Below are 144,179 nucleotides of genomic sequence, written 5' to 3'. Positions count from 1 at the left end.
ATATATATATATATAATTTTTTTCTGGAGCGGCGTAGGCTGAGAGGAGAGCGGATAAAGGTCTATATCATTTCGAGAGACAGAGATAGACAAGAGAACCTCTACGTTTCTCACCTCGGATGGAAATGTCGAATACCGCAGAGTTTATTGTGAGAGGAGGTATGCTCTTATGCGCTGTGATGGGCAAGGTCTTGTTTGCATAGAAAGCGTGGGTGACTGGAATGTGCTGCCAGGGGTTTGTGGGTGTGACAGATCGATAGAGGTGTTTAAGTGCTTCTTTTACAGGCGCGCGGATGTACAGGGAATGGAGGGAGATGGACATTGCGCAGGCAGAAAGGATTTAGTTTAATTGGTTTAGCACAAGATTGCGGGCAGCAGGTTCTCCTTTGATCTGTTGTCTCATTTCACTGCTCTACAGGAGGGGAAGAGAGAGAGATCTGAACTCAGAGGACGGGAAGAGCGGGGGTGGGTAGATCAGGGAATATGACGATGGATTGATAAAGACAATAACACTCTTTCCACAGACGACATGGTCAGTGAACGGCCCATAAGGAGACAGACCGATCAGACTCAAGCATATGGCTATTCTGCGTTTTAACAGATACCTCATTATCACGGGTATCTGGTGGAGGATTCATGGGGAGTTTAACACTGGTCACAGCAACCAAAGCGCAGAGAATAAATATAGCCTCAGTAACAGCGACACATTCCCAACAATACCCCGAACCACCATTCACCGTGATACCAACACACTCCACACTGTGGTACTGACGGATCCTTTAGCATTACAACGACCCAATCTTCAAATCAAATGAAGTCAAGTCACTTTTATTGTCATTTCGACCATAACTGCTGGTACAGTACAGAGTAAAAATGAGACAACGTTTTTCAGGACCATCGTGTTACATGACACAGTACAAAAACTAGACTGAACTACGTAAAAAAAAAACACAGAGAAAACTACACTAAACTACAGACCTACACAGGACTGAATAAAGTGCACAAAAACAGTGCAGACATTACAATAAATAATAAACAATACAATGGGGCAAGGTGTCAGTCCAGGCTTCTGGTTTTGAGGAGTCTGATAGCTTGGGGGAAGAAACTGTTGCATAGTGTGGTCTTGAGAGCCTGAATTCTTTGGATCCTTTTCCCAGACGGCAGGTGGGGAGAACAGTTTGTATCAGGGATGCATGGGGTCCTTCATAATGCTGTTTGCTTTGCGGGTACAACGTGTAGTGTAAATATCCGTGATGGCGGGAATAGAGACCCCAATGATCTTCTCGGCTGACCTCACTATCCGCTGCAGGGTCTTGCAATCCGAGATGGTACAATTTCCGAACCAGGGAGTGATGCATTTGCTCAGGAATCTCTCAATACAACCCCTGTAGAATGTGCTGAGGATGGGGGGGGGGGGGGGTGACTTTACTCAGCTTTTTTCCTCAGCCTTCGCAAAAGGTAGAGACGCTGCTGGGCTTTCTTTGCTATGGAGCTAGTGTCGAGGGACCAGGTGAGATTTTACGTCAGGTTAGCACAATTAAATTTGGTGCTCTTTACGATGTTCAGCGGGGGAGTGGTCCCTCCGTAGCCTCCTGAAGTCAACAACCATCTCTTTTGTTTTGTTCACATTTAGAGACCCGTTGTTGACTCTGCATCACTCCGTTGGCTACTGCACCTCCTCTCTGTAAGCTGAATCGTCACCATAAGCTGATTCACCGTGATACCAACACATCCTCTCACATAGAAAAGGACACTAAAACGTTTTATAATTATATAAAGCGAAAGGGGAGATTGGAGGTGTTTATGGAGGGAAGGGGTTAATGGAGACGGGGAAGAGGGTGTCAGTGCTTCGAGGCAGGGCGGGTTGATGCACTGGAGTCACGATGAAAGACGAGTCGCTGTCACGGTGGGGTGTGTGGCAGTGTCACCGTAAGCGCATTTGCAGTGTCCAATTACAGGCGCTGGCGCCCTGTCCCATTCACAGTGTGGACTCCCAAGCCTTGTGCACCAAAGTCCCTCTCTCCTTCAAATCTTCTCACTATTCACAGAACAATTCGTTCCCTTTTCCAATGAGGTTAATCAGCGCTTGGGCTCCAATTTTCCAAGTACATCTTTGCCAGAGCACAGCTTGTCCAAAGCCTACATATTATCGCGTCACACTCCCGGGGTAGGACATGTGAAGTACATCCCGCACCATCGCAGCACACTCCACTGGAGTCAGAAACAATGCGCAGTTCCCTCCCTTCCCCGGTCTCCCCACTCACCAATATCCAGCACTTCGGCGTTCCAGTGCTCTCGAACTGTGCGTGACGCTCGGAGATGGAGTGTGTGTGTGACTGGATTCTGTGCTGATGGAAGAGGAAAGAAGAGGAGGAGAGGGGAGGCCACGGAAAGTGTGGTGAGATTGCAGCCACTGTTTCAATTGGTGCTGGAACCATACGGCCGGTCTGTGCATGCATAGTTGTGGAGACACCCAGGACCTGGTCATAGATACACGGCGGCAGGCAGTGGGTGCAGCAACAGACGTCATCTCTCCCTCATAGTCCCCACAATTGCCTGTGAACGCAGTAAGGGAGGCGAATGGGGCAGCGACCGAGATGGGGATAGTTTTAGGGGATTGAGAGGTAACGGAGACGTAGGAGGTGCCACAGGAAGGTGGGGGGATAAGGGAGACGGGGCGTGTGCAGGGGATGGAATAGGTCACGGAGACGTGGTAGCCTGTAAAGGAGGGACTGCTGGCTGAGAGCGAATCTGTGTTGTGTAAGGAGTGTGTGACAGAGACAGGGAGTAGAGCAGGAGAAGGAGAGGTTGACGAAGACGGGTTCGGGTTTAAGTGATGGGGTGGGTCAGGCGGACGGGGAGGGGCGCAGTGAATGTTGGGGATGACCCAGACGGAGAATGTGTGCAGGGTAGGGACTGTGTCACGGAGACGGGGTAGATTGTAAGGGAGAGACGGGTGACGGAGACGGGAGTGGTGTACTGGAGGGAATGTGTCATGGGGACGAGAAGTAGTGTTGGAGAGGGAGTGCTTTACGGATTCGGGGAGGGGATTTGTGGAGGGTGGGGTGTTATGAACACAGCGATGGAGTTTCCATTAGGCAATGCAGTGTCTGTCAGTGCGTGGGTGTCACGATGAGGGTCGAGTTCGTATCTCGACGAGGGTTGTGTCGGAGACACCGAAACACTGTAAGGGTTTTTTTCAGCGTCACTTTGAAGTGGGTGTCGGTGTGTGTCTTTCACAGCCTGTGCCATCAGTCGTTCCCTCTGATTGTCAATAAATCGTCGAGTTCCGTGTTCTACCCAAACCCCTGCTCTTCCCACCCGATGAGCTCAAATCACTCTGCTCTTTCTACAGAGCAGAGAACGTAAATCACACAACAGAGCAGACCCTTCGGTCCAAGAGTTGTGATATACCAATTAAACTGAATTCCTTCTGCCGTCACAACATCCGTCTCCCTCCATTTCCTGCGCACCCATGTGCCTTTTAGAAAGCCAATTAAACGCCTCTATGGATCTCCCTCCACCACCAACGTAGCCAGCACTTTCCAATCACCCGCCAATCTCTCTGACAACAAAAACGTGCCAAACACATCTACCTTGAGCGTTACCCCTCTCACCTTAATGCAGATCCTCTGGTATTAGACTTTTCCACCCTGGGGGTAACAGATACAAGCTATCTGGTCTATTTGCTTCTCGTCTTCTCAAACTCAAAATGAAACTTACCTCGAGGTTACACCTATCCTTTTCCATATTTACCTTGTATCTAATGGCATCACCATCCACAGATGCAAAGTGATCCCCTACACAAAATTTGTCCCCTGGCTTGTCGTTTTCGATAGGATGAGATCAAGTATTGCACTCTCTCATTGGGACTTTCTATCTACTGATTAAATAAACTTTCTTAAATGATTAAGAACACTATCCCAGTGGTCCTTTCACAGTATGAGGCTCACAGTCAATACCAAGAATGTTAAAATCAACCAATATCACAACCTGATGTCTCTTACAACAGACACCGAATGCTCCACAGATTTATACCACTAAATCCCCAGGACTGTTCGGTGGTCGATAATGTAGCCCCATGAATTAGTTCATATTTTTCTTATTCCTCATTTCCACCTTTGAAGCCTTGACTCAGCCTAAATTATATATGCAATAGCAAGACTAAAACGTGAAAGTAGTATACTGATATCCTACATACGCGTTCTCTCTTTCTATTTTATACATATTGTGTGTGCTTTATGCCGTGTGTGACTCTTGGTATTGTATTTTGCAGCTTTGTCCTGGATGTATTCATGGGCATTTATGTGTAATGAAATTGAAATTAAAGTTAAATTGAATTGAATTGAAATTATATGAAACAGTCTCGTCTGTAGAGATCGCACCCTCCGAGGAAGAGATCCCAGTGATACACATATTTGAAGTCCTCTTTCCAAACCTAACTCTTCAGCCACATTTTAAACCGAATGTTCTTTATAATTTTGGCCACACCTGCACAAACATAAGTTTGGAGAGCAAACTCACTTTTCCTATCTATATATCGGTGCCGATAACGACCGCATACCATCGAGGAATCTCGTTCTCGTCCACGGTACCTTTTTTTCTATTCCCCGAACAAAGAGAACCCTATCGATACAGCTCGTCACATTTCATGCCCTTCCCTGCTGAGCCACAGAACCATACTCACTGCCAGAGACCTGACCGGTGAGACTTTCCCCTGCTTGGTCATTTGCACCTCTCTCCTCCCATCCAGAAGTATCCAAAGTCGTCTACCTGTTATTGAGCGTGTTGGCCACATGGTGTCTCTGCACTGGCTCTGGCTGTTTAATCCCTTTCACCTTACTGCCTGTCATATCGTTTCCTGTATCCTACACCCTGGGTGTAAATACCTCTCTATAAGTCCTCCCTATCACCCCCTCAGCTTTCCCAATGATCCCGAGTTCATCCAGTTCCAGTTCCAACTCTGTGACGCAGAGTGTTAGAAGGTGCAGCTGTATGACCTTCTTACAGGTGAAGTTGTCAGGAACTTTGGGGGTCTCTATGCCTTCCCACACCTCGTAAGAGGAGCATTCAATTCTCTTGCCAGGCATCCCTACTGCTTTCACTGTGCGATTATAAAGAAATAAACAAACAATTAAACTGAAAACAAATCATACAACAGTTCTGTGCCTTCTCTCACACAGTACTCTACTCCTTGAAGTTTGAAAAAGATAATCCCTCTAACTTCCACTCAAATGCAATTGACCGCCAGTCTCTACTCCGGCTCATATCTTTCTATCTCTCTCTCTCTCTCTCTCTCTCTCTCTCTCACACACACACACACACACACACACACATTCAAATACAGACTAAAAATCTCTCCACGCCGTCCTATTAAACACACCTGTGTCCAGACACAGTCAGTAGCTCCCTCCAACCGTCTCTTCATACACCTCCAGGAGCAGACACAGAGTGCATCTTCCTCCACACCGTCATAACACACACTCCTGGGGTCAAAGAAGTACTGAACCTCCCTACACACCGTTCACATATTCACGGGGTCAGTCACAGAGTGAAACTCCCTCGATGCCGTCCCATCATACACTTCCGGGTCAGACAAGTACTTAGTCTCCCTCCATACCATCCCATCACTCACTCCCGGGGTCAGTCACGAAGTGGAGCTCCCTCTACACCGTCCCATCACACACTCCCGGGGTCAGTCACGGAGTGAAGCTCCCTCTACACCGTCATTACACATTCCAGGTGTTAGACACTGAGTGAATTTCCATCCAAACCGTCCCATCACACACTTCCGGGTTCATAAACAGAGTGAAACTCCGTCCACACTAACCCATCACAAACTCCTGGGGCAGACACAGAGCGAAACTGCCTCCACTCCGTCGCATCACATACTCCCGAAATTATATACTGGATAACGCTTTCCCCAGACTGTCCTGTCACGCACACCCGGGTTCAGACTCAGACTGAACCTTACACCCCGGGTCCCTTCAGAAACTCCCATGTTCAGTAGCTCTTTCCCTCTCCCCAATCCCCAGAACTCCGCCGTTCCTGAAGTTTTGAATTGTGTGCCGGCTCGGGGAATGTGCTTGTGTTTGTGTTCAGAGGGGGTGTGCCGGGAAAGAAGAGGGGGTGGTTTCGGTGGGAGCACAGACGTAGTGGTGAGATATCAGTCACTGGGATGAAGTGCTATCGAACCAAACGATCGGCCTGTTCACACAGAACAGGGCCGAGGCTCAAACCGAGAGATCAATATCCGGTGGAAGGGGGCTGGGTGGTGTAACAACAAACGTTACCTCTCCCCCTTTCTCCCCATAATTCCATATAAAAAGAGAGACAGGGAGACGTGCAGAGGAGGGAGAGGGTTAATGGAACTGTGGAGGTCCTGCAGAGGATGGAGCGGGTCTGGAAAAACGGGGAGAGGAGTTGGGGAAGGATGAGATAACGGAGACGGCACGGAGTGTAGTGGACTGAGGTTTGATGGAGGGCAGGGTGTGCAGAAGATGATGGGGTGTCGGAAACGGGGAGGGCTGTAAGCATATAACTATATCACCATATAACAATTACAGCATGGAAACAGGCCATCTAGGCTCTTCTAGTCCGTGCCAAACGCTTACTCTCATCTAGTCCCACTGACCCGCACTCAGCCCATAACCCTCCATTCCTTTCCTGTCCATATACCTATCCAATTTTACTTTAAATGACAATACCGAACCTGCCTGTACCACTTCTACTGGAAGCTCATTCCACACAGCTGCCACTCTCTGATTAAAGACGTTCCTCCTCGTGTTACCCCTTAAACGTACTCAACTCATGTCCTCTTGTTTGAATCTCCCCTACTCTCAATGGAAAAAACTTATCCACGTCAACTCTATCCACCCCCCTCATAATTTTAAATACCTTTATCCAGTCCCCGCTCAACCTTCTACGCTCCAAAGAATAAAGACCTAACTTGTTCAACCTTTCTCTGTAACTTAGGTGCTGAAACCCAGGTAACATTCTAGTAAATCTCCTCTGTACTCTTTTTTATTGACCATATTTCCTATTATTCGGCGACCAGGCTTTAATCTGTGACCTTACAGAGGTGTATATAACCACGAGGGAGTCAATAAGCCGAATGCGTGCTTATTCCCAGCCGAATTCCCAGAACAGGCATATCGAGAGGTGAGAGTCGCTGAAGGGAGAAGCGGGGTGAGTGATAGAGACAGACAGAGAGAGAGAGAGAGAGGAGAGAGAGGAGATGAGAGAGAGAGAGGAGAGAGGAGAGAGAGGAGAGGAGAGAGAGAGAGAGAGAGAGAGAGAGATGAGAGGAGGAGAGAGAGAGAGAGAGAGACAGAGAGAGAGAGAGAGAGAGAGAGAGAGAGAGATAGAGAGAGAGACAGAGAGATAGTTTAGAGGAACGAGGGTAAAGAGAGGGCGAGATGGTGTGTAAGATTTGCGACAGAGGGAAAGAGAAGAATAGGGTAAGGGTGAGGGGGCAGCGGCGCGGATGGGTTAGTGAGAGTCGAATAGGGGGAGGAAAGAGCGTGTTTCATTTGATTCAAGTCGGCCCCACGGGCCTTTGACAGAGATCCTGGATCTTTTCAGAAATATCTGGACAGAAATGTGCAGACTTCTCACAGATGAAGAGACGATGAAGTTGACTGCAATTGCCCCATTTACATTCACCGCATTGGAAGCTTCCAGCCTTCATCCAGGTACAACGATATTCGAGGCCACTTCCCTATCAAGGAGGGGGAAACAATTTCAACGCACCTCCAGCAGATAGCCCTGTGTCAGTCCCCAAAATCACTGACGCCCTCTCTCACCATTAACCTGTGGCAGACGCCCAAAATCTCCCCACGACCACGCTTTTCCACGAACAGCCCTGTGTCTGTCTCCAGAATACTCCCACCGACCCACTTTCTCCCTGCATCCCTGTGTCAGTCCCCAAATTAATACCATGCCCCACCCTCTCCCCCACAGACAGGTGTCAGAGACCAGAATAATAACAGTACCCAACCTTCTCCTTACAGGCCCGTGTCAGTCCCCAAAATATTCCACAGCGCTAGTGTCTCCAAGGCCCCATGTCAGTCCTCAAAATGCTCCCACTTCTTTACTTTCTCCCACAGGCCTGTGTTTTCTGCCTAAGTACTCACACTCACCACTCTCACCACACAGATCAGTGTCAGTCCAAACTACACCCACTGCCGGACTTTCTCCCCACAGCCCCGTGCCATTTCCCGAAATAATCCGCGGCTCAACGCTCTTCACAGAGACCTGTGTCAGTCACCAAAACATCTCCCGCTTCCCATGCTCTCCCCACAGACATGTACCGGGCCCCAACATACTCCCACTGCCTCACTATCTACCACAACCTAGGTCAGGTTCGAAAAGAGCCCCACAGCTCCACTTGCTCCCCACGGCCCTGTGGCCCTATGCAAAATACTTGCACGTTCCACCGTCACCACTAGGCTCCGGTCGAGTCCCAAAATAATCCCACTGCCAGCCTTCTCCCTGCAGTCCCTATGTCAACAAACAAAACACTTCCGACTTCGCACTCTCTGCGCGCAGACCATGTCAGTTCCCACATTCATTCAACTGCACGCTCTCTGCCACAGCCCAAGTCGGTACCCTAACAAATCCAATTGCCCACTCTCTCTCCGCAGAACTTTATCTGTCTCCAAAATGCCCCGATTGTCCACGCTCTCTCCACAGACCTTGTCAGACCGCAAATTAATATCAATGCCCACTCCCTTTAGCAACCCGTGTACGTCTCCAAACTAATCACACTGAGCACAACGTTCCCGCAGCTTGTGCCAATCCCTAAATTAAACCCACTGCCCATTCCCTTCTCGCAGCCTGTATCAATCCTACGACCCACTCTATTCTCAGAAACATGCAAGACTCCAAATCTCACCCATCTTTGCATTTTCCAATCCAGCATGAACTACTTTGCTCGTGGACGACTTTGTTAACAATATTCTGTGAAATTAAAAATCTATCATTATTGATAGAATTTAAGGATCGTCACGTTATGTCTGACACCGGGAAAGTGTGAATTGATGGTGTGGGAAGGAGCTTAACACTGTATCTCACCCCAGGAGAATGTGATGGCACGGTCGAGGGAGCCTCGCTCTGTGTGTGACGCCGCGAGTGTATGATGGGACGTTGTGGAGGGAGATTCACAATGTCTGACCCCGGGAGTGTGAGATGGGACGGTGTGGAGGGAGATTCACTCTGTGTCTGACCCCGGGAGTGTGTGATGGGACGGTATGGAGGGAGATTCACACTGTGTCTGACCCAGGGCGTGCGTGTTGGGACGGTGTGAAACGGGACTCAGTCTGGTATATATATATATATATATATATATCTATATCTATATATATATATATATATATATATCCTCCGTCCATCTGACACTTACCTCTTCCTCTGTTGAATTTATTTCAAGAAGATTTGATTTTGAACTGCAACAATGCTACTTCGCCTCATCGTAGGTCTTTTCAAACGTTGATATAAAATAAAGCCGGTCTTCATTTCTGATCCAGTCCTTGGAACAAGCATTCTCTGGAATTCAGAAACAAGCAATAGTGAATCTCTCTCCGTCCGTCCGGGAGTCAGGCATAGAATCGGCATTCCTCCACACCGTCCCGTCACACACCCCCGGGGTCAGGCACAGAGTGACTCTCCTTCCACACCGGCCCGTCACACACTCCCGAGGTCAAACACGGAGTGAAGCAGCCACCACACCGTCACATTACACAGTCCCGGGGTCAAAGACAGAGCGAATCACCCTCCATACCATCTCTTCACACACTCCCGATGTCAAACACAGAGTGACGCTTCCTCTCTCCAAGCCTGCCCTGTGATGAGGAGCGGGTGAAAGAGGGGGATGATGTCTCACCTCTTCTGCTGGTCAACAATTCACAGATTTGAGTCTTGATTGCGTTGACAGATCTGTACTCCGTTTCCATCTCAGTGAACTGGTGACGGAGATCGCTGTGCATTCGTTTAAGATCGGACAGATTAGAGTTGAGAGAAGAAAGCTTGGATTGAAAGTCTGAGTTTAACTCAGGGCAGTTTCGGTCGCAGATGTTCTTGGACTGACGAATCTCTGATACTGAGAAAGATAGTGAAGGATGTTTAACGTTTACAGTGACTCGGGTGCCAGCGTCACGCTACCAAACGTGTCACAGAGAGTGTTATGTCAGTGTCACGGTGAAGGGTGTCACAGTGAAGGATGTGCTGGTGGCACAGTGAGAGGCGTTGTCGCCACGTTGAGGGGCGTGTCTGTGTCACTCTGAGGGGTTATCAATCCTCTGGTGAAGCTGTTTTTGTTGTTATAATGAGGTGGAGAATCTTGTCAGGTGGAAGAAGGTAGCATACGTGCGGTTTCGGAAGCAATTGCCAAATGAGTCTATTAAGGAAAATAGGCTAGCAAGAAAGGAGCTTAAGGAGGGACTGAGGTGAGCAAGAAGGGGGCATGAGAAAGCCTTGGCAAGAAGGGAAAGGAAAACCCGAAGGCATTCCTCAATTATGTGAGGAACAAAAGGTTGTCAGGAGTAAAGAAAGAAATGATTAGAGATAAAGATGATAAGATGTGCCTGGAGACTGTGGAAGTGAGCGAGGTCCTCAATGAATACTTCTCTTTGGTATTCACCAATGAGAGGGAAATTGTTGACGATGAGGACAACATGAGTAAGGTTGATGTACTGGAGCATGTTGATATTAAGGGAGAGGTGGTGTTGCAGTCGTTAAAATACATTAGGAGGATTAAGTCCCCGGGGCCTGACAAAATATTTCCCAGGATGCGCCACGAGGCGACGGAAGAGATTGCTGAACCGCTGGCTAGGATCCTTATGTCCTCGTTGTCCACGGGAATGGTACCGGAGGATTGGAGAGAGATGAGTGTTGTACCCTTGTTCAAAAAAGTTAGTAGGGATAGTCCGGATAATTATAGACCAGTGACCCTTACGTCTGTGGTGGGAATGCTGTTGGAAAAGATTCTTATAGATATAATCTATATGCATTTAGATAATCATGGTCTGGTCAGGGACAGTCAGCATGGCTTTGTGAAGGGCAGATCATGTCTAACAAGCCTGATAGAATTCTTTGCGGTGGTGACCAGGTATATAGATGAGTGTAGTGCAGAGGATTTGATCTACATGGATCTTAGCAAGGCATTTGACAGGATAGCACACCTAGGATTTTTCAACAAGTCAGAAGCATGGGATCCAGGGAGATTTGGCCAGGTAAATTCAGAATTGACTTGCCTGCAGACAGCAGAGGGCGTGATAGAGGGACTACATTCGAATTGGTGGTTTGGGACCAGTGGTGTCACACAAGGATCTGATCTGGGACCTCTACTTTCGTGATTTTTATTGACGACCTGGATGTGAGGATGGATAGAAAGTTTGCAGACGGCAGAATGGTTGGTGTCTTTTGGATAGCTTAGAGGATCTTCTGAGATTGCAGAGAGACATGGATAGGATTCAGAAGCGGGATGAGAAATGACAGATGGAGTTCAAGCCAGAGAAGGGTGACGTAGTAGACTTCGGAAAGGCAAACTTCAAGGCATAGAACAACATAAAGGGCAGAATACTTGGAAGTGTGGAGGAGCAGAGGGATCTGGAGGTACATTTCCACAGATCCCTGAAAGTTTACTCACAGATAGATAGGGTAGTTAAGAAAGCTTATCGAGTGGTAGATTTCATAAGTCGAGGGACAGAGTTTAAAAGTCGCGGGGTAATGATGCAGCTCTATAAAACGCTGGTTAAGCCACACTAGGAGTACTGTGTCCAGTTCTGGTCCCCTCACTACAGGAAGGATGTACAAGCATTGCAAAGGGTACGGAGGAGATTCACCAGGATGCTGCCTGGTTTAGAGAGTCTGCATTATGATCAGAGATTAAGGGAGCTCGGGTTTTACACTTTGGAGAGAAGGAGGATGAGAGGAGACATGATAGAGGTGTACACGATCTTAAAAGGAACAGATAGTGTGGACAGGCAGCGTCTCTTCCCCAGGGCACCACTGCTCAGTACAAGAGGACATGGCTTTAAGGTAAGGGGTGGAAAGTTCAAGGGGGATATTAGAGGAAGGTTTTTTAACTCAGAGAGTGGTTGGTTAGTGGAATGCACTGCCTGAGTCAGTGATGGAGGCAGATATACTAGTGAAATTAAAGAGACTACTAGATTGGTATATGGCGGAATTTAATGTGGATAATTATCTTGAAGGCAGAGTTTAAGGGTCGGCACAACATTGTGGGCTGAAGGGCCTGTACTGTGCTGTATTGTTCTATGTGTTGGTGGGAGTGTGTCGCTGTCACGGTGAGGGGTGAGTCGTGGTCATGCTGAGAGACCCGTCAGTGCCACAGTGAGGGGTGTGTTGATATCACCGTGAAGAGTGTTTACGGAAAATGCTGGGAAAGTGTTGCTGTTACGGTGGCCATTCTTATTCCCTGCGGTTTGATCGTTCCGGTCGGTTTTAAACTCACCATGAATCCTCCAACAGATACCCGTGATAATGAGGGTCGCAGTTAAAACGCAGATTAGCCATAAACTTGAATCTAATCCCTCTCTCCTTGTTGGTCGTTCATTAATCATGTCGTCTGGGGAAAAACCATTCCTTGATTTTGTCAATACATCGTCATATTCCCTGAATACCCCACCCTTGCTCCCCCACCCTCTGAGTTCAAATCATTCTATTTTCCTCATGCAGAGCAGTGAGCGTAAATCACCGAACAGCACAGACGATTCGGGCCAAAATCATTTTTACCACTCTCTTTACAACCCTATCTACTTGTGACTCCACATTTGGGGAATTATGTATCTGTACTCACATATCCCACTGTTCTACTGCAATCCTCAGTGTCGTACCATTTATCTTGTATGTTCTACCTTGGCATGACCTTCCGAAGTGCAATACCTCACACTTGTCCGCATTAAACTCCATCTTCCATTTTTCTGTCCATCCCTCCAGCTGGTCCAAATCCCTCTGCAAGCTTTGAAAACCTTCCTCACTGTCCACTACACCCCCAATCTTTGAATCATCAGCAAATGTGCTAATCCAATTTGCCACATTATCATCGAGATCATTGATATAGATGACAAATAACAATGGACCCAGCACCGATCCCTGTGGCACACCACTAGTCACAGGCCTGCACTCAGAGTAGCAATCCTCCACTACCACTCTCTGGCTTCTTCCATTCAGCCAATGCCTAATCCAATTTACTACCTCTCCATGTACACCTAGCGACTGAATCTTCCTAACTAACCTCCCATGCGGGGCCTTGTCACAGACAAGATCCAGATTCGTTCAGATCCCAAAAAAACAGTCCTTGCTCCTTTTTAGAATCTCAACCCAAGGTCCGCCCTATACTTCTATACAATTACCTTGAGACAAATGGCTTTATGATCACCAGATGCAAAGTCTGCACATGCACAAATCTCTGACACCTGCCTGTCTCATTCAGCAGTAGATGATAAAGTAGTGTTATCTCCCTCTGGGACTTCTACGTACTGATCAATGCATTTTCCCTGAACATTTTTGACAAACTCTATCCCACTGGGCCTGTTTGCAGTAGGTGACTCAGTCAATACGTAGAAAGTTGAAATCACCTGCTATCACGATTTTATATTTCCTGCAACAGTCTGCGAAATCTCTGCAGATTTGTTCCACCTAATTCAGCGGACTGTTGGCTGCTCTACAATGTAGCCCATGATCACGGCCATATATTTCATATTCCTCATTTCCGCAGATAAAACCTCACCTAGACGAGTTGTCTTGTCTGTTCTGACTGTGCAGTCAGATGACATTTTCTCAGCCCTGTAACGTCACCCCTTCTCCTTTAATTCCGTCCTCTTTCTCACGTCTAAAAATAGGGAAACCCGAAATATCGTGCTGTCCTGCTTGCTCCTCCTGCACCAAATTCTCAATAATGGTCACAATATCATATTCACTGTGTTGTTTCATGCCCTGAGCTCAACTGCGCTTCTCAGAAACTTCCTGCATTGAAATATACGGAGCTCAGGGCATGAGTCGCTTGATGTACAACCTCTTGATTCCTGCCTTTTTCTGAGGTCTTAACAACATCAATCTGCATATCGAATCCGCTATCTGCTCTCGAATTCCGAATCCCCTTCACCTGCAACTTGAGTTTATAAGAACAACTCTGCCAAAAAATCTCCTGGACAGTACTGACAAGCCTTCCCGCTAGGATATCAGATTCCCTCTTGTTTATGTGTAAACCGTCTTCCATCTCGTCTATACACATCCCACCTTCCTTGGAAAAAAAACACTATGATTCCAAATTTTGTAGCCCTCCCACTGACACCAGCACTTGAGCCAGGTGCTAAACTGTATGGTCTTCCTATGTCTGGACACACAGGGACGTGTAGTGGCCCTGTCCTTTAACTTAATAGCTAAGTCCCTGACCTCACTTTGCAAAACCACCTTCGCATAAATACCGATATCTCTGGTACCTATATGGACCAGCATATCGTGCTGCTCATTCGCCCACTTAAGAATCATAGAGAAGGAATTGTCTGCTGAGAAAAGAGGAAGGAAGGACAAGAGAGTGGAGGCCACAGAAAGGGTGTTCAGTTTGCAGCCGTTGGAGCAGAACGTGTGAGGCACCATTTTCTCGCTCCCTATCTCTAATTTGAGTCAGCTTAAACGCCGAAATCCACTGACTCATGACTAGGAGTCAGAGACAGAGCGAGAATCCCTCCATACTATCCCATCACACACTCCTGGAAACAAACACTGTGTAACGCTCCCTCCGCAACGCAATACACTGCCGAGGTCAGACACGGAGTACAGCTCCCTGCATACTGTTCCAACACACAGTCCGGAGCCATACACAGAGTGAAGCTACGTCCACACCTCCCGACCACACAATTCCATGGTCAGACAAACAGCGAAGCTCCCTAAATATTATCCCATCACACTCCCAGGGTCAGACGTGTGACGTACCTCCCGCACCACCGCAGCACACTCTACTAGAGTCAGAAAACGTGCGCAACCCTCTCCCTCCTCCGGTCTTCCCACTCACCAACACACATCATTTGGGTTTTCCAATAGTACGATTTGTGTGTGTCTCTCGGAGATGGTGTGTGTGTCTCTCGGAGATGGTGTGTGTGTGTGTGTGAGTCGACTGTGTGTTGCCGAAAGAGGAAGGAAGGGGAGGAGAGAGGAGGCCAGCAAAAGTGTGGTGAGACTGCAGATACTGATGCAAGTGGTGTGGAACCACACGACCAGCCTGTGCATGCAGAGCTGTGGAAAGGCTCAGATCCTGGTTATAGATAACCAGTGGAACGGAGGGAGGTGTCACACCAGACGTCATCTCTCCCTCACACTCCCCACAATTGCTTGTGACACAAAGTGGGAGGAGAGTGGAGGGACGGCGTAGATGGGGAGCGTTTAGCGGATGGAGTGTATCATGAGAACGGGGTGGGGCGCATGGATACGTACGGGATGATGGACACAGCGAATGGTGCAAGAGAAGGTTTGGGTCATGGATACGGGTTTGCTTGTAGGCGACGGATGGGTAACGGAGACGGGAGTGGTGTACTGGAGAGGGAGTGACAATGACGGGGAACAGTGCAGGAGAGGGAGAGTTTGACTGATTTGGGGAGGGGATTGGGGGAGGGAGGGTATGCAGGAGAGGTGTTTTCGAGTGTTTTCGAGTTACAGTGCAGGTTAACTTCCTCCTAAAATGTTCTCGCTATCACACCCTCGGCTTCGCGAATGACCCTGAGTTCATCCAGTTCCATTTCCAACTCCTTAACGCGGAGTGTTAGAAGCTACAGCTGGATGCACTTAAGACCATAAGACCATAAGACAAAGGCGCAGAAGTCGGCCATTCGGCCCATCGAGTCAGCCCCGACATTTTATCATGAGCTGATCCATTCTTCCATTTATTCCCACTCCCCGGCCTTCTCACCATAACCGTTGAGGCCCACAAACCAGGCACGCCCGGGATCCGCTTCAATTTGCGTATAAGGAGAAGGTGGGAGTGGAGGATGCTATCACGTATTTGCTGCACAAATCACTCTCTCACCTAGATGGGGTCAGTTGTGCTGTGAGGATTACATTCCTTGACTTCTCTAGTGCCTTTAACACCATCCAGCCAAAGATCTTAAAGCACAAACTAACGGAGATGGGGGTAGACTCTCACATGGTGGATTGGATAGTGGACTACTTGACAGATAGACCTCAGTATGTGCAGTTGGGAGACTGTAGGTCTGACACGGTGGTCAGCAGCACAGGAGCGCCACAGGGAACCGTACTCTCTCCGGTCCTGTTCACCCTGTACACATCAGACTTCCAATATAACTCGGAGTCCTGCCATGTGCAGAAGTTCGCTGATGACACGGCCATAGTGGGGTGTGTCAGGAATGGACAGGAGGAGGAGTATAGGAAACTGATACAGGACTTTGTGATATGGTGCAACTCAAACTACCTGCGTCTCAATATCACCAAGACCAAGGAGATGGTGGTGGACTTTAGGAGATCTAGGCCTCATATGGAGCCAGTGATCATTAATGGAGAATGTGTGGAGCAGGTTAAGACCTACAAGTATCTGGGAGTACAGTTAGACGAGAAGCTAGACTGGACTGCCAACACAGATGCCTTGTGCAGGAAGGCACAGAGTCGACTGTACTTCCTTAGAAGGTTGGCGTCATTCAATGTCTGCAGTGAGATGCTGAAGATGTTCTATAGGTCAGTTGTTGAGAGCGCCCTCTTCTTTGTGGTGGCGTGTTGGGGAGGAAGCATTAAGAAGAAGGACGCCTCACGTCTTAATAAGCTGGTAAGGAAGGCGGGCTCTGTCGTGGGCAAAGTACTGGAGAGTTTAACATCGGTAGCTGAGCAAAGGGCGCTGAGTAGGCTACGGTCAATTATGGAAAACCCTGAACATCCTCTACATAGCACCATCCAGAGACAGAGAAGCAGTTTCAGCGACAGGTTACTATCGATGCAATGCTCCTCAGACAGGATGAAGAGGTCAATACTCCCCAATGCCATTAGGCTTTACAATTCAACTGCCAGGACTTAAGAACTTTTTTTTTAAAGCTATTATTAATGCTTTTTGAGTTAGTGATTTAGATGCATATCATATTATTACTGAGTTAAGTATTGTATGTAATGAGTTTTTGCTACAACAAGTGTATGGGACATTGGAAAAAATGTTGAATTTCCCCATGGGGATGAATAAAGTATCTATCTATCTATCTATCTATCTATCTATCTATCTATCTATCTATCTATCTATCTATCTATCTATCTATCTATCTATCTATCTATCTATCTATCTATCTATCTATCTAATCTCCGCCTTAAATACACCCAATAACTAGACCTCCACTGCCGCCCGTGGCAACAATTTACTCAGATTCACTACCATCTGGCTAAAAATAATCTTCCCCTTCCTGTTCTGAATGGGCGCCTTTCAATCCTTAAATCATGCCCTCTCGTACTAGACTCCCCCACCATGGGAAACAACTTTGCCACGTCCACTCTGTCCATGCATACGAAATTTCTATGATTCCCCTCTTATTCTTCTAAACTCCAAGGAGTACAGTTCATGAGTGTTCAAATGTTCCTCATATGGTGGCCCTTTCATACCTGGAATCATTCAGGTGAATTTTCTCTGAACCATCTCCAATGTCAGTACTTCCTTTCTTAAATAAAGAGCCCAAAACTGCACACAGTACCCCAAGTGATTTCCTACCAGTGCCTTATAGAGCCTCAACATCACATCTCTGCACCTATTCCCTATTCCTCTAGAAATGAATGTCAACATTGCATTCGCCTTCTTCACCGCCGACTCAAACTGAAGGATAACTTTAAGGGTATCCTGCACGAGGACTCCTAAGTCCCGTTGCATCTCAGAACTTTGAATTCTCTCACCATTTAAATAATAGCCTGCCCTTTTATTACCTCTACCAAAGTGCATGACCATACTATTTCCAAAATTGTATTTCATTTGTCACTTCTTTGCCTATTCTTCCAATTTATCCAAGTCTCTCTGCAGACTCTCTGTTTCCTCAGCACTGTTTCCGGACCCTTCACCTATCTTTGTATTATCAGCAAGCTGAGCCACAAAGCCATCTATTCCATAATCCAAATCGTTGATATACAACGTAAAAAGAAGCGGCCACAACACGGACCCCTGTGGAACACCATGGGCTCTTATCTTGTTTAGCAGCCTCATGTGCGACACCTGTCAAAGGCTTTCTGAAAATCCAAATACACAACATCCACTGCATCTCCCTTGTCTAGCCTACTTGTAATTTCCTCAAAAATTTTAATAGTTTTGTCAGGCAGGATTTTCCGTTGAGTAAACCATGCTGAGTTCTGCCTATCTTGTCGTATGCTCATCCTTGACAATCGACTCCAACAACTTCCCAACCACCGATGTCAAGCTAACAGGTCTATCATTCCTTTTTGCTTCTTTGCCTCCTTCTTAAATAGCGGAGTGACATTTGCAATCTTACAGTCCTCCGGAACCATGCTAGAATCTATTGACTTTTGAAAGATCATTGCAAATGCCTCGGCAATCTCCACAGCTACTTCCTTCAGAACATGAAGGTGCATTCCATATGGTCCGGGAGATTTATCTACCCTTAGACTATTCAGCTTCATGAGTACTTTCTCTGTCTTAATTGTGACTGCGCACATTTCTCTTCCCTGACTCCTCTGAGTGCCCGGTATACTGCTGATGTCTTCCTCAGTGAAGACTGATGCAAAATACTCCTTCAGTTCCTCCGCCATCTCCTTTTCCTCCCATTAGAATTTCTCTAGCATCATTTTCTATCGGTCCTATATCCACTCGCACCTGCCTTTTAATCTTTATATGCTTGAAAAAGCTTTTAGTATCCTCTTTGATATTATTTGCCAGCTTCCGTTCATAGTTTATCTTTTCCCTCTTAATGACCTTCTTAGTTTCCTTTTGTAAGCTTTTAAAAACTACTTAATCCTCTGTCCTCCCACTAATTTTTGCTTCCTCGTATGCCCTCTCCTTTGCTTTTAATTTGGCTTTGACTTCTCTTCTCAAACACCGTTGCATTCTTTATCCATTAGAAAATTTCTTCTTTCTTGGAATATATCTGTATTGCATATTCCTCACGACTGCTCTGCCGTCCTTCCCGCTAGTGTCCCTTTCCAGTCAACTCTGTCATGCCACTCTACTTTTCTTCACTCCACTGAAATACCGACACATCGGATGTTGGCTTCTCTTTCACAAATTTCACAGTGAGCTCAATCATGTTATGATCACTGGCTCCTAAGGGTTCCTTCAGCTCGAACTCTCTAATCACCTCTGGCTCATTACACCATGCCCAATCCAGTACAGCCGATCCCCTCGTGGGCTCAACAACAAGCTGTTCTAAAAAGCCATCTCGTAGACATTCTACAAATTCTCTCTCTTGAGATCCGGTACCGACCTGATTTTCCCAATCCACTCGCATGTTAAAATCCCCTACAATTATCATAACACTGCCCTTCTGACAAGCCTTTTCTATTTCCTGTTGTAATTTGTCGTCCACATCACTGCAGCTGTTAGGAGGCCTGTACATAACTGCCATCAGGGTCCTTGTACCTCGCGATTGCTTAGCGCAACCCATAAAGATTCTACACCTTCCGATTCTATGTCACCTCTTTCTAATGATTTAATATCATTACTTACCAATAAAGCCACGCCATCCCCTCTGCCTACCCGCCTATCCTTCCGATTCGCCTTGGACGTTCAGCTCCCAGACCCATGCATCCTTTAGGCACGATTCATTGATGACTACAATATCATACCTGTCAATCTGTAACTGTACTACAAGATCATCCACCTTATTCCTTCTGCTGCGTGCATTTAAGTATAAAACTTTAATTCCAGTATTTGGTACATTTTGCTTTGATTGCATTGGCCTTCGTCAACCGAGGAATTGAATTTATGAGCCGAGAGGTAATGTTGCAGCTATATAGGATACTGGTCAGACACCATTTGGAGTACTGTGCTCAGTTCTGGTCGCCTCACTACAGGAAGGATGAGGATGCCAATGAAAGGGTACAGAGAAGACTCACAAAGAAATTGCCTAGATTGGGGAGCATGCCTTATGAAAACACGATGCGTAAACTCGGCCTTTTCGCCTTGGAGCGAAGAGAACCAACCTGATAGAGGTGTATAAGATGATGAGAGGCATTGACCTTGTGGATAGTCAGAGGATTTTTTTCCCAGAGCTGAAATGGTTGCCACAAGAGGACACAGTTTTAAGGTGCTAGGGAGGAGGTACAGAGGAGATGTCGGGGTAAATGTTTTACGCAGAGTGGTGAGTGGGTGGAATGGGCTGCCGGCAAAGGTGGTGGAGGCGGGTACAATAGGGCTTTTTAAGACATAGAGCTTAGAAGAATAGAGGGCAATGAGTAAGCCTACTCATGTCTAAGGTAGGGACATGTTCAGCACAACTGTGGGCCGAAGGGCTAGTATTATTTTGTAGGTTTTCTATGTTACTCTGTTTCCACCCACAAATCCTCACAGACGAGTTCTCTTGTCTACCCTGGCTGTGCTCTGTGGAGACATTTTCTCAGGCTAGTAATCTCACCCCTCCTCCTTAAATTCCTTCCGCTATCTGACGTCTAAATATAGAAACCACGAAATATCATGCTGTCCTGCTTGGCTCTCCTGCAACTGTTTCAATAATGGCTACAATATCATCATTCAAAATTTGATTTATGTCCTGAGCTCGCCCACCTTTATTTAAAACTTCCAGCATTGAAATATACGCAGGGCAGTGCACCAATCGCATCATGATCAACCTTTTGATTCCTGCCTTTGTCTGAGGTCCCTCCAACATTGTTCTCCACATCGACTCAGCTATCTGCTCTGGAACTCTGAAACCCATCCCCCTGCAAATTGAGTTGAACAACTCTCCACAAAGCCCGCATGCTCAGTACCGGCAAATCTTCCCGCTGGGAATTTTAGTTCTCCTCCAGTTTATGTGTAAACCGTCTTCCAACTCTTCTGTACAGATCCCACCTTCCCTGGTGAAAAAAACACAGTGAATCCAAATTCAGAAGCCTTCCCACCGTCAACAACTCCTGAGCCACGTGCTAAACTGTATGGTCTTCCTCTGTCTGGACACGCTGGGACGGGTAGTGGTCCTGTCCTTTAATTTAATAGCTAAATCCCTGATTTCGCTTTGCAAAAACACCTTCCCATACATACCGATGTCATTGGTACCTACAGTATATGGAACAGGAACTCCTGTTTCTGGTCCATATACTGTAGGTACTCACCCACTTAAGAATCATCGAGAAGGAATGGTGTGCTGAGAAAAGAGGAAGGAAGGAGAAATGACTGGAGGCCACAAAAATGGTGTTCAGATTGCAGTCTTTGGAGCAGACCGTGTGAGTCACCACTTTCTTACTCCCTGTATCTGATTGGAGTCTGTTTAAACGCTGAAATCTTCTGAGCAATATATAAGACTGTGAGTCAGAGACAGAGCGAAGCTGCTTCCACATCGTCCCATCACACACTCCCCGGTAAGACATAGAATAAAGGTCTCTCTACACAGTCCCATCACACGCTGCCGGGGTCAGACACAGTGTGAAGCTTCCTCTTCACCGTCCTAAAACAGACTCCCTTGGTCAGACAACCGGTGAAGCTCACAAAATATTATCCCATCACACTCTTGGGGTCAAACATGTGAAGTACCCCCCGCAACATCGCAGCACACTCTACTGGAGTCAGAAAAAGTGCGCAGCCCCCTCCCTATGCCGGTCTCCTCACTCACCAATACCCAGCATTTCGGCCTTACAGTAGTCTCGAATTGTGTATGACTCTCGGAGATGGTGTGTGTGTGTGTGACCGGATGGTGTTGTGCGAAAAGAGGAAGGAAGGGGAGGAGAGAAGAGGCCAGGGAAAGGGTGGTGAGATTTCAGCCACTAATGTAAGTGTTGTGGAACCACATGACCGGCCTGTGCATGCAGACTTTGGAGAGGCCCAGAGCCTGGTGATAGATCTCCGGTGGAAGGGGTGGGAGGTGTAGCACCAAACGTCATTTCTCCCTCAACTTCCCACAATTGCTTGTCAACACAGAGTGGGGGCGCATGGGGCGGCGGCGGAGCTTCCAGTAGAAGTGGTAGAGGCAGGTTCGAATTTGTCATTAAAAATGTTTAGGTATATTTACAGGAAAGGAATGGAGGGTTATGGGCTGAGTGCATGTAGGTGGGAATAGATGAGAGTAAGTGTTCAGTACGGACTGGAAGAGCCGAGATGGACTGTTTCAGTGCTGTAATTATTATATGATTTTATGTTAAATGTTATGTCCACGTCTCTGTCAAAGAGCCACTGAAACCCCTCTCTTCCTGTTTTTGTCAGTACATCTAATGTAACTCGTAAAGCCGCCCCTCACCCTTGACTTATTTCCGCTTTGCTAAGACAATCAAGACCTGGAATTCTGAGCTACAGGTCCTGCCGTCCGAACAACCACTTCTCTATCTCTTATCTCATTCTGGTTTTCATCCTTCTGTAACTCTACGAAAATTCCGTCTTTTTATTGGTAAAACTTCCGCTGATATATTATTTCCCCTCCAGTTCAGGTGGAAACTGAGAGCCTTGCTCGATGCAGAGAAAATGAAGGCGCTGCGCAACGTGGGTGGGTGTGGTGCGGCCTCCTGGCAGATGAATGTGCTGCCCCCTAGTGTTCGCCCACAAGCTCTGTCGCGCTCGACCGTGGCATTCAGTGGCATTCAATGGATGCAGGGACTCAAGTTGCGTTCAACTGGAGTAACGCTGTCTAGTTTGGTTTGTTCATGGCTACTCACGTATGTTTGCATGTGAATTAAAATTGGTTTGGATTGATGCCTTCTCTTCTGCAAAGGTCGGAACTTCCATTGATGAAAACCCAATGTCCCTACTATCTGAAGCCCTCATTCCTAACCCTGCACCGCAGCCACGTGTTAATCTGTATTATCTTCCCACTTCTGGCCACACCAGCACCTGTAGAGCTTTTCCAGCTGACCCTCCCACTGGATATTACTAGAGACCTGATCCGAGATGTCCCAGCCCTGGCACCAGGGAGGTAAGATACCATCCAGGAATCATCTCTCGTCCGCCGATCCTCTTTTCTGCTCGCCAAACAATGAATTGCCTCTGTCCGCATCTCGACTCTTTTCGCCCTCGCCACTATCCCACTGCACCACAGAACCAAACTCAGTGTCAGAGTGCTGACCTGAGAGACATACCTCTACTGGTCATTTTCACCCATCTCCCCCACACGGAAGAATACAAAGTGGTATTTCTGTAATTGGCCGGTTGGCCACAGGGGGCACTCTGCACTGGCACTTGCTCGCTAATCCCTTTCAACCTCCTGACTGCCCTCCAGTCTCGCGCGAACTGCACATTGGGTCACACCTCCTCCTAATATGCCCTCCCTATCACACCCTCCGTTTCCCGAATGACCCTGAGTTCATCCAGTAGCAGTTCCAACTGCCAAACGCGGTGTGTTAGAAGCTGAAGCTGGATGCACTTCTCACAGATGAAGTCGTCAGAGACACTGGAGGTCTCCCTGCCGTCCCACATCCAGGCAGAGGAGCATTCAACACTCCGGACAGGCATTGCTATCTCTCTGACTGTGAAATTATAAATAAACAATAAATTAACTAAAAACAGACATACAAACAATAGAACAATAGAACATTACAGTACATAAACAGGCCTATTGGCCCTTCTTGTCGGTGCCAAAACGTTTTTCTGCCTAGTCCCACTGACCTGAATCTGGCCCATATCCCTCCATACACCTCTCATCCATGTACAAGTTTTTCTTAAATGTTAAAAGTGAGCCCGCATTCACCACTTTATCTGGCAGCTCATTCCACATTCCCCCCGCTCTATGTGTGAAGCCCCCACCCCCATTTCCCTTTAAACTTTTCCCCATTCAAACTTAACCCATATTCTCTGCCTTGTTTTCCCCCCTAGACTCAGTGGAAAAAGCCTGCCTGCATTCACTCTATCTATACCCATCGTGATTTTATACACCTCTATCATGTCTCCACTCATTCTTGTCCGCTCCAGGAAATAAAGTCCTAACCTATTCAACCTTTCTCTGTAACTCAGTTTCTCAAGACCCGGCAACATCTTTGTAAACCTTCTCTGCACTCTTTCAACCTTATAAATATCCTTCCTGTAATTCGCTGACCAAAACTGCACGCAATACTCCAAATTCGGCCTCACCAATGCCTCATCCATCCTTCCCATAACATTCCAACTCTTATACTCAGTGCTTTGGTTTATAAAGGCCAATGTACCAAAAGCTCTCTTTACGACCCTATCTCCCTGTGACGCCACTTTTAGGGAAATTTGCATCTGTATTCCTAGATCCCTCTGTTCTACTGCACTACTCAGTGTCCTACCATTTACCTTGTATGTTCTACCTTGGTTTGTCCTTCCAAAGTGCAATAACTCACACGTGTCTGTATTAAACTCCATCACTTCATTGTTGCAGCCGGTCTAGATCCCTCTGCAAGCTTTGAAAACCTTCTTCACTGTCCACTACCTCTCCCAACTTTTTATCATCAGCAAACAGGATGTTCCAAATTCCCACATTATTATCCAGATAAAATAGCCCCTGTCTTATCTTTATTTTCCCTGCAAATAAATCCCTTTCCCTGATTGACTGTTGCTTAATCAACCGCTAGGCGCTACTTTGTAATGCACGCACACATTTCACACTCCCGCCTTCTGATTGGAGGCTACAGGAGTCTATGACCGCGTCAGTCAGACACAGAGCGAGGCTCCCTCCATACCATTCCATCTCCCGCTGTCGGGGTCAGACACTGAGTGAAACTCCATCGACACAGACCCATCACAATTTCCATGGTAAAGACACAGAATGCATCTCCGTCTTCCCCGTCAAATCACATCCTCCCTGTTCCGACATTGGCTTCAGTTCCTCCATTCTCAATAACATCAGATGCTCTCCGAGTGGACTGTTGGCTGGTCTATACTGTAGCCCCATGAACATGGTCATGCATTTCCCACTCCTCATTCCTACCCAACATACCTCATTTAGACGAGTTCTCTTGTCTACCCTGACTGTGCACTGTGGATACATTTTCTCAGGCTAGTAATGTCACCACTTCTCCTTTAATTCCTTCCGCTTTCTGACGTCTAAATATAGAAACCGCCAAATATCATGCTGTCCTGCTTGCTTCTCCTGCAACTGTCTGAATAATGGCTACAATATCATAACACATGTTTTGATTCATGCCCTGAGCTCACCCGACTTTTTTTTTGAAACTTCCTGCAGTGAAATACGTGCAGCTCAGTTCCATCCTTTTGATTTCTACCGTTGTCTGAGGTCTCTCCAAGATTTATCTCCACATCGGCACCGCTGTCTGCTTAGGAACTCTGAATCCCATCCCCCTGAAAATCGATTTTAACAACCCTCCCGAAAGCCCGTATGCGCAGAACCGGCAAATCTTCCCCCGGGAATGTTAGTTCTACTCCAGTTTATGTATTCACCGTCTTCCTAATTTTCTGTACAGTTCCCACCTTCCTTGGAAAAACACAATGATTCCAAATTACGAAGCCTTCCCACAGTCACCAACTTCTGAGCCACGTGTTAAACTATATGGTCTTCCTATATCTGGACAGACTGGGACGGGTAGTGGTCATGTCTTTAATTTAATAGCTTAATCTGTGATCTCAATTTGCGAAATCAGCTTCCCATACATACCGATGTCATTGGTACCTACAGTATATGGAAGAGGAACTCCTGCTGCTGGTACTCACCCACTTCAGAATCATAGAGAAGGAATGGTGTGCTGAGAAAAGAGGAAGGAAGGAGAGATGAATGGAGGCCACAGAAAGGGTGTTCAGATTGCAGTCTTTGGAGCAGACCGTGTGAGTCACCATTTTCCAGCTCCCTATATCTGATTGGAGTCTGTTTAAACGCCGAAATCTTCTGACCTACGACTGTAAGTCAGAGGCAGAGAGAGGCCGTCTCCATTGCCGCCCCATCACACACTCCCGGGGTCGGACACAGAGTGAATCTCCCTCCACACCGTCCCATCACACACTCCCGGGGTCAGACACAGAGTGAATCTCTCTCCACACCGTCCCATCACACACGACCGGGGTCGGACACAGTGTGAATCTCCCTCCGCACCGTCCCATCACACACTCCCGGGGTCAGACACAGAGTGAATCTCCCTCCACACCGTCCCATCACACACGACCGGGGTCGGACACAGAGTGAATCTCCCTTCACACCGTCCAATCACACACTCCCGGGATCAGACACAGAGTTAATCTCCCTCCACACAGTCCCATCACACACTCCCGGGGTCAGACACTGAGTGAATCTCCCTCAACACAGTCCCATCACACACTCCCGGGGTCAGACACAGAGTGAACCTCCCTCCACACCGTCCCATCACACACTCCCGGGGTCAGACACAGAGTGAATCTCCCTCCGCACCGTCCCATCACACACTCCCGGGGTGTGACACAGACTGAATCGCCCTCCACACCGTCCCAGCACACACTCCCGGGGTCAGACACAGAGTGAAACTCCCTCCACACCGTCCCATCACACACTCCCGAGGTCTGACACAGTGTGAATCTCCGTCCACACCCTCCCATCACACACTCCCGGGATCAGACACAGAGTGAATCTTCCTCCTCCCCGCTCTAAAACGGACGGCCTTGGGCAGACAACCGGTGAGCCTCAGAAAATGTTATCCCATCACACTTATGATGTCAAATATGTGAAGTACTCCCCGCAATATCGCAGCACACTCTACTGGAATCAGAACAAGTGCGCAGTTCCAACCCTATGCCGCTCTTCTCACTCATCAATAACCAGCATTCCGGCGTTCCAGTAGTTTCGAATTGTGTGTGTGTGTGTGTGTGTGTGTGTGTGTGTGTGTGTGTGTGTGTGTGTGTGTGTGTGTGTGTGTGTGTGTGTGTGTGTGTGTGTGTGTGTGTGTGTGTGTGTGTGTGTGTGTGTGTGTGTGTGACCGGATGGTGTGGTGCGGGAAGAGGAAGGGAGGAAGGAAGGGGAGGAGAGAGGAGAACAGGGAAAGGGATGGTGAGGTTACAGCCACTAATGCAAGTGCTGTGGAACCACATGACCGGCCTATGCATGCAGTCTTTGAAGACGCCCGGAGCCTGGTGATAAATCTCCAGTGGAAGGGGGGAAGGTGTACCACACACGTCATTTCTCCCTCAAATTCCCATAATAGGTTGTGAACACAGAGAGGGGGGCGCGTGGGGCGGCGGCGGAGCTTCCAGTACCATAGCAACATAGAACATTACAGCACAGAAAAAAGACCTTTTTGCCCTTCTTCGCTGTGCTAAACCGTTTTTTTGCCTAGTCCCACTGACCTGCACCTGGCCCATATCCCTCCATACACCTCTCATCCATGTACCTGTCCATGTTTTTCTTAACTGTTAAATGTGAGCCACACTTACAACTTCAGCTGGCAGCTCATTCTACACTCTCACCATCTCTGTGTGAAGAGGGCCCCCCCAATGTTCCCTTTAAACTTTTCCCCCTTCAACCTTAACCCATGTCCTCTGTTTTTCTTTTTCTCCCCTAACACTGAAAACCTTCCTCACTGTTCTCTACACCCAGGTTTTTATCGTCAGCAAATTTGCTGATCCAATTTTCCAAATTATCATCCAGATACAATAGCCCCTGTCCTATCTTTGTTTTCTCTGTTAATAAATCCGTTTCTCAGATTGGCTCTTGTCCAATCAACCGCGAGGCGCTACTTTGTAATACACACACAAATCTCACGCTCCCGTCTTCTGATTGGAGACTGATTGGAAGCTATAGGACTCTATGACGTCGTCAGTCTGACACAGAGCGAGGCTCCCTCCACACCGTCCCATCACACGCCGTCGGGGTCAGACATTGAGTGAAACTCCATCGACACTGACCCATCACAGTTTCCATGGTACAGACACAGAGTGATGCTCCTTCCACACTGTCCCATCATACTCTCCCTGGTACAGACTCAGTGAAGCTCCCTCTTCACCGTCAAATCACATACTCCCGGTTCCGACATTAGCTTCAGATCCTGCCTTCAGAATCACATCAGACTCTATCCCAGTGGAATGTTGGCTGGTCTATACAGTCGCCCCATGAACATGGTCATGCATTTCTCATTCCACATTCCTACTCATAATGCCTCACTTAGACGAGTTATCTTGTGTACCCTGACTGTGCACTGTGGTGACATTTTCTCAGGCTAGTAATGTCACCCCTCCTCCTTTAATTCCTTTCGCTTTCTGACGCCTAAATACAGAAACCGCGAAATATCATGCTGGCCTGCTTGCTTCTTGAAGGTTATTCGGGTCTCCCTACCTTCTGTCCAAGACCTCTTTCAGAGTCGATGCCTCCAGAAGACACGGTACATCATTAAAGACCCCTCACACCCTCTCCATAATCTGTTTGTTCTTCTGCCATCAGGCAAACGTTACAGTAGCATCAAAACTAAAACGACAAGGCTACTAAACAACTTCCTCCCACAGGCAGTCAGACTGCTAAATGCCTGACTCTGCTTTGGACAATTTTAACTTGCAGTGGACACTTATAACTTGATGTTAACTGATATGTGGCTGTTGTGTTTTACTATGTATTTTTATGTTTACTATTTATTGTTGCGTTTGTTAAGTTATGAGTGCACTTGCCCCTGGGAAATGCTGTCTTATTCTGCCCTGCAGAGCTGATGTACGGTCAGAATGACAATAAAGTTTTTGAATCTTGAATCTTGAATATTCTGGTTCAACTTCTCAATAATGGCTGCAATTACATAAGTAAATCGTGCACTGAGCTCGCCCGCCATTATTTTAAAATTCCAGCATTGAAATATATGCAGCTCAGGGAACCAATCGCATCATGATCAACCTTTTGATTCCTGCCTTTGTCTGAGGTCTCTACAAAATTTATCTCCACATCGACACCGCTGTCGCTCTGGAACTCTGAATCCCATCCCCCTGCACATCGAGTTTAACAACTCTCCACAAAGCCCGCATGCTCCGTACAGGCAAATCTTCCCGCTGGGAGTTAGTTCTCCTCCAGTTTATGTGTAAACAGTCTTCCAACTCTTCTGCACATATCCCACCATCCTTGGAAAAAACACAATGATTCCAGATTCCGAACCCTTCCCACCGTCAGCAATTCCTGAGCCACGTGCTAAACTGTACGCTATCTCTATCTATTAACTCATTCTAGTTTTCAGCCTCCTGTAACTCTAAGTACATTCCTCCTTTCTGCTGGTAAAACTTTCGCTGAGATATTATTTCCCCTCCAGTCCAAGTGGAAACCGAGAGCCTTTCTCGAGGGCAGAGAAAATGAATCAGCTGCCCAACGTGGGTGCGTGTGGTGCGGCCTCCGGGCAGATGAATGTGCTGCCCCCCAGTGTTCGCCCACAAGCTCTGTCGCGCTCGACCGTGGAATTCAGTAGCATTCAGTGGATGCAGGGCCTCAAGTTGCGTTCAAATGGAGTAACGCTGTCTAGTTTGGTTTCTTCATGGCTACTCACGTATGTTTGTATGTGAATTAAAATCGGATTGCATTGAAACCGTCTCTTGTGCAAAGGCCGGAATATCCATTGAGGAAAACCCAATGACTCGACTATCTGAAGTTCCGATTCTTAACCCTGCACCGCAGCCACGTGTTAATCTGTATTATCTTCCCATTTCTGGCCACACCAGCATCTGTAGAGCTTTGCCTGCTCACCCTCCCACTGGATATTCTATCCAGAGTCTTCTCTCGCCTGCAGATCCACTTTTCTGTTCGCCAATCAATGAATCCCCTCTGGCCACTTCTCGCCTCATCCCGCCCTCTCCGCTATCCCACTGCACCACAGAACCAAACTCAGTGCCAGGGACCTGACCTGAGAGACATATTGCATGGTGTACACCTTTGGATTCCTGCCTTTTTCCGAGGTCTTAACAACATCTGTCTCCATATCGATCCCCCTATCTGCTCTGGAGCTCTGAAATCATCCCCCTGCAACTCGAGTTCAACGACTCTCCCAAAAACTCTGAGTCACAGTACTGACAAACCTTCCCGCTGGGATATCAGATCCCCTCCAGTTTATGTGTAAATAATTTTTCCATCTCATCTATACAGATCCCACCTTCCTTGGAAAAAATACAATGATTCCAAATTTTGGAGACCTCCCATCCACACCACGTGCTAAACTGTATGATCTTCCTCTGTCTGGACACACAGGGGGGTGGGGGGGGGTGGTAGTCCTGTCCTTTAGCTTAATAGCTAAATCCCTGACCTCACTTTGCAAAAACACCTTCCCATACTTACCAATTTCATTGCTACATATATGCTGTTCATTCAGTCACTTAAGCATCATAGAGAAGGAATGGTGTGCCAAGAGAAGAGGAAGGAAGGGGAGGAGAGTGGGGCCGGAGAAAGGGTGTTCAGATTGCAACCGTTGGAGCAGAACGTGTGAGTTGCCATTTTCTTGCTCCCCATCTTTGATTGGAGTCAGCTTCAACGCCGAAATCCACTGACCCAAGACTAGGAGTCAGAGACAGAGCGAGAAATCCCTCCCTACAATCCCATCACACACTCGTGGAAACATACACTGAGTAACGCTCCCTTCGCAACGATCCATTACGCACTGCCTGGGACAGACACAGAGTGAAGCTCTGTCCACACCGTTCCAGCAGACTCTTCCAGGGACAGACAACCAGCGAAGCTCCCTAAATATTATACCATCAGACTCCCGGGTTCAGAGATGTGAAGTACCTCCCGCACCATCGCAGCACACTCCACTGGAGTCAGAAAAAAGTACGAAACCCTCTCCCTCCTCCGTTCTCCCCACTCACCAATATCCAGTCTTCCGGCGTTCCAGTAGTCTTGAATTGTGTGTGTCTCTCGGAGATGGTGTGTGTGTGTAAGTGGACTGTGTGCTGCCGAAAGTGAAAGGAAGGGGAGGAGAGAGGAGGCCAGGGAAAGGGTGGTGAGACTGCAGATACGGATGCAAGTGGTGTGGAATCACACAACAGGCCTGTGTCTACAGAGCTTTGGGGAGGCTCAGATCTTGGTGGCAGACATTCGGTGGAACGGCCGGAGGTGTCACACCAGACGTCATCTCTCCCTCATACTCTGCAGAATTGCCTGGGTCACAGAGTGGGAGGAGAGTGGAGGGACGACGTAGATGGGGAGCGTTTACCGGCTGGAGTGTATCACGGAGACAGGGGAGTGGCGTCTGGGTTCGTACGGGATGATGGAGACGGCGAAGTGAGCTGGAGAGGATGCGGGTCACGGAGTCCGGGTTGCTTGTAAGTGACGGATGAGTGACGGAGATGGGGGTGGTACACTGGAGACTGTGTGACAGTGACTGGAATTAGTATAGGAGAGGGAGAGTTTGACGGAGTCGAGGAGTGGTTTTGGAGAGGGAGGGTGTTGTGCATACGGGGAGGACTGTATTCGAGTTACAGTGCAGGGCCTGACTCTGTGTTGGTATCGTTGAGTGGTGAGATCCTGCTGTGGTGCAGAGCCTGTTAGTGCGTCAGTGTCATGATGAGGACGTGTTCGTGTCAGATGTTGGTTTTGTTGGTGACACTGAAACACTTTCAGTGTCCATTTGAAGACAACCTGCGTGTCACAGTGAGGGTCGTCTGTCTCGTTCACAGCTTATCCAAACTGTCCCGCCTGCTTCATGTCTCAGTAATATCTATAGTGTCAGGCTTAGAGGCGCTGACCCCTGACCTGAGCACAAATGCCCTTCGAACAATACTTCCTCCATTGAAACGTACGCCGCTCTGCACACGAGTCCCAGCAGACACAACATTTGTTTCCTGTCTTTGTCTGAGGTCCGAACAACTTCTGTCCCAACAACCGCTCAACTATCTGTAATGGCGCTCTTGTTTACATCTCCCAGTAACTCCAGTTTATACCAGCACTCCCCCCCCCCCCCACCCAACCCCTTCTAATGGCAAACCTTACCGCTGGGATATTCGCTCCAATACAGTTCAGGTGTAAACTAAGAGAGCTGCTCATGGGAGACGAAATGAAGGAGCTGAGCAAGGTGGGGGCAGTGTGGCGCGGCATCCAGGCAGGTGTCTGTGTTACCCCTCAGTGTTCGCTCGGCAGAAGACAAACTCTGTTGTGAACAATTGTAGAGTACTGTGGCATTCGAAATGCCCAGGGGGAATTTACTGACATCCCACATATGCTTGCTATCTTTCTAATTGATACATTGTTATGTACCCCATAACTGGGTGTCTTACCAGCAAAGATAGAAGCGTCCGTTGGAGTCTGGTGAAGCTATTTTCAACAGTATTTATTTGTAAAAATATACAAAACAATATCAATGCAAATATACAGATAATGTACGTTAGCAATACTAAACCTAAAAGTGCGAGTATAATAATAATCAATAATGAAACAAGCTCTATCGTTGTCCAGGGGATAATGAATTGTCACATGGAAATATAAAGTTCAGTTCTGTTCATGCAGGCTGGGGTAGTTATCGGTCGATGTGTTGCAATTGTTGGAGAGAGAAAGAGACGAGAGAAAGAGAGCGCGCAAACAGTAACAGCTATGGTCTTTGCCAGCCTTCCTTTACGATTTCGATCCGTCGATGTGTCGTTGTGGTGGCCATTCCAGTGTGACTCCCTCCGTCCTTTAGCTAGACCGTTCTTCCGTGGTGGACTCGTCACCCAGGCAAGGGTGGACACACTCACAAGCCCCCATCGGTCTCGCTATAAACACTGTGAGTTAAAATTTACCGACACTTCGTTCGGTCTCCGATGTCCCACACTGTCTCGTGGGTTTCTGCTGCTCACTAGCGTTTCTCCTGGTGCGTCTGAATGGTGTCACCCCAGACCTCAATTTTATCCCCATTCACAAGGTCTCAGGTGTCAATCTGGTTTGAATGACTTAACCCATCAAGCCAGCCCACTCTGGCTGTCCCCTGAGGGATTTCAATGAATAGAACAGTACCAAGTAAACAATTCTTCTCCAAAAGACAATAGCAGTGAATCTCTTCTTTTATCAGTAGGAGACGTTCCACCTTGTTTACCTCTTAGCTGTGTCTCTCTCTCATTCACTTTCATGAGCTGTTATCAATAACAACTGCCCTGGCAGATTTCCTTTTGTCTCTCTTACTTCCTTGTTAGCAGCATAGAAATAGTAGCGATTTGCGATTCTCCAAAAAGGGGGGGGGGGCATGGCCCATCAGAGTTGTTCATCCTTCGTAACAACATATTATGTGTGCTTTGTGTCGTCTGGGACTATTGGTATTCCGTTTAACAGCCTAGTCCTGACTGTATTCATGGGCATTCCTATGTGATGGAATTACAGTCAAACTTCACTCGAAATTAATTGAAATGAAATGAAACCGTTTCGTCTGTAGAGGTCGCACCTTCCGTGGAAGCGAGCCCAGTGATACACATCCCTGAAGACCTTGTTGCAACACTAACTCATTTGTCACTTGTTAAAATGAATGTTATTTCTAATCGTCATTTCCTAATTATCGATTGACATTTCCCTCGAGCAAAAGGTTTAGATGGAGTGGAGTTTGTTAGCGGTGTTCAGGAAGGGTTCTTGATACAATACGTAGATAAGCCTGCAAGAGAAGAGGCTGTACTTGATTTGGCATTGGGGAATAAATCTGGTCTGTTGTCAGATCTCTCAATGGGACAGCTTCTGGAAATCGTTTTTGAAATCGTGATCATAATTCTTTCACCTTTACAATTCCATTTTACAGAGATAGGAACAGACAAGTTAGAAAAGAGTTTAATTGGAGTAAAGGGAATTATGAGGCTATCAGGCAGGAAATTGCAGGCTTTAATTGGAAGCAGTTGTTCTCAGTGAAAAGTAGGAACGAAATGAGGCAAATATTCAGGGGATATTTGTGTGGAGTTCTGTATAGGCACGTTCCAATGAGACAGGGAAGTTATGATAGGGTACAGGAACAATGGTGTATTCAGGGGATATTTGTGTGGAGTTCTGTATAGGCACGTTCCAATGAGACAGGGAAGTTATGATAGGGTACAGGAACCGTGGTGTATTCAGGGGATATTTGTGTGGAGTTCTGTATAGGCACGTTCCAATGAGACAGGGAAGTTATGATAGGGTACAGGAACCGTGGTGTATAAAGGCTGTAATAGATCCAGTCAAGAAGAAAAGAAAAGCTAACAAAAGTTTCAGAGAGATTGAGAATGTTAGAGATTTAGAGGGTTATAAGGCTAATAGGAAGGAGCTTAAGAAGGAAATTAGGTGAGCCAGAAGGGGCCATGAGAAGGCCTTGGCGGGCAGAATTAAGGAAAACGCCAAGGCATTCTATAAGTATGTGAAGAGCAAGAGGATAAGACGTGAAAGAAAAAGACCTATCAAGTGTAACAGTGGGAATGTGTGTTTGGAACCGGAGGAAATAACAGAGGTACATAATGAATACATTGCTTCAGAATTCACGATGGAAAAGGATCTTAGTGAGTGTAGTGATGACTTTCGGCAGACTGAAAAGCTTGTGCTTGTAGATATTAAGGAAGAGGATTTGCTGGAGCTTTTGTAAAGCTTCAAGTTGGATGAGCCGCCGGAACCGGATGAGATATACTCCAAGCTGCTGTGGGGCGCGAGGGAGCAGATTGATGAGCCTCTGGCGATGATCTTTGAATCATCAATGGGAACGAGTGATGATCCAGTGGATTGGAGGGTTGCGGATGCTGTTCCTTTATTCAAGATAGGGAGTAGAGATAGCCCAGGAAATTATAGAGCAGTGAGTCTTACCTCAGTGGTTGGTAAGTTGATGGAGAAGATTCTGAGAGGCAGGATTTATGGACATTTGTAGAGGTATAGAATGATTAGGAGTAGTCAGCATGGCTTTGTGGCAGGTCGTGCCTTACTGATTGAATTTTGTGGGGGGAGGGTGCTTTGCTAGTCAGGGACAGCAGTGCTTAGTTAGGACAGATCAGAGGGTTTGGCTACCGAGGTCATATCTGTGGAGCTGAGCTGAGAAACAGGAAAGGTATGACCACAGTAAGGGGGTTGTGTTGTAGGCAACCCAACAGTCAGCGAGAATTTGAGGAGGAAAGCTGCAGAGAGATAGCAGACAACTGCAGGAAACATAAGGTTGTGATGGTAGGGCATTTTAATGTTCCATGTAGTGATTGGGATTGCCATACAGTTAAAGGTATAGAAGGGTTAGAGTTTGAAAAATGTGTTCAGGAAAGTTTTCTAAATCAATATATTGAGGCACCGTCTGCAGAGAATACAATATTAGATCTTCTATTATGAAACGAGTCAGGACAGGTGACGGAAGTGTGTGTAGGGGAACACGTTGTTTCCAGTGATCATAAGAGCATTACTTTCATCTTGATCGCGGGTAAAGATAGATCAGGTCCTCGGGTTGAGGTTCTTATCTGGAAAAAGTCCCAATTTGAAGAAATGAGAAAGGAACGAAAAAACGTGGATTGGGACAGGTTGTTCTCTGGCAAAGATGTGATTGGTAATTGGGAGGCCTTTAATGGTGTTATTTTGAGAGTGCAGAGTTAGTATGTTTCTGTCAGTATTGAAGACAAAGTGAATAAGAATAAAGAACCTTGGTTCTCGAGGGATATTGGAACTGTGATAAAGAAGAAGAGAGAGATGTATAACGTGTATAGGCAGCAGAGAGCTTTGAGTTCCCTTTTTGGCAACAATTCTTGAGAACTGAGAACTTCTTCATTTTTGGAGTACACAAGTCCTGCACCTTCCTCAATCTTCCCAAAAACGGAAACAATTGCAGCTCTGCTAAAGTCCCTTGCAGAAATGGTCGGATAAATGGCAGATGAGTTCAACCTTTAAAAAGACAAAGATATAGCACACTATTAAAGACAGGACAGGTTCGATGAGCTGAGGGATCTTACGGTCCATGTTCGTAGCTCCATGAACGTGGCTGCACAGTATGCAGAGGATATGAGGGTAAGTGGACGGGCAGTTAGTTTTGAGAAAGTAGACAGGCTACAGAAGGACTAAGACAGGGCAACGTAATGGCAGATGTACTGCTGTGTTCAAATATGCATGGTCATACACGTTAGGAGAAAATAAATGTGTTGTGTATTTTTTGAATGGAGAGAAAGCATAGAAAAAGAATTCAGAGCTTCAAGGAGACTTTAAAGTCTTTGCGCGGGATTCCCTAAAGGTTAATTTGCAGGTTGGACATAGACATCTACAGCACATTCCCGGCCCCTCAGCCCACAATGTTGTGCCGATGATGTAACCTTCTCAGGTTGAGTCTGTGGTGAGGAGGGCAAATGCATGTCAGCATTTCGACTCGAATATAAAAGGAAAGGTGTGATGCTGAGACTTTATAAAGCACTGGTGAGGTCTCACGTGGAGTATTGTGAACAGTTTGTGGCCTCTTATTTTAGAAAGATTGTGCTCAAAGTGGAGAGGGTTCAAACGAGGTTCACAAAAATGATTCCCAGATTGAAGGACGTCATATGAGAAGTGCCTGATATCTCCAGGTCTGCACTCTCTGGAATTTAGAAGGAAGAAGTGTGTCCCCATTGAAATCTATTGATTATTTAAATTCTTTGATCGAGTGGGTGTGGAGAGAAAAGTTTCTTTGTTTGGGGATTCGAAAACCAGAGAACAAAGGCTTAGAAGAGCGGCCCGTCCCTTAACAGCGAGGAGGAGAAATTACTTCAGCCAGAGAGTGGTGAATCTGTAGATTTCTTTGCCACAGGCGGCCGTGGAGGCCAAAGCTTTTTTTTGTATATTTATAGCAGAGGTTCTTGATTGGTCAGGGCTTGAAGGAATACGGAAAGAAGGCAGGGGATTGAAGCTCATAAGTAAACTGGATCAGCCACAGTAAAATGTTAGAGCAGACTCAATGGGCCAAATGGTCTAATTCTGCTCCTAAAGCTTACGTTCTTATGATAAGTTACTTTGTTTTATTGTGGAAAAACTAAATGCTGTTGCTAAGCTTGACTAGCTGAAGATTGAGGCCACGAAAGTCACAGGATAAGATGTAGACGCTGCCGTGCTTGTGGGAGCTAACAAAAGCTAGCAGCATTTCATACCAAGAATGAGGTAATGTTAACTTTAATCCCACACTGTCTTGGTAATGGAGGAACTGACTGCAGACGTGCAGTTCTAAATTCGTGCACCGACTGGAAGCATTCGTAGACTGGCTGAGATCCAACAAGTGCTTCTTGAAATCGCTCACTGAGTATATTTGGCTGTTGGCTGTCGCCCGAAATTCGCTGTATAAATTTAAGATAAAACCTGACTTTGGCGGAGTCGTAAGGCAACGTGATCAGGAATTCAAGTGTTAACCGTGCACCGATGTCTGTGTCTTTATTTCTCTTTGATACCGGGATAAAAAAGTGTCTGTACTCCCTTTAGCTTTTACAAGAGCCTTGCATTCCCTTTTTACCACAATTGAATATTTCTTGAGAATTGAATACTTCTTCATTTTTGTGAATACACATGGCCAGCACCTTCCTCATTATTTTCCCCAGATATTAAAGCCATTGCCGCTCTGTTGTCATCCCTTGCCGATATGGTGGGAGAAATGACAGTCGAGCTCATCCCGGACAAATACAAACATATAGCACACAATTAAAGTCAAAACTGTTTCGATGAGCAGAGGAGCCTTCCGCTCCGTTTTCATATATCCCTGAACGCGGCTCCACAGTTTGCAGACGATATGAGGATAAGTGGAGGGGAAGGTAGTTTTGCGGAAGTAGACAGGCTACAGAAGGGCTTAGACAGGGTAAAGTAATGGCAGATGTCCTGCTGTGTTGAAACATGTATGGTCAGGCACTTTGGGAGAAAGTAAAATGGTTGACAATTTTCTAAATGGAGAGAAATCAAAAAAAAAAAAATCAGCGATTCAAGGGGACTTTAAAGTCCTTGTGCGGAATTCCCAAAAAGATAATTTGCAGTTTGGACATAGAAATCTACAGCACATTCCCGGCCCCTCAGCCCACAATGTTGTGCCGATGTTCTAACCTTCTCAGGTTGAATCTGTGATGAGGAGGGCAAATGCATGTCAGCATTTCTACTCCAAAATAAAGGAAAGGTGAGATGCTGAGACTTTATAAATCACTGGTGAGGCCTCACGTGGAGTATTGTGAACAGTTTTGGGCCTCTTATCTTAGAAAGATTGTGCTCAAAGTAGAGAGGGTTCAAACGAGTTTCACAAAAATGATTCCAAGATTGAAGGGCGTCATTTGAGAAGTGCTTGATATCTCTCGGTCTGCACTCTGGAATTTAGATGGAAGAAGGGTGACCCCACTGAAATCTATTGAGTATTTAAATTCCTTGATCGAGTGGGTGTGGAGAGGAAAATTTCTATGGTCGGGGAGTCGAAAGCCAGAGGACAAAGGATTAGAAAAGCGGCCCGTCCCTTTAGAACAGAGACGAGGAGAAATTACTTCAGCCAGAGTGTGGTGAATCTGTGGATTTCTTTGTCACAGGCGGCCGTGGAGGCCAACGCTTTCTTTGTTGTATATTTATGGCAGAGGTTCTTGATTGGTCAGGGCTTGAAGGAATACAGAAAGAAGGCAGGAGATTGAAGCTCATAGGTAAACTGGATCAGCCACAGTATAATGTTGGAGTAGACTCAATGGGCCAAATGGTCTAATTCTGCTCCTAAATCTTAAGTTCTTATAGGTTACTTTGTTCTATTGTGAAAAACCTAAAGTTTGTTGCTAAGCTTGACTAGCTGAAGATTGAGGCCACGAAGGTCACAGGATAAGATGCAGAAGCTGCCTTGCTTGTGGGAGCTAACAAAAGCTAGCAGCATTTCATACCGAGAATGAGGTAATGTTAACTTTAATCCCACACTGTCTTGGTAATGGAGGAACTGACAGCAGATGCGCAGTTCTAATGTTGTGCACCGCCCGGAATCATTCGTAGACTGGCTAATATCCAACAACTGCTTCTTGACATCGCTCACTGAGTATATTTGGCTGTTGGCTATCGCCGGAAATTCGAGGTATAAATTTAAGATATAACCTGACTTTGGCGGAGTCGTAAGGCAACGTGATCACATATTCAAGGGTTAACCGTACACCGATGTCTGTGCCTTTATTTCTCTTTGATCCCGGGATAAATAAGTGTCTGTACTCTCTTTAGCTTTTGCAACAGCCTGGAGTTCCCATTTCGGCCACAATTGAATACTTCTTGAGAACTGAATACTTCTTCATTTTTAGCAATGCACATGTCCAGCACCTTCCTCATTATTCCCCCCCAGAAATTAAAGCCGTTGCCGCTCTGCTGACATCCCTTGCCGATCTGGTTGGAGAAATGACAGTCGAGCTCATCCCGGACAAATACAAACTTATAGAACACCATTAAAGTCAAAACTGTTTCGATGAGCAGAGGAGCCTTCCGCTCCGTGTTCATAGATCCCTGAACGCGGCTCCACAGTTTGCAGACGATATGAGGATAAGTGGAGGGGAAAGTAATTTTATGGAAGTAGACAGGCTACAGAAGGACTTAGACAGGACAGTGTAATGGTAGATGTACTGCTGTGTTGAAACATGCATGGTCATGCACTTTGGGAGAAAGTAAAATGGTTGACAATTTTTTAAATGGAGAGAAATAAGAAAAAATAAATCAGAGATTCAAATGGACTTTTAAGTCCTTGTGCGGGATTCCCTAATGGTTAATTTACAGGTTGAACATAGAAATCTACAGCACATTCCCGGCCCCTCAGCCCACAATGTTGTGCCGATGATGTAACCTTCTCAGGTTGAGTCTGTGGTGAGGAGGGCAAATGCATGTCAGCATTTCGACTCGAATATAAAAGGATAGGTGCGATGCTGAGACTTTATAAAGCACTGGTGACACCTCACGTGGAGTGTTATGAACTCACGTGGAGTTTTGGGCCTCTTATCTTAGAAAGATTGTGCTTAAAGTAGAGAGCGTTCAAACGAGGTTCACAAAAATGATTCCAAGATTGAAGTGCCTCATATGAAAACTGCTTGATATCTTTAGGCCTGCACTCTCTGGAACTTGGAAGGAAGAAGTGTGACCCCATTGAAATCTATTGAGTATTTAAATTCCTTGATCGAGTGGGTGTGGAGAGGAAAGTTTCTACGGTCGGGGAGTCGAAAACCAGAGGACAAAGAATTAGAAGAGCGGCGCGTCCCTTTAGAACAGAGACGATGAGAAATTACTTTAGCCAGAGAGTGGTGAATCTGTGCATTTCTTTGCCACAGGCGGCCGTGGAGGCCAAAGCTTTCTTTTTTTTTATATTTATGGCAGAGGTTCTTGATTGGTCAGGGCTTGAAGGAATACGGCAAGAAGGCTGGAGATTGAAGCTGATAAGTAAACTGGATCAGCCACAGTAAAATGTTGGAGTAGACTCAATGGGCCAAATGGTCTAATTCTGCTCCTAAATCTTACGTTCCTATGATAAGTTACTTTGTTTTATTGTGGAAAAAAATAAATGCTGTTGCCAAGCTGGACTGGCTGAACATTGAGACCACGAAAGTCACAGGATCAGGTGCAGACACTGCCTTGCTTGTGGGAGCTGACAAAAGCTAACAGCATTTCATACCGAGAATGAGTTAATGTTAACTTTAATCCCACATGGTCTTGGTAATGGAGGAACTGACGGCAGATGCGCAGTTCTAATTTTGTGCACCGCCCGGAATCATTCGTGGACTGGCTGATATCCAACAAGTGCTTCTTGAAATCTCTCACTGAGTATATTTGGCTGTTGGCTATCGCCCAAAATTCGCTGTATAAATTTAAGATATAACCTGACTTTGCCGGAGTCGTAAGGCAACGTGATCACGTATTCAAAGGGTTAACCGTACACTGATGTCTGTGCCTTTATTTCTCTTTGATCCCAAGATAAATAAGTGTCTGTCCTTTCTTTAGCTTTTACAAGAGCCTTGAGTTCCCTGTTCGTCCGAAATTGAATACTTTTTGAGAATCGAGTACTTCTCCATTTTTAGGAATACACATGTCCTGCACCTTCAAATATGTAGGCCTCCAAATTGTAACAAGAATATCGAGGAGCAGATAGGGAAACAAATCCTGTAAAGGTATGATAATAACAGAGTAGTCCCGATGGGAGATATGAATTTCCCAAATATCGATAGGCATTTCCCTAGAGCAAGAGGTTTAGATGGGTTGGAGGCTGTTAGGTGTGTTCAGGAAGGTTTCTTGACACAATATGTAAATAAGCCTGCAGGACGAGAAGCTTCTTGATTTGTTATTGGAAAATTAACCTGGTCAGGTGTTAGATCTCAGTGAGATCTCACTATGGAAAATGATTTTGTGATCGCTGTGATGACTTGCAGCAGACTGAAAAGCTTGAGCACGTAGATATTAAAAAAAGAGGATGTGCTGGAGATTTTGGAAAGCATCATTTGTATAAGTCGTTGGGACCCTAAGAGATGTACCCAAGGCTGCTCTGGGAAGTAAGGGAGGAGGTTACGGAGACTTTGGCGATGATCTTTGCATCATCAATGGGGACGGGCGAGAGTCCTGAGGATTGGTGGGTTGCGGATATTATTCCTTTATTCCAGAAAAGGAGTAGATGCAGCCCAGGAAATTCCAGACCAGCAATTCCTACCTCAGTGGTTGGTAAGTTGATGGAGGAGATCGTTAGATGCAGGATTTATGCACATTTGGGGAGCTATAATATGTTTAGCAACAGACAGCATAACTTTGTCAAGGGCAGGACGTGCCTTATGAGCTTGACAGGAGCCCATAGAATTACGGGAAAGTTACATACGTGGATAGAGAGTTGGCTGATTGGCAGGAAACAGAGAGTGTGAATAAAGGGATCCCATTCTGGTATGCTGACGGTTACCTTTGGCGTTCAACAGGGCTCTGTGTTGTGGCCGCTACTTTTTACGTTGTATAGCACCGATTTGGATTATGTAATAGATTGCTATCTGGCAATGTTTGCTCATGATTCAAAATGGGTGGAGGGGCAGGTAGTGTTGAGGAAACAGAGAGACAGCAGACAGACGGATAGATTGCGAGAACGGGAAAATAAGTGGCAAATGAAATACAATGTTGGAAAGTGCACGGTCATGCACTTTGGTAGAAGAAAGCTTGCAGAGAGATTTAGGCCAGTTTGAAGAGGGTGCTGAACGATGGCAGATGGAGTTTAATGCTGATAAATGCGAGGAGCTACTTTTTGGTAGGAATAATTCAAATAGGACAGACATCGGAAATGGTAGGGCATTGAAGAATGCAGTAGAACAGAGTGATCTAGGAATAATGGTGTATAGTTCCCTGAAGGTGGAATCTCATGTGGATAGGGTGGTGAAGAAAGCTTTTGGTATGATGACCTTTATAAATCAGACCATTGAGTATAGGATATACTCAATGGTCTGATTTATAAAGGTCATACAAAGGTATAGGATATACTCAATATATGTTAAAATTGTACAAGGCATTGGTAAGGCCGAATTTGGAGTATTGTGTACAGTTCTGGTTTCCGAATTATAGGAAAGATATCAACAAAATACAGAGAGTACAGAGAAGGTTTACTAGAATGTTACCTGGTTTTCAGCACCTAAGTTACAGGGAAAGGCTGATCAAGTTAGGTCATTATTCTTTGGAGCGTAGAAGGTTGAGAGGGACTTGGTAGACGTATTTAAAATTATGAGGGGGATAGATCGAGTTGACGTGGATATGTTTTTTCCATTGAGAGTAGGGGAGATTCAAACAAAAGGAAATGAGTTGAAAGTTTAGGGGCAAAAGTTTAAGGATAACACGAGAGGAATTTATTTACTCAGAGAGTGGTAGCTGTGTGGAAAGAGTTTCTAGTAGAAGTGGTAGAGGTAGGTTCGGTATTGTCATTTAAATTAAAATTCGATATGTATGTAGACAGGAAAGGAAGGGAGGCTTATGGGCTGAGTGCGGGCCAGTGGGACTAGGTGTGTGTAAGCGTCAGCACGGACTAGAAGGGCCGAGATGGCCTTTTTCTCTGCTGTAATTGTTATATGGTTACATGGTTAAATAAACGGGCAGAATATAATTCAAATAAGGAGAGAATTCAATATTCTGAGATTCAACTGGACTTGGGGGTCCTCGTGCTGGATACCCTTAATGCTAACCTTCAGGTTGAATCGGTGGTGAAGAATGCAGATGAAATGTTGACATTTATTTCTAGAGGAATAAAGTACAGGATCAAGGATGCGATGTTGAAGCTCTATAAGGCACTGGTAAGACCTCACTTGGAGCACTGTATGCAGTTTTGGGATCCTTATTTAAAAAAAGTTTGAGCTGGCTTTGAAGTGGTTTCAGAGAAGCTTCACTACATTGATCCCGGGAATGAGAGGGTTAAAACATGAGGAACGTTTGACCGCTCTTGGACTGTACTCCTTGGAGTTTAAAAGAATAAGGGAAGGGACTGACAGAAACATTTCTAATGTTAAAAGGCATGGACAGAGTTGATGTGGCAAAGTCGTTTCCCATGGTGGTGGAGTATATTACGAGAAGACATGACTTACGGATTGAAGGGCGCCCATTCAGAACAGAGATGCGAATATATTTTTTCATTATCCAGAGGGTGGTGAATCTGTGGAATTTGTTGTCACGGGCGGCAGTGGAGTTCAAGTAACTGGGTGCATTTCAGGCAGAGATTGATAGTTATCTGAGGTGCCAGGGCATCATAGGATAAGGTAAAAATGCGGGGGAGTGGAAATAAATGGGAGAATGGATCAGCTCATGATAAAATGGTGGAGCAGACTCGATGGACCGAATGGCGGACTTCTGCCCCTTTGTCTTATGGTCTTATGGATGCAAAACTGGGCTGAGAAGTGGCAGATTGCGTTCAACCCAGGTAAGTGGGAGGTGGTTCATTTGTGTAGGTTTAAAATAATGGCAGAATATATTACTAATGGTAAACCTTGCAGTGTGGACGATCAGAGGGATCTTGGAGTCCGAGTCCATCAGACACTCAGAGCGGCTGCGCAGTTTGACGCTGTGTTTAAGAATACGATGCATTGGTAATCATCAACCGTTGAATTGAGTTCAACAGCGAGAGGTAATGTTACTTACCTATAGCACGCCGGTCTGACCCCCCCCCCCCCCCCCCCCCCCACCTACATTGGAGAACTGTGCTCAGTTCTGGTCAACACACTATAAGAATAATGTGGAACCTATAGGAATGGTACAGAGGAGCTTTACAAGGAGTTTGCCCTGATTGGGGATCATGCCGTCTAGTAATAGTTTCAGTGAACTCGGAGTTCTCTCCTTGCAGCGACGGATGATGTGAGGTGACCTGACAGAGGTGTATAAATGATGAGAGGCATTGATCGTGTAGATAGTTAGAGACAACGCCACCAACATTACTCTCTTCGGCAAGGTTATTCACAGCTCCTTGTACATTATCATGCAAACCGCCCTATTGCTGAATGCAATCAAACTGCTCAGAGAGGTGTTCGCGGGTTCCACATCATCCTCCAATGTAGTCTGCAAACTAGACCTTGTCAAAAGCCTTGTTAAATTCCATGACAGTCACATCTACTATCCGTGCGTGATCTACCTTCCCCGGTCAAATCAGACCAACAACTCTCCCTGGGTCTCACGCCATCTGATACCTCCCTCCCTTCGATGTTCCACGCTCCAAATCTCCGCTCCTCTTCCCCTCTCTCACCAGTACAGTTCATTTCCGTCTCTCCCAATCTTCCATCTCCTAGGGCGTCCACCATCTGGGATATTCTTAATGGACATGTCTATGTTTATTACACATACCAATACAAAAAATAGCTCCTACACAATCAAATCAGCCGGTCATCTCTCCTTGGGTCCCACATCATTACTCCCGAAGGATTTACCCTGTTTTACCGAATTGGACTGTAAAAGAATTTATTCTGGGATCAAACAGAAATAAAGACATCGGTGTACGGGTAATCCTTGAATAGGTGATCACGTTGTCTTACGACTCCGCCAATGTCAGGTTATGTCTTAAATTTATACAGTGAATTTTGGTCAATAGCCAACAGTCAAATATTTTCAGTGAGTGATTTCAAGAAGTACTTGTTAGATATCAGACAGTCTACGAATGCTTCTGGTCGGTGCACAAAATTAGAACTGCACGTCTGCAGTCAGTTCCTCTTTTACCAAAACAGTGTTGGAAAAAAGTTAACATTACCTCATTCTTGGTATGAAATGCTTCTAGCTTTTGTCAGCTCGCACAAGCAAGGCAGCCTCTGCATCTTATCCTGTGACCTTGTCAAGTCCCCTTGAATCTCTGATTTCTGTGTTTTCTCTCCATTTAGAAAATAGTCAACCCTTTCATTTTCTCCTAAAGTGCATGACCATACATACTTCAACACAGCAGTACATCTGCCATTTCTTTGCCCTGTCCAAGCCTTTCTGTAGCCTGTCTACTTCCTCAAAACTACCTGCCCCTCCACTGATCCTCATATCGTCTGCGAACTGTGGAGCCACGTTCATGGAGCTACATACACGGACCGTAAGATCCCTCTGCTCATCGACACTGTCTTGTCTTTAAGAGTGTGTTATATCTTTCTATTGCCCAGGTTCAACTCATCTGACATTTCTCCAAGCATATCTGCAAGGGATTTCAGCAGAGCTGCAATTGCTTTCGTTTCTAGGAAAAGATGAGGAAGGTGCAGGACATGTGTGTTCCAAAAATGAAGAAGTTCTCAGTACTCAAGAAGCATTCAATTTTGGCCGAAAAGGGAACTCAAAACTCTTGTAAAAGCTAAAGAAAGGGCTTACAAGAAAATTCAGTTCCTCCATTACCACGACAGTGTCGGAGAAAAGTTAACATTACCTCACTCTTGGAATGAAACTTTGCAAACTTTTGTTAGCTCGAACAAGCAGAGCAGCGTCTGCATCTGATCCTGTGGCCTTCGGGGCCTCAGTCTTCAGCTAGTCAAGCTTAGCAACAACATTTAGTTTTTCCACAATAAAACAAAAGAAACATATGATAGGAACGTAAGATGTAGGAGCAGAATTAGACCATTTGGGTCATCGAGTCTGCTCCACCATTTGATTGTGGCTGATCCATAGAACCATAGAACCTTAGAACATTACAACAAAGAAACAGACCTTTTGGCCCTTCGTGATTGTGTCGAACCATTTATCTGCCTAGTCCCACGGTCCTGCAACTGGCCCGTATCCCTCCATACACCTCTCATCCATGTACCTGTCCAAGTTTTCAATGTTAAAAGTGAGCCCGCATTTACCACATCATCTGTCCGCTCTTTCCACATTTTCACCACTCTCTGCGTGAAGAAGCCCCCCCACAATGTCCCCTTTAAACTTGTCCACCTTTACCCTTAGCACATGACCTCTGTTTTATTTCTCTCCCCTGGCCTCAGTGCAAAAAGCCCGCTTGCATTCACTCTCTCTATATCCATCATAATTTTATACACCTCTATCAAATCACCCCTCATTCTCCAACGCTCCAGGGAATAATGTCACAACCTATTCAATCATACTCTGTAACTTAGTTTCTCAAGTCCCGGTAACATCCTTTTAAACCTTCTCTGCACTCTTTCAAATTTATTAATATCCTTCTTGTAATTAGGTGACCAAAACTGCACACAATACTGCAAATTCGTTCTCACCAATACCTTATACAACCGCATCATATCATTCCAGCTCTTATACTCAATACTTTGATTTATAAAGGCCCGTCTGTATCCCCAGATCCCTCTATTCAACAGCACTCCTCATACCTTGTATGTTCCACCTTGATTTTCCCATCCAAAATGCAGCAACTCACACTTGTCTGTATTAAACTCCATCTGCCATTTTCCAGTCCGTTTCTCCAGCTGGTCCAAATCCCTCTGCAAGATTTGAAAACCTACCTCACTGTCCACTACACCTCCAATCTTTGTATCATCAGCAAATCTGCTGATCCAATGTACCTCATTATCATCCAGATCAATGATATAGATGACAAGTAACAATGGACCCAGCACTGATCCCTGTGGCACACCACTAGTCACAGGGATCCACTCAGGGAAGAAATCATCCACTACCACTCTCCGGCTTCTCCCATTGACCCGATGTCGAATCCAGTTTACTACTTTACCATCTATACCTAGCAAATGAATGTTCTTAACTAACCTCCCATGTGGGAACTTGTCAAAGGCTTTATTGAAGTCCATCTCTGCGGGCCATTCTCTCGCACTCTCATCCCCTCTCCACGGTACCTCTCCCACCCCAGCTCTCGCTTCCTCTCTTTTTTAGCTGTTCAGCTTGTGTTTTTTGGTGTCGGTCTGACTCAGTTATCAAAACGGGCTTACTCTGACAACGGTTACTTCTCCTTCCTGAGCTCAGAGACGCAGAGGATCCTCGACAGGATGGACGACAGCGAGACTTACATGAATATGAAACGCACAAATACTGGCTCAGGGGCACCTTCCCGAGGTGAGTGGGGCTGAAAGACGGAGGGAGGGAGTTTCAATTTGAGTCTGACTCCGAGAGCGTGTGTTGGATAGTGTGGATGAAAACCCCCTCTGCGTTTGACCCTGGGGGTTTGTGATGGCACATTGGGGAGGGAGCGTCACTCTGTGTCTATGCCCAGGACTTGTGAGACGCTGCACAGGGAGATTCACTCTGTGTTTGACTGAGTCGATGATGAGGGAGCCTCAGCCAATTTCTGAACCTGATGTATCGTACGTGGAGCCTAAAGCCCAGACCCTCTCTGTGCCCCAGGTCCGTAGAGATGGAAGTCAGTTTCATCGTTGTTGCCTTGACTGTGTTCATGTAGTTTGCCCATTCCTGTCGAGAGACCTCAGGGCAAACTTACAGCTGACCCTAATGATTCGCTGTTTGAGAATATGTTAGAGGGAAGGCGCAGGACCGGCGACTAGGAGGGAGCAATGAGAGCAGGTGGGGGCGTCAGTGATGTTGGCGTGCTTTGGGAAGGGTAACGTTCAGCAACCGGCATAGGAGAGCATTCTGGAGGCAGCATTGTGGAGTGGGGTGTAGAGAGTGTGATGTGGGAGGACGGAATGTCATGGGGGACAGTGTTGTGGAGTGGTGTGTAGAGAGTGTGATGTGGGAGGACGGAGTGTCATGGGGGGCAGTGTTGTGGAGTGGTGTGCAGAGAGTGAGATGTGGGAGGACGGAATGTCACGGGGGGCAGTGCTGTGGAGTGGTGTGTAGAGAGTGTGATGTGGGAGGACGGAATGTCACGGGGGGCAGTGTTGTGGAGTGAGGTGTAGAGAGTGTGATGTGGGAGGACGGAATGTCATGGGGGGCAGTGTTGTGGAGTGGGGTGTAGAGAGTGTGATGTCGGAGGACGGAATGTCATGGGGGGCAGTGTTGTGAAAGTCTCGTGGTCGGGGCGGTGGGGTGGAAGGGTGACTGAGTGGGGAGCGCTGAGACGGCGAAAGGAGGGAGCGCTGTGGGATGGCAGGTGAATAAGCAGCACCGTGGGAAGGGTGGTGTTTAGAGAGGGCAATGAGAGATATGGTGATGAGGGAGCCCCCGAAAATATATTTTAATCCCCTCTAGTTTTTTCATCCCCCCCTCACTCTGCACAACCATATCTCTTCCCCCTTCTCTCTCACTTTCCCTCTCACACTCATTCTTCTGTTTCCCTTCTCTTCTCCCCTCTATCCCTCTTTTCCCATTTCATCCACTCTCCCCTCTCTTGTCCTCACTCTGCCCCTTGTCACTCATCACCCCCTCTCTTTACGCTCTAACTATTCTCCCCATGCTGCTCTCTCTCGTTCGATCCCCTCTAACGCCCCCTCCCCTCTCTATCCCTCCTTGAACCTCTCTCTCTTCCGTACCCCCTCTCTCCCTGCCCTGTCTTTCACGCTATCTATCCCACTATTCCCTCTCTCCCACTCTGTCCCTTTCCCTCCCTCTTTCTGTCCTCTTTTGTCTCCCTCTCGCGTGATTATTCTGTCCGCTCTCTAACTATCTCCCAGCATCTCTCTACCCGTTTATACCCATTAACTCTTCCCTCTCTCATTGCTCACTATCTTAATCCTCTCCCCTCTGTCACCCTCCCCCGGACTTCAACTCTGGATCTCCTTCTGCACTCTTTCCCTCACTCTCTCGCTCCTTTGACTCTTCCATCCTCTCTCCCACACATTTCACTACCCTTCACTTTATACTCTCTCACCAGTCTGCCTCGCCTCTTAATCCTACTCTCCGCACATACTACGTCACTCCCCTTAACTCACTTTACCCTCTCTATCCTATTTCTCCTCGTTCTCTTTCCCCAATTCTGCTCCATTTTCCCATCCATCGCCACTTTTCAGTCGCCCCCTCTCAACAATTCAATTAATCCATTTCACTCGCTCTGTCGTTGTACTCCCTGTCTCGCTTCCCTCTCTTCCCTCTCCCTTCATCCCTTTCGTTGTCCCTAACCATTTCCCCCCCCCACGTCTCTGTGCTCTCTTCGCTTCCCTGTACACCTCAATATCCCCGATTCTCTATCGCGCAATCTCATACTTGTCTATTTCTCTCTCGCAGACCATCTGACCTCCACCTACACCGATTTGAACATTCGGAAAGTCGAACGCCTCACCAATACACAAGCAGGTCAGTGATGCAACAACGACGTCATTCTGGAGAACTCACATGTCATACTGCCAAATGGCCATGTGTGTAATATATTCTTCTCCAGCAATTCCCTGGCAGCTCGTTCCACAGACTGACCATCATCTGGGTAACAAACGGTTATCAATCGGCTCACCAGTTGAATCCATTTCCCCTCTCTCCTTATACTTGTGCGCTCTGGCCCTCGATTTTCCAAATCTAGGGGAAATAATTGCGGCCATTCACTCTGTCTGTGCTCCTCGTGGCTTCATATACCCCTGAAAGGTCATCCCTGCTCTACAAGGAATAAATTCGCAATCAACCCAACCTCTTTCCCTAACTCAATCCCTGGAGTCTTGGCAACGTGGCCGTAAATCTCCCCGAGCACTCATTTCCAGTTCTATGGCATCTTTCCGAGAACATGATGACCAACATTGAATACCATACTCCAAGTGCAGCCTCATCGACGTACTGTACAATTGCAACATGACCGCCTTACTCCTGTCCGCAATAGACAATAGACAATAGGTGCAGGAGTAGGCCATTCAGCCCTTCGAGTCAGCATCGCCATTCACTGTGATCATGGCTGATCATCCACAATCAGTACCCCGTTCCTGCCTTTTCCCTATATCCCTTGACTCCGCTACCTTTAAAAGCTCTATCTAACTCTTCCTTGAAAGCATCCAGAGAAATGGCCTCCACTGCCTTCTGAGGCAGAGCATTCCATAGACCCACAACTCTATGGGTGAAGAAGCTTTTCCTCAACTCAGTTCGAAATGACCTACCCCTTAGTCTTAAACTGAGGCTTCTGTTTCTGGACTCCACCAACATCGGGAACATGTTTACTGCCTCTAGCGTGTCCAATCACTTAATAATCTTATATGTCTCAATCAGATCCACTCTCATCCTTCTAAATTCCAGTGTATACAAGCCCAGTTGCTCCAATCTTTCTACATATGACATTCCCGCCTTTCCGGAATTAACCTCTTGAACCTACGCTGCACTCCCTCAATAGCAAGAATGTCCTTCCTCCAATTTGGAGACCAAAACTGAACACAATACTGCAGGTGTGGTCTCACCAGGGCCCTGTACAACTGCAGAAGGACCTCTTTGCTCCTCTACTCAACTCCCCTTGTTATGAAGGCAAACATGCCATTAGCTTTCTGCACTGTCTGCTGTACGTGCATGCTTGTGCTCCTTGACTGATGTACAAGAACGCCTAGATATCGTTGTATTTCCCCTTTTCCTAATTTGACACCATTCAGATAGTAATCTGCCTTCCTGTTCTTGCCACCAAAGTGGATAAACTCACATTTATCCACATTAAACTGCATCTGCCATGTATGTGCCCACTCACCCAACCTGTCTAAGTCAGCCTGCATTCTCTTAACATCCTCCTCATATTTCACACTGCCACCCTGCTTTGTGTCATCTGCAAATTTGTTAATGCTACTTTTAATCCCTTCATCTAAATTATTAATGTATATTGTAAATAGGTGCGATCCCAGCACCGAGCCTTGCGGTACCCCACTAGTCACTGCCTGCCATTCTGAAAAGGACCCGTTAATCCCTACTCTTTGTTTCCTTTCTGCCAACCAATTTTATATCCATGTTAGTACCCTACTCCCAATACCATGTGCTTTAATTTTCCCACTATTCTCCTATGTGGCACCTCATCAAAGGCTTTTAGAAAGCCCAGATGCACTACATCCACTGGCTCTCCTTTGTCCATTTTCATAGTTATATCCTCAACGAATTCCAGAAATTAGTCAAGCATGATTCCCCCTTCGTAAATCCATGATGAATCGACCGATCTGTTACTACTATCCAAATGTGCCTCTATATCATCTTTTATAATTGACTCCAGCACTTCCCCACCACTGATGTCAGGCTAATTTTTTGTTGTCTCTCTCCCTCCATTCTTAAAATGTGGGATAACATTAGCTATCCTCCGATCCTCAGGATCTGATCCTGAATCAATAGAACATTGGAAAATGGTTACGAATGTGTCCACGATTTCTAGACCCACCTCTTTAAGTACTCTGGCATGCAGACCATCAGGCCCTCAGTATTTATCTTCCTTCAGTCCCATCAGTCTACCCAACACCATTTTCTGCCTTATGTGGATTTCCGTCAGTTACTCCGTTGCCCTAGGTCCTCTGGCCACTATTACATCTGGGATATTGTCTGTGTCTTCCCCAGTGAAGACAGATCGAAAGTACCTGTTCAACTCGTCTGTCATTTCCTTGTTCACCATAATAAATTCACCCGTTTCTGTCTTCAAGGGCCCAACTTTGGTCTTAAATATTTTCTTCCTCTTCACATACCTAAAGAACCTTTTACTATTCTCCTCGGTATTCTTGGCTAGCTTACCTTCGTCCCTCATCTTTTCTCCCCGTATTGTCTTTTTAGTTATCTTCTGTTGCTCCTTAAAATGTTTCCCAATCTCTCATGGCTCCACAGTTCCCTTTGTTCAACTGTAATACTGACACATCCCATTTTCCCTACTCCCTCTCAAATTGTAGATCAATACTTATCATATTATGGCCACTACCTCCTAATGGCTCCTTTATCTCGAGTTCCCTTATCAAATCCGGTTCATTACACTACACTAGATCAACAATTGCCTTCTGCTTGGTAGTCTCCAGTGCAATCTGCTCTAAGGATCCATCTCGGACGCACTCCACAAATTCCCTTTCTTGGGGTCCAGTGCCAGCCTGATTTTCCCAGTCTACCTGCATGTTGAAATCCCCCATTACAACGGTGGTTTTACCTTTGCGACATGCTAATATTAACTCTTGATTCAACTTGCACACTATATCCCGGCTACTATTTGGGGGCCTATTGATAACTCACATTAGGGTCTTATTGCCCTTACCATTTATCAGTTCTATCCATACTGACTCTACATCTCCTGATTCTATGACACCCCTCGCAAGGGACTGAATTTCCTTCCTCACCAGTAGAGCCTCCCCAGCCCCTCTGCCCACCTGCCTGTCCTTTCGATTGGACGTAAACGCTTGAATATTCATTTCCCAGCCCTGGCCCGCTTCCAGCCATGTCTATGTTATTCCTATAACATCATGCTTGCCAATTCCCAACTGAGCCTCAAGCTCATCGACTTTATTTCTTATACTTAGTGCATTCATATATAATACTTTTCTTTCATCACTCCCCTCGCTTCTCACACGGATACCTATTGCACTTGGTCATAGTCTCCGATCCCTTCCTGAGCTTTCTTCCCCTTTAATTCGGTTGTCTTTCTAAAGTTTTCTGTTTCACTCTTTCCCTTTAACTGTATCCTTATATTTCCAGATCGTACCCTCCCCTCCCCCCACTTACTAGTTTAAACGCCCCCGTGTTGCAGTGGCAAACCTGCCTGTCAGAAAGCTGGTCCCCCGCCTATTAAAGTGCAATCCGTCCCTTTCCTTCTTCTCCGGCCACACTGCCTCTGTCTCTCCATTTTCTCCCATATTCCCGTCCATCGGCTTTATCTCTCACCCTATTTCCCTTCTCCATCCATCCATCTGCTGCTCAGTCTCCACGTCTTTCTCTACTCACTTCCATATCTTCCTCAAATTTTCTCCCTGTCTCTCACTCCGCCTCACCATTCTCTACCCGTCTCTTGCCCTTCTATTTGTCTTTCTCTCACTTCCTCTTCCATTCTGTTCCAGATGGTCTGGACCCCACCTACTCTCAGCTGAACTTTCGCCAAAATGAAATTCCCATCGCTCAGGAAGAAAATCCTCCTATGGCGCCGAGACCAGGAGAAATGCCAATGACTGCTCAGGCAGGTCAGAGTTCACGTTTTGAAGGGTCACGTGCTATACGTTATATATAGTGATAATTCATCTGCAACGACCAATTCCCTGGCAGCTCGTTCCACAGACTGACCAAAATCTGGGTAACAAACGGTTATCAATCGGCTCACCAGTTGAATCTTTTTTCCTCTCTCTCCTTATACCTGTGCGCTCTGGCCCTCGATTGTCCAGGTCTAGGGTAAATAATTGCGCCCATTCACTCTGTCTGTCCTCCTCGTGGTTTTTTATACCCCTGAACGGTCACGCATGCGCTACAAGGAATAAAGTCGCAATCAACCCAACCTCCTTCCCGAACTCAGTCCCTGGAGTCCCGGCATCGTCGTCGTAAATCTCCCCGTGCACTCATTTCCAATTCGATGGCATTTTTCCGGGAACGGGACGACCAACACTGAACACCGTACTCCACGTGCGACCTCACCCACATCCTGTACAACTGCAACATGGTCGCCCGACTCCTGTACTCGGTGACACTCTGATGAAGGTCTGCGTTCAGGCGCATTCTTCACCGTCCTGTCTAGCTGTGACTTCACTTTCTGGGAACCGTGTTCCTGGACCGCGTGTCATTCTGTTCTCCAACACTCCTCAGTGTTCCTCCGGATCGTTGTGAAATTCCAACCCTGGGCTGTCTTACAGAAATACGATAACTATCACATATCCGATTTAAATAGCATTTCCTTCAGCTCCCGACGGGCGCCTAGTCTAAGAAAAGAACTGCAAAATTAAACCTTTGCTCCGGACAGCGAGCCATTTCTATATCCAGTTAGCCATCCGGCCCTGCGTCGCGCCCATCTTCCAGAGCATATACCATCTGGGACCCTGTTAAAATATGGGTACAGTACATCTACCATCCCGACTTAACCAGTCCCCCGCAATCCAGTTAGTCAGATATATCTTCTCGATTCCACATCATCCTCCAGAGCAGATAACCATCTGAGCATTTGTTAATAGCCATGTTAAAAATGATACATACACTACTAGTGCTTGACCTGTCATCCCCGGTTAAATCAGCCCAACAATTCACCTCGGGTCTCATATAATCTAAAATCTCCCTGTCTCTTCTATCTTCCACGGTCCCAATCTTCTCTTCTCTCCCCCTCTGTCACTGCTCCGTTCCTTCTCCGTCTCTCCCTACCTCCCTGCCTTCCATCTTCCAGAACAATCTACCAACTGGGACCTCGGGTTTGGACTTGTTAAATTCAACGTACATTATGCCTACAAATCCGCACAAACCAGTCAGTCAAATCTCTCTGGGTCCCTGACCAATCTGCAGAGTAGCCAACAAGTTGAAACATTAAACGCCTTATTGAGTTCCCCACACATCACGTCTACCACCCTGCTCTCATGAACCGTCCGGGTTCCTGAATCCTCATATAGAAACTGTTCCGCCCCTGAGCGCAAGAGACTGCAGAACACTGTGGACACAACTTAGCACATCTCGGAAACGAGAGACTGCAGAACACTGTGGACACAGCTGAGCACATCTCGGAAACCAGAGACTGCAGAACACTGTGGGCACAGCTGAGCACATCTCGGAAACCAGAGACTGCAGAACACTGTGGACACAGCTGAGCACATCTCGGCAACCAGAGACTGCAGAACACTGTGGACACAGCTGAGCGCATCTCGGCAACCAGAGACTGCAGAACACTGTGGACACAGCTGAGCACATCTCGGAAACCAGAGACTGCAGAACACTGTGGACACAGCTGAGCACATCTCGGAAACCAGAGACTGCAGAACACTGTGGACACAGCTGAGCACATCTCGGAAACCAGAGACTGCAGAACACTGTGGACACAGCTGAGCACATCTCGGCAACCTGAGACTACAGAACACTGTGGACACAGCTGAGCACATCTCGGAAACCAGAGACTGCAGAACACTGTGGACACAGCTGAGCACATCTCGGAAACCAGAGACTGCAGAACACTGTGGACACAGCTGAGCGCATCTCGGAAACCAGAGACTGCAAAACACTGTGGACACAGCTGAGCACATCTCGGCAACCTGAGACTGCAGAACACTGTGGACACAGCTGAGCACATCTCGGAAACCAGAGACTGCAGAACACTGTGGACACAGCTGAGCACATCTCGGAAACCAGAGACTGCAGAACACTGTGGACACAGCTGAGCACATCTCGGAAACCAGAGACTGCAGAACACTGTGGACACAGCTGAGCACATCTCGGAAACCAGAGACTGCAGAACACTGTGGACACAGCTGAGCACATCTCGGAAACCAGAGACTGCAGAACACTGTGGACACAGCTGAGCGCATCTCGGAAACCAGAGACTGCAGAACACTGTGGACACAGCTGAGCGCATCTCGGAAAACAGAGACTGCAGAACACTGTGGACACAGCTGAACACATCTCGGAAACCAGAGACTGCAGAACACTGTGTACACAGCTGAGCACATCTCGGCAACCAGAGACTGCAGAACACTGTGGACACAGCTGAGCACATCTCGGAAACCAGAGACTGCAGAACACTGTGGACACAGCTGAGCACATCTCGGAAACCAGAAACTGCAGAACACTGTGGACACAGCTGAGCACATCTCGGCAACCAGAAACTGCAGAACACTGTGGACACAGCTGGGCACATCTCGGAAACCAGAGACTGCAGAACACTGTGGACACAGCTGAGCACATCTCGGCAACCAGAGACTGCAGAACACTGTGGACACAGCTGAGCACATCTCGGAAACCAGAGACTGCAGAACACTGTGGACACAGCTGAGCACATCTCGGAAACCAGAGACTGCAGAAGACTGTGGACACAGCTGAGCACATCTCGGCAACCAGAGACTGCAGAACACTGTGGACACAGCTGAGCACATCTCGGAAACCAGAGACTGCAGAACACTGTGGACACAGCTGAGCACATCTCGGAAACCAGAGACTGCAGAACACTGTGGACACAGCTGAGCGCATCTCGGAAACCAGAGACTGCAGAACACTGTGGACACAGCTGAGCACATCTCGGCAACCAGAGACTGCAGAACACTGTGGACACAGCTGAGCGCATCTCGGCAACCAGAGACTGCAGAACACTGTGGACACAGCTGAGCACATCTCGGAAACCAGAGACTGCAGAACACTGTGGACACAGCTGAGCACATCTCGGAAACCAGAGACTGCAGAACACTGTGGACACAGCTGAGCACATCTCGGAAACCAGAGACTGAAGTACACTGTGGACACAGCTGAGCACATCTCGGAAACCAGAGACTGCAGAACACTGTGGACACAGCTGAGCACATCTCGGAATCCAGAGACTGCAGAACACTGTGGACACAGCTGAGCACATCTCGGAAACCTGAGACTGCAGAACACTGTGGACACAGCTGAGCACATCTCGGAAACCAGAGACTGCAGAACACTGTGGACACAGCTGAGCACATCTCGGAAACCAGAGACTGTAGAACACTGTGGACACAGCTGAGCACATCTCGGAAACCAGAGACTGCAGAACACTGTGGACACAGCTGAGCACATCTCGGAAACCAGAGACTGCAGAACACTGTGGACACAGCTGAGCACATCTCGGAAACCAGAGACTGCAGAACACTGTGGACACAGCTGAGCGCATCTCGGCAACCAGAGACTGCAGAACACTGTGGACAGAGCTGAGCACATCTCGGAAACCAGAGACTGCAGAACACTGTGGACACAGCTGAGCACATCTCGGAAACCAGAGACTGCAGAACACTGTGGACACAGCTGAGCACATCTCGGAAACCAGAGACTGCAGAACACTGTGGACACAGCTGAGCACATCTCGGAAACCAGAGACTGCAGAACACTGTGGACACAGCTGAGCACATCTCGGAAACCAGAGACTGCAGAACACTGTGGACACAGCTGAGCGCATCTCGGAAACCAGAGACTGCAGAACACTGTGGACACAGCTGAGCACATCTCGGCAAAATGCCTCCCCTCCAGGAACTCTGACTATACTTCCTGCTGTCATCGTGATCAAAGAACCAACCCCACTACCCGGTCATGCTGTCTTCTACACCCACCCCATGGGAAAAGATGTCTCACTAGAACATAGAAATCTACAGCACATTTATGCCCTTCGGCCCACAATGTTGTGCCGACTATGTAACTTACTCTATAAATTGCCTGGAATTTCTATGGCGCAGAGCAGTCTATTTTTCGAAGCTCAATGAGCCTATTCAAGAAGCTCTTTATTGACCCTACTGCACTCTCTTCCACCACCGTCGGCGGCCGTGCATTTCACGCACTCACCACTTTCTGTGTGAAAGTCTTACCCCGTCACCCCCTCGGCACCTATTTCCAAGCACCATAAAACTCTGTTCCGTCGTGTTAGCCATTACACCTCTGGGAAACAGCGTCTGGCTATCTACGTGATCAATGTCTCTTATGATCTTAACCTCCTCTATCAGGCCAATTATTATCCGCCGTCTCTCTGAGGAGAAAGAGCCAAGATCACTCAACCTATTCTCATAAGGTACGCTAGCCAATCCAGGCAACATCCTTGTAAATCTACTCTGTACTCTCTCTATAGTATTCCCACAGTGAACACAGTGCTCCAAGTAGGATCTAACCATAGTTTTATATAGCTGTAACTCGACTCAAGGACAGTTTCTATTCAACTGTTATCAGACTATTGAACGGTCCCGTACTGGGATATCAGGTACGCTTAACCTCACAACCGTCACCTCGTGGCCCTTCAACTTTATTGCGTGCCTCCATGCAATTTCTCTGTAACTGTGACGCTTTACTCTGTCACTTTCTGTGACTGTTGTACCGCGTTATATTCCAGCGAAGTGATCTGTATCTGTGGATGTTGCTGAGACCTGTCCTGTTGCTGATGAAAATAAATGATATGATTGAAAATGTAGATGGAGGGTTGGTAAGTCTGCACATAATGCGTAGTTGAGTGGTGTTAGGGACCGCGTAGAAGATCTGCAATGAATGCAGTAGGATATGGATCGGTTTCAGATATGGGTTGGGGAAATGGCAGATTGAGCTTAACCCGGACAAACGCACAATTTGCACTTTGGTAAGTAAAATGGTAACTGATAACACACTATTAAAGACAAGGACCAAAACAGTGTTGATTATCAGAGGGATCTTGTGGTGCAATGTCATTGCTCGTGGCCATGCGTACTGACAGGGATTTATGAAGGCATATAGGATTTTTGTCTTTATTAGGCTGCATCAGGCATATTATATGAGGATTGGGAAGCTCTTAAAAACTTGCAGAAGGAAATTAAGAAGGTCATTAAGAAGGAAACGATGAATTATGAAAGGAAGCTGGTGACTAATATCAAAGAAAATACTGAAGGATTTTTTATGTATTTAAAGGGTAAAAGAGAGTCAAGGGTAGATTTTGGACCAATAGAAAATGATGCTGGGGATATTGTAATGAGACACGCAGAGATGGCAGAGGAACTGAATGTAAATTTTGCGTCCGACTTCACAGCTGAAGAAGTCTGCAGTAGGCGGGCATTCAAGAATATTTGTGCAGTGAAAATTATTTGCTTAATGGTCTGAGGGTGGATAAATCTACTGGGCCCGATGGAATGCACCCTCGGGTTCTGAAGAAAGTAGCTGGCGAGATTGCGGAGGCAATAACAATGATCTTTCAAGAAACGATAGATTCTGGCATTGTACCAGATGACTGGAAAATTGAAGATGCTACCCAGCTATTTAGGAAGGGTGGGATGCAGCAGAGAGGAATCTATAGATGAGTTTACGGAATACCTGCAGGCTAATGATAAGGTAGGCAAAACCCAGCATGGTTTCCTGGAAGGAACATCCTGCCTGATTAAACTACTGCACTTTTTGAGGAAACTACAAGCAGGGTAGTCTAACGGGATGCAGTAGCAATGGTGAACTTGGATTTTCAGAAGGCCTTTGGCAAGGTGCCGCACATGAGGCTGCTTAGGAAGATAAGAGACCATAAAAGTATACTGGGCAGATACTAGCGTGTGTGGAGCATTGACTGAACAGTAGAAAAGTGAGACTGGGAATAAAGGGATCCTATTCTGTCTGGCTACCGGTTACCAGTGGAGTTCCACAGGTTCGGTGCTGGAGTCGCTGCTTTTTGCGATGAATGTCAATGATTTCCCACTGACACAAATACAGGTGGAGGAACGAGAAGAGTTGAGGAAACAGAGATCCGGCAGAAAATCGTAGATAGTTTAAGGGAATGGGAAACGAAGTGGTAAAATAAATACAATGTTGGAAAGTTTACGTTCATGCAGTTTGTTCGGAAGAAATAAACGGGCAGACTGTTATTTAGATCGGGGGAGAATTCAAAATGCAGAAATGCAGAGGGACTTGGCATTTAACCTCCAGGTTGAGTCAATGGCGAAGTTGGCGATTGCAATGCAGGTATTAATTTCTAGAGGCATAGAAGATAAGAGCAGGGATGTGATGATGAGGCTCTATAAGGCACTCGTGAGACCACACGGAGTATTGTTTGCAGTATTGGGGCTCCTTATTTTAGAAAATGTATACCGTCATTGGAGACGTTTCAGAGAAGTTTCACGAGAATTACTCCAGGAATGAAGGGTTACCGTATGAGGGACCTCTGGAAACTCTTGGGCTGTATTCCCAGTAATTCAGTAGAAAGAGGTGGAATCTCATAGAAACATTCCAAATGCAGAGAGGACTCAGCGGATTACATACGGCAAAGTTATTTCCCATGGTAGGGGAGTCGAGAACAAGAGGGCATGAGTCAGGATTGATGGACCTCTGTTTTGAACTGATATTAGGGAGAAATTACTTTAGTTAGAGGTTGGAAAATCTGCGGTATTTGATGCGACAAACAGCTGTGGAGGACAAGTCATTGGATGAATCTAAGGTATAGAAAGATAGGTCATATTTCCAATGTTTGACAAAACAAGGGTTGCATACAACAGTACAACCACGACCAAAATAATAAAACCTTAACCCTCTCCCTTTCCCCTCTCTCACCCATTGTCTCTCTCTCCTTCTGTCCCTCTCGCAACCTCTGCCATTTTTCTCCACTCACTCTGCCCCTCTCTCCCTCACTCTTTCGATAACGCTCTTACTCTTCTCACTGCCACTTCACTCATGACCTCGTTCCCTCTTCTCCCTCCCCACAGCTTGTCGAATTCCTCTCCTCGTTCTGCCTCCCCATTCTCTCCCATTTTCCCGTTCATCGCTTTCATCTGTCACCCTATTTCCTGTCTCCATCCGTCCCCTCATCTACTGCTCAGTGTCCACGTCTCTCTCCACTCACTTCATCCTCTTCCTCATATTTTCTACCTGACTCTCACTCCCCTCCGCAATCTCCACCTGTCCCTTGCCCTTCTATTTGCCTCTCTCACACATTCTCTTGCATTCTCTCCTAGATTATCTGGATCCCGCCTACTCACAGTTGAACCTTCTCCAAAATGAACTTCCAATCGCTAAGGAAGAAGATCCTCCTATTGCGTCTGGACCAGGAGAAATGTCAGTGACTGCACAGGCAGGTCAGAGTTCACATTGATGATGCCATTCTCAGGGGGTCACGTGATGTACGCACAACTGTACAAGTGTTAATGCATCTTCATCGACCAGTTCCTCTGGCAGTTCCTTCCCCAGACGGAGCACCGTCTGCTTAAAAAAAAATGTCACTCTGCTCCGCAGATAAATCTCCTTCAGCTATCACCACAGAACTGTGCGCTCTGATCCTCGATTCTCAAAGTCTACAGAAAAGGACTCTGCGCATGCATATTGTCTGTGCCCCACATGGCTCCATAGTGCCCTTTGTTCAACTGTAATACTGACACATCCCTTTTTCCCTACTCCCTATCAAATTGTAGATTAATGCTTATCATATTATGGTCAGTACCTCCTAATGGCTCCTTTATCTCGAGTTCCCTTATCAAATCCGGTTCATTACACTACACTAGATCCACAATTGCCTTCTCCCTGGTAGGCTCCAGTACAATCTGCTCTAAGGATCCATCTCGGAAGCACTCCACAAACTCCCTTTCTTGGGGTCCAGTGCCAGCCTGATTTTCCCAGTCTACCTGCATGTTGAAATCCCCCATTACAACGGTGGTTTTACCTTTGCGACATGCTAATATTAACTCTTGATTCAACTTGCACACTATATCCTGGCTACTATTGGGGGGCCTATAGATAACTCACATTAGGGTCTTATTGCCCTTACGATTTCTCAGTTCTATCCATACTGACTCTACATCTCCTGATTCTATGTCACCCCTCGCAATGGACTGAATTTCCTTCCTCACCAGTAGAGCCTCCCCAGCCCTTCTGCCCACCTGCGGGTCCTTTCGATTGGACGCTTGAATATTCATTTCCCAGCCCTGACCCTCTTGCAGCCATGTCTATGTTATTCCTACAACATCATACTTGCCCATTTCGAACTGAGCCTCAAGCTCATCCACTTTATTTCTTATACTTCGTGCATTCATATATAATACTTTTCATCCATCTCTCCCCTCGCTTCTCACACGGATCCCTATTGCACTTCGCCATACTCTCCGATCCCTTCCTGAGCTTTCTACCCCTTTAATTCTGTTGTCTTTCTTAAGTTTTCTGTTTCACTCTTTCTCTTTAACTGTATCCTTATATTTCGAGTTCGTACCCTCTCCTCCCCCACTTACTAGTTTAACCACAACCGTGTGGCAGTGACAAACCTGCCTGTCAGAACGCTGGTCCCCCGCCTGTTAAGGTGCAACCCGTCCCTTTCCTTCTTCTCCATCCACACTGCCTGTTGAATTCTTCTCCTCGTTCTGTCTCCCCATTCTCTCCCAGTCTCCAGCCGAGCGCCTTCATCTCTCACCCTATTTCCCCCCTCTCCATCCATTCATCTGCTGCTCCGTCTGCACGTCTTTCTCTGCTCACATCCTCATCTTCTTCAGATTTTCTCCCTGTCTCTCACTCCGTCTCACCATTCTCTACCCGTCTCGTGCCCTTGATTTGTCTCTCTCTCACATTCCCTTCCATTCTGTTCCAGATGGTCTGGACCCTACCTACTCTCAGCTGAACATTCGCCAAAATGAAATTCCCATCGCTCAGGAAGAAAATCCTCCTATGGCGCCGAGACCAGGAAAAATGCCAATGACTGCTCAGGCAGGTCAGAGTTCACGTTTTGAAGGGGTCACGTGCTAAACGTGCTATATTGTGATAATCATTCTGCATCGACCATTTCCCTGGCAGTACGTTCCATAGACGGAGCACCGTCTGCTTAAAAAATATGTCACTCTGGTCCGCAGTTAAATCTCTTTCTGCTGTCACCTCAGAACTGTGCGCTCTGTTCCCCAATTCTCCAAGTCTATAGAAAATGGCTCTGCGCATTCACCTTGTCTTTCCCCACTTGGTTTTATAAACCTCTGTAAGGTCACCCATGAATTCCAAGGTATAAAATCCTAACCTGCCCGAATTATCTCCATAACTCAGTCCCTCGATTCTCGGGAATATCCCCGTAAAGCTCCCTCTGCAAACTTTGCTGCTCAGTGGCATTTCACCTAGAGCAGGTGGACAAAACCTGAACACTATACTCCAAGGTGCGCCTACCCTACGTCGTGCACAACTGCAAAGTGACCTCTAGACTCGTTCACCGCCCTATCTAACATTGACCTAATTTTCTGGGAACCATTTTCCAGTATCCCTGGGTCCTTCTATGCTATAACACTCCACGGGGTTCATCCTCTTCACTGTGAATGTCCATCCTGGCTTGTCTTCCTGAAATACTACGTGGTTGGCTTATACAGAAAGTCAGCAGGTATGGGATCCAGTGAGGTTTGGTCAGCTGGATTCAGAATTGGCTTGCCTGCAGAAGGCAAAGCGTCGTGGTGGAGGGCGTACATTCAGATTGGAGGATTGTGACTCGTGGTGTCCCATAAGGATCTGTTTTGGTACCTCTACGTTTTGTGATTTTTATTAATGTCCTGGATGTGGGGTTAGAAGAGTGGGTTGGCAAGTTTGCAGACGACACAAAGGTTGGTGGTGTTGTAGATAGTGTTGAGGATTGTTGAAGATTGTAGAGAGACATTGGCAGGATACAGAAATGGGCTGAGAAGTGGCAGTTGGAGTTCAACCCGGAGAAGTGTGAGGTGGTACACTTTGGAAGGACAAACTCCAAGGCAGAGTACAAAGTGTATGGCAGGATACTTGGTAGTGTGGAGGAGAGAGGGAACTTGGATTACATGTCCACAGATTCCTGAAAGTTGCCTCACAGGTAGATAGGTTAGTTAAGAAAGTTTACTGAGTGTTATCTTTCATAAGTCGAGGGATAGAATTTAAGAGTCACGGGTAATGATGCAGATCTGTGAAACTGTTAGGCCACACTTGGAGTACTGTGTCCAGTTCTGGTCGCCTCACTATAGGAAGGATGTGTGTTCATTGGAAAGGGTAGGTGCCGACCCCTCAAACCCTGCCTCCCATATAACCACCCCCCACCTTAAATTCTTCCATGTACCTGTCTAGTAGTCTCCTAAACTACACGAGTGTATCTGCCTCCACCATTGACTCAGGCAGTGCATTCCACGCACCAGCCACTCTCTGAGTGAAAAACCTTCCTCTAATATCCGCCTTGAACTTCCCTCACCTTACCTTAAAGCCACGTCCTCTTGTACTGAGCAGTGGTGCCCTAAGGAAGAGGCGCTGGCTGTCCTCTCTGCCTATTCCTCTTAATATCTTGTACATCTCTATCATGTCTCCTCTCATCCTCCTTTTCTTCAAAGAGAAAAGCCCTAGCTCCCTTAATCTCTGATCATAATGCACACTCTCTAAACCAGGCAGCATCCTGGTAAATCTCCTCTGTACCCTTTCCAATGCTTCCACATCCTTCCTATACTGAGGCGACCAGAACTGGACACAGTACTCCAAGTATGGCCTAACCAGAGTTTAATAGAGCTGCGTCATTACATCGCTTCTCCTACACTCTATCCCTCGATTTATGAAAGCTAAAACCCCATAAGTTTTCTTATCTACCCTATGTACATGTGAGGCAACTTTCAGGGATCTGTGGACACGTACCCCCAGATCCCTCTGCTCCTGCACACATCCAAGTGTCCTGCCATTTACGTTGCACTCTGCCTTGGAGTTTGTCCTCCCAAAGTGTACCACCTCACAATTCTCCGGGTTGAACTCCATCTCCCACTTCTCAGTCCACTTCTGCATCCTATCAACGTCTCTCTGCAATCTTCGACAATCCTCTGCACTATCTACAACACAACCAACCTTTGTGTTGTCTGTAAACTGGCCAACCCTCCATTCCACCCCCACATCACGGTCGTTAATAAAAATCACAAAAAGTAGAGGTCCCAGAACAGATCCTTGTGGCACACCACTAGACAGAACCCTCCAATCTGAAGGCATTCCCTCGACCTCAACCCTCTGCCTTCTGCAGGCAAGACTGTTCTGAATCCACCTGGCCAAACCTCCCTGGATCCCATGCCTTCTGACTTTCTGAATAAGCCTACTGTGTGGAACCTTGCCAAATGCCTTACTAAACTCAATGTAGATCACATCCACTGCACGACCCTCATCTATATGTCTGGTCACCTCCTCACATAACTCTGTCAGGCGTGGTAGGCACGACCTGGCCTTCACAAAGCCATGCTGACTGTCCCTGATCAGACAATGATCCTCTAAATGCCCATAGATCATATCTCTGAGAATCTTTTCCAAAAGCTTTCCCGCCACAGACATAAGGTTCACTGGTCTATAATTACCTGGACTATCCCTACTAACCTTTTTAAACAAAGGAAAAACATTCGCCACCCTCCAATCCTCCGGTACCATTCCCGTGGACAACGAGGACATAAGGATCCTAGCCAGAGGTTCAGAAATCTCTTCCGTTACCTCGTGTAGGAGCCTGTGGCATATTCCGTCAGGCCACGGGGACCTATCCGTCCTAATGTATTTTAACAACTCGAACACCTCCACTTCCTTAATATCAACATGCTCCAGAACATCAGCCTCACTCATATTATCCTCACCGTCATCAAGTTCCCTCTCATTGGTGAACACCGAAGAGAAGTATTCATTGAGGACCTCGCTCACTTCCACAGCCTCCAGGCACGACTTCCCACTTTTATCTCTAATCGGTCCTACCTTCACTCCTGTCATCCTTTTGTTTTTCACATTGAAGGATTGAAGACTGCCTTGGTGTTTTCCTTTGCCCTGCTCCCCAAGGCCTTCTCATGCCCCCTTCTTGCTCTTCTCAGCCCCTTCTTAAGCTCCTTTCTTGCTACCCTATATTCCTCAATAGACCCATGTGATCCTTCCTTCCTAAACCTCATGTATGCTGCCTTCTTCCAGCTGACTAGATTTTCCACTTCACTTGTCAACCATTGTTTATCTTCCCCACCGGGACAAATTTATCCTTAACATCCTGCAAGAGATCCTTAAACATCGACCACATGTCCATAGTACATTTCCCTGCAAAAACATCATCCCAATTCACACCCGCAATTTCTATCTTTATAGCCTCATAATTTCCCCTTCCCCATTTAAATATTCTCATGTCCACTCTGATTCTATCCTTTTCCAAGATAATGCTAAAGGTCAGGGAGCGGTGATCACTGTCCCCCAGATGATCACCCACTGACAGATCTGTGTTAAGCAGGTATATTACACGCATGTTTTTATCATTGAGGACACTGGTTTCAATAGTCAGAAGTTATGTTGCAACTTCATCAAAATGACTGTTAAGGCTGCATCCGGAATATTATACCTAATTTTGTTCACCACATTGTTGAGAGGATTCGAAGGCCTTGGATAACCTCCGAAGATGTTGAACGAGAGATCCGACAGAGGTTTCTAAGATCACAAAAGTCATAGACTGAGTAGACAGACAGTTCCTTTTTCCAAAGTCGAAATTATCATACCAGAAGGAGTGCATTCGGGACAACATTGTAGGCCTGTTTCTGTACTCTGCTGGATGGTCTCTGTTCCTCAGGGTCCCTCTGTTTTGCAACACTCTCAACGGTCCCTGTACCTGTGACTCCACTTTCTAGGAACCGTGTACCTGTAGCCCTGCGTCCTTCCGTTCTTTAACATATCGCAAGTTTCCTCACTTTGACCGTGCAAGTCCTACCCTGTTGTTTGCCCTCCTGAAATACGATAGTTCCAACTAAATTGCAAGTGCTCCTGTTCAGCCGACTTCCCCGGCGAATCGAGATCCCACTGTAAGAGGTAACTGTCTTCACTGTTTAAAACGCCATCAACATTAATGTCGTCTGCAAGCTCACCTACCGTGTATTGTATAATCTGCAACAAATGGTCGATATAATTGACAAAGATCACTGGTCCCACCACCGACCACCCTTGGGCAACGCTAGTGACGGGATTCCAGTCTGAGAAATGGACTGCAACTCTAAACTTTGTCCCATATCGCTGAGCCAAATATATACCGAATCAACCATCCCTCCCTGCGTCGCACACCATCCCCAGGGCGGTATACCATCTGGGTTCTTGTTAAATTCTATGTACATTACATCCAGCACCTCGGACTGAGCAGTCCTCCTTAATGAAATCGGTCAGAGAGATCTGCTTCGGTTCCAAAACATCCTCACACCAGTCTCTCATCTGAGCCCTTGTTAATAGCCTTGTTCAAGCCTCTGTATGGTACATCTAGTGCCAGTTCCTGGTCTGTCCTCCACAGTCAAATCCGCCCGAAAAATCTACCTGGGTCTCACGTCACCTGTCATCTCCTTCCCCCTTCTCTGGTCTATTTTCCCTATCTTTCCCTCTCCCGCCCAATCTCACTGCTCCAATTCTTCTCTCTCTACATTCCTCTCTTCTATCTTCCAGAGTGATCTACCATCTGGATTTTGATACGGGACTTGTCAAGCATCCATTATGCCTATCAATCCGGACATATCAGTCAATCAAGTTCCCCTGGGGCCCATACCATTACACGGAGTAGTCTATCATGTTGAAAAAAAAGTCTTATTTTCTTCTCTGTTCACAATGTCAACTTCCCTGTTCTCATGAAACGCCCTGGTTCCTTACTGAAAATATGAACACTGCTCCGCCCATGACCGCTGGAAACTGCAGAGCGTTGTGGAAAGAGCTGAGCCCAGCTCCGAAACCAGCTTCCCCTCCATGAACTCTTTCTACACATAGCGCTGTTTCGATGTTTCGATAAAGCACCCAGCATCATCAAGGGTCCCCGGACATTCTGTCTACTGCACCCTCCCATCGGAGGGAAAATGCGAAAGCATGTATCAGGAGGCTCAAGGACAGCTTCTACACTACAGTAATCAGACTATTGAACGGACCCCTAGTACGATAAGATGTGCTCTTGACATCAAATCTTCCTCTTCGCTGCTCTTGAAATTTAAAGTCCTTCTGCACTACAATTTCACTGTAATTTTGACACTTTATTCTGCATTCTGTGATTGAGTAACCTTGTCCTACTCTAATGAAGTGACCTGTGCCTATGGATGTGGGTGGGATCTCTCCTATCTGTGATGTATATATGGATTACTTCAAATTATCTGGATAAACAGGGTTTGATTAGTAACAGTCAACATGGATTTGTGAGTGGAACTTCATGTTTGACAAATCTTAGTGAATTTTTTGAAAGGTAACTAGGAACGTTGACGACGGTGAAGCAGTGGATGTTTTCTCTATGGACTACAGTAAGTAATTGACAAGGTTCCACACGGAAGCTTAGTTAGGAAGATTCAACTGTTAGGTATTAATATTGAAGCAGTAAAATGTATTCAACGGTGGCTGGATGGGAGATGCCAGAGAGTATTGGTGGATAACTGTATGTCATGTTGGAGGCCGGTGACCTTGTGTGCCTCAGGGATCTGTATTGGGTCCAATGTTGCTTCTCATATACATTAATGATCTGGATGATGGGGTGGTAAATTGGATTAGTAAGTATGCAAACGATACTAAGATAGGTGGCGTTGTGGATAGTGAAACAGGTTTTCAAAGCTTGCAGGGAGATTTGGGCCAGTTAGAAATGTGTGCTGAAAGATAGCAGATGGAGTTTAATACTGATAGGTTTGAGGTGCTAAATTTTGATAGGTCTAATCAAAATAGCCCTGGTAAATGGTAGGGCTTTGAGGAATGCAGTAGAACAGAGTGATCTAGGAATAATGGTGCACAGTTCCCTGAAGGTGGAATCTCATGTGGATAGGGTGGTGAAGAAAGCTTTTTGTATGCTGGCCTTTATAAATCAGAGCATTGTGTATAGGATTTGGGATGTAATGTTAAAATTGTACAAGGCATTGGGGAGGACAAATTTCGAGTATTGTGCACAGTTCTGGTCTCCGAACTATAGGAAAGATGTCAACAAAATAGAGAGAGTACAGAGGAGATTTACGAGAATGTTACCTGGGTTTCAGCACCTAAGTTACAAAGAAAGTTTGAACAAGTTAGGCCTTTATTCTTTGGATCGTAGAAGGTTGAGGGGGGACTTGATAGGGGTTTTTAAAATTACCAGAGGTATAGATAGAGTTGACGTGGATAGGTTTATTTTTTCATTGAAAACAGTGGAGATTCAAACAAGAGGACATGAGTTGAGAGTTAAGGAGCAAAAGTTTTGACGGGACATTTTTACACAGAGAGTGGTAGCCGTGTGGAACGATCTTCCAGTGGAAGTGGTGGAAGCAGGTTCGATGTTGCCATTTAAAGTAAAGTGGATCGGTATATGGACAGGAAAGGAATGGAGGGATATGGGCTGAGTGAACAGGTGAGAGTAAGCTTTCGGAACGGAGTAGAAGGGCCGAGATGGCCTGTTTCCTTGCTGTAATTGTTATATGGTTATACATATATATATATATGAACGATTTGGATGAAAATGTAGATGTGTGGTTTGGTATGTTTGCGGATGATACATTGATGGGTGTTGTGTTCGTTTAGAGGACCTGCAACGAATTCCGTAGGACATGGATCGGTTTCTGATATGGGATGGAGGAATGGCAGATGGTGTTTAACCCGGACAAACGTAAAATGTTGTATCTTGGTAGGCAAAATGCTCAGATATAGCACAAGCTCATAAGAGTAACAGAGTGTATCATTCACAAATGTGAAATGTCTAAAACCAGCGTTGCCGGCCGAAGGGCCTGTCCCTGTGCTGTTCTGGCTGGTCTACGATGCCGGATGTTATAAACACACAAAGCCTTGTTAAATGTCCAGGTTCTCACAGGTCTTGTCCACAGACAGCAGAGTTCCCAGTGCGGATCCGTGGGCAACACCGCCAGTCACGGACGTCCGCCGGCCTCTGGGTTCTGTGGACAAGCCAGTACGGAAACTTAATTCCCAATTCACTGTGAATCCCAGTCATCAAAATCTTGTGAATGGATCTCCCATGAGAAAGACTTTGTCAAAGGCCCGTCTATAGTCAACTCTTTATCTCTCCATTGAACCGCGTGATCAATCCGAGATCCCTTTCCCTGTCGACAGTTTGTTCTGTCGTTAACTGTCTCCTGTCCCTTCACATTTAACGCCCCAAAGGAAAATACCTCACACTTAGCTGAGCTAAACGCCGTTTGCCATTTTCCACACAGATCTACAACTGATCCATACCCCACCGAATCTATTGGCGATATTCCGCACTGTCCACAACACCGCCAATGTTTTGTGTCGTCTGAGATTTTACATCTATCCATCGCTATTTGCATCCAGGTCAATCACACCCTTCACAAACACCGAATGGTCCGGATGCATATGTATACCATTTCCCACCATCTTTTCCCTTTTTTCTCAAAATACATTTTGTTTTATTTTTTACTGAAAAACATTTCGGAACAGACACTTCCGGCCATTCAGGCCGCGCTGCTCAACAATTCTCCGAATTATTCCGTTTTCTATTGACTGTTCAATTTACAATAACCAATTAACCAACTTACCGGTATGTCTTTGGACTGTGGGAGGAAACCAGAGCGCCCGGCGGAAATCTACTCGCTCGTGGAGAGAAATTGGAAATTCCTTGCAGGCAGCGGCGGGAATTGAACCCGGGTCGCTGGTACCATAAAGCGCTGCGCTTATCATCACGTGGCCGTACCGCCCTGATCCTTGTCAGCAGCCACAAAACAAAAATGCACAATGGAGTCCACGAAAATCCCCTCAACATTGTAATGCCCACAAGAACGTCATTTATCTCATTCGTGAAAAAGGACAAACGCGGGCGAACAATAATAGAGCAACGAAAAATAATAAACCCCTGACAATCTCTCAATAAACTCTTTTGTACCCTATCCTCTCTCGCTCCCTTTGTCTCTTCCCACTCTCTCCCATTTTTCCTTCCCTCACTCTCCCTCTCTTCCCCATTCTTTCACTGTCTCTCTCGCACATTACACTCACCCTTCACTCATAACATCGCTTCCTCTTTTTATGCAGTCATTCCCTGTCTCCGTTCCCTTCTCGTTTTCCTTCCCCCCATTCTCTCACATTTTACCCCTATCGCTCCCCTCTCACTCTCACCATCTTCTCCATCTGTTTATCTGAATCGTCTCTCCACAGGTCCGCATAAACAGGAGGCGAACGAGAACATCGGAATTACACCGTACCATAAGATCTGTCTAGTCTCTCTAATTACGTTCGTCCTCTTCGCGATCGTGGTCGGGCTCTCGATCCATGGTGAGTCGAACGGACTTCGGTTGGAATCAGACCGTAAGCTGGGAGTGTGGAATAAAACGTTAGCTAAAGCCTCAGAGTGCCTCGTCCACGCCGCTCAACCTGTCACAACTGTCCCTCACCATGACACTGAAACGTAATGTACCGTGATAGCCGCACGTACCTCACCGTGACACTGTCACGCCCCTCACCGTGAAACTGACGCTTCCCTCATCTTGACAGGGACACAGCTCCCACCGTGACACCGATTCCCACCTCACCGTGACGCCGAAAAATACTAAACTCTGAATCCGGACGGCCAATTCCCCGCGGATCCCATGTATCATCATCCTCCGGATAAGCCTCCCCTGAGGGACCCATCAAACACCCAGGGTTCCAACTTAATCGATCACATTCGGGAGACGTGACAAAATCTCTGGAATCAGAGAGACGCTTGTCTGCCCTGGGAAGTCAAGGGATTTGGACTCTCAGCGATGAGGCTCAATGTAACTGGGATTGAGAGAGGGAGGGGTGATCGTGGTGGGAGGAGAGACCGCGGCTGGTGGGTGGAAGGGGATCCCAGTGGGGGACACGGCTGAATTCACCCACACACTGAAAGAGAACATGGGAAATAGATCGAACCGGAGGATCTGCCTGTGGCGTCCCTTTACGTCCGTCATTATCGTGATTGTTGCCGGGCTCTCGACCCACGGTGGAAGTAGGTTCTAAATAAATTGTTACTGGGAAACACCACAGGGATACCGACACGACCTTCACCGTGACACTGAGACACCACTCAGTGTGACACCAACACGCTCCTCAACGTTACCCGTCCAGCTCCGAACCGTGACAAAGACTCACACGTCATTGTAACACCCCTTACCGAGACGGTATCACCCCTCATCATACCGCCGATGCACCGTTCACTGAGGCAATTATCCACACCTCACCCTGACACAGGCAAACCCTCACAGTGATAGCGACACCGAAATTCACAGAGAAACATTCATCGACGCACACCTCAGCGTGACACCGTCACACCTACCGTACCCATGACATGCCTCTCACCGTGACACAGACACACGCCACACCATGACACAGATACTCCAACAACCGTGACATCACCACGCCCCTCACACTGACATTTCCCTCGCTGTGACATCGAGATACACTTCACTGTGATCCGGCACACCTCTTGCCAGGGTACAGAAACAACTAACACAGTGACACCGGCACTCGAACATGTCCCGCACGATACTTACACATAACCCCATTGTAACATCAACAAAACAATCACCGGGACATTGACATGGCCCTCAAAGTGACACAGACACGCCCCTCAAGGTGACGCCGACGCCTCTCACTGTGGCACAAGCACATCCTTCACTGTGACACCCTTCACCGTGACACTGACACAACACTCACTGTGACCCGTTCGGTAGCGTGACGCTGACTCACGTGTCACTGTAAACGCTAAACATCCTTCACCATCTCTCTCAGTGTCACAGAATCGTCAGCCTCAGATCACCTCCGACCAGAACTACCATGAGTTAAACTCAACCCTTCAATCGAAGCTTTCTGCGCTCAACTCTAACCTGTCCGTTCTTAAACAAATGCACAGCGAACTCCGACACCATTTCTGTGAATTGTTGACCAGCAGAAGAGGTGAGGCATCTTTCACCCGCTCTTCATCACAGGGCAGGCATGGAGAGGAAGCGTCACTCTGTGCTTGATATCAGGAGTGTGTGAAGATATGGAATGTAGGGTGATTCTCTCTGTGTTTGACCCGGTGAGTGTGTGATGGGGCCGCGTGGAGGAAGTTTCACTCTATCACTGAATCCAGGAAAGTTTGATGGGAGATTGTGGAGGTGGATTCACTCTGTGTCTGACCACGGGTCTATGAAATGTAACATTACAGCTTCACTCTTTGCCTCACTCCGGGAATGTCTGATGGGACGCTATGGATCCAGCTTCACTCTGTGTCTGACAGTGGGTTTGTGTGATGGGGTACTGCCCAGAGACACACCATGTCTGACACCTGAAGTGTGTTATGGCACCGTGGAAAGAGAGTTTCACTCTGAATCCGGGAGTGTGTGACGAGACGGTGCAGCGGAGGATTCATTCTGCGTCTGAATCCGGGAGAGTGTGATGGGATCGTGGAGAGACAGCTTCAGTTTGTATCTGATTCGGGACGTGAGTGATGGGACGTTGTGGAGGGAGCTTCACTCTGTGTCTGACCCCGGGAGAGTGTCTGACCCCGGGAGTGTGTGACGGGACGGAGTGGAGGGAGATTCACTCTGTGCCTGACCCTGGGAGTCTGTGATGGGACAGTGTGCAAGGAGTAACACACAGAAACTGTCTCCGGAAGAGTGTAACCGGACGGTGTGCAAGAAACCTCACTCCACGTCTGACCTCGGGCGTTTATAAAAGGCAGTGTGCACGGAGCTTCACTCCACGTCTGACCCCGGGCGTTTATAAAAGACAGTGTGCACGGAGCTTCACTCCACGCCTGACGCCTGGAGTGTGTGATGGTCCGTGGAGAGGGAGATTCAGTCTACATCTGACCGTGTTAGTGTGTGATCGGACGCAGGGATCGTAAATCTGTGTGTCACCCCGGGTGTGTGTGATTGGGAAGTGTGAAGGGAGATTCACTCTTTGTGTCACTGTTCCTTGTCCCTGATTTTCAGAGCAAATGTGTTCCAAGAACTGGGTCACAAATAAAGACCGGAGTTATTACGTATCCACGTTTGAAACATCTTTCGAAAAAGCGATTCAAGAATGTTCAAATCGTCATTCAAGGCTGCTGGAAATCAATTCAAGCGATGAAGCGGTATGTGTCACAGTACGAGAAGCTCCCACAGTAACACAGGAATCATTACACACTCGAGGGGTCCGACACAGAGTGAATCTCCCTCCCCACCGCCCCAACACACACTCCCGGGATCAGACACAGAGTGTATCTCCCTCCCCACCGTCCCATCTCACACTCCCCGAGTCAGACACAAAGTGAATCTCCCTCCACACCGTACCATCACAGATTCCGGTTATAATCAATAGAGAGAAGGTACGTAGATCGTTTTCATTTCTTGGCATTAATCAAGTAAATTTACCTTCCCAGCTCTTTGTATCCCACAATCTTCTGGACATCAACTCTGGATTCTGGATTGAAAAATGCGAAAACGGGTGAGGTTATCACTAATCTGTGGGGTGAAAATTGGTTATTGACGTAGCCCTGACGGGAGAAAATGGGATTAGTTTACGGACTGAAGTAGTTTTGTCGTAAAAGGGAGGGGCATTGAGATTTGTTTGTAGACTGTACGTTGGTAGGGGTTAGCGTGGTACAATGGGAACATTTTGGGGCCGACCTGTGTCTGTCGGGGAAGGACACTGCAGTGGGAATATTTCGGAAACTGCCAGGAGGCAGTGGGGAGTGATCAGTGACAGATATTATTTTGGCCCTGACGCATGTGAGTGAGGACAGCGCGGTGCAGTGGGATCATTTTGGAGATAGTTGCTGGGCTGTGAGGAGAGGGAGCAACAGTGGGAATAGTTTGGTGAACGACACGGATCTGAGGGGTGAGAGTAGGACAACTGGAGTAGTTTGGAGACCGATGCAGGGCGGTGGCACACAGTGGGATTAACGGAATTAGTTTGCGAACTGAGGCAACGATGTGGGGGAGAGGGTGCCAGTGGTATAAGTCTGGAGGCGTACCAGAGGCGATGGGGAGAGCGCGGTGTAGTGGGATATGTCGGGAGACGGACACGAAGGTCTGGGTAGAGGAAGGGGCAACGAGATGAACCTGGAACCACACAGGGCTGAGGAAAGATTGTGGAACAGTGGGATTCATTTCGGGACAGCCATAGGTCTGTGGGGAAACGATGGGACCGTGGGGTTTGTTCGGGGACTGAAACAGATCAGGGGTGGGAGGGTGGGCCTGTTCGATTCGTAGGGGGACTGAAAGGGGATTGTGGTGAGAAAGCGGTTTGGTGGGATTTGTTTGGGGGCTACGGGGCTGTGGGGAAACATCGGGTCAGTACAATTAGTTAGGGAACTGGCGCAGGATTGTGGGGAGACATTGGGACCGTGGTATTTTTCTGGGTACCGGCCCGGGGCCGTGGGGACAGAGTGGTTGAGTGGGATGAGTTTGGGGACTGAAAGGGGACTGTGGTGAGAAAGCGGTTCGGTGGGATTAGTTTGGGGGATACGGGGCTGTGCGGAAACATCGGGTCAGTACGATTAGTTAGGGAACTGACTCAGGATTGTGGGGAGACATTTGGTCAGTACAATTAGTTAGGGAACTGACTCAGGATCGTGGGGAGACACTGGGACCGTGGTATTTTTCTGGGTACCGGTACGGAGCTCTGGAGAGAGAGTGGTTGAGTGGGATGATTTTGGGGGCTCACACAGGCAATTTGGAGAGATCGAAATAATGGGATTAGCTTGGGGGCGGTCTCCGCTCGGGTTCTCTACTGCAGCTGTATTTTTTTCTCTGATGGAATTGTTTAACCTTCCTGGATAGGAATGTGGGCCACAGTCTCCTGTACAAGGGGTCCTCTGAATCGCCCGTCTGCAGTCAGTGCGTAAGGAGTAACCCTTGTGATGGTAATTGGAGTTTCATCTGCGAGAGGTCGGCAGCTTTGTTCCCGGATGTTCCTGAAAAGATCCAGGATCTCTGTCAACAGCCAGTGGAGAAGACATGAATCAAGTGACTACCCCCATTTTCTCCTTCTCTCCCCTTCACTCTCACTCCTAAATCCTGTCAAATTCCCTCCCCACCCTCTCTGCCCCTCCCTCCTACTCCATCTCCTCCTCTTGTCGCCATCATATTCTCCGCACCAGACACCGACAAACCCCTCTCGCCGTCTATCCCCTTCGTTCTCGCCATTCCCTCCGTCCCGCTCTTCCCCGCTCCCTCTACCCCTCAGCTCCCCTTATTCCCTGGAACTTTCTCCGCCCGCACTTTCTCTGCTCCCTCTGCACTCCTCTTTCACCTCTCTCCCCTTCCCTCCTCAGGAACTCTCTACCTCCCCGTTTAATCTAAAGCCGCGGTCTCCCTGATCTCTCTCTCTCTCTCTCTTTCTGTTTTCCACTCACCCTCACCTCAATCCTGTGCCGTCTGGTTCTCGATAACCCAACCCTGGGTGAAAGTCTGTGCACATTCCCTCTGTCTGTGCCCCTCTCAGGTTTATTGAACTCTATATGTTTATAACTACGCTCCATGGAATAAAGTCCCAACCTTCCCTCCCTCCCACAATAACTCAGTCCTCCGAGTTCCGGCAATATCCCCGTAGAACTCCCTGTGCAATATATCCAGTTCACTTGCATTTTTCCTAAAGCAGGGCGGCCTCACCGACGTCTTGTACCACGGCAACGTGACCTCCCGACTCCTGTACTCAGTGTGACTGGTGAAGACCAGCGTGCCAAGTGTCCTGTCCACCCGATCGGATGTTTGCCATAGGAATCGCTATTTCAATTATTATCTGAAACTTATATAACCTGGAATTTGTTGTTTTGCAGCATCGATCCGGCGCAAAGATGTAGAATCAATGTAAATTGCAAAAAAAATAAATAAAATAAAAACCTGAAAAATTTGGAGATGGTGCACATCCATTGGAAAACGTGGTGCTGGAGGGGAAGGAGGTGTTTCCGAAGCGTTGAGTGTTAAGGCTTCTCTACCTCCTGCCCGATGGTGGTATTGAGCAGAGTGCTTGTCCCAGGGTGAGGGGCCTCGCTGATGGATGCCCCCTTCTCGAGGCATCGCATCTTGAAGATGTCCTCGATGATGGGGAAGGTGGTGCCTTTGACGATGGTTGAGTCTCCATACCTCTGCACCCTCCGGTGACTCTGTCCCTTGCGAGGTTTATGCAACTCTGTAAATTTAAACTACTGTCGACGGAATAAAGTCTCAACCTTCCCTCCCTCCCACCATAACTCACTCCTCTGGGTTTCGGCCATATCCCCGCAGCCTCCACACCAGACGGCGATGCTACAAGTCAGAATGCTCCCAACGTCCATCTGTAAACATTTCCTGGTATTCAGTAAAAGGCAAAATCTTCTCAATCTCCTGACGTTGCAGCACCTTCTGTAATGAGAGAGCTATGGGTGACGGTGAAGGGAAGTGCAGATTATGGTCTGGAATACACTCAGACTCAGAGTCGAAATGAACAAGACGACGGAGACAGAATTCAAAGATTAGATCACAAACTGTAGCGTTAGAAATGCTAATACAGCACGAGCCCTTTAACTGCTGCCAGGCAATAATTGGCACTCGGAGCCTTAAAGGGAAAATGACAGCTAACTACACTCCTTGGAATGGAGGTTCCGAATCTTGGATGCCTGCCGATGAAGAAACTTTCTTCGTGTTTACATGCCCAATGTAGATCCTCTGAGATGCTGACACTCAGCAACACAGGAACTTCAAATACGATCATAGGATAGAGAGGCAGAATTAAGCTCTTTGGCCCATCGGGTCTGCTCCGCCATTTCATGATGGCCGAACCATTTCCCTCTCAGCCCCGATCTCCTGCCGTCTCCCTGTATCCCGACATGACCTGACTAATCAAGATTCTCTCAACCTTTTCCTTAAATATTAAACGTTAACCTTCACAGTCTGCTGTGGCAACAGATTCCATAGGTCCATCCCAGTAAGGCGAAAGAAATTCTCCTAATCTGCATTATAAAATGACGTCCCACTATTTTATGTGCGCCCACTGGCCTTAGACTCTCCCAGCAGAGGGAAACCTCTCTCGAAATCTACTTTACCGAGGCTTATAAGCATTTAATCGGTTTCAACAACACTAAGCACCACCCTCCCACCTCCTCACGCTCCATCATTCTTCAGTCTCAGCCATGAAACTCCCCTGGTTTGATAACCGTTTCAATCCCGGAATCATTTCCGTGAACTTCCTTTCAACCCTCCCCAATGCAAACACATCCGGCCGGATTAGGTAAAGGACCCGGAACTGCTTACAATCTTCCGTGAGACCTCACCAGTGCTTTATAAAGCCTCAACTTTACATCCCTGCTTTTGTATTCTAATCCTCTCGATATGAATGCTACATTGCATTTGGCTTCCTCGCCACCGACACCCCCTGCAAATTCATCTTCAGCGAATCCAGCACAAGGACTCCCAAGTTTCTTTGTATCTCAAGTGTTTGAATTCTCTCTCCATTTATAAAACAGTCTGTGTCTTTATTTCCACCACCAAAGTGCATGACCATACACATCCCGACACTGTGATCCATCCGCCGCTTCTTTCCCCATTCTCTCAATCTCTCTGGAACATTTTGTAGCCTCTCTGCTTCCTCAGCACTATCTGTAGATCGGGGATTTCACTGCCGATCTGCACTGACTGAGGTTTCCCGATGAGGAGGACAGCTGCCCGGTGTTGTATTGTCCAGGTGGTCCAGTGACCAGTGGGGAGCGAACAGGGTCGTATCGGATGTAGACCTATTGTGCTCATCGTCAGGGTGCAGCGTGTCCACGTCCTTGCTGGAGAAGAGGTTAACTCTGGGTATGACCCGACTCTCAAAGCGCTTAATCACAGCATTGTGAGTGTCACTGGGCAAGTGTAGTTGAGGAAGCTCACCCCACCCTTCTCGGGCATGGTGTCAATGTCGGCATTTTCAAGTGGGGGGAAATTTCGTCTGCAGCAGTGAGGGATTGAAGATGTCCTCGGAAATTCCCGGTCCACTCTACAGTCCTCCTCATCTCCGTCACCTTATCCCTCACCTACACCCCTCCCCGTCTCCGTCACCTTATCCCTCATCTACACCCCTCCCCATCTCCGTCACCTTATCCCTCATCTACACCCCTCCCCATCTCCGTCACCTTCACCCTCATCTACACCCCTCCCCATCTCCGTCACCTTCACCCTCATCTACACCCCTCCCCGTCCCCGTCAATTGAATTAAATTGAGGTTATTACATCCATGCTTCATATACATGAGGAGTAAAAATCTTTAGGTTACGTCTAAATATGGAATGTGCAATTTATAGCAATTTGTAATAAACATTGTGTACAACAGGACAGTCAATATAAATTGGAAATTCAGTTGTATCAGCGTGAATTAATCAGTCTGACGGCCTGACGGAAGACGCTCTCACGGATCATGTTGGTCCTGTGTTTTTGTTGCTGTGCTACACGTTCTCAGATGGTAGCAGCTGGAAGGGTTGGTTGTTGGGGTGACTCGGGTCCCCGAGAATCCATCACGCCCCTTTTACACACCTGCCTCTGTCAATGTTCTGAATCGTGGGAAGTTCACATCTACAGATGCGCTGGGCTGTCAACACCGCTCTCTGAAGAGTCCTGCGATTGAGAGAAATACGGTTCCCATACCAGGCAGTGATGTATCCACTCAGGATGCTCCCTATTGTGTCCCTGTGGAAAGTGCTAATGTTTTGGGGACCCAGACCAGGCAGTGATGCATCCACTTAGGATGCTCCCTATTGTGTCCCTGTGGAAAGGTCTAATGATTTGGGGACCCATAACAAACTTCGTCTACTGTCTGAGGTGAAAGAGGTGCTGTTGTGCATTTTTCACCACACAGCTGGGATGTACAGTCCGCGTTAGATCCTCGGTGATGCGAATGCGAGGAACCTAAAGCTGGTCACCCTCTCTACCGAAATCCATTGATGTCAATAGAGCTCAGCCTGTCTCCAGTCCTCTTATAGTCCACAAACAGCCCCTTTGTTTTTGCGACATTGTGGGATCTACACCCCTCCGCTTGCCTCTGCCATTCCCTCTCTCCCCAATGCCCATTTTCCGTTGTCGACCTCATTTCCAACAGCCCCAACGTCTCCGTTACTACCCACTCCCACCCAAACACCTCCTTCTCTGTGATCACAGGGAATTGTGGGGAGAATGGGGGAGAGCTGACGTCCCGTGTTACACTTCCTCCTCACCATCTGATATCGATCTCTCGGGCTGAGCCTCTTTGAGTTTCTATGTGGACCAAGGATTGCGTGATTGGACGGTGCGGACGAAGCGCCACCTGGTGTCTGACCCCGGGAGTATGTGCTGGGTCGGTGTGGAGGGAGCTGCACACCGAATTGGACCCTATTAAATGTGTGATATTTCAGTTGCAGGGACCTTAACCCTGTGCTTGACCTTGGGAGGTGTGTTTGAACCGTCAGATTTCCGTCAGGAGCAAATTCTGTGGGAAGGGGAGAGAGAGGGAAGAGAGAAAGTTGTGTTGAAAGGATAGGGGAGAAAGGAAGAGGAGAGATATTCAGAGACGGCTCAGTAAGGAGTACAGTGAGATGGAAAGGCAGAGGGATAGAGAGAGTAGAGAGACGGAACGAGCTGGAGAGGGAGAGAACAGGATAGTCAACAGGTGATAGCAGGAGTTTGAGAGAGAGGACATAGAGATATAGGGAGAGGAAGTTGGTTGAAAAAGATATATAGGGACGGTGAGAAAGAGAAGGGTGTAGGTTGGAGGGAGAGGGAGTGGAGAGGGAGTGGTGGTTGTTGAAAACCCTTCTGAGTTTCTCTGAAGCTCCAGCTTCGTTTGGCAAGACTCTGTTTTTCCGTTCGCTTTGCTCCCACCGGCTGTCTGCTGGGCTGACGTCACTGCTGTTTATTTTTGTTGTTGCTGTCTTGACGAAGGGCCAGTCCGGGTGGTCGCACGCCTTCAAGGTGTCTCTCAAATACCTGCGCTCCCTGTCTTTAGCTGTAATATTGGTGGGCTGACACTCGGCGCCGTGATGTCGTGTTCTGATAACCAACAATTATGTTCTAATGGGTGATCAGAGTCAAACCGTAGATGGTGATCCGTCTGTGCTGGTTTCCTGTAAACTTCAATATCCAGATGTCCATTTCCTTTGATAAGGACTCCACAGTCTAAAAAAGGCAGTCCATTGTTCTCGACGCGTCCGGTGTAAATTTAATGTTTTCATCCACCTAGCTGATGTGTTCTGTGAATGCTTTTGCGTCATGGAGTTTGAGGTTAACCCTATAACAATTACAGCATGGAAACAGGCCATCTCGGTCCTTCTAGTCCGTGCCGAACGCTTAATCTCACCTGATCCCACTGACCTGCACTCAGCCCATAACCCTCCATTCCTTTCCTGTCCATATACCTATTGATTTTTTCATGACAATATCGAACCTTCATCTATCATTTCTACTGGAAGCTCGTTCCACACAGCTACCACATTCTGAGTAAAGAAATTCCCCCTTCTGTTACCCCTAAACTTTTGCGCCCTAACTCTCAAATCATGTCCTCATGTCCACTTGTTTGAATCTCTGCAACTCTCAATGGAAAAAGCCTATCCATATCAACTCCATCTATCCCCATAATTTTAAATACCTCTATCAAGTCCCCCCTGAACCTTCTACGCTCCAAAGAATAAAGACCTAATTTGTTCAACCTTTCTCTGTAACTGAGATGCAGAAAACCAGGTAACAAATCCAAGTCAGCGTAGAAGCTTGACCCAGGTTTCATCACCATTCCTGAGCCAATGACCGTGGAATGTTCCAGTTCCCTTGGCTTGCTAATGTCTGATAAAGATAGCGAGGGTCAGATATTGTGTGTGTGTGTGTGTGTGGGGGGGGGGGGGGGATAGAGATGTTACTGTTATATTACGGTGTGGGCAGAATGCAGAGAGTTATAGAGACCGAAAGGGGGAGATAGAGCTGTTACGGTGAGGGGGGAGAATAGACAGAGAGGGTGAGATGGAGAGAGATAAACACGGCGTAGCGGGTAGGGAGGCAGGAGACATAGAAACTGAGTAAAGAGTGAGGATAGAAAGGGAGAAGGGAGGTAAAGCGAGCGAGGAGGGAGAGAGAGATGCAGAGGAGCCGGAAGGCGGGTAGGGAATTGCGGAGGGAGGAGGCGGGGACTCCACTCTGGCCCTCACCTTTCCGAGTGCCGGGATGTACTTGTCCTGGTTTTGTGAGTCTTCACGGAGAGACAGAGACACAGTCAGAGACGGCAAGAGAAGGGGGGAGGGTCAGGGTTACTCACGCACCTGGGTGATTGTCCCGGGGCCGCGGTTTCTCATGGAAAGAAGGGATGAGCCGGAGCAGTGGAAGCGTCCGATGATCAAACCAGGAACCGCCGGGGCGATGTAAATCTCCAGGACCATGGAGGGTCTGTAATAGTGACACAAATCCCTCCGACAGTCCCTCCAATTCCACCTCCTTGCTCCTGTCCTCTCTCTCTACTCCCCTCCCTCCCCACTCCCCTCGCTCAAATTATTTCCTCTCTCTCCCGCTCATTCGAGAAATCTCTCCCTCCATCGTCATTCTCTCTCCTTCACTCCTCCCTTCCATGAGCCCCTCTTCACCCTTCCCGCTCTCCCTTTCGTCCTTCTTCTCCTCTCCGTTCCACACATTCCGTCTCTTATTCTCTCTCTTTCACCCGTTTGCTCGCCCTTTCTTTACTCCCTCTGTCTCTCAGTCCCTCTCCAACACTCACTAATCTCACGTTTGCCGTCTCCATCTCGCACTTTCCCAGGTCACGCCTCACACTCCTCCTTCTCTCACCCTCTCTAACCAGACTGCCCCCTGTTACCCACTTCTCTCTCTCTGGCAAAACCAATCTCTCTCCCTCCCCCCTATCTCCCCACTCTCACTATTCATTGGCCCGCCACCCTCGACTCACTGGATCACCCTCCTCCACAAACTCTCTCCTCCCCCTGCTCTCTTTATCAGCTGCTCATCCGGTGTTTGTTTGTGTCGTTCTGATCCCCGTATCAACACGGGCTTCCTCTGACAACGGTTACTTCCCATCGCTGAGCTCAGAGACGCAGAGGATCCTCGACAGGAGGACTGAGCGATGCTTCCATGAATGCAAAGTTCGTCAAGATGGAATCGCTGTCTCCTTCCAGAGGTGAGTGGGGCAGAAGGATGAAGGGAGAGAGCCCCATTACGTGTCTGATCACGTCTGCGTTTGATCGGATAGGTGGAGGGAGATTCGCTCTCTGTCTGAATCCTGGAGTGTTTGCTGGAACGCTGTGGACGGAGCTTTACTCTGTGTCGGAATTCCGAAAGAGTGTGATGAGACGTTGTGGAGGGAGATTCACTCTGTGTCTGACCCCGTGAGTGTGTGATGAGACGGTGTGGAGGGAGATTCACTCTGTGTCTGACCCCGTGAGTGATTCCTGGAACGGTGTGGAGGGAGATTCACTCTGTGCCTGACACCAGAAACATCTGATGGAACTGTGTGGAGGGAGATTCACTCTGTGTCTGACCACGGGGGTGGGTGATGGAAAGGTGTGGAGGGAGATTCACTCCGTGTCTGAACCGGGGTTGTATAATGGGACGGCGTGGAGGGAGATTCACTCTGTGTCTGAACCCCAAAGTGTGTGATGGGACGGTGTGGAGGGAGATTTCTTCTGTGTCTGACCCCGGGAGTGTGTGATGGGACGGTGTGGAGGGAGATTCCTTCTGTGGTCTGACCCTGGGAGTGTTTGCTGGAACGGTGTGGAGGAGATTCACTCTGTGTTTGACCCCGGGAGTGTGTGATGTGACAGTGTGGAGGTAAAATCACTCTGTGTCTGACCCCGGGGTGTGTGATGGGACGGTGTGGAGAGAGATTCACTCTTTGTCTGACCCCCGGAGTGTGTGATGGGACGGTGTGGAGGGAGATTCACTCTGTGTCTGTCCCCGTTAGTGTGTGATTGGACCTTGTGGAGGGAGATTCACTCTGTGTCTGAACCCCTGGAGTGTGTGATGGGACGGTGTGGAGGGAGATTCACTCTGTGTCTGACCCCGGGAGTTTGCGATGGGACTGTGTGGAGGGAGATTCACTCTGTGCCTGTCCCCGTGAGTGTGTGATTGGACGGTGTGGAGGGAGATTCACTCTATGCTTGATCCCGGGAGTTTGTGATGGGGCGGTCTGGAGGGAGATTCCTTCTGTGTCTGACCCCGGGAGTCTGTGATGGGACGGTGGATAGGGAGATTCACTCTGAGTCTCACCCCCGGCGTGTGTGTATGGGCATTGATGAGGTTCTCCGTGTCACTCTTTCTGTCTCACTCTCTCTCCCTGTGCCAGTCCGGACAATCCCCACCTGCTCCCTCTCTACACGTCCATCATTTCCAAAGATACGTTCTCTTTTCCCCGCGCATCTGACTTACAATGGAGAGTGTGACCGATCCCGATTGCGATGATGAAAATGGTGACGAGGACGTACCTGTCCTGCGGGGGCGCCTTTCCAGGAAACGGAACAGTGGGCCGCTTTGTTATCGGATATCCGTCAGGTGCGAGTTCAGTGCGGGCGAAAGAGATTGGGAAGAGAGAAAGGATGAGAGTGAGGATGCTGGAGAAAGGGAGAGGGCAGAGTGAAAGAGAGGGCTGAGTGAAAAGCACATTGAGAAAGATACGGATAGTGAGAGAGTGTGTAGAGTGCAGAAGCGAGCTGGTCAGAGGAGTGAAATTGAAGCAGGCTTGGGACATTCATGGAGTATAGAGAGAGGGGTTAGTGACGGGGAGGCAGAGAACGAATCGTATAATAAGTTTAGACCGAGAGAAACGGTCTCAGATTGAGTGGGAAGGCAGGGAGCTTGAGAAAGTGAGAATGGGAGAGGGAGGAGAGCGGTGAAAGGAAGGAGGATGGGGATAGGAATGGTGTTGGAGAGAGAGAGGGAGTGGGGAAAGGGCTCATGGGCAGGGTTAGAGAGGGGGGGGATAGAGGCGTAAAAGAGAGTCGGGGGAGAGAGGAATATGGGGAGAGAGATGACGAAGGATGGTCGTAGAGGGAGAAAGGAGACGATAGAGACGGTGATGATGGCGAGAAGGGTAATATGGAGGGGGAAGAGAAAGTTGGAGACGGTTGTAGAGGGAGAGTGTGTGACAGATGCAGATGTACCTGTGGGGGAGAGACAGGAAGTGAAACGGATAGGGAATCCGTGGCTGGCGGCCACGGAAAGAGAGTGAGAGACAGGGAGGAAGAAGCGTGAGGACGGAGAGGGGAGGAACCGTGAGATGGAAAAGATCGGATAGGGAGAGGGAGGCAGAGTGGGAAAAAAACTTCTGATTTAAATCGAGAGGAGAGTGAGACAGCGAGGGTGGAAGAAGAGGTAGGGCAGACGATGTTGTTGTAGTGAGTAGAAGAGTGAGGTTCCGTGGAATCGACTCTATCCCTTACCTTGTCGTGCGCCGCCATCTGCCAGGATATTTCCGTCCGGATTTTCCGAGCCTTCACAGAGAGGCAGAGACCCACAGTCAGAGACGGCAGGAGTGGAGGACAGGGTGACGAGGCAGAACTCTCCCAGTTGTTAGCCAACCCGCAACCCTCGTCACTTCGAACATCCCCCTCTCACCACTCTACCCCGTCTGTCTCTAACTTCTCTTTGAGAATCTTCTCCTCCTTCTGAGCGTGGGACCCACGAGGCAGGGGGAAGAGATATTCTTGCCTTTATTGTTCAACCCCACCTGCACCCTCTACTCCACTCCTGATGTTGATCCGAAGCTCCAACCTGTCCGCACGATAACTCGACAACGATCCCTCCCCACTCTCACCCGGTTCTTATCTCCTTCTGTCCTGTTGCTGATTGCCTCCCCCTCTCGAAACATTAATTCCCTCTCACGCATCTCCTCTCTCCACTTCACTCCCATGAACCTACCGCCCTCACATATCGCTTGCATGTCCCTCCCTCCCCCTCTCTCCATTCCCTCATCCTCTGCACCACCATTCGTCCCTCTATTGCAAAACTCGCCACTTGCTCTCCTCGCCTCTCCACAAAGAACAGCAGAGGACAATCGGAAACTCATCCTAACGCCGAGATACAAGTGAAAGGAGGTGCGCCGGGCGGAGGGAGTGGGTGGGTGGGGTCCCTCTGTCTGAGGTGAAGGGAGGGTGGGAGGGATGGATGCAACGGTGGGGAGATATGTGTAGGGAGAGAAAGGGAGTGATGAGGGAGAGTGGGGCAGAGGTAGAGGGAGGGGTGGGGTAAAGGGAGAGGGAGAGAGGAGTGTGGGGAGTGGGAAGTGGGACAGGAAGAGAATGGCGAACGGCTGAGATATGTACAGTGGGAGGAAGCGGAAAGGGGAGGTTAGGGAAAGGGAAATGAGTGAAAGAGGTGACGTAAGGTAGCGGTGGAGTAGGGAGGGAGGTTGAGGTACAGCAGGAGGGAGAAAGAGAAGAGGGAGAGAGGATCGTGCGGAGTGGAAAAGCGGATACAGAGGGCGGGATGGAGGGCAGGAGCGATATTGGGAGGGTTGAGAGAGAGGCGAGAAGTGTGGGGAAGGAAAGAAGCAGGGGAGTAGGATGTGGGAGAAATGGAGGGGTGTGGTGGGGCGAGAAGGTGAAGGCGACAGAGGGAGGGAGACAGATGAGGGAGGGGACCAAGGGGACGGAGGCAAGTGGTGGGGCAAGGAGGGGACAAAGCAGATTTTGGAGGTGGAGGAGAGAGAAGGGGAGGTGAATATAAGTGTGGGTGAGCGAGTGGGAGGGAGGAATGAGGTCACGGGATCACTCATTTTCCGCCACCTCCGTGAATCATTCCCGCATCCCCCGAATTAGCGCGACGCCGTAGGCATCCTCTCCCGTTCTTCGGTGCGGCAGAGGGATTGCCCGATAGAGGACCGGTATGGACGTTCCCTCTCCTCCTCTTTATCCTCTTCCCCACTCGTCCCCCTCTAATCTCCGTCTTCCCCGCTCTGACCCCTTCACGGCCTCTCTGGCGCTCTGTTCCTCGCCTTCACGGTCCTGTGTGAAAGGCGGCCGATCCTGTAGAGGGACATCGGGAGATGAAGGGGGTGAGAAAGGAGGTGGAGCGTATAAGGTGGAGGAAACAAGTCCTTGGAATCGAGGCTCCTGGGGAAGTCCGGAAAAGCTGCCTGGCCTCCTCAATTCCACTCGTCCTCCTGCCCCGGAGGGAGGTGACTGCCCACCAGCGTGGAGCGATGCCCGTGTGGACAAGACGGCGTGGAGCTCCCTCATCACAGCGCTCCGGAGGGGAGGCTCCTACGGAGTGGGCGGGTCCCAGCTCGATATCGGGAACTGTGGAGAGCGGAGCAGAGAGGGAGGGATGGAGGGGAACGTAGGAAGGTTGTGAGAGAGAGATGGGAGGGTGCTACGATCGAAGTAAATTGGAGGATGACGGAGGAGAAAGAGGAAACGGGAAGGAAGAGGTGAAGGGAAGGCGGACAGGAGTGGGGAAGGGAAGGTAGCTGTGGGAGAGGGTGTTGAGGTGAGGGAACTGGAGAGGTTGGGAGGTGGTGGGGAGGAAGGGAAGGCAAGGAGGGGAGAAATTGCAGATACGGGCGATGTTGGGAGAGGAGAGAGAGAGAGGGAGATTGGCAGACGAAGGTGGGTGGGAGTGGGCAAAAGGGAATGAGGAAAGACGTGTTGCAAAAGAAGGGAGGAGTAACGAAGGGAGAGAGGGATAGAGGGCGAAGGAAGAGAGGTGGAGGTCGGGCAATTAGAAGAAGGGAGAGAGATATCGTGAGACAGCTGGAAATCCCGGGCTAAACGTTAGCCAATTTACAAAACCCCCCTCCCCCCCACCCTCGGAAATGTGGGGAGCTGTGGTCGGGATGCAAGGGTGGTTGGGCCTCACTCTCCGCCACCTCCGTGAATCATTCCCGCAACCCCCGGATCAGCGCGACTCTGTAAGCATCCTCTCCCGTTCTACGGTGCGCCAGAGGGATTACCCGATAGAGGACCGGCATGGAAGTACCCTCTCCTCCTCCTTTTCCTCTTCCCCACTCGACACCTCTAATCTTCGTCTCCGCTGTGACCCCTTCACGACTTCTCTGGCGCTCTCTTCCTTGCTCTGTCCCTCCATCGTCTACATTCCTTCTCCCTCACCCCTCCCTTTGCAGCACTCCGCTTTCCTCTCTGTAACAATCTCTCTCCCCTTCCTACCCTCCTCTCCGCACTTCTCAATTCATCTCTCTCTCTCTTCCTCACGTTAAACGCGCCCACATTTCTCTCTCTCTCTCCCAATCTCCTCCCCCTCTATTTCTCTACCCATCTTCCTCATCCCCTCCCGTTTTCTCATCTCCATCATTATCCCTTCACTCCTACCTCTCTCCCATCACTTCCCTCAACCCCCGCAGTCCACTGCCACCCACTGCCACCCCTCTCTCCATCCCCCTCTTTCTCCTCACTCTCACTACTCTTCCCACCGCCACTCTTATCTCTGTCGACCACCCTCTAGTACACTCTCAATCCCTCACCACGGCACCTCCCCACCCCCAGCTCTCGGTTCCTCTTTATCAGCTGCTCAACTCGTGTATGTTGGCGTCGGTCTGACTCCCTTGTCAACACAGGCTTCCTCTGACAACGGTTGCTTCCCCTTCCTGAGCTCAGAGACGCAGATAATCCTCGACAGAATGGACGACAGCGAGACTTACAAGAATAAGAAACCCACTAAAAATGCCGCACGTGCTGCATCCCAAGGTGAGTGGGGCAGAAAGACGGAGGGAGGGAGTTTCAATCTGAGACTGACTCCGAAAGCGTGTGATGAACAGTATGGAAGGAAACCCTTCTGCGTTCGACCACGGGGGTTTGTGATGGCGCAGTGGGGAGGGAGATTCACTCTGAGTCTGCGATATCTACCAAAGCCCCCTCGTCTCTGTCACACCCCCTCCCTCCCCAAACGCCTCCCTCGCCGGTACCCACCACAGCCCCCTCGTCTCTGTCACACCCCCTCCCTCCCCAAACGCCTCCCTCTCTGTGTTGACAGGGATTTGTGGAGAGAATGGGGGAGAGTTGAATTCTGGAGTTAGACTCCCCCCTTCAACCGCAAATCAATCATTCAGTTCTGAGCCTATACTGAATGGCCAGAGAGGACAGTCGGCAGAGAGGGAGAGTCGCTGTTTCATAATACCTCACTGTGTTACCGGACCGAGCAGAAGGTGCTGCACTCTGTGTCAGATCCTGGGAACGAGTAATGGGACGGTGTGGAGGGAGATTCACTCTGTGTCTGACCCCCGAGTGAGTGTGATGGGACGGTGTGGAGGGAGATTCACTCTGTGTCTGACCCCGGGAGTGTGTGATGGGACGGTGAGGAGGGAGATTTACGCTGTGTCTGACCCCGGGAGTGTGTGATGGGAAGGTGCGGAGGCAGATTTACTCTGTGTCTGACCCCGGGAGTGTGTGATGGGACGGTGTTAAGGGATATTCACTCTGTGTCTGTCCCCGGGAGTGTGTGATGGGGCGGTGTGGAGGGAGATTCACTCTGTGTCTGACCCCGGGAGTGTGTGATGGAACGGTGTGGAGGGAGATTCACTCTGTGTCTGACCCCGGGAGTGTGTGATGAGACGGTGTGGAGGGAGATTCACTCTGTGTCTGACCCAGGGAGAGTGTGATGGGACGGTGCGGAGGGAGATTCACTCCGTGTCTGACGCCGGGAATGTGTGATGGGACGGTGTGGAAGTAGATTCACTCACTGTCTGACCCCGGGAGTGTGTGATGGGCCGGTGCGTAGGGAGATTCACTCTGTGTCTGACCACAGGAGTGTGTGATGGGGCGGTGCGGAGGGAGATTCATTCTGTATCTGACCCCTGGAGTGTGTGATGTGACAGTGTGGAGGGAGATTCACTCTGTGTCTGACTGCGGGATTGTCTGATGGGACGGTGTGGAAGTAGATTCACTCTGTGTCTGACCCCGGGAGTGTGTGATGGGACGGTGCGGAGGGAGATTCATTCTGTGTCTGACGAATGGAGAGTGTGATGTGACAGTGTGGAGGGAGTTTCACTCTGTGTCTGACCAAAGGAGTGTGTGATGGGACGGTGTGGAGGGAGATTTACTCACTGTCTGACCCAGGGAGTGTGTGATGGGACAGTGTGGAGGGAGATTCACTCTGTGTCTGACCCCGGTAGTGTGTGATGGGACGGTGCGGAGGGAGATTCACTCTCTGTCTGAACCCGGGAGTGTGTGATGGGATGGTGTGGAGGGAGATTCACTCGGAGTCTGACAACGGGAGTGTGTGATGGGACGGTGCGGAGGTTGATTCACTCTGTGTCTTAACCCGGGAGTGTGTGATGGGACGGTGCGGAGGGAGATTCACTCTCTGTCTGACACCGGGAGTGTGTGATGGGACGGTGTGGAGGGAGATTCACTCTGTGTCTGACACCGGGGGTGTGTGATGTGACGGTGCAGAGGGAGATTCACTCTGTGTCTGACCCCGGTAGTGTGTGATGGGACGGTCCGGAGGGAGGTTCACTCTGTGTCTGACCCCGGGAGTGTGTGATGGGACGGTGTGGAGGGAGATTCACTCTGTGTCTGACAGCGGGAGTGTGTGATGGGACGGTGCGGAGGCAGATTCACTCTGTGTCTGACCCCGGGAGTGTGTGATGGGACGGTGCGGATGGAGGTTCACTCTCTGTCTGACCCCGGGAGTGTGTGATGGAACTGTGCGGTGGGAGATTCACTCTGTGTCTGAACCCGGGAGTGTGTGATGGGACGGTGCGGAGGGAGATTCACTCTGTGTCTGACCCCGGGATTGTGTGTTGGGACGGTGTGTAGTGAGATTCACTCTGTGTCTGACACCGGGCGTGTGTGATGGGACGGTGCGGAGGGAGATTCTCTCTCTGTCTGACACCGGGAGTGTGTGATGGGACGGTGTGGAGGGAGATTCATGGGACGGTGTGGAGAGAGATTTACTCTGTGTCTGACCCCGTGAGTGTGTGATGGGACGGTGCGGAGGGAGATTCACTCTGTGTCTGACCCCGGGAGTGTGTGATGGGACGGTGCGGAGGGAGATTCACTCTGTGTCTGACTCCGGGAGTGTGTGATGGGACGGTGTGGAGGGAAATTCACTCTGTTTCTGTCTCCGGGAGTGTGTGATGGGTCGGTGTGGAGGGAGATTCACTCTGTGTCTGAGCCCGGGAGTGTGTGATGGGACGGTGTGGAGGGAGATTCACTCTGTGTCTGATCCCGGGAGTGGGTGATGGGACGATGTGGAGGGAGATTGACTCTGTGTCTGATCCCGGGAGTGTGTGATGGGACGGTGTGGAGGGAGATTCACTCTGTGTCTGACCCCGGGAGTTTGTGATGGGATGGTGTGGAGTGGGCTTCACTCTGTGTTTCACTCCGGTATTCCATCCTCCATCCGTCTCGTACTCGGGACCTCAGTGACTCACGTCTGATATTCGAGCCGATATTAACTGTCTGCGGGGTACAGGAGGGGGACGGTTAGCCAGGAAGGGGGTTAATTTGAGACGAGATCCTGGGCACCCAGACACTGCCAGACCGACCTCCCTCAGCCTGGAGCTGAGACGCGACTGTGTCAGTGTGAGGAGCTCCGACCCACTGTTACAGTGCACAGGGTGCGGGGGGCAGCGGAAACCTCAAACAAACTCAAGTCCGACACCAAGGCAGGAAGTTACAGCGGTTTATTGATTTCATCATGATAAATGGAAATTAAACAGTATGTGAGCTGCTGACTTGCGGGAATAAATTAGCTGTTGTAGCGATGTACTACATACAGAGCGAGAGACAACGGCACGCAGTCGGTAAGTCTGTTCCAGACTAGTTTATTCAAACTTCGCGGCGCTGGATTTTAATCCCTGGTTCCCGCCCTGTCCGGGCGGAAATGACGTCAGAGGTGCTCCTTTGCGCTGGCGATTTGTGAGCCAGCGCGCCTGCGCAGAAAGTGGGTCGCCAAACTGTTCCCGGACTCACTCACAGTCACGCAGAATTAACTGACCGGTGACATCGCGTGACAGGTAGATTAATCGGTCCCGTTCCTCACCGTCATTCTGCATCGCGTAAGCGATACTTATAAAATCACACTTCAGGGCCGTGTCCGGGATCGCTGCATATCCAGGGTCACTGCCGAAATATTTCTCTGTTGAACATCATTATATCGGCCAGACTGCCGAATGCACCGTCCTCTGCAAAGGGAGCAAAAGGATTCTATCCCTGGATAATCACACCCCGGGACACCGGTGTCCCAGACTGAGCCGCGGCCCCCCGGGCTCCTCCTGTCTGTGTAATGCCCCGGGGTGTCACGCGGGAGAGTCTCGAACCCGCACATCCGGCGGAAGCTGCGCCGCTGGACAACAGGCGGAAATACGTCACTGCGGGAACTCTTCCGATATCACCGAGCTCGATCCCGGAGCCAGTTCCGTTAAAACCGTTGCGAAGTCCCCCCGGCGCGTGGCCATTAAAGGTAAGGGCGGGATTTAAAGGGTAGGGGGGAGTTAAAGGGGGGAGGGAGTTAAAGGGGAGAGCAGGGAATCGGCTCCATCCCGCGGGCGGGGATGTTGACACATTCAGATGTTCACACGATCACTGTCAGTCCGCGTCTGACTTCCCGCAGAGATCTCAGATCCTTCTCCCCGGTCTGACTGAACCGATTCCCGTCCAGCCTGAAACAGATGGGAGAATGAAGATGGAATAAACATTACACAACAGTGTCAGTAACAGGGGACTGGGGTTAATGCTTCAACAACACTCACAGACAATTATCACCAGAAATCCCGCGGATCCGCTGACATTTTATCACATTGAACATTAACACAAACACTCACTCGATCCAATTCAGATTCGGGCAGGTCAGTATGAGGCGGCGGAGAGCGGGGACAGATCGGTCTGTCAGCGAGTTTAATCCCAGATCCAGCCCCGTAAGTGATGGGTTTGTACTGAGAGCGGAGGCGAGATCGTCGGTCCCAGAATCTGTGAGACCGACATCGTTCAGCCTGGAGATGAGAGAGAGAGAGGGTGAAGGACACAGAGAGACAGGAGACGGTACAGATCCCCAGTGTTTATCAATAACACAATTATTGATCACATTAATGTTCAGTGTCAGACACCCAGTGACTGTAAACACAATCTCCCACAGTCTGGTACTTACCGCAGTTTCTGTATTTTACACTCCGGGTTCCTCAGAGCCTTCAGAGCCTCAGACACCAGTTTCACTCCTGAATCTCCCAGTTTATTATTACTCAGGTCCAGCTCCGTCAGTGTTGGGTTTGTACTGAGAGAGGAGGCGAGATTCTCGGCCCCAGAATCTGTGAGACCGACCCGGTTCAGCCTGGAGATGAGAGAGAGTGAGGGTGAAGGATACAGAGAGACAGGAGACGGTACAAATCCCCAGTGTTTATCAGTAACACAGCTACTGATCACAATAATGTTCAGTGTCAGACACCCAGTGACTGTAAACACAACCTCCCACAGTCTGGTACTTACTCCAGTTTCTGTACTTTACACTCCGTGTTCCCCAGAGCCGAAAACACCAGTTTCACCCCTGAATCTCCCAGTGTATTATTACTCAGGTCCAGCTCTGTCAGTGATGGGTTTGTACTGAGAGCGGAGGCGAGATCCTCGGCCCCAGAATCTGTGAGACCGACATCCCTCAGCCTGGAGGTGAGAGAGAGTGAGGGTCAAGGACACAGAGAGACAGGAGACGGTACAGATTCCCAGTGTTTATCAGTAACACAATTATTGATAACATTAATGTTCAGTGTCAGACACCCAGTGACTGTAAACACAATCTCCCAAGGTCTGGTACTTACCACAGTTTCTGTATTTTACACTCGGGGTTTCCCAGAGCCATAGACACCAGTTTCACTCCTGAATCTCCCAGGTCATTGAAACCAAGTCTAAACACAAACAGACAATTTGATGAACAAAGTGATTCAAACCGTGGGTCTGGGTCTGAGGGGATTTCTCTCACGCGGATATTTCAGGAAACATTAAACCCTTCAGTAAATCACCGATTGGATTTCGCATCACTGTCAATGTCCCTCACTGCCCAGCTCCAGGGTATTCACCCAATGTCAGTAATTTAGTCTGTTGCTGTGACCCTGTGAACTCCACATATTCCGTCTCATTCACCATTGGCTAGAAAAGTGTTACTGATCACAGAGTGTCAGAAGGGGCAGGGTTGAAGGGGATATAGTCCCGCAGTGAGGAAGCTTTTTGAATCGGGAAATGACGATGGGAGATGGAGGAAGAGACCCCTCCTGAGTGAACGGGTGGAAAGACACAAGTGGAAAGGAATGGGGGAAAGAGATCCCACAGGAGAAATGCGGATGGTGACAAGAGATCCCACAGGAGGAAGGGAATGGGGAAAAGTGATCCCAAAGGAGGAAGGGGGTGGGGAAAAGGGATCCCACAGGAGGAAGATGTGGAAGAGAGATCCCACAGGAGGAAGGGGATGGGGGAGAGAGATCCCACAGGAGGAAGAGGAATGGGGAAAAGAGATCCCACAGGAGAAAGAGGGATGGAGAAGTGAGATCCTATAGGAGGAAGTGGAATGGGGAAGAGAGATCCCATAGGAGGAATGGGGATGGGGAAGAGAGATCCAACAGGAGGAAGTGGATTTAGGAAGATATATCGCACAGGAAGAAGAGGGATGGGGAAGTGAGATCCCACAGAAGGAAGGGGGTTAGGGAAGAGAGATCCCACAGGAGGACGGCGGATGAGGAAGGGAGATCCCACAGGAGAAAGGGGGACGGGGTAGAGAGATCCCGCAGGAAGAAGGGGGATGCGGAACAGAGATCCCACAGGGGAAAGGCGGGTGGGGAAGAGAGATCCCACAGGAGAAATGGGGATGGGGTAGAGAGATCCCGCAGGAGGAAGGGGATGAGGAAGCGGGATCCCATAGGAGGAAGGGGAATGGCGTGTGAGATCCTACAGGAGGAAGGGGAATGGGGAAGAGAAATCACAAAGGAGAAAGTGGATATGGGAAGATATATCGCAGAGGAAGAAGGGGCATAGGGAAGAGAGATCCACGGGAGGAAGGGTGATGGGGAAGAGAGATCCCTCAGGAGGAAGGGGGATGGGGAAAAGAGATCCCACAGGAGGAAGGGAATGGGGAAAAGAGATCCGACACGAGAAAGGGGGATGGGGTAGAGAGATCCCACATGAGGAAGGGGGATGGAGAAAAGAGATCCCACAGGAGGAAGGCAATGGGGAAAAGAGATCCCACAGGAGGAAAGGTGATGGGGAAGAGAGATCCCTCAGGAGGAAGGGGGATGGGGAAAAGGGATCCCACAAGAGGAAGGGGAATGGGGAAGATAATTCACACAGGAGGAAGTGGATTTGGGAAGATATATCGCACAGGAACAAGGGGGATGGGGATGAGTGATCCCACAGCAGGTACGGGGGTGTGGAAGTGAAATTTAACAAGAGGAAGGGTAATGGGTAAGAGAAATCCCACAGGAAAACGTGGGATGGGGAAGAGAGATCCCACAGGAAGAGGGGGGATGGGGAAGAGTGATCGCACAGGAAGAAGAGAGGTGGCATTTGTCACAATTCATCTCAATCTGATTTACTGCAGTTTTACCCAAATCCGTTTACTTTGAAACAGCACAAGGGAACAGTTTCACAGTTCAGAGTGAGAGATGAAACAAGTTACTTCAACTCCTGGCACTTGTGCAGCCCGGGTCCCAGCCGCTGGAGTCCTTCACATTGGATGTGGCAGTTCCACAGGTCGAGCTCTTTTATTGTATCAGAGAGTCCGATGACATGAGACAGTACCGCGCAGTCAATAGGGGTCAGTGGCAATTCACGTAATGAAAGTGTTTTCATAGACCCCAGTGCGGCCTGAGCCAGATCACGATTCTGAGACTCAAACAGGTAGTGCAATGTGTTCAGGAGGCTCCTTTTACTATCTTCACTCCTCGTGTTTCCACTCTGGCGTTTAACCTCCTCCTTCACCCAGTCAATCACCCCGCAGGTTGTTTGATGAGGAAATGGACCGAGAAACTCCTCCAGTCCCCGAGCTGTCATTGGGTTGGAGAGACCAGCAACGAAACGGAGAAATACCTCAAATCGTCCATCTTCCGTCTTGTGGGCTTCAGTGAGGAATTTCAGGATATCCTCGGGATGTACAGTCAGGAATTGTGCGACTGCAGCTACAAACTCTTGGATGGTGAGGTGTGGGAATGTGTACACCACGCTCCGGGCAGAATCCTCTCTCTCCAAAAGCTCCAGCAGGAACCCGGACAGGAACTGGGAAGGCTGCAGATTGTAATTGATCAAATCTCCATCTGTAAACACAATCTTCTTCTCGGACACTCCTCTGTAGGCCATCTGACCAACCCTGTGTAACACATCACGGGGGCTCTCAATCTCACGGCAGTGATTTTTCAGGATATTGTAAATATAGTAGGAGTACAGTTGAGTGATGGTCTTGGGAACTCTCTGCGGGTCCCTGACTCTTTGTGTGAAGAAGGGGCCCAGTGCCAGAGCGAGGATCCAGCAGTAGGAAGGGTTGTAGCTCATGGTGTACAGGATCTCGTTCTCCTGCACGTGTTTGAAAACAGCTGCTGCCACCGTCTGATCTTCAAAATGCCTGATGAAATATTCCTTCCGTTCCTCACCAACAAATCCCAGGATTTCAGCCCAGACACCGACCTTCGCTTTTTCCAAGAAATGTAACACAGTGGGGCGGGTGGTCACCAGCACTGAACACCCTGGGAGCAGCTTGCCCTGGATTAAACTGTACACTATGTCAGACACTTCACACCACCACTCGGGATCTGAGCACTGGTGCTTGGGTTCTGTATCTCTCCGACTGTCCGCAAAATCGATTCTGTGCTTGAATTCATCCAAACCATCGAATATAAACAGCAATCCCTCTGGGTTCTTCCAGACCTCTCTCAGGATATTCCCAAAGTAAGGATACTGATCCAGAATCAGTTCCCTCAGGTTTATTCTGCAGTTAATAGAGTTTAAATCCCGGAATTTGAAACTGAAGACAAACTGGAATTGTTGGAATATTTTCCCCGCGGCCCAGTCATAAACAATCTTTTGTACCATTGTTGTTTTCCCGATTCCTGGCACTCCGGCTACTGCTGCAGAACTCCCAGATTTGGATTTACTCCGGGAAAAACTGCTATGGAATAACTGAGCAGTCTGTATTTTTTCCAGCGCTCCACGGAGATGTTTCTCTCTATACTCCTCGTGGTCTCTGCCTCTTGCCAGCAGCTCGTGTTCCACCAGTCTCCGATGTCGAAGAGTAGAAATGACCGTGAGCTTTGTGTACCGATCATCCAGCTGGAAAACCTTCATCTTCTCCGTCATCAGGATCGTGTTCACTCTCAGTGTTTCAGTTTGTGCCCGCAGAGTCTCCTTGTGTTTCTGTTGAACATCTTCATGGGAACAAAAACATATTCAAAATGTTAACTAGCTCAACTGACAAAGAACTTTATAATTACATTCCAATATTCAGTGTTTGAGATTACATGAATTAATTCAATGCTTCCATGGATATTAGGACAGAAAGTAAAATTCTGTTCACAGACACCGGAACTAACAGCGATGATTGTCTCAGAAAAATGTCCAATCCTCATATTCTGACACTAACTCCTGATGAAGGTGAACAGCGCATCTTCAACATGAGTCTAGATCAGAGAAGAGTACCCAGACAGTGGAAAACATCTTGTATTGTCCCGGTACCGAAGAAACCACAACCAAAGGAGTTGAATGACTTCAGACCTGTTGCCTTGACGTCGCACGTGATGAAGACCATGGAGCGGCTGATAATACAGAATCTGAGGCCACAAACCAGGCACGCCCGGGATCCGCTTCAGTTTGCGTATAAGGAGAAGGTGGGAGTGGAGGATGCTATCACGTATTTGCTGCACAAATCACTCTCTCACCTAGATGGGGTCAGTTGTGCTGTGAGGATTACATTCCTTGACTTCTCTAGTGCCTTTAACACCATCCAGCCCAAGATCTTAAAGCACAAACTAACGGAGATGGGAGTAGACTCTCACATGGTGGATTGGATAGTGGACTACTTGACAGATAGACCTCAGTATGTGCGGTTGGGAGACTGTAGGTCTGACACAGTGGTCAGCAGCACAGGAGGGCCACAGGGAACCGTACTCTCTCCGGTCCTGTTCACCCTGTACACATCTGACTTCCAATATAACTCGGAGTCCTGCCATGTGCAGAAGTTCGCTGATGACACGGCCATAGTGGGGTGTGTCAGGAATGGACAGGAGGAGGAGTATAGGAAACTGATACAGGACTTTGTGATATGGTGCAACTCAAACTACCTGCGTCTCAATGTCACCAAGACCAAGGAGATGGTGGTGGACTTTAGGAGATCTAGGCCTCATATGGAGCCAGTGATCATTAATGGAGAATGTGTGGAGCAGGTTAAGACCTACAAGTATCTGGGAGTACAGTTGGACGAGAAGCTAGACTGGACTGCCAACACAGATGCCTTGTGCAGGAAGGCACAGAGTCGACTGTACTTCCTTAGAAGGTTGGCGTCATTCAATGTCTGCAGTGAGATGCTGAAGATGTTCTATAGGTCAGTTGTTGAGAGCGCCCTCTTCTTTGTGGTGGCGTGTTGGGGAGGAAGCATTAAGAAGAAGGACGCCTCACGTCTTAATAAGCTGATAAGGAAGGCGGGCTCTGTCGTGGGCAAAGTACTGGAGAGTTTAACATCGGTAGCTGAGCGAAGGGCGCTGAGTAGGCTACGGTCAATTATGGAAAACCCTGAACATCCTCTACATAGCACCATCCAGAGACAGAGAAGCAGTTTCAGCGACAGGTTACTGTCGATGCAATGCTCCTCAGACAGGATGAAGAGGTCAATACTCCCCAATGCCATTAGGCTTTACAATTCAACTGCCAGGACTTAAGAACTTTTTTTAAAGCTATTATTAATGCTTTTTGAGTTAGTGATTTAGATGCATATCATATTATTACTGAGTTAAGTATTGTATGTAATGAGTTTTTGCTACAACAAGTGTATGGGACATTGGAAAAAATGTTGAATTTCCCCATGGGGATGAATAAAGTATCTATCTATCTATCTATCTATCTATCTATCCTATTGCAATCCTGACTGCACTCCCGTTACAACATTTCACTATATTTAAAGCATTGTTTGCATCATTAACAGACGATGTTATTGCTGACCTGGTGTGGAAATATGGAGAGCAGGACACTGTGCATTTTGGCAAAGCTACACACTGGGGAGTCACAGGTGTCCACTGCAAACACCAATGGTGTCAAAACAGGAACAGAACATGCGGGAAATGGAGGTTTCTTTACTCAGAGATGTTCCTGATTCGGAAGAGCGTCAGCATTTAGAGAAGGCAGGATAATGGGGTTGAGAGGAATTGCGGAGCAAATTCACTGAGCTGAATGGCTTAATTATCTTCCTAAGTCTTATGGTTTTAGGGAGCATCTAGAGTATTGTGTTCACTTCTGCTTGTCCAGCACTGGGGATGATTGGAGAGGGTGCAGAACAGGTTCACCAGGATGTTGCTTGGATTCGGTGGCATGTGAGGCAAGTAGAGGTTTGAGAAACTTGGATTGTTTATTCTGGAGTTAGAATAGAGATCTGCCTGATGTTTATAAGATTGAGAGATAAGATTTTGGGTAGAGAGCCTGTATTTTGCTTTCAACCTAGGATTGATGAGTCATACCAGAGGGCATTTGGTAAAGGTGAAATGGGGTAAATTTAGAGTACATGTGGGCGGTTTTTTCACAGGGTGGTGTGTGCCTGAAATTTACAGCCTGGGTCGTGTTGGAGGCAGCTATGTCATAGATGCTCCAAGAGATACGTGAATGTGCAGGAAATGCGAGGGTATGGTCAATAACATAAGAGAGGATAACAAAGTGATTTTTCTCCTTTTCCAGATATATAAAGAGTAAAAAAAGTAGAGGGTTGATATCGGACCGCTGGAAAATGAAGTTGTAGATTTAGTAACGGGTGAAAAAGGAAATGTCAGACATACTCTGTGGAAGTCACTAGCAGAATTCCAAATTGTAAAGAGCATCAGCGGACAGAATTGAGTGCAGCTGCTATTACGAAGGAGAAGCTGCTTCGGAATCTGAAAGGTCTGAAGAGAGAAAGGTCACCTGGACTGGGTCATACAGTGTGTCAGGAGCCTGTCTGGGGTGTGTGGGGATTTCCAGAGCGTTAGGACCCGGAGTGGAGGGTTCAGAGACACAAGGGCTGGATTAATACATTAACAGCTGGAACAGCTGGAAAAATACACTTTACAATGTTCAGGCTGCAACGAGAGATGATCTGAATTGTAACCTGAAACCAGAGATCGGCGAATGATTGATGGTGGATTTTCGTTCCCTGATTCTGCCAAGTCACAGTCTAACATTTGAGTTGCGGTGTGAACTGAGCATTTCATCACTCACCTGTCAGTTCAGTGGGTAACTCAGACAACCCTTGTGCGATGTTTATGTATTCCTCTGGGTCAGGACCTGTTCAAATAAAAAAAAAGAGTTCATGAAAACAGAACTAAAATAATTACAACTATTTAATGTGCCTTTGTGTTCAGTGCGTGTTTTTAACATACCGAGCTCCTGTATTTCCCTCAGTATCCTGTCCAACTTCGGTAACTCAGTCCTCCACATCACAAAGGATTCCCACATCGCCCTCCGGGCCCGGGAGCCTTTGCCATTCACCAAACTGAGGAAGAGTCTGGAACTCTCTGTCCGGTTTCCCTTCTCTGTCAGTTCAGTGACTTTCTAGAAAAGCAAACAATTAATTTATTGTGGATTAGATGGACAGACATGGCGAATCTCACAGTTTAATATTCATCCTGGATTAATGAGCTGAGGTGAATTTGACCGACGGTCCTGATAAGATGCAACATTAATTTTAGACAGAATGCCTGTTCAACAGTCCAGATATGCAGCTCTTGCACTTATGTCATACAACGATATGACTATTACAGCACAGTAACACCGTCCGTGCCGAGCGCTTACTCTCACCTAATCCCACCTACCTGCACTCAGCCCATAACCCTCCATTCGCTTCCTGTCCATATACATATCCATTTTTTAAAATGACAATATTTAACCTGCCTTTGCCACTTCTACTGTAAGCTCATTCCACACAGTTACCACTCTCTGCGGAAAGAAGTTCACCCTCGTGTTACCCCTAAACTTTTGCCCCCAACTCTCAACTCATGTCCTCTTGTTTGAATCTCCCCTACTCTCAATGGAAAAAAGCCTATCCTCGTCAACTCTATCTATCCCGCTCATAATTTTAAATGTCTCTATCAAGTTCCCCCCTCAAACTTTTACTCTCTAAAGAATAAACACTTAACTTGTTCAACCTTTCTCTGTACTTCGGTGCTGAGAGTCAGGTAACATTCTAGTAAATCTCCTCTGTACTCTCTATATTTTGTTGACATTCTTCCTATAATTCGGTGACCAGCACTGTACGCAATACTCCAAATTTGGACTACCAATCCCTTGTACAATTTTAACATTACTTCCCAACTCCTGTACTCAATGCTCTGATTTATAAAGGCCAGCATACCAAAAGCTTTCTTCACCACCCTATCCACATGAGATTCCACCTTCAGGGAACTATGCACCATTATTCCTAGATCACTCTGTTCTACTGCATTCCTCAATGCTCTACCATTTACCATGTATGTCCTATTTGGATTAGTCCTACAAAAAATATAGCACCTCACACTTATCAGCATTAAACTCCATCTGCCATCTTTCAGCCCACTCTTCTAACTGTCCTAAATCTCTCTGAAAGATTTGAAAACCTACTTCATTATCCACAAGGCCACCTATCTTAGTATCCTCTGCATACTTACTAATCCAATTTACCACCCCATCATCCAAATCATTAATGTATATGACAAACTACATTGGACCCAGTACAGATCCCTGAGGCACACCACTAGTCACCGGCCTCCAACCTAACAGACAGTTATCCACCACTACACTCTGGCATCTCCCATCCAGCCACTGTCGAATCTATTTTACCACTTCAATATTAATACCTAACGATTGAGCCTTCCAAACTAACCTTCCATGCGGAACCTTGTCAAAGGTCTGACTGAGGTCCGGTACAGTGATAAATACAGCAGGTGTGAGAGGAGAAGGTGACGTTGAACCTGCAGTTCCCAGTGCTCCACACCTGAACAGCTGAAATAGATCTACTGAAGACAAAGGTCTGACTGAGTTCCGGTACAGTGATGAATACAGCAGGTGTGAGAGGAGAAGGTGACTCTGAACCTGCAGTTCCCAGTGCTCCCCACCTGAACAGCCGAAACGGATCTACTGAAGACAAAGGTCTGACTGAGGTCCGATACACTGATAAATACAGCAGGTGTGAGAGGAGAAGGTGACTCTGAACCTGCAGTTCCCAGTGCTCCCCACCTGAACATCTGAAACAGATCTACTGAAGACAAAGTTCTGACTGAGGTCCGGTACACTGATAAATACAGCAGGTGTGAGAGGAGAAGGTGACTCTGAACCTGCAGTTCCCAGTGCTCCCCACCTGAACAGCTGAAACAGATCTACTGAAGACAAAGGTCTTACTGAGGTCCGGTACACTGATAAATACAGCAGGTGTGAGAGGAGAAGGTGACTCTGAACCTGCAGTTCCCAGTGCTCCCCACCTGAACAGCTGAAACAGATCTACTGAAGACAAAGGTCTGACTGAGGTCCGGTACACTGATAAATACAGCAGGTGTGAGAGGAGAAGGTGACTCTGAACCTGCAGTTCCCAGTGCTCCCCACCTGAACAGCTGAAACCAGATCTACTGAAGACAAGTCAGAGATCAAAGTCTTTAATGCCATGTAGAACTCCTAGAAAGTGCAGGAGATTAATATCGATCAGTCTTCCCTCTGATACCAGCAGTTCAGTGACAATGCACTAAATACACTCACCTCATTTTCTTCTCTGCTGAAATGTCCCTGCTTTGTCAACATCCAACCGAGTCTTTCAACTTTTTCTTCAATTGCATGTTTGAGTCTGTCCCTGTAGAACTTTGTTAGTTGGTACAGTCGATACTCGCCACCCTCTGCCAGGAGGTCGGAGATTGTAAACTCTGTCTCTGTGAATATAAAATGAGAATGTAGTCACAAACTCAAATATCGCTTGTCTCCACTGCTTCACCAAACTCAGCAAACCAGTCATGTCTTGAACCTCAGTGTTTACCTGCTTTCAGCTGGAAACAAGCATTTTGCCCTAATCTCCAACACTGGCCTTAAAAAACCGACCCATCAATGCGCTGTGCTAGACGTTCCCAGAAGGAACCCATTCACCAGAAACCTGTCTCTCCCACCGTCACTGTCTCTGGGCTGACAGGCAGTCGCCTCACTTGTGCCGGTTCCAGGGTCCTGCTCAGTCTCTCTGACGTCACTGTCTCTGGGCTGACAGGAAGTCGCCTCACTTGTGCCGGTTCCAGGGTCCTGCTCAGTGTCTCTGAAGTCACTGTCTCTGGGCTGACAAGCAGTCGCCTCACTTGTGCCGGTTCCAGGGTCCTGCTCAGTGTCTCTGACGTCACTGTCTCTGGGCTGACAGTAAGTCGCCTCACTTGTGCTGGGTCCAGGGTCCTGCTCGGTGTCTCTGACGTCACTGTCTCTGAGCTGAATTTGCTCCTCCTCCTCTGCGGCCGGACCGCATTCCATTGGGACATTGCTCTCAATCTGACCCTGCTTTGGAACCTTGCTTCCCGTGTCCCGATCATCTTCCCCCAATGAGCTGCCTGGTAAAAGCCTCTTGAGTACTTTCTGTACCCGATTTAATTTCCCTCCTGCAGTAAATAATGAATTGCAGGTTTAGAGTGATTTATACTCGAACACGGATTCTCAATGGGTGTTTGCAATGGAGCCGGGACTCCGGCTGACCGGATTTGGAGTGGGACTGTGCTGGTGAATGTGAACCACACTTCCTGCCAGGTGACCATCCCGATAAGCCAGTGAGTGGACACATCGACTCCCAGAAAAAGAACTGGATGGACGCAGTAATACTGATCACCGACTACGCATTAGCTGAACACACCAATAACCAGCGGTTATTAATGGAAAGGCATTAGGTGATACCGGGACATACAGACATAAATCTCCCTGGATCACAAACTGTCCAGTAACCTGTGTCACTCACAGACAAGCCACTGGATTACTCGTGGTCCGATCCTCCAGATCAAACGTTCTCCGGTTGCTTTGTCACACACTGTCTTGTCCCCTGGGTTAAAGAGTGACCACTGCCTTGAGATGGACAACGTCCAGCCCCTTGGGTTACAGATTGAACATACCTTGAAGCCCATGATGCCTGGTCCCCTGTGTCCCATCCCGTCTCCTGGATAATAATTGTCACGTAGCAACTATACAAGTCATTGGCAAAGGGAGAGTCTTGCGTGCAGTTCCAGTAGCTAAACAAAGTCTCGCTGAGAGAGCTTTGCATTTGCTAAGGATGCAGTTGCTAACAATCTACAGGATGGATGTGATTCAGCTGGAAAGAGTGTCGGGGAGATTCACAAGTACGTTACCGGGTGGGGTTGTTTGTTATCTGTTTCGGTTGGGACAGTTTGCCCCGGAACACGGGAGCTTGAAGGGTAAACTTCCACGCGTAAAACAGAATCAGAATCAGGTTTATTATCACCGGCATGTGACGTGAAATTTGTTAACTTAGCAGCAGCAGTTCAATGCAATAGGTAATCTAGCAGAGAAAAATAAGAATGAATAAAATTAAAAATAAGTAAACAAGTAAACCAATTACGTATATTGAATAGATTTTTTAAAAATGTGCAAAAACAGAAAGACTGTATATTTTGAACAAAGTTAGGTAGTGTCCAAAGATTCAATGTCCATTTAGGAATGGGATGGCAGAGAGGACGAATCTGTTCCTGAATCGCTGAGTGTGTGCCTTCAGGCTCCTGTACCTACTCCCTGATGGTAACAGTGAGAAAAGGGCGTGCCCTAGGTGCTGGACGTCCTTAATAATGGACACTGACTTTCTGAGACACCGCTCCCTGAATATTTACAACTTCCGGCAGCTTCTCTCGGTCCTGTGCAGTAGCCCCTCCATACCAGACAGTGACAGACCGATGCAGACCACAAATGAAGTGTCTCCTGATCCGCAGCCATTTCCAAGGCTGGCAATGTTCTCGGCTCGGCTACAGAAAGCAGAGTTCGGAAAACTCCCCTCATCTACTTTGCGCAGCGAGGGGGGAGTTGAGAGCTGCCCTGACATAACATGAAATGTATTATCGCACAATCTCTGAAATCCCGGAAATACTCTTGTGTTCCGCCTCTGAATTTTGTAAATGAAAGTTGGAGATGTCTTTCACCTCTAAACAGGCCCTGATGTGCAACAAACCCTGAACATGGACTTTTACATAACAAACAACACCGCTGTCACATTCCTGTTCGTGTTTCACTCTCAACCTGCTGATTCAGGGTCTCCGGCTCCTTTCACTCAGGTGAAGCTTTGCCTGGTGAGTGGAGTCATTCGACCATTACTGGTGTCAGGTCCCTGCGCTGGAACTGTTGGACCGATCGATTACACAAAGGCACTTTACCAGTGGGATCAATGACACTGCTTGATGAAACTTTTTCTCTGCCCTGTTAGCGCCTGAGTAAGTTTCTTCATCTGAACTATTGTGCACCAACAGGACAGAAGTTTAGTTATAAAGATCCAGGTGAACATACCTGTAGCCATTCTGATTCTGACTGACGGTTGTTGATTGTCGTCGTCTTGTTTACACTCTGATCCCGGTGCTGGACAGCTGGTGATGCTCTGATCTACACAGAACAAGCAGACAGTGAGTCAGAGAGAGTAGGATTACTTTGCAAATTAGGAACCAAACATCAACTCCCACATCATGTCTGTATGTCCGTCCAGTGATACCTGGAGCATCATTCTGATAAAATCACAGAGCAACAGAACACGGATACTGACCCTTCAGCCCATCGAGACAATGCTGACCACAGTTTAAACTGAGATGGTCCTAATTTTCTAAGTTGGGCCCATTTCCCTCCTGTTCTAAGTTGCTCTTATTCTTAATACTTATAGTACTGAATTAAACACATTTCCAGCTTACTACATGATGCCCTGTCCACATCCAATCGTTCCACAGTCTCTGTGAACTTTGCATCTGCCTTTATATCAACTCTTCTATCACCTGACAAACACTCTGGTTCCCATCCCACAACGACCGAGTTTAAACCGACCCCGGCAGCTCCTGAAGTCCTGGCTGCAAGAACATTTGTTCATCTCAAGTACAGATTTAACCCAATCCTTTGGTACAGTGTCAAATGGGAACATAACTTCATTGTAAAACCTAATTCTGCTTAATCACAGATCCGTAGGTTCTGACCATTTATTAATAGAAAAGTATTTCATGATGTCAGGGTATGCAAATATAAATTATTATTTGGAATTTGCTAGTTAGGATTGAAATAAATGTGTTGGGACATTTGGCTTCAGGGGTGTTTGCTCTTAGCAGAGGCTCGCACGACGATATACTCGAGGGCAAGTATATCATTGCAGCTTGCAATAGACAGAGGAGTCAATGACATGTTGCTGTAGTCCATGGTAATTCCACAATTCTGCAATCACTACAGCAGGAAAGAAATGCGGCACCTTATAAAGGGCGGAAATTCTGAGCATATTTTGAGATAATTGTGACATAACACAGACAAAGCAAGGAAACGTCAGAAGAGACGAGTTTGAAATGGGCAAACAGTGTAAGGGAATGTGCGTGGCTTCACAGAGCTGATGCTGACAGCACATTAGCAGATCTGGAATGATTGCAACTGGGACTGATAGAGGCATAAATGGTATTTCTTGGCTTATTCAGTCTCACTCCAGCTATTTTCTACCTTCCTTGGTACATAAATGTAATGTCTTAAAGGACTAACGTTTGAGTAAATGAGACTCACCAAACTTTCTCCTGAGTGAGTCAATGGAAACTCTGATTCAGACGGGTTCTCTCCAGTTGGTGCACTCAGTTCTCGAACTTGTTCACTTGTTGCTGTTCCCTCGTCTTCAGTTGTGATTTCTTCCAGTCGTGGGTTTTCCTTCCAATAAATCTCTCAACACATCTCTTTGACCAGAGAGATAATGAAGCGTGTTAATAATACAAAGAAAAATAAAGCATTGAATTTAAATATTGAACACATATATAATGATTCGAGTGAAGAAATCTGTGACTGCTCCTCACACTTTACAAAACCTGACATGAGATGCAAAAGAACAGACAAAAGTGCTGGAGGAACTCATCAGGCCAAGTGGCATCTGTACGTCGACTCTACTCTCTTCCATAGACGCTGAGTTCCTCCAGCATTGTGTGTGTGTTGCTTGGATTTCCAGAAACTGCAGATGATCTCTTTTCCTGTGATAGGATACAAATAAGTCATCATTCAGTCATGGTAGAAGATACAACTCATAATGCATAGAAGTAGAATGAGGTGACTCTAGTCTTCTCCAGAATCAGTCATGGATGATTATGTTTCCAACACCGTATTCTTGCTTCCCTGCTACAACACTCAACCTATTTAGCAATCCACACGAATATACCCAACGATTTTCCACTGAGGCCAGGGGAGAAAAAAGAAACAGGACATGTGTTAAGGGTGAAGGGGGGAAGTTTAAAGGGAACATTGGGGGCGTGCTTCTTCACACAGAGAGTGGTCGGAGTGCAGAGTGAGCTGCCAGATGAAGTGGTGAATGCGGGCTCTCTTTTGACATTTAAGAAAAACTTGGACAGGTACATGGATGTGAGGTGTATGGAGGAATATGGTCCAGGTGCAGGTCAGTGGGCCTAGGCAGAAAAATGGTTCGGCACAACCAAGAAGGACCAAAAGGCATATTTCTGTGCTGTAATGTTCTATGGCTCCACGATAGCCTCCACCACCCTCTGTGGCTTCAAACTCCACAGACCAACCAACATTTGGATAAAGTAATTGCTGTTGTCCCAGTTTTAAAGTGAACTTTCTTTATTCTGAGGCGGCACTCTCAGATACCAGACGCTCCGTTTAAAAAAGACATTCTTTCCATTCCCACTGCGTCCAGACTTGTTATTCAGTTGGTGTAAATAATCATCCCCACTCTAACTATCCCCCCCTCCACCAACCCCAATCACAATCCCCCTGAACTCCACTGAACACAGGCCCAGGGCCATCAAATGCTCCACATGCATGGCAGGCAGTGACTAGTGGGGTAACGCAAGGCTCAGTGCTGAGACCCCAGTTGTTTGCAAGATATATTAATGATTTAGACGAGTGAATTAAATGCAGGCATCTCCAAGTTTGCGGATGACACGAAGCTGGGCGGCGGTGTTAGCTGTGAGGAGGATGCTAAGAGGATGCAGGGTGACTTGGATAGGTCAGGTGAGTGGGCAAATTCATGGCAGATGCAATTTAATGTGGATAAATGTGAGGTTATCCACTTTGGTTGCAAGAACAGGAAAACAGATTATTATCTGAACGATGACTGATTAGTAAAAGGGGAGGTGCAACGAGACCTGGGTGTCATTGTACACCACTCATTGAAGGTGGGCATGCAGGTACAGCAGGCGGTGAAAAAGGCAAATGGTATGTTGGCATTCGTAGCAAAAGGATTTGAGTACAGGAGCAGGGAGGTTCTACTGCAGTTGTACAAGGCCTTGGTGAGACCGCACCTAGAGTATTGTCTGCAGTTTTGGTCCCCTAATCTGAGGAAAGACATTCTTGCCATAGAGGGAGTACAGACAAGGTTCACCAGATTGATTCCTGGGATGACAGGACTTTCATATGAAGAAAGACTGGATCTACTAGGCTTATACTCACTGGAACTTAGAAGATGGAGGGGGATCTTATTGAAATGTATAAAATTCTAAAGGGATTGGACAGGCTGGATGCAGGAAGATTGTTTCCGATGTTGGGGAAGTCCAGAACGAGGGGTTTAAGGATAAAGGGGAAGCCTTTTAGGACCGAGATGAGGAAAAACTTCTTCACACAGAGAGTGGTGAATCTGTGGAATTCTCTGTCACAGGAAACAGTTGAGGCCGGTTCATTGTCTATATTTAAGAGGGAGTTAGATGTGGCCCTTGTGGCTAAAGGGATCGGGGGTATGGAGAGAAAACAGGTACAGTGTTCTGAGTTGGATGATCAGCCATGATCATACTGAATGGCGGTGCAGGCTCGAAGGGCCAAATGGCCTACTCCTAGGCCTATTTTCTATGTTTCTATAATGCTTATCATTCCTCAGATTATTCTTTGAACCTTGTTTGCAACAACTGCACTGAATACATTTCCGGGGAAAACAGGACAATTGGTACCAGGATAATGTACCGGAAAAAGCTCTCGTTTCTTTACTCTTCTATCAAATCTCACAAAACGAGCGCTGCTGCTCTGGTCGATTCGCAGGAGATTTAAAGTTTTCCAGGGTGAATGTAATAAAGTGATACTGGAATTACCAGAAACGCTCAGAAGGTAAGGAACAGCTGTGGGGAGACGGAAATCGTTAGCGATTCCATTTTCCGAACCTTCCGTCAGAATGGATTCAAACATCATTCAGGTTTCAGTAAAAAATCTTGGGTTGTTCTCCATGGAACGGTGGGGACTGAGGGAAGATCTGACAGAGGTTTATAAGATTATGAAAGACATAGACAGAGTAGCCAGGGAGCATATTTTCGCTGGTTAGAAATATCTAATACTAGAGGACATGCAATGAAGGTGTGAGGGAGAAGATGCAAAGGGAATGTGAGGTATTACTCAGACAGATGTGGATGCCTGGATTGCCCTGTCTGTTATGGTGGTGGAAGCAAATACACTGCAGGCTTTTTAAGAGACGTTTAGATAGGCACATGGGTGTGAGGAAGATTGAGAGGATATGGACCTTGTGTAGGAGGGAGTCATTAGTTTATTTCGGGGGGTGTTGATTTTCTTTTCAGCTGGTTTGGCACACCATTGTGGCGGGAAGGCCTGTTCCTGTGACGTACTGTTCCATGTTATGTTCTTTCTTCAACATCTTGAATTTCTCTTTGACTCACACCGGCAGATAGACAGGTGACAGACAGGGGGAATTTCCAAATGCGAATTGAATTCTGAAACCCCGATCTACTTCTGGTGCAAACACATTTAGCGTATTTAATCAGAGCCGTTCCCTGTGAGGGATGGAATGGGGACCCGTTCTCTAACGTCACTCTATGGGCAGACAATCAATATCAGTCTCCATATGTCCAGACACTCCTGTGTCTAACGTCACTTTATGGACAGACAATCAATGTCAGTCTCCATATGTCCAGACACTCCTGTGCCTAACGTCACTTTATGGACAGACAATCAATGTCAGTCTCCATATGTCCAGACACTCCTGTGTCTAACGTCACTTTATGGACAGACAATCAATGTCAGTCTCCATATGTCCAGACACTCCTGTGCCAAACGTCACTTTATGGACAGACAATCAATGTCCATCTCCGTATGTCCAGACACTCCTGTGCCTAACGTCACTTTATGGACAGACAATCAATGTCAGTCTCCATATGTCCAGACACTCCTGTGCCTAACATCACTTTATGGACAGACAATCAATGTCAGTCTCCGTATGTCCAGACACTCCTGTGCCTAACGTCACGTTATGGACAGACAATCAATGTCAGTCTCCATATGTCCAGACACTCCTGTGCCTAACGTCACTTTATGGACATATGATCTATGTCACAGACCCAACAGTTGTGCAATATTGCAAAGGAAGAATGGCTGAATCAAAAATGCAATGACGTTGAAGGCTATATTAACAACAGCAAAGATATGCACAAAAAAAGGAAATTACTGGGATTAAGGAAACCTCCTCTACAGGATGCATAATGATCAATAAAGAATGTGAGAGCTGGATTCAGTATATAGAGCAGCTTTTTCTGAAGATATTAGAGGGGAACCCCCAGATATTAAACACATTAATTCTAGCACACCGATTGCCATTGAAGAATAGACAATAGTCAATAGACAATAGACAATAGGTGCAGAAGTAGACCATTCGGCCCTTCGAGCCTGCACCGCCATTTTGAGATCATGGCTGATCAATTACTATCAATACCCGGTTCCTGCCTTGTCCCCATATCCCTTGATTCCCCTATCCATAAGATACCTATCCAGCTCCTTCTTGAAAGCATCCAGAGAATTGGCCTCCACTACCTTCCGAGGCAGTGCATTCCAGACCCCCACAACTCTCTGGGAGAAGAAGTTTTTCCTTAACTCTGTCCTAAATGACCTACCCCTTATTCCCAAACCATGCCATCTGGTACTGGACTCTCCCAGCATCTGGAACATATTTCCTGCCTCTATCTTGTCCAATCCCTTAATAATCTTATATGTTTCAATCAGATCCCCTCTCAATCTCCTTAACTCCAGCGTGTACAAGCCCAGTCTCTCTCACCTCTCTGCGTAAGACAGTCCAGACATCCCAGGAATTAACCTCGTGAATCTACGCTGCACTTCCTCTACAGCTAGGATGTCCTTCCTTAACCCTGGAGACAAAAACTGTACACAATACTCCAGGTGTGGTCTCACCAGGGCTCTGTACAAATGCAAGAGGATTTCCCTGCTCTTGTACTCAATTCCCTTTGTAATAAAGGCCAAAATTCTATTAGCCTTCTTCACTGGCTGCTGCACTTGCTCATTCACCTTCAGTGACTGATGAACAAGGACTCCGAGATCTCTTTGTATTTCTCCCTTACCCAACTCTACACCGTTCAGATAATAATCTGCCTTCCTGTTCTTACTCCCAAAGTGGATAACCTCACACTTATTCACATTAAACGCCATCTGCCAAGTATCTGCCCACTCACCCAGCCTATCCAAGTCACCCTGAATTCTCCTAACATCCTCATCACATGTCACACTGCCAACCAGCTTAGTATCATCAGCAAATTTGCTGATGTTATTTTCTATGCCTTCATCCAAATCGTTAACGTAAATGGTAAACAGCTGTGGTCCCAATACCGAGCCCTGTGGCACCCCACTAGTCACCACCTGCCATTCCGAGAAACACCCATTCACCGCTACCATTTGCTTTTGATCTGCCAACCAGTTTTCTATCCATGTCAATGCCTTCCCCCCGATGCCCTGAGCTTTGATTTTACCCACCAATCTTCTATGTGGGACCTTGTCAAATGCCTTCTGGAAATCGAGGTACACTACATCCACTGGATCTCCCCCGTCTAACTTCCTCGTTACATCCTCGAAAAACTCCAACAGATTAGTCAAACATGATTTACCCTTGGTAAATCCATGCTGGCTCGGCCCAATCCTATCACTGCTATCTAGATATGCCACTATTTCATCCTTAATAATGGACTCTAGCATCTTTCCCACCACCGATGTCAGGCTGACAGGTCGATAGTTCTCTGTTTTCTCCCTCCCTCCTTTCTTAAAAGGTGGGATAACATTAGCCATTCTCCAACCCTCAGGAACTGATCCTGAATCTAAGGAACATTGGAAAATGATTACCAATGCATCCGCAATTTCCAGGGCCACCTCCTTTAGTACCCTAGGGTGCAGACCATCTGGACCTGGGGATTTGTCAGCCTTCAGTCCCATCAGTCTACTCATCACCGTTTCCTTCCGAATGTCAATCTGTTTCATTTCCTCTGTTGCCCTATGTCCTTGGCCCATCCATACATCTGGGAGACTGCTTGTGTCTTCCTTAGTGAAAACAGATCTAAAGTACTCATTAAATTCTTCTGCCATTTCTCTTTTTCCCATAACAATTTCACCCAATTCATTCTTCAAGGGCCCAACATTGTTCTTAACTATCTTCTTTCTCTTCACATACCTAAAAAAGCTTTTGCTATCTTCCTTTATATTCCTGGCTAGCTTGCGTTCGTACCTCATTTTTTCTCCCCGTATTGTCTTTTTAGTTAAGTTCTGTTGTTCCTTAAAAAACTTCCCAATCATCTGTCCTCCCACTCACCTTAGCTCTGTCATATTTCCTTTTTTTTTAATGCTATGCAATCTCTGACTTCCTTTGTCAACCACTGTGGCCCCTTTCCCCACTTTGAATCCTTCCTTCTCTGGGGGATGAACTGATTTTGCACCTTGTGCATTATTCCCAAGAATACATGCCATTGCTGTTCCACTGTCTTTTCTGCTAGGCTATCCTTCCAGTCAACTTTGGCCAGCTCCTCCCTCATGGCTCCATAGTTTCCCCTGTTCATCTGCAACACTGACACCTCCGAGCTGCCCTGATCCTTCTCAAATTGCAGATAAAAGCTTATCATATTGTGATCACTACCTCCTAATTGCTCCTTTACTGCGAGATCGCTTATCAAATCCTGTTCATTACATAACACTAAATCCAGAATAGTCTTGTCCCTGGTCGGCTCTCGTACAAGCTGTTCCAAGAATGCATCCCGTAGGCAATCTACAAATTCCCTATCCTGTGGTCCAGCACCAACCTGATTCTCCCAGTTCACTTGCATGTTGAAATCCCCCATAACTACTGCGACATTACCTTTGCCACATGCCAATGTTAACTCCCTATTCAACTTGCACCCAATATCCATGCTATTTGGTGGCCTGTAGACAACACCCATTTGGGTCCTTTTGCCCTTACTGTTCCTCAGTTCTATCCACACAGACTCTACTTCTCCTGACCCTATGTCCCCCCTTGCAAAGGACTGAATCTCATTCCTCACCAACAGGGCCACCCCACCCCCTCTGCCCACATTTCTGTCCCTACGATAGCACGTATACCCTTGTACATTCATTTCCCAGGTCTGATCTCCCTGCAGCCATAACTAAAGTAATGAAAAGCATGAAACATGGTAAAGCCACTGGACCTGATGAAATATCAATGGAAGTGATACAAGCCCTAGAGAATCTGGGCATAGACATTCTTTCTGAAGTGTTTAATGGCATATATGAGTCTGGTGTATTCCCTGACCATCTCTTGAAATCAGTGTTTATAACTCTGTCTAAAATTCCTGGAACTATTGGCTGTGAAAATTATAGAACAATCAGTCTTGTGAATTACATAATAAGGATTTTGTTGAAAATAGTTCTGAGTCCAATTTAAAAAAGTTAAGGCCAGAAATTTCTAAACTGCAATAAGGGTCTATTTAGAATAGAGGAGCTAGGAACGCAATTGTCTTACTACGAATACTTTCAGAAAGGGCAACTGAATATCAAAATGATTTCTTTTTTATGATTTATTAAGTTCACTAAAGCATTCGACAAAATCAACATGAAAAATTATTTCAAATTCTCACTAAACTAAACATTGACAGAACGGACCAATAATCTCTTCAAAATGTATTTTGGAATCAAATGGTGGAGGTAAAAATTGATGATTTAATAAGCATTTGGACTAAAATTCAAACAGGAGTTAGGCAGAGATGCGCTGCCTCACTGAAATTATTTAATATCTATACTTAAATGATTTTCAAAGAAATAGAAGATCTAAATGGGATAAAAATTGGAGGTGTTAACATCAACAATATGAGATATGCAGATGATACCACCCGAACAGCAAGTGCTGCAGAAGGCCTACAAATCCTCCGAGACAAAGTAGCACAAACAAGTGCAGATTTTGCTCTGACCATCAATTGTCAAAAAAAATCCAAATATATCGTCACATCAAAAGAGCAGAATTCTCCCAAATGCCAATTGTCCATCGGTAACAAAAGAGATTGAACAAAAGACCAGCTGTAATTACCATGGTAGCTTTATATCACAAGATACTGGAAGTAAAGTAGAAATAAAAAGAAGAATTGCCATTGCCAAAAACAACTTCCAAAAAATGAAATCTATTTTTCCCAACAGACACATTTCTGTGACAACAAGGCTTAGGCTACTATAATGTTACATCTGGTCAATCTTGCTGTATGCTTCCGAAACATGGACGATAACATCAGAACTGCAACGAAACTTAGAAGCAACAGAAATGTGGTTTCTCAGAAGAATTCTGAAAATATCATCTAGAGATGGGGTAACTAATGAGGCAGTACTCCAACATGCCCAGACAAAAAGATCTTTAATGAGAATATTACATGAGAGGAAACTTAAATTCCTGGGCCATGTCATTAGAAAGGGAGAAATAGAATGTCTTACATTGCAAGGCCGTATGCCTGGGAAACGTGACAGAGGAAGGCAAAGAAGAAAATATATGGACACTGTGAAAGAATTAACAGATCTAAGTGTGCGAGGTATCATCGACGCTGTGAGGGATCATTGGATGTGGAGAGTCATGATCGGCCAGGCATGTAAGGCGTAAGTCACATGCAGAAGAAGAATCAATGTCAGTCTCATATGTCCAGACACTCCTGTGCTTAACGTCACTTTATGGACAGCCAATCAATGTCAGTCTCAGATGTCCAGACACTCCTGTGCTTAACCTCACTTTATGGACAGACAATCAATGTCAGTCTCATATGTCCAGACACTCCTGTGCTTAACCTCACTTTATGGACAGACAATCAATGTCAGTCTCATATGTCCAGACACTCCTGTGCTTAACCTCACTTTATGGACAGACAATCAACGTCAGTCTCATATGTCCAGACACTCCTGTGCTTAACCTCACTTTATGGACAGACAATCAATGTCAGTCTCATATGTCCAGACACTCCTGTGCTTAACCTCACTTTATGGACAGACAATCAATGTCAGTCTCATATGTCCAGACACTCCTGTGATTAACCTCACTTTATGGACAGACAATCAATGTCAGTCTCATATGTCCAGACACTCCTGTGATTAACCTCACTTTATGGACAGACAATCAATGTCAGTCTCATATGTCCAGACACTCCTGTGCTTAACCTCACTTTATGGACAGACAATCAATGTCAGTCTCATATGTCCAGACACTCCTGTGCTTAACCTCACTTTATGGACAGACAATCAATAGATTTAAACGATCATACTTTATGTATCGTGTTTTGTCTATTATTGTGGTCTCCATCGTTTTTTTTTCTGTCTTGCTTTGGATCCAGAGTAACAATTATTTCGTTCTCCTTCACACTTGTGTACTGGAGTGACATAAAACAATTTTGGATCTTGAACCCTGGGGAGAATACCACGACCATCCACATTATCTAAACTCCCACTTGATTCCATCAGCTCCTACAATGTCACCCTCATTCTCCTCTGGAATAAAGATCAGGCTCGGCCAAACGCTTTCTATGACTCGGCCCTCTAGTCCAGGCAACATCTTCAGTAATCCCTTCCGCACCCTCTCCAGCTTGCAAATATATTTACTACAGTAGGGTGAACACAACTGTCCATAATACTCTGTGTAGCCATGTTCATTCATATACAAATCAATGGCATGAATAGTGAATTACAGAGGTCTCAACACTGACACACACACCCCACTCGTCACAGGCCTCCATTCGCTAAAACCATCTTCAATCATCTCCCTCTGCTTCTTGTTCTCGAGCCCGGAGTGAATCCTCCTCGCCAGCTCCCCGTGAATCCCACGTGACCGAACCTCCCCGATCAGCTGCCACGCGGGATTTTGTTACAGACTTTACCAAAGTTCAGATAAACAACATCACTGCCCAACTTCACCCAACTCCCTAGTGAACTCTTAAATAATCTCCAAAATACTTGACAGATACGATGTCCTATTGGGCAGTGTAGAGGGTGATTTCCCCATGACTAATGCCCAACCGCCCGAGACTTCAGCTTCACTACATACTGAGAAAATTCCGATCCCAGCTGTGGAATTACCAACCTGGACTGAAGCCCGCATACTGCCAGTTCCATATCCTCAGAGTCACCAGCCCAATATTATCACCCATACACAGACGCTTTGGTGCCGGCGATTTGCCGTGGTGTTCCTGCCATGTCTGATTCACAGACTAAGGTGGAACTGGAACCTAATGACCCTCTGCCAGGGCCGGGGCTCAGACTGGTTCCACGGTCTGTGAAGAGGATGCGGATACACTTCAGCCTGACCCCAGCAGCATAACCGAGCACATTTGATCACACAATCTTCCTGCTGTGAGGGATCTTGCCCAGCACAGCTGGCTGCCATGTTTCCCGCAGTGTAGCAGGAACAAAATGTAAAATTACAAAGTAGAAAATGCTGGGGATTCAGTACATCAGACTACGTCTCTGAAAGGTGAAATGGTGGAAGACCCAGTTCCAGAACTGAGACTGTCCGAGATCTACTGAACGTCTCCAGTATTTTTCTCCTCCTTACTTTAAATTTCCTGCAACTGTAGTATTTCCTCCCTCTTCATTTTAATGCACAGATAGTAACTGATTGCCACCCGTGACTGTCAATGCCACCCCACCCCAACCAATGTGTCAGTTGTCAGTTCATTCTGACCCTGGTGTAACACAGCCCATACAGTCAATGCTCACAGCATCCTTTTCCCCCCACTGTCACTCTGTTGCATTTGCCCCTGAGGCCGCTGTCTCTGCGCTGAGAGGCCGTGACCACAGAACCAGTGAAACACTCGCTGCAGCTCTGACAGGCTGTTACCATGGAAACAGAGGAAGTGGCTCACTGAAAATAACCGAAAAAGGAAATAGCAAACTCATCATGTGATACAACTGTCGTTTTGACAAAGACGAACACTGCAGCCATTTTGTAACGGTGAAACTAAAATTGAAATGGCCGCTTTTACCCCGCCGCGTATTGTGTTCAAATAAACCTCTGTCTGAACGGGGGAAAGATGCATCTACTCATACACGTGGAGCAGTGTCCCGAGGGTGAGATCACTCTGTTTAACCCTCGCTGTCTGCAAGCACACAACGGGCCGAACGGCCGCTTCCGGTGTGATGGAAGCATTTAAAACAAATATCGATCCAGGTGAAGTCTGGATCCGCTGCCGGGCCGGGTGATGGAGTTAAAGTTCCCCAGGTACATCTTAATGCGTGTGTTTAATCTCGGCATCACCACCTCATCCGGCTCCTGGGACCAGAACACCAGGGGCTGAGCGGCGGCTCATCTCAGGCGGTCCGGCGTGAAGGTCCCATAACCCGGACCGACCACGACAGGTTGGATCCAGGAAGCGGGACGAGGCCGCCAGTTCGAGGAAGTTAACGGGACTCTCTGCCCGACATCAGGTACCCTCAACCACACCCCTCACCCGAATCGGCTTCAGTACTCACCGATGGGAAATTGTTGGTCGCGTTCACCCCTAATGACCGGCCTCAATTCTCACTGATGAGAACTTGATTAATTTGTCCCGCAAAGAGCGATTGGTACACCACTCCCCGCCGACGACCCGCTTCAACAGAGGACGGGAAGAAAAGCACCGCCCATCCGGAGACTGTGAGAGCGGGGGCGGGGCCTCGGAAGCGAAAACCTCAGATGCTGCAGATCTGTGTTTGAAATGGGCGCCAGACGCTGGATCACGTGACGGGAGGAGGGACTCCCTCCTGAACCGTGGACTCTGCTCCTCGCCCCTCACACACTGCCCGACCTACCTGCCGCATTTTAAACCTTATTTCATACTTACACCAGCTACATTTTTAATTTTCCCCTCTGTATCTTTCCCGTCCCCATTGCTCCGCCTCCCGGTTCCTGGAGCTTTGCGGGTTCGATTCCATCCCGGTCCGATACACAATGCCCACCCGAACAGGAATTGCGCGGGTTTCATTGAAATCACTTGTATGTTTATAAACAGTAATTTCTATTCACAATCCTCCGGAGCCTCACTGGACAGGAACACTATAACATCAAGTGAGAAACAGCAGGAGGAGTCTGTTCAGCCCCTCAAACCAAAAACAAGATGGCGGCTGCTCTCCCATCTCAGCCCACATGTTTCTCCCCGATCCTCATTTCCTCGATCCCTTCGGTCTCCACACATCTGCCGTCCTCTGTTTTATGTGAAGATGATCACTGAGACTTCATCGTCCTCCAGGAATCAGTCTAGTGAATCTCTAAAGCAAACACTGTCCAACTTCTTATAATCCTCGATAGAATTAAATTCTATTTCTGCAGCCCTGTGTTACCCCCACAACTCACCTTCCACCCATGTCACTATTTCCACCTCTCACCTGGATCCACCTCTCTCTCCCCAGCTCTTGCCCCATCCCTATCCCTCACCGCTTTTCTCTGAATATTTCCTGTCCACTATCAGTCCAGTGGGAGGGTCTCGGCCCGAAATCTTCACGGTCCATTTCCTTCCACAGCCGCTGCCCGACCCACTGCGTTCCTCCGGCAGTTTGTTCTTTGGTCTGTATAACCCGTGTTAGCATGGGGAGCGGGATTTTACACCAAATACTCTCAGATGCTGGGGTCAAAGGAACACGTACAACACGCTGGAGGAACTCAGCAGGTCGGGCAGCTTCCGTGGACACGAAAAGTCAACATTTCAGGCCGAGACCCTTCGGCAGGACTGAGAGGGATGGGGCAGGGGCACTATAGTCTGTGTTGGGAAAGTTGTTGGAAAAGATTCTTAGAGATAGGATCTATGGGCATTTAGAGAATCATGATCTGATCAGGTATAGTCCGCATGGCTTTGTGAAGGGCAGATCGTGCCTAACAAGCCTGATAGAGTTATTTGAGGAGCTGAGCAGGCATATAGATGAGGGTAGTGCACTGGATGTGATCTACATGGATTTTAGTATGGCATTTGACAAGGTTCCACACGGTAGGCTTATTCAGAAAGTCAGAAGGCATGGGATCCAGGGAAGTTTGGCCAGGTGGATTCAGAATTGGCTTTCCTGCAGAAGGCAGAGGGTCGTGGTGGGGGGAATACATTCAAATTGGAAGGTTGTGACTACTGGTGTCCCACAAGGATCTATTCTGGGACCTCTACTTTTTTTGATTTTTATTAACGACCTAGATGTGGGGGTAGAAGGGTGGGTTGGCAAGTCTGCAGACGACACAAAGGTTGGTGGTGTTGTAGATAGTGTACAGGATTGTCAACGATTGGGGAGAGACATTGATAGGATGCAGAATTGGCAGATGGAGTTCAACCGGGAAAAGTGTGAGGTGGTACACTTTGGAAGGACAAATTCCAAGGCAGAGTACAAAGTAAATGGCAGGATACTTGGTAGTGTGGAGGAGCAGAGGGATCTGGGGGTACATGTCCAGAGATCCCTGAAAGTTGCCTCACAGGTAGATAGGGTAGTTAAGAAAGCTTTTGGGGTGTTAGCATTCATATGTCGAGGGATAGAGTTGAATAGACGTGATGTAATGATGCAGCTCTATAAAACTCTAGTTAGGCCACACTTGGAGTACTGTGTCCAGTTCTGGTCGCCTCACTATAGGGAGGATGTGGAAGCACTGGAAAGGGTACAGAGGAGATTTACCAGGATGCTGCTTGGTTTAGAGAGTATGGATTATGATAAGAGATTAAGGGAGCGAGGGCTTTACTCTTTGGAGAGAAGGAGGATGAGAGGAGACATGATAGAGGTGTACAAGATAATAAGAGGAATAGACAGAGTGGACAGCCAGCTCCTCTTCCCCAGGGCACCACTGCTCAGTACAAGAGGACATGGCTTTAAGGTAAGTGGAGGGAAGTTCAAGGGGGATATTAGAGGAAGGTTTTTCCCTCAGAGAGTGGTTGGTGCGTGGAATGCACTGCCTGTCAGTGGTGGAGGCAGATACACTAGTCAAGTTTATGAGTCTGTTAGACAGGTATATGGAGGAATTTAATGTGGGAGGTTATATGGCAGGCAGGGTTTGAGGGTCGGAACAACATTGTGGGCCGAAGGGCCTGTAATGTGCTGTACTATTCTATGTTCTATAAAGAAGGCGGAAGGGTGGGAAGGAGAAGGATTTTCGGTGCCAGGTGAAAAACCGGTAAGGGGAAAGATCAAGGGGTGGGGGAGTGGAAGCAGGGTGGGGTTAGGCAGGAAAGGTAGAGAAGGAGTGTAAACTATGTGTAGTTGAAGAAGGCAGAATCATGAAAGGGATGATATTTGTGGCAAATATGATTATATGATATGTATGTACAATATCTGAAGTATATCTTATGGAAGTGTTTGTTTGATGATGTACTTCAATAAAAAATTACAAAATAAAGTAAATTTACTGATGACACAAAGTTTGGGGGTGTTGTGGCTAGTGTGGAGGGCTGTCGAGGTTACAGCGGGACATTGATAGGATGGAAAACTGTGCTGAAAAGCGGCAGAGGGCGTTTTTCAGGATTGGGGAGCAAGCCTTTTGAGAATAGGTTGAGTGAACTTGGCCCTTTTCTCCTTCGACAGATGGAGGATGAGATGTGACCTGATAGAGGTGTATAAGATGATGAGAGGCATTGATCGTGTGGATAGAGTGGGGTGTTTTAGGAGAATTTTGGGCAAGTACATGGAACTTAGAGGAATGGAGGGCTGATGGGTAACCCTAGGAATTCTGGAAAGTAAGTTCATGTTTGGGACAGCACTCTTGGCAGAAGGGCCAGTGTATTATGTTATAGGTTCTCTATGTTTCTATGCTTCTATGTTCTCAGTTCATTCCATACCGCCAAGGCTCACAGCATCCTTTCCTCCCACTATCATTCTGTTTCATTTGCTCCTGAGGCCACTGTCTCTACCCTGAGAGGCGGTGAACACTGAGCGTTAAAAAGATGTGCAACTCTTCTTGCAGCTCTGGTGGGCCGTTACCCTGGAAACGGGGGAAGTGGCTCACCACAAAATAACCGAAAAGGGAAATGACAAACTCGACATCGTATGCTGTGAGTTTCATTGTGACAAAGGTTGACACTGCAGCCATTTTGAAATAAAGAATATAAAACTGTAAAGTCTGCTTTTAACGTGCTGTATTCAGTTAATTCTCTAGTAGTTCTGGCTAACAAAAAATGATCAATAGTTAGCGATCAATAATATATAAACCTCTGCCGTAAATATAAGCAGTGACAGCCTGAATCACCATCTGTTGCTACAAACTCCACAGATTGAACACTCTTTTGCTGAAGAGGTTTCTCTCATCTCAGTTTTAAAGGGAAGCTTGATTATTTGGATGTTGTCCTCTCAAACCCCAGACTCTCCGTTTCGCTCCCGACGCGACTCCCTTGTCCATTCATCCCCCCCATCCCACCCCACCGACCTCCCTCCGGACACTCATCCCTGCAAACGGAAGAAGTGCTACACCTGCCCCCACACTTCTTCCCTCACCACCATCCCAGGCCCCAGACAGTCCTTTCAGGTGAGGCACCACTTCACCTGCGATTCAGCTGGGGTGATATACAGTATCCGGTGCTCCCGATGTGGCCATTTATACATTGGGGAGACCCGCCGCAGACTGGGAGACCGTTTCGCCGAACACCGGCGCTCAGTCCTCCAGCAGTGGCGGGATCTCCCTGTGGCCACACACTTCAAATCCACAGACCACCCCCACTCCAACATGTCTGTCCATGGCCTCCTCTACCGTCAAGATGAGGCCACACGCAGGTCGATGGAGCAATATCTTATCTCCCGCCTAGCTAGCCTCCTACCTGCCGGCATGAACATCCAACTCACAGACCTCCGTTGATACCCCTGCCCCCACCTTACCCCCATCCCTATCTATTATTTTAGTCTGGTTCTCTTTCTCTCTCTTTCTTCCCCCCTCACTATAATCTCCCCCCCCCCCCAGCCCTACCTTTCTTTCTCTTTTATTTCCCATAATTCTCCACCTTCCCCCTAGCCCATTTCCCTCCAGCCTATCACTTCCCAGTTCTCTACGTGATCGCTCCCCCCACTTCTTATTCCCCCTCGACCATACCATGGTACTTCACTCCTGATGATAGGTTTCGGCCCGAAACGTCGTTACTACCTCCTCCCATAGATGCTGTCTGGCCTGCTGAGTTCTGCCAGCATTTTGTGTTTTTACTTGGAGTACTGTGTCCAGTTCTGGTCGCCTCACTATAGGAAGGATGTGGAAGCATTGGAAAGGGTACAGAGGAGATTTACCGGGATGCTGCCGGGTTTAGAGAGTATGGATTATGATCAGAGATTAAGGGAGCTTGGGCTTTACTCTTGGGAGAGAAGGAGGATGAGAGGAGACATGATAGAGGTGTACAAGATATTAAGAGGAATAGATAGAGTGGACAGCCAGCGCTTCTGCCCCAGGGCACCAGTGCTCAATACAAGAGGATATGGCTTTAAGGAAAGGGGAGGGAAATTCAAGGGGGATATTAGAGGAAGGTGTTTTTACTCAGAGAGTGGTTGTTGCGTGGAATGCTCTGCCTGGGTCAGTGGTGGAGGCAGATACACTAGTGAAATTTAAGAGACTACTAGACAGGTATACAGAGGAGTTATATGGGAGACAGGGTTTCAGAGTCGCACAACATTGTGGGCCGAAGGGCCTGAACTCTGCTGTACTGTTCTTTGTTCCATGTTCCAAATAATCTCTTCCCCAGATCCCTCTGAACCTCTTATTCCCAAATATATTCCCTTTGACCTATGACACGTCTGCTCCCGGACTGTGGCCGATACGGGCATCAGTGAGGCCTTTGATCAGGTTCCACATGGTCAGCTGCTGTGGGAAGTTACACCGCATGATACCCAGGGAGAGACGGCGAACTGGATGCACGGTTACCTCGATGGCAGGAAGCATGGAGCGATGCTGGGAGGCTGTTTATTGGACTCGAGGCCCGAGCCTTGTGGTGTTCGCGGTGTTATTGTCATTTGATACATGTCACCTGTGTCAACACTTTGATTCAGACTGTACAATGTGTGGGTAGTAATTTTGTAACAAGTAGGTTGAACTTTTTTTTGAACGACAGTAAGTGTAAACACTTCCCTCTGTTTCCCTCACACCTACCAACTTCTCCCTCCTCCCGCACCTTCTACCCACTTACCCCTCCACCCCATCTTCCCTCTCCCCCGACAGAGATCCCGGATAAAGGATGAAATATCATAGGGGAACCTGCGGGGATTTTCTTTTCACTCACAGACTGGTGTGAGTGTGCAGCGAGAAGTGGTGGAAGTGGGGCCAATTTTAAAATTTAACAAGCATTTAAGTGCATAGATGTGAGGGGTGCAGGTAGATGGGACTAGGCAGAAAATCAGTTTAGTTTTGCAGTTCGAACTAGATGGGCCAAAGGGCCTGTTTATGTGTTACTGTACTCTGTGACTCTAATCATACTCCGATGTTTTAATTCCACAGTAACTGCTTTGCTGCTAATGACTAAACCCAGAAATTTACAGAATGGGTGAAGAGGCTGTCCAGTTACTGTTCCTGTGCTTAAAGTCACTGGGACATCCCATCACTGAGCTGATATTGTCTTCTCCATTCTCTTTCACTCATCCTGTCACTCGACAAGTTCATTGTTTACAGGACTCGGAGAGAAGGAAATACCGACAGAGGATTCCTGCTCCTCCTCAACTTGATATTGGGGAAAAGCTCCCAGTCCCGGGGAATGATATGGGAATCCTTTCTGAAAATAATGAAAGGATTGGCAAAGTTGGATAAAATGCTGGAAGAGGTTCTTGATCTCAGTATGGTAAAACAACACTGATCGAAAATCACATTGGAACAATGGGTTAGATAGGGTTGTACGGTTGTAAAGAGCGCTTTTGGTACATTATAAATCAAAATATTGAGTATAAGATTTGGAATGTAATGGTGAGGTTGTATAAGCCATTGGTGACACCAAATTTGGAGTATTGTGAGCCGTTTTGGTCACCTAATTACAGGAAGGATATTAATAAGGTTAAAAGAGTGCAGAGAAGGTTTACAAGGATGTTGCCGGGACTTGAGAAAACTGACTTACAGAGAAAGGTTGAATAGGCTAGGATCTGATACCCTGGAGCTGAGAAGAATGAGGGGTGATTTGATAAAGGTGTATAAAATTATGATTGGTATAGATAGAGTGAATGCAAGCAGGCGTTTTCCACTGAGGCCATGGGAGGAAACAAAAACAGAGGTCATGGGTTAAGGGTGAAGGGGGAACACTTTAAAGGGAACATGGGGAGGGGCTTCTTCACGCAGAGAGTGGTGGGAGTGTGGAATGAGCCGCCAGATGAAGTGGTGAATGTGGACTCACTTTTGACATTTAAGAAAAACTTGGACAGGTACATGGATGAGCGGGGTTTGGAGGGATGTGGCTCAGGTGCAGGTCAGTGGGACTAGGCAGAAAAAATGTTTCGGCACAGCCAAGACGGGCCAAAAGGCCTGTTTCTGTGCTGTAAAATTCTATGGTTCCATGGACAGAATTAACAATGTCATAGAACATGGACAGGACATAGAACAACACAGCCCATAAACAGACCATTTTGCTCACATTCGTTTTTACTTTCTCAGAGTTTCTTAAAAGTCTGATGTTTCTACCTCTAGCGCCGCCCCAGACACGCATTCCAGCCACTCACCAATCTGTGTGAAAGAACTCGCCTCTCACATCTCCTTTCGGCATCTGCTCGTGGGACGGGCAGAGTTTGTGATGCCCCAGACACGCATTCCAGCCACTCACCAATCTGTCTGAAAGAACTCGCCTCTCACATCTCCTTTCGGCATCTGCTCGTGGGACGGGCAGAGTTTGTGATGCCCCAGGCACGCATTCCAGCCACTCACCAATCTGTGTGAAAGAACTCGCCTCTCACATCTCCTTTCGGCATCTGCTCGTGGGACGGGCAGAGTTTGTGATGCCCCAGACACGCATTCCAGCCACTCACCAATCTGTGTGAAAGAACTCGCCTCTCACATCTCCTTTCGGCATCTGCTCGTGGGACGGACAGAGTTTGTGATGCCCCAGTCACGCATTCCAGCCACTCACCAGTCTGTGTGAAAGAACTCGCCTCTCACATCTCCTTTCGGCATCTGCTCGTGGGACGGACAGAGTTTGTGATGCCCCAGACACGCATTCCAGCCTCTCACCAATCTGTGTGAAAGAACTCGCCTCTCACATCTCCTTTCGGCATCAGCTCGTGGGACGGACAGAGTTTGTGATGCCCCAGACACGCATTCCAGCCACTCACCAATCTGTGTGAAAGAACTCGCCTCTCACATCTCCTTTCGGCATCTGCTCGGGGGACGGACAGAGTTTGTGATGCCCCAGACACGCATTCCAGCCACTCACCAATCTGTGTGAAAGAACTCGCCTCTCACATCTCCTTTCGGCATCTGCTCGGGGGACGGACAGAGTTTGTGATGCCCCAGTCACGCATTCCAGCCACTCACCAATCTGTGCGAAAGAACTCGCCTCTCACATCTCCTTTCGGCATCTGCTCGTGGGACGGGCAGAGTTTGTGATGCCCCAGACACGCATTCCAGCCACTCACCAATCTGTGTGAAAGAACTCGCCTCTCACATCTCCTTTCGGCATCTGCTCGTGGGACGGACAGAGTTTGTGATGCCCCAGCCACGCATTCCAGCCACTCACCAATCTGTGTGAAAGAACTCGCCTCTCACATCTCCTTTCGGCATCTGCTCGTGGGACGGACAGAGTTTGTGATGCCCCAGTCACGCATTCCAGCCACTCACCAATCTGTGTGAAAGAACTCGCCTCTCACATCTCCTTTCGGCATCTGCTCGTGGGACGGACAGAGTTTGTGATGCCCCAGACACGCATTCCAGCCACTCACCAATCTGTGTGAAAGAACTCGCCTCTCACATCTCCTTTCGGCATCTGCTCGGGGGACGGACAGAGTTTGTGATTCCCCAGGCGCGCATTCCAGCCACTCACCAATCTGTCTGAAAGAACTCGCCTCTCACATCTCCTTGCGGCATCTGCTCGGGGGACGGACAGAGTTTGTGATTCCCCAGGCGCGCATTCCAGCCACTCACCAATCTGTCTGAAAGAACTCGCCTCTCACATCTCCTTTCGGCATCTGCTCGTGGGACGGACAGAGTTTGTGATGCCCCAGGCGCGCATTCCAGCCACTCACCAATCTGTGTGAAAGAACTCGCCTCTCACATCTCCTTTCGGCATCTGCTCGTGGGACGGACAGAGTTTGTCATGCCCCAGGCACGCATTCCAGCCACTCACCAATCTGTGTGAAAGAACTCGCCTCTCACATCTCCTTTCGGCATCTGCTCGTGGGACTGACAGAGTGTGTGATGCCCCAGACACGCATTCCAGCCACTCACCAATCTGTGTGAAAGAACTCGCCTCTTACATCTCCTTTCGGCATCTGCTCGGGGGACGGACAGAGTTTGTGATGCCCCAGAAACACATTCCAGCCACCCACCAATCTGTGTGAACGAACTCGCCTCTCACATCTCCTTTCGGCATCTGCTCGTGGGACGGACAGGGTTTGTGATGCCCCAGACACGCATTCCAGCCACTCACCAATCTGTGTGAAAGAACTCGCCTCTCACATCTCCTTTCGGCATCTGCTCGTGGGACGGACAGAGTTTGTAATGCCCCAGGCACGCATTCCAGCCACTCACCAATCTGTGTGAAAGAACTCGCCTCTCACATCTCCTTTCGGCATCTGCTCGTGGGACGGACAGAGTTTGTGATGCCCCAGACACGCATTCCAGCCACTCACCAATCTGTGTGAAAGAACTCGCCTCTCTCATCTCCTTTCGGCATCTGCTCGTGGGACGGGCAGGGTTTGTGATGCCCCAGACACGCATTCCAGCCACTCACCAATCTGTGTGAAAGAACTCGCCTCTCACATCTCCTTTCGGCATCTGCTCGGCGGACGGACAGAGTTTGTGATGCCCCACTCACGCATTCCAGCCACTCACCAATCTGTGTGAAAGAACTCGCGTCTCACATCTCCTTTCGGCATCTGCTCGTGGAATGGACAGAGTTTCTGATGCCCCAGGCGCGCTTTCCAGCCACTCACCAATCTGTGTGAAAGAACTCGCCTCTCACATCTCCTTTCGGCATCTGCTCGTTGGACGGACAGAGTTTGTGATGCCCCAGGCGCGCATTCCAGCCACTCACCAATCTGTGTGAAAGAACTCGCATCTCACATCTCCTTTCGGCATCTGCTCGTGGGACGGGCAGAGTTTGTGATGCCCCAGACACGCATTCCAGCCACTCACCAATCTGTGTGAAAGAACTCGCCTCTCACATCTCCTTTCGGCATCTTCTCGTGGGACGGACAGAGTTTGTGATGCCCCAGACACGCATTCCAGCCACTCACCAATCTGTGTGAAAGAACTCGCCTCTCACATCTCCTTTCGGCATCTGCTCGTGGGACGGACAGAGTTTGTGATGCCCCAGACACGCATTCCAGCCACTCACCAATCTGTGTGAAAGAACTCGCCTCTCACATCTCCTTTCGGCATCTGCTCGGGGGACGGACAGAGTTTGTGATGACCCAGACACGCATTCCAGCCACTCGCCAATCTGTGTGAAAGAACTCGCCTCTCACATCTCCTTTCGGCATCTGCTCGGGGGACGGACAGTGTTTGTGATGCCCCAGACACGCATTCCAGCCACTCACCAATCTGTGTGAATGAACTCGCCTCTCACATCTCCTTTCGGCATCTGCTCGGGGGACGGACAGAGTTTGTGATGACCCAGACACGCATTCCAGCCACTCGCCAATCTGTGTGAAAGAACTCGCCTCTCACATCTCCTTTCGGCATCTGCTCGGGGGACGGACAGAGTTTGTGATGCCCCAGGCGCGCATTCCAGCCACTCACCAATCTGTGTGAAAGAACTCGCCTCTCACATCTCCTTTCGGCATCTGATCGTGGGACGGACAGAGTTTGTGATGCCCCAGGCGCGCATTCCAGCCACCCACCAATCTGTGTGAAAGAACTCGCCTCTCACATCTCCTTTCGGCATCTGCTCGGGGGACGGGCAGAGTTTGTGATGCCCCAGACACGCATTCCAGCCACTCACCAATCTGTGTGAAAGAACTCGCCTCTCACATCTCCTTTCGGCATACGCTCGTGGGATGGACAGAGTTTGTGATGCCCCAGACACGCATTCCAGCCACTCACCAATCTGTGTGAAAGAGCTCGCCTCTCACATCTGCTCGGGGGACGGACAGAGTTTGTGATGCCCCAGACACTCTTTCCAGCCACTCACCAATCTGTGTGAAAGAACTCGCCTCTCACATCTCCTTTCGGCATCTGCTCGTGGGACGGGCAGAGTTTGTGATGCCCCAGTCACGCATTCCAGCCACTCACCAATCTGTGTGAAAGAACTCGCCTCTCACATCTCCTTTCGGCATCTGCTCGGGGGACGGACAGAGTTTGTGATGCCCCAGACACGCATTCCAGCCACTCACCAATCTGTCTGAAAGAACTCGCCTCTCACATCTCCTTTCGGCATCTGCTCGTGGGACTGACAGAGTGTGTGATGCCCCAGACACGCATTCCAGCCACTCACCAATCTGTGTGAAAGAACTCGCCTCTTACATCTCCTTTCGGCATCTGCTCGGGGGACGGACAGAGTTTGTGATGCCCCAGAAACACATTCCAGCCACCCACCAATCTGTGTGAACGAACTCGCCTCTCACATCTCCTTTCGGCATCTGCTCGTGGGACGGACAGGGTTTGTGATGCCCCAGACACGCATTCCAGCCACTCACCAATCTGTGTGAAAGAACTCGCCTCTCACATCTCCTTTCGGCATCTGCTCGTGGGACGGACAGAGTTTGTAATGCCCCAGGCACGCATTCCAGCCACTCACCAATCTGTGTGAAAGAACTCGCCTCTCACATCTCCTTTCGGCATCTGCTCGTGGGACGGACAGAGTTTGTGATGCCCCAGACACGCATTCCAGCCACTCACCAATCTGTGTGAAAGAACTCGCCTCTCTCATCTCCTTTCGGCATCTGCTCGTGGGACGGGCAGGGTTTGTGATGCCCCAGACACGCATTCCAGCCACTCACCAATCTGTGTGAAAGAACTCGCCTCTCACATCTCCTTTCGGCATCTGCTCGGCGGACGGACAGAGTTTGTGATGCCCCACTCACGCATTCCAGCCACTCACCAATCTGTGTGAAAGAACTCGCGTCTCACATCTCCTTTCGGCATCTGCTCGTGGAATGGACAGAGTTTCTGATGCCCCAGGCGCGCTTTCCAGCCACTCACCAATCTGTGTGAAAGAACTCGCCTCTCACATCTCCTTTCGGCATCTGCTCGTTGGACGGACAGAGTTTGTGATGCCCCAGGCGCGCATTCCAGCCACTCACCAATCTGTGTGAAAGAACACGCATCTCACATCTCCTTTCGGCATCTGCTCGTGGGACGGGCAGAGTTTGTGATGCCCCAGACACGCATTCCAGCCACTCACCAATCTGTGTGAAAGAACTCGCCTCTCACATCTCCTTTCGGCATCTTCTCGTGGGACGGACAGAGTTTGTGATGCCCCAGACACGCATTCCAGCCACTCACCAATCTGTGTGAAAGAACTCGCCTCTCACATCTCCTTTCGGCATCTGCTCGTGGGACGGACAGAGTTTGTGATGCCCCAGACACGCATTCCAGCCACTCACCAATCTGTGTGAAAGAACTCGCCTCTCACATCTCCTTTCGGCATCTGCTCGGGGGACGGACAGAGTTTGTGATGACCCAGACACGCATTCCAGCCACTCGCCAATCTGTGTGAAAGAACTCGCCTCTCACATCTCCTTTCGGCATCTGCTCGGGGGACGGACAGTGTTTGTGATGCCCCAGACACGCATTCCAGCCACTCACCAATCTGTGTGAATGAACTCGCCTCTCACATCTCCTTTCGGCATCTGCTCGGGGGACGGACAGAGTTTGTGATGACCCAGACACGCATTCCAGCCACTCGCCAATCTGTGTGAAAGAACTCGCCTCTCACATCTCCTTTCGGCATCTGCTCGGGGGACGGACAGAGTTTGTGATGCCCCAGGCGCGCATTCCAGCCACTCACCAATCTGTGTGAAAGAACTCGCCTCTCACATCTCCTTTCGGCATCTGATCGTGGGACGGACAGAGTTTGTGATGCCCCAGGCGCGCATTCCAGCCACCCACCAATCTGTGTGAAAGAACTCGCCTCTCACATCTCCTTTCGGCATCTGCTCGGGGGACGGGCAGAGTTTGTGATGCCCCAGACACGCATTCCAGCCACTCACCAATCTGTGTGAAAGAACTCGCCTCTCACATCTCCTTTCGGCATACGCTCGTGGGATGGACAGAGTTTGTGATGCCCCAGACACGCATTCCAGCCACTCACCAATCTGTGTGAAAGAGCTCGCCTCTCACATCTGCTCGGGGGACGGACAGAGTTTGTGATGCCCCAGACACTCTTTCCAGCCACTCACCAATCTGTGTGAAAGAACTCGCCTCTCACATCTCCTTTCGGCATCTGCTCGTGGGACGGGCAGAGTTTGTGATGCCCCAGTCACGCATTCCAGCCACTCACCAATCTGTGTGAAAGAACTCGCCTCTCACATCTCCTTTCGGCATCTGCTCGGGGGACGGACAGAGTTTGTGATGCCCCAGACACGCATTCCAGCCACTCACCAATCTGTCTGAAAGAACTCGCCTCTCACATCTCCTTTCGGCATCTGCTCGTGGGACGGACAGAGTTTGTGATGCCCCAGGCGCGCATTCCAGCCACTCACCAATCTGTGTGAAAGAACTCGCCTCTCACATCTCCTTTCGGCATCTGCTCGTGGGACGGGCAGAGTTTGTGATGCCCCAGACACGCATTCCAGCCACTCACCAATCTGTGTGAAGGAACTCGCCTCTCACATCTCCTTTCGGCATCTGCTCGTGGGACGGACAGAGTTTGTGATGCCCCAGACACGCATTCCAGCCACTCACCAATCTGTGTGAAAGAACTCGCCTCTCACATCTCCTTTCGGCATCTGCTCGTGGGACTGACAGAGTTTGTGATGCCCCAGACAGGCATTCCAGCCACTCTCCAATCTGTGTGAAAGAACTCGCCTCTCACATCTCCTTTCGGCATCTGCTCGGGGGACGGGCAGAGTTTGTGATGCCCCAGACACGCATTCCAGCCACTCACCAATCTGTGTGAAAGAACTCGCCTCTCACATCTCCTTTCGGCATCTGCTCGTGGGACGGACAGAGTTTGTGATGCCCCAGGCACGCATTCCAGCCACTCACCAATCTGTGTGAAAGAACTCGCCTCTCACATCTCCTTTCGGCATCTGCTCGTGGGACGGACAGAGTTTGTGATGCCCCAGACACGCATTCCAGCCACTCACCAATCTGTGTGAAAGAACTCGCCTCTCACATCTCCTTTCGGCATCTGCTCGTGGGACTGACAGAGTGTGTGATGCCCCAGACACGCATTCCAGCCACTCACCAATCTGTGTGAAAGAACTCGCCTCTCACATCTCCTTTCGGCATCTGCTCGGGGGACGGGCAGAGTTTGTGATGCCCCAGACACACATTCCAGCCACCCACCAATCTGTGTGAACGAACTCACGTCTCACATCTCCTTTCGGCATCTGCTCGTGGGACGGACAGAGTTTGTGATGCCCCAGACACGCATTCCAGCCACTCACCAATCTGTGTGAAAGAACTCGCCTCTCACATCTCCTTTCGGCATCTGCTCGGGGGACGGACAGAGTTTGTGATGACCCAGACACGCATTCCAGCCACTCGCCAATCTGTGTGAAAGAACTCGCCTCTCACATCTCCTTTCGGCATCTGCTCGGGGGACGGACAGAGTTTGTGATGCCCCAGACACGCATTCCAGCCACTCACCAATCTGTGTGAATGAACTCGCCTCTCACAACTCCTTTCGGCATCTGCTCGGGGGACGGACAGAGTTTGTGATGACCCAGACACGCATTACAGCCACTCGCCAATCTGTGTGAAAGAACTCGCCTCTCACATCTCCTTTCGGCATCTGCTCGTGGGACGGACAGAGTTTGTGATGCCCCAGACACGCATTCCAGCCACTCACCAATCTGTGTGAAAGAACTCGCCTCTCACATCTCCTTTCGGCATCTGCTCGTGGGACGGACAGAGTTTGTGATGCCCCAGACACGCATTCCAGCCACTCACCAATCTGTGTGAAAGAACTCGCCTCTCACTTCTCCTTTCGGCATCTGCTCGTGGGACTGACAGAGTGTGTGATGCCCCAGACACGCATTCCAGCCACTCACCAATCTGTGTGAAAGAACTCGCCTCTCACATCTCCTTTCGGCATCTGCTCGTGGGACGGACAGAGTTTGTGATGCCCCAGGCGCGCATTCCAGCCACTCACCAATCTGTGTGAAAGAACTCGCCTCTCACATCTCCTTTCGGCATCTGCTCGTGGGACGGGCAGAGTTTGTGATGCCCCAGACACGCATTCCAGTCACTCACCAATCTGTGTGAAAGAACTCACCTCTCACATCTCCTTTCGGCATCTGCTCGTGGGACGGGCAGAGTTTGTGATGACCCAGACACGCATTCCAGCCACTCACCAATCTGTGTGAAAGAACTCGCCTCTCACATCTCCTTTCGGCATCTACTCGTGGGACGGACAGAGTTTGTGATGCCCCAGCCACGCATTCCAGCCACTCACCAATCTGTGTGAAAGAACTCGCCTCTCACATCTCCTTTCGGCATCTGCTCGTGGGACGGACAGAGTTTGTGATGCCCCAGGCGCGCATTCCAGCCACTCACCAATCTGTCGGAAAGAACTCGCCTCTCACATCTCCTTTCGGCATCTGCTCGGGGGACGGACAGAGTTTGTGATGCCCCAGACACGCATTCCAGCCACTCACCAATCTGTGTGAAAGAACTCGCCTCTCACATCTCCTTTCGGCATCTGCTCGTGGGACGGACAGAGTTTGTGATGCCCCAGACACGCATTCCAGCCACTCACCAATCTGTGTGAAAGAACTCGCCTCTCACTTCTCCTTTCGGCATCTGCTCGTGGGACTGACAGAGTGTGTGATGCCCCAGACACGCATTCCAGCCACTCACCAATCTGTGTGAAAGAACTCGCCTCTCACATCTCCTTTCGGCATCTGCTCGTGGGACGGACAGAGTTTGTGATGCCCCAGGCGCGCATTCCAGACACTCACCAATCTGTGTGAAAGAACTCGCCTCTCACATCTCCTTTCGGCATCTGCTCGTGGGACGGGCAGAGTTTGTGATGCCCCAGACACGCATTCCAGTCACTCACCAATCTGTGTGAAAGAACTCACCTCTCACATCTCCTTTCGGCATCTGCTCGTGGGACGGACAGAGTTTGTGATGTCCCAGGCGCGCATTCCAGCCACTCACCAATCTGTGTGAAAGAACTCGCCTCTCACATCTCCTTTCGGCATCTGCTCGTGGGACGGACAGAGTTTGTGATGCCCCAGTCACGCATTCCAGCCACTCACCAATCTGTGTGAAAGAACTCGCCTCTCACATCTCCTTTCGGCATCTGCTCGTGGGACGGACAGAGTTTGTGATGCCACAGGCGCGCATTCCAGCCACTCACCAATCTGTGTGAAAGAACTCGCCTCTCACATCTCCTTTTGGCATCTGCTCGTGGGACGGGCAGAGTTTGTGATGCCCCAGACACGCATTCCAGCCACTCGCCAAACTGTGTGAAAGAACTCGCCTCTCACATCTCCTTTCGGCATCTGCTCGTGGGACGGACAGAGTTTGTGATGCCCCAGACACGCATTCCAGCCACTCACCAGTCTGTGTGAAAGAACTCGCCTCTCACATCCCCTTTCGGCATCTGCTCGGGGGACGGACAGAGTTTGTGATGCCCCAGTCACGCATTCCAGCCACTCACCAATCTGTGTGAAAGAACTCGCCTCTCACATCTCCTTTCGGCATCTGCTCGTGGGACGGGCAGAGTTTGTGATGCCCCAGACACGCATTCCAGCCACTCACCAATCTGTGTGAAAGAACTCGCCTCTCACATCTCCTTTCGGCATCTGCTCGTGGGACGGACAGAGTTTGTAATGCCCCAGGCACGCATTCCAGCCACTCACCAATCTGTGTGAAAGAACTCGCCTCTCACATCTCCTTTCGGCATCTGCTCGTGGGACGGACAGAGTTTGTGATGCCCCAGACACGCATTCCAGCCACTCACCAATCTGTGTGAACGAACTCGCCTCTCACATCTCCTTTCGGCATCTGCTCGTGGGACGGACAGAGTTTGTGATGCCCCAGACACGCATTCCAGCCACTCACCAATCTGTGTGAAAGAACTCGCCTCTCTCATCTCCTTTCGGCATCTGCTCGTGGGACGGGCAGGGTTTGTGATGCCCCAGACACGCATTCCAGCCACTCACCAATCTGTGTGAAAGAACTCGCCTCTCACATCTGCTCGTGGGACGGACAGGGTGTGTGATGCCCCAGACACGCATTCCAGCCACTCACCAATCTGTGTGAAAGAACTCGCCTCTCACATCTCCTTTCGGCATCTGCTCGTGGGACGGACAGAGTTTGTGATGCCCCAGACACGCATTCCAGCCACTCACCAATCTGTGTGAAAGAACTCGCCTCTCACATCTCCTTTCGGCATCTGCTCGTGGGACGGACAGAGTTTGTGATGCCCCAGACACGCATTCCAGCCACTCACCAATCTGTGTGAAAGAACTCGCCTCTCACATCTCCTTTCGGCATCTGCTCGGGGGACGGACAGAGTTTGTGATGACCCAGACACGCATTCCAGCCACTCGCCAATCTGTGTGAAAGAACTCGCCTCTCACATCTCCTTTCGGCATCTGCTCGGGGGACGGACAGAGTTTGTGATGCCCCAGACATGCATTCCAGCCACTCACCAATCTGTGTGAATGAACTCGCCTCTCACAACTCCTTTCGGCATCTGCTCGGGGGACGGACAGAGTTTGTGATGACCCAGACACGCATTCCAGCCACTCGCCAATCTGTGTGAAAGAACTCGCCTCTCACATCTCCTTTCGGCATCTGCTCGGAGGACGGACAGAGTTTGTGATGCCCCAGACACGCATTCCAGCCACTCACCAATCTGTGTGAAAGAACTCGCCTCTCACATCTCCTTTCGGCATCTGATCGTGGGACGGACAGAGTTTGTGATGCCCCAGTCACGCATTCCAGCCACTCACCAGTCTGTGTGAAAGAACTCGCCTCTCACATCTCCCTTCGGCATCTGCTCGGGGGACGGACAGAGTTTGTGATGCCCCAGGCGCGCATTCCAGCCACTCACCAATCTGTGTGAAAGAACTCGCCTCTCACATCTCCTTTCGGCATCTGCTCGGGGGACGGGCAGAGTTTGTGATGCCCCAGACACGCATTCCAGCCACTCACCAATCTGTGTGAAAGAACTCGCCTCTCACATCTCCTTTCGGCATCCGCTCGTGGGACGGACAGAGTTTGTGATGCCCCAGACACGCATTCCAGCCACTCACCAATCTGTGTGAAAGAGCTCGCCTCTCACATCTGCTCGGGGGACGGACAGAGTTTGTGATGCCCCAGACACTCATTCCAGCCACTCACCAATCTGTGTGAAAGAACTCGCCTCTCACATCTCCTTTCGGCATCTGCTCGTGGGACGGGCAGAGTTTGTGATGCCCCAGTCACGAATTCCAGCCACTCACCAATCTGTGTGAAAGAACTCGCCTCTCACATCTCCTTTCGGCATCTGCTCGGGGGACGGACAGAGTTTGTGATGCCCCAGACACGCATTCCAGCCACTCACCAATCTGTGTGAAAGAACTCGCCTCTCACATCACCTCTCACATCTGCTCGTGGGACGGGCAGAGTTTGTGATGCCCCAGACACGCATTCCAGCCACTCACCAATCTGTGTGAAAGAACTCGCCTCTCACATCACCTCTCACATCTGATCGTGGGACGGGCAGAGTTTGTGATGCCCCAGACACGCATTCCAGCCACTCACCAATCTGTGTGAAAGAACTCGCCTCTCACATCACCTCTCACATCTGCTCGTGGGACGGACAGAGTTTGTGATGCCCCAGTCACGGATTCCAGCCACTCACCAATCTGTGTGAAAGAACTCGCCTCTCACATCTCCTTTCGGCATCTGCTCGGGGGACGGACAGAGTTTGTGATGCCCCAGACACGCATTCCAGCCACTCACCAATCTGTGTGAACGAACTCACCTCTCACATCTCCTTTCGGCATCTGCTCGGGGGACGGACAGAGTTTGTGATGCCCCAGACACGCATTCCAGCCACTCACCAATCTGTGTGAAAGAACTCGCCTCTCACATCTCCTTTCGGCATCTGCTCGTGGGACGGGCAGGGTTTGTGATGCCCCAGACACGCATTCCAGCCACTCACCAATCTGTGTGAAAGAACTCGCCTCTCACATCTCCTTTCGGCATCTGCTCGTGGGACGGGCAGAGTTTGTGATGCCCCAGTCACGCATTCCAGCCACTCACCAATCTGTGTGAAAGAACTCGCCTCTCACATCTCCTTTCGGCATCTGCTCGGGGGACGGACAGAGTTTGTGATGCCCCAGACACGCATTCCAGCCACTCACCAGTCTGTGTGAAAGAACTCGCCTCTCACATCTCCCTTCGGCATCTGCTCGGGGGACGGACAGAGTTTGTGATGCCCCAGGCGCGCATTCCAGCCACTCACCAATCTGTGTGAAAGAACTCGCCTCTCTCATCTCCTTTCGGCATCTGCTCGTGGGACGGGCAGGGTTTGTGATGCCCCAGACACGCATTCCAGCCACTCACCAATCTGTGTGAAAGAACTCGCCTCTCACATCTGCTCGTGGGACGGACAGGGTGTGTGATGCCCCAGACACGCATTCCAGCCACTCACCAATCTGTGTGAAAGAACTCGCCTCTCACATCTCCTTTCGGCATCTGCTCGTGGGACGGACAGAGTTTGTGATGCCCCAGACACGCATTCCAGCCACTCACCAATCTGTGTGAAAGAACTCGCCTCTCACATCTCCTTTCGGCATCTGCTCGTGGGACGGACAGAGTTTGTGATGCCCCAGACACGCATTCCAGCCACTCACCAATCTGTGTGAAAGAACTCGCCTCTCACATCTCCTTTCGGCATCTGCTCGGGGGACGGACAGAGTTTGTGATGACCCAGACACGCATTCCAGCCACTCGCCAATCTGTGTGAAAGAACTCGCCTCTCACATCTCCTTTCGGCATCTGCTCGGGGGACGGACAGAGTTTGTGATGCCCCAGACACGCATTCCAGCCACTCACCAATCTGTGTGAATGAACTCGCCTCTCACAACTCCTTTCGGCATCTGCTCGGGGGACGGACAGAGTTTGTGATGACCCAGACACGCATTCCAGCCACTCGCCAATCTGTGTGAAAGAACTCGCCTCTCACATCTCCTTTCGGCATCTGCTCGGAGGACGGACAGAGTTTGTGATGCCCCAGACACGCATTCCAGCCACTCACCAATCTGTGTGAAAGAACTCGCCTCTCACATCTCCTTTCGGCATCTGATCGTGGGACGGACAGAGTTTGTGATGCCCCAGTCACGCATTCCAGCCACTCACCAGTCTGTGTGAAAGAACTCGCCTCTCACATCTCCCTTCGGCATCTGCTCGGGGGACGGACAGAGTTTGTGATGCCCCAGGCGCGCATTCCAGCCACTCACCAATCTGTGTGAAAGAACTCGCCTCTCACATCTCCTTTCGGCATCTGCTCGGGGGACGGGCAGAGTTTGTGATGCCCCAGACACGCATTCCAGCCACTCACCAATCTGTGTGAAAGAACTCGCCTCTCACATCTCCTTTCGGCATCCGCTCGTGGGACGGACAGAGTTTGTGATGCCCCAGACACGCATTCCAGCCACTCACCAATCTGTGTGAAAGAGCTCGCCTCTCACATCTGCTCGGGGGACGGACAGAGTTTGTGATGCCCCAGACACTCATTCCAGCCACTCACCAATCTGTGTGAAAGAACTCGCCTCTCACATCTCCTTTCGGCATCTGCTCGTGGGACGGGCAGAGTTTGTGATGCCCCAGTCACGCATTCCAGCCACTCACCAATCTGTGTGAAAGAACTCGCCTCTCACATCTCCTTTCGGCATCTGCTCGGGGGACGGACAGAGTTTGTGATGCCCCAGACACGCATTCCAGCCACTCACCAATCTGTGTGAAAGAACTCGCCTCTCACATCACCTCTCACATCTGCTCGTGGGACGGGCAGAGTTTGTGATGCCCCAGACACGCATTCCAGCCACTCACCAATCTGTGTGAAAGAACTCGCCTCTCACATCACCTCTCACATCTGATCGTGGGACGGGCAGAGTTTGTGATGCCCCAGACACGCATTCCAGCCACTCACCAATCTGTGTGAAAGAACTCGCCTCTCACATCACCTCTCACATCTGCTCGTGGGACGGACAGAGTTTGTGATGCCCCAGTCACGGATTCCAGCCACTCACCAATCTGTGTGAAAGAACTCGCCTCTCACATCTCCTTTCGGCATCTGCTCGGGGGACGGACAGAGTTTGTGATGCCCCAGACACGCATTCCAGCCACTCACCAATCTGTGTGAACGAACTCACCTCTCACATCTCCTTTCGGCATCTGCTCGGGGGACGGACAGAGTTTGTGATGCCCCAGACACGCATTCCAGCCACTCACCAATCTGTGTGAAAGAACTCGCCTCTCACATCTCCTTTCGGCATCTGCTCGTGGGACGGGCAGGGTTTGTGATGCCCCAGACACGCATTCCAGCCACTCACCAATCTGTGTGAAAGAACTCGCCTCTCACATCTCCTTTCGGCATCTGCTCGTGGGACGGGCAGAGTTTGTGATGCCCCAGTCACGCATTCCAGCCACTCACCAATCTGTGTGAAAGAACTCGCCTCTCACATCTCCTTTCGGCATCTGCTCGGGGGACGGACAGAGTTTGTGATGCCCCAGACACGCATTCCAGCCACTCACCAATCTGTGTGAAAGAACTCGCCTCTCACATCACCTCTCACATCTGCTCGTGGGACGGGCAGAGTTTGTGATGCCCCAGACACGCATTCCAGCCACTCACCAATCTGTGTGAAAGAACTCGCCTCTCACATCACCTCTCACATCTGATCGTGGGACGGGCAGAGTTTGTGATGCCCCAGACACGCATTCCAGCCACTCACCAATCTGTGTGAAAGAACTCGCCTCTCACATCTCCTTTCGGCATCTGCTCGGGGGACGGACAGAGTTTGTGATGCCCCAGACACGCATTCCAGCCACTCACCAATCTGTGTGAACGAACTCACCTCTCACATCTCCTTTCGGCATCTGCTCGGGGGACGGACAGAGTTTGTGATGCCCCAGACACGCATTCCAGCCACTCACCAATCTGTGTGAAAGAACTCGCCTCTCACATCTCCTTTCGGCATCTGCTCGTGGGACGGGCAGGGTTTGTGATGCCCCAGACACGCATTCCAGCCACTCACCAATCTGTGTGAAAGAACTCGCCTCTCACATCTCCTTTCGGCATCTGCTCGGGGGACGGACAGAGTTTGTGATGCCCCAGACACGCATTCCAGCCACTCACCAATCTGTGTGAAAGAACTCGCCTCTCACATCTCCTTTCGGCATCTGCTCGTGGGACGGACAGAGTTTGTGATGCCCCAGACACGCATTCCAGCCACTCACCAATCTGTGTGAAAGAACTCGCCTCTCACATCTCCTTTCGGCATCTGCTCGTGGGACGGACAGAGTTTGTGATGCCCCAGACACGCATTCCAGCCACTCACCAATCTGTGTGAAAGAACTCGCCTCTCACATCTCCTTTCGGCATCTGCTCGTGGGACGGACAGAGTTTGTGATGCCCCAGACACGCATTCCAGCCACTCACCAATCTGTGTGAAAGAACTCGCCTCTCACATCTCCTTTCGGCATCTGCTCGTGGGACGGACAGAGTTTGTGATGCCCCAGACACGCATTCCAGCCACTCACCAGTCTGTGTGAAAGAACTCGCCTCTCACATCTCCTTTCGGCATCTGCTCGGGGGACGGACAGAGTTTGTGATGCCCCAGTCACGCATTCCAGCCACTCACCAATCTGTGTGAAAGAACTCGCCTCTCACATCTCCTTTCGGCATCTGCTCGTGGGACGGGCAGAGTTTGTGATGCCCCAGACACGCATTCCAGCCACTCACCAATCTGTGTGAAAGAACTCGCCTCTCACATCTCCTTTCGGCATCTGCTCGTGGGACGGACAGAGTTTGTAATGCCCCAGGCACGCATTCCAGCCACTCACCAATCTGTGTGAAAGAACTCGCCTCTCACATCTCCTTTCGGCATCTGCTCGTGGGACGGACAGAGTTTGTGATGCCCCAGACACGCATTCCAGCCACTCACCAATCTGTGTGAAAGAACTCGCCTCTCACATCTCCTTTCGGCATCTGCTCGTGGGACGGACAGAGTTTGTGATGCCCCAGACACACATTCCAGCCACTCACCAATCTGTGTGAAAGAACTCGCCTCTCTCATCTCCTTTCGGCATCTGCTCGTGGGACGGGCAGGGTTTGTGATGCCCCAGACACGCATTCCAGCCACTCACCAATCTGTGTGAAAGAACTCGCCTCTCACATCTCCTTTCGGCATCTTCTCGTGGGACGGACAGGGTGTGTGATGCCCCAGACACGCATTCCAGCCACTCACCAATCTGTGTGAAAGAACTCGCCTCTCACATCTCCTTTCGGCATCTGCTCGTGGGACGGACAGAGTTTGTGATGCCCCAGACACGCATTCCAGCCACTCACCAATCTGTGTGAAAGAACTCGCCTCTCACATCTCCTTTCGGCATCTGCTCGTGGGACGGACAGAGTTTGTGATGCCCCAGACACGCATTCCAGCCACTCGCCAATCTGTGTGAAAGAACTCGCCTCTCACATCTCCTTTCGGCATCTGCTCGGGGGACGGACAGAGTTTGTGATGACCCAGACACGCATTCCAGCCACTCGCCAATCTGTGTGAAAGAACTCGCCTCTCACATCTCCTTTCGGCATCTGCTCGGGGGACGGACAGAGTTTGTGATGCCCCAGACACGCATTCCAGCCACTCACCAATCTGTGTGAATGAACTCGCCTCTCACAACTCCTTTCGGCATCTGCTCGGGGGACGGACAGAGTTTGTGATGACCCAGACACGCATTCCAGCCACTCGCCTATCTGTGTGAAAGAACTCGCCTCTCACATCTCCTTTCGGCATCTGCTCGTGGGACGGGCAGGGTTTGTGATGCCCCAGACACGCATTCCAGCCACTCACCAATCTGTGTGAAAGAACTCGCCTCTCACATCTCCTTTCGGCATCTGCTCGTGGGACGGGCAGAGTTTGTGATGCCCCAGTCACGCATTCCAGCCACTCACCAATCTGTGTGAAAGAACTCGCCTCTCACATCTCCTTTCGGCATCTGCTCGGGGGACGGACAGAGTTTGTGATGCCCCAGACACGCATTCCAGCCACTCACCAATCTGTGTGAAAGAACTCGCCTCTCACATCACCTCTCACATCTGCTCGTGGGACGGGCAGAGTTTGTGATGCCCCAGACACGCATTCCAGCCACTCACCAATCTGTGTGAAAGAACTCGCCTCTCACATCACCTCTCACATCTGATCGTGGGACGGGCAGAGTTTGTGATGCCCCAGACACGCATTCCAGCCACTCACCAATCTGTGTGAAAGAACTCGCCTCTCACATCTCCTTTCGGCATCTGCTCGGGGGACGGACAGAGTTTGTGATGCCCCAGACACGCATTCCAGCCACTCACCAATCTGTGTGAACGAACTCACCTCTCACATCTCCTTTCGGCATCTGCTCGGGGGACGGACAGAGTTTGTGATGCCCCAGACACGCATTCCAGCCACTCACCAATCTGTGTGAAAGAACTCGCCTCTCACATCTCCTTTCGGCATCTGCTCGTGGGACGGGCAGGGTTTGTGATGCCCCAGACACGCATTCCAGCCACTCACCAATCTGTGTGAAAGAACTCGCCTCTCACATCTCCTTTCGGCATCTGCTCGGGGGACGGACAGAGTTTGTGATGCCCCAGACACGCATTCCAGCCACTCACCAATCTGTGTGAAAGAACTCGCCTCTCACATCTCCTTTCGGCATCTGCTCGTGGGACGGACAGAGTTTGTGATGCCCCAGACACGCATTCCAGCCACTCACCAATCTGTGTGAAAGAACTCGCCTCTCACATCTCCTTTCGGCATCTGCTCGTGGGACGGACAGAGTTTGTGATGCCCCAGACACGCATTCCAGCCACTCACCAATCTGTGTGAAAGAACTCGCCTCTCACATCTCCTTTCGGCATCTGCTCGTGGGACGGACAGAGTTTGTGATGCCCCAGACACGCATTCCAGCCACTCACCAATCTGTGTGAAAGAACTCGCCTCTCACATCTCCTTTCGGCATCTGCTCGTGGGACGGACAGAGTTTGTGATGCCCCAGACACGCATTCCAGCCACTCACCAGTCTGTGTGAAAGAACTCGCCTCTCACATCTCCTTTCGGCATCTGCTCGGGGGACGGACAGAGTTTGTGATGCCCCAGTCACGCATTCCAGCCACTCACCAATCTGTGTGAAAGAACTCGCCTCTCACATCTCCTTTCGGCATCTGCTCGTGGGACGGGCAGAGTTTGTGATGCCCCAGACACGCATTCCAGCCACTCACCAATCTGTGTGAAAGAACTCGCCTCTCACATCTCCTTTCGGCATCTGCTCGTGGGACGGACAGAGTTTGTAATGCCCCAGGCACGCATTCCAGCCACTCACCAATCTGTGTGAAAGAACTCGCCTCTCACATCTCCTTTCGGCATCTGCTCGTGGGACGGACAGAGTTTGTGATGCCCCAGACACGCATTCCAGCCACTCACCAATCTGTGTGAAAGAACTCGCCTCTCACATCTCCTTTCGGCATCTTCTCGTGGGACGGACAGGGTGTGTGATGCCCCAGACACGCATTCCAGCCACTCACCAATCTGTGTGAAAGAACTCGCCTCTCACATCTCCTTTCGGCATCTGCTCGTGGGACGGACAGAGTTTGTGATGCCCCAGACACGCATTCCAGCCACTCACCAATCTGTGTGAAAGAACTCGCCTCTCACATCTCCTTTCGGCATCTGCTCGTGGGACGGACAGAGTTTGTGATGCCCCAGACACGCATTCCAGCCACTCACCAATCTGTGTGAAAGAACTCGCCTCTCACATCTCCTTTCGGCATCTGCTCGGGGGACGGACAGAGTTTGTGATGACCCAGACACGCATTCCAGCCACTCGCCAATCTGTGTGAAAGAACTCGCCTCTCACATCTCCTTTCGGCATCTGCTCGGGGGACGGACAGAGTTTGTGATGCCCCAGACACGCATTCCAGCCACTCACCAATCTGTGTGAATGAACTCGCCTCTCACAACTCCTTTCGGCATCTGCTCGGGGGACGGACAGAGTTTGTGATGACCCAGACACGCATTCCAGCCACTCGCCAATCTGTGTGAAAGAACTCGCCTCTCACATCTCCTTTCGGCATCTGCTCGGAGGACGGACAGAGTTTGTGATGCCCCAGACACGCATTCCAGCCACTCACCAATCTGTGTGAAAGAACTCGGCTCTCACATCTCCTTTCGGCATCTGATCGTGGGACGGACAGAGTTTGTGATGCCCCAGTCACGCATTCCAGCCACTCACCAGTCTGTGTGAAAGAACTCGCCTCTCACATCTCCCTTCGGCATCTGCTCGGGGGACGGACAGAGTTTGTGATGCCCCAGGCGCGCATTCCAGCCACTCACCAATCTGTGTGAAAGAACTCGCCTCTCACATCTCCTTTCGGCATCTGCTCGGGGGACGGGCAGAGTTTGTGATGCCCCAGACACGCATTCCAGCCACTCACCAATCTGTGTGAAAGAACTCGCCTCTCACATCTCCTTTCGGCATCCGCTCGTGGGACGGACAGAGTTTGTGATGCCCCAGACACGCATTCCAGCCACTCACCAATCTGTGTGAAAGAGCTCGCCTCTCACATCTGCTCGGGGGACGGACAGAGTTTGTGATGCCCCAGACACTCATTCCAGCCACTCACCAATCTGTGTGAAAGAACTCGC

The 144,179-nt window shown here is 48.6% G+C and overlaps 2 protein-coding genes across 5 annotated transcripts; one reads left to right on the top strand and one right to left on the bottom strand.

The window, feature by feature from the left end:
* The first annotated feature begins 62,283 nt into the window (after window positions 1-62,283).
* Window positions 62,284-76,352, top strand: LOC140720756 (C-type lectin domain family 9 member A-like). 3 transcript variants are annotated; one of them, XM_073035583.1, is made up of 6 exons: window positions 62,284-62,381; window positions 70,736-70,852; window positions 73,516-73,658; window positions 73,947-74,011; window positions 75,349-75,534; window positions 76,169-76,352. In XM_073035583.1, exons 1-5 carry the CDS (start codon window positions 62,339-62,341, stop codon window positions 75,527-75,529), a joined length of 549 nt encoding a protein of 182 aa, XP_072891684.1. In that variant the 5' UTR covers window positions 62,284-62,338; the 3' UTR covers window positions 75,530-75,534; window positions 76,169-76,352. The 3 variants fall into 3 exon arrangements, with proteins under 3 accessions (XP_072891684.1, XP_072891683.1, XP_072891685.1); XM_073035582.1 differs by having other exon boundaries at window positions 76,166-76,352; XM_073035584.1 differs by lacking the exons at window positions 62,284-62,381; window positions 70,736-70,852 and adding an exon at window positions 72,427-72,493 and having other exon boundaries at window positions 76,166-76,352.
* Window positions 76,353-91,139: 14,787 nt separating this feature from the next.
* LOC140720701 (NACHT, LRR and PYD domains-containing protein 3-like) lies at window positions 91,140-117,647 on the bottom strand. Of its 2 annotated transcripts, none has more exons than XM_073035528.1 (12): window positions 117,531-117,647; window positions 106,362-106,525; window positions 105,129-105,221; window positions 102,363-102,529; window positions 100,019-100,190; window positions 99,858-99,923; window positions 95,092-96,829; window positions 93,245-93,331; window positions 92,919-93,089; window positions 92,584-92,763; window positions 92,261-92,428; window positions 91,140-92,098 (listed from the first exon to the last, which is right to left on the bottom strand). In XM_073035528.1, the coding sequence occupies exons 3-12, from the start codon at window positions 105,136-105,138 to the stop codon at window positions 92,011-92,013; spliced, it is 2,847 nt and encodes a 948-aa protein (XP_072891629.1). In that variant the 5' UTR covers window positions 105,139-105,221; window positions 106,362-106,525; window positions 117,531-117,647; the 3' UTR covers window positions 91,140-92,010. The 2 variants fall into 2 exon arrangements, with proteins under 2 accessions (XP_072891629.1, XP_072891630.1); XM_073035529.1 differs by having other exon boundaries at window positions 105,129-105,216.
* Between the last annotated feature and the right edge of the window lie 26,532 nt (window positions 117,648-144,179).

Source organism: Hemitrygon akajei, unplaced genomic scaffold (assembly GCF_048418815.1).
Source record: "Hemitrygon akajei unplaced genomic scaffold, sHemAka1.3 Scf000046, whole genome shotgun sequence".
Taxonomy (NCBI): domain Eukaryota; kingdom Metazoa; phylum Chordata; class Chondrichthyes; order Myliobatiformes; family Dasyatidae; genus Hemitrygon; species Hemitrygon akajei.
This window is presented reverse-complemented; position numbering and strand designations above follow the sequence as displayed.

Coding starts and splice junctions, on each gene's coding strand:
- LOC140720756 (XM_073035583.1), top strand. CDS start 62,339: ATGGCGCCGAGACCAGGAAAAATGCCAATGACTGCTCAGGCAG. Junction 62,382..70,735: donor GCCAATGACTGCTCAGGCAG/GTCAGAGTTCAC, acceptor GTCTCTCCACAG/GTCCGCATAAACAGGAGGCG. Junction 73,659..73,946: donor TCAATTCAAGCGATGAAGCG/GTATGTGTCACA, acceptor TTACCTTCCCAG/CTCTTTGTATCCCACAATCT.
- LOC140720701 (XM_073035528.1), bottom strand. Junction 100,191..102,362: donor TCAGCAGAGAAGAAAATGAG/GTGAGTGTATTT, acceptor TTGCTTTTCTAG/AAAGTCACTGAACTGACAGA. Junction 96,830..99,857: donor GTTACCCACTGAACTGACAG/GTGAGTGATGAA, acceptor GTTCCCATGAAG/ATGTTCAACAGAAACACAAG.